Here is a 101,129-nt window from a genome sequence, read left to right on the forward strand (position 1 = left end):
GAGGTGTTCGTCCGCTGGAAACCGAGACACTCGCTTGGCTGACCCGTACCAGTCATCTCAAGATGTGGACTCAAAGTGTGGCGGAAAAAAAAACCCCATCAGATTCTCAGTTGTGACTTTAGTGTGGCCTCATATTTGTATTTTTTTTGAGCGGACCAAATAATGCTCTCAGGTAATCATAACCATGAAGTCACGCCTTGATTGATGACGGCATACATGAAGGTCATTGTCCAACGACCTCAAGAATCCAAAACAACATGACATTTCCTGAGTGGCATACAGTCGTAGGACATTAGGACTCATGGGACTTAAATTTTACCAGCTAAGATGTAACGAAAAAGAAACACAAGGTAAAAAATACCATTCCACAAAACTTCCTCATTCCAGTTTGGTAAAGTCATCAGAAACGATGATGCAATTTGCATCCTATTCCTAACATCTCAATTGGAGATCCAATGAAGGTGTGACAAAAATGCAAACCCAAACCACACTGCACTAAAGTGACCATCATCAATCGTTATTACAGTTTTGGTCCTGACCAGTGCTCTGCGATTGGCTGGCGACCGGTCCAGAGTGTACCCCGGAACTCCGCTGGGATGGGCTCCAGCATACACCAGTGACCCTAATGAGGCTAAGCAGCATAGAAATTGATGGATGGACCAGAAAAAGTCAAGAGTGAGCGCACCCTTAGTGTCTCCAATTAACCTAATTAACCCACGCGAGCAAGCGGCACACAAAGAAGTTCTGGAACCCTGGATCTCCTGAATGTGAGGCCACTGTCTTATATAACTCAACCAATCAACTGTGACAACACATTTTAAGGTTCTTCTTCCCGACCATTCCTGTTGTTTACATTCCGTGGCGGTGCTCTATTGTATAATAGTCACATGGTGCATAGCTTTATGCTGGAATGGTGACAAGTTCATCAAGTTATTTGTCTATTTCATGTATTTTTTGTTGTTCTGGTACTCCATTTGAAGCTCAAACTCTCCTTTTCTGTCTCAATTCTGTCTGCGTGCCTTCCAAGCTGACAGTCGTACTCCCTTTCCAGCTCTTAAAAAGACCAAGACCCTACACCTCCACAATATTGACACAGATGTTACATATAAGTCAATTCCCCTGAAAGCAGAGGAAGCTGCTAGGTGCTGTCAGCTCAGGCCTACACAGTAGAAATGATTTCAGTCGATTAGCCTTTGAAGGGAATCCGCCCTCCAGAATGTTGTGTCCAGTTGTCCTGATCACAGCTGTGGGTATTAGATGTTTACATGATTTATCCATGTGATGATTATCTTGTTCCCAGTAAATCCAGGCATAGTGTCGTGAGGCATATCATGTGTCCAATAATATACGAGTACACTCCCAGGATGGTACTTGTACACGGAACAAGATAGTATTCAGAACATCCGAGGACACTTGATAAGACGATGAGGAACCGAGGGATGAGACAAGCCCAAGTAAGGCAATACGGAACATTGGATCTTTTGTTGCAATATTTGGCTGGAGACTCACAAGCACTTGCTCAGGGTCACATCTATTCCTCCTTTTCTTTCTTTTTTTTGGGGGGGGGGGGGGGGGGGGGGTTGCACTGTTGTTGCTGCGATTGTGGATCTGTTTCCTGTAGGGCGTGAATTAGCAGCTCAAAGCAGTGCAATCTGGCGCGGAGACGGTGATGTCACCAATCCACTTGCCAAATGTGGTTTTGGGGTTGAGAGTTTTTGAGCTTGGTGAGCGGCCATGCTTGCTGCTGCTGCTGCTGGTCAATGCAGAGAGCCACTTCCTGGTTGAACATCTCATTGATTGTATATGTGCGTGGGAGACGCTAAGAACAATCATGGAACATAAAGTCAGCTTTTTTTTTTTATTAAAGGGAACACACCAATCTAATTAAATTCATTTTAAGAACAATTCCGTGAGATTTGTAACTATGAATCGTTTCAGAAAGAATGTGGTCCTTGCTTAGCAACACACCCACACTTGGTAGTTCATGGCAGGCTTGGGCTTTCAAACTAAGGTCTGGTTTGTTGGACTCTTTGTTGTTAGCGATGGACCTGGACATTGCACACTTGCACAGGCGCCCGACGTTTGTCTCCAGTTATTAATACTAACTACCATCTTTCATAGCAGAAATAAACACAATAAGTCAAAATAAGCCACAGCATAAAAGCACACATTAGGCTTGCTTAAAGTGTATAATAAATATTGATGTTTCTCCTGCCAGTTATTATTAATATAGTTATATATTATATTATATTACATAACTACCACGTTGCATATTAGGAAAAAATAGGCCACAAAGTCAAAGCACGAGCACATGGGGGCCCAACTAGACGTGTCGTGTAACAAACTCATTCTGATGCAATCCTTCCTCCCACCCATTATTAATCGTATCCGCCACCTTGCGGAATATGAATAAACACAAACGACCTTGCAAAGGAAAGTAGCAGTGATTCAGTGTTGGATCATGAAGTGATGGCACTTGGAGGTAAAGGAGAAGGGGGGGGGGGGGTAGTAGACACAGTGTGAGTGCCCCTTAGGTTGAGATTTTCACATTAACACATGACTGTCTGTCAAAGGAAATGCAATCAACTTCCTCCAGTCTGGCTTACTTTCCTTTTTGGCTAAATGTTTTTTCATAGCAAAGGAATGTGCTAAACTTGGCTGGCCTATAATAACCACACATCTGTGGGCTGCATAAGCCAAATGTATCAGACTCCATCTGCAAACCTGCAATTAGAATTATTTTCGGAGTATCAAGTGGTCACTGCATCCTCTATCTCTGCCCTGAACCCAAACATGGATTCCAGAGTGGTTGTGTTCCATTCTTCTCGCCATCATCACCGCTACAACCTCAACTGTAATGACTGAATCAGCAGGATGAATATACGACGCCGGATCTCAAACTCAATGTGAGCTCATTGGAAAACGCCGGGAGAAGCGAGGACACGCGATATAACCCAGCATCGGTTATCTTATCCACTCAGCGTCTTCCTGAGGAAAGCGTCTATTGTTTCAAGGAGAAGGTTCAAGGGACTAATGGATGCGTGCGTTCCCACAGAAGTAAAGCGCTTTCTCAAATGAAATCTGTTTCTAAGCCGAGTTGCCACGATCAACAAAGCGAATCCTTGAACATCTGGGTATTGACGTAGCAAAGTGCCTACCATAACTCAGGGCAGATGTGGAAAGGCCTCGACGGTCTGAGGTTGAGGCCTCCCTGGTGGTACCGCACCACCCAGAGGCATCTGCTCGGGAGATCTGAGGGGTTTTTTTGTGGTTATTGTTGTAAGGTAGGAAATCAGTAGGGAAGAGGGCACGGGGGCCAGGCTCAACACATGAGGATCATGTAAAGCCCCTTCACCTCTGAACCGCCGGTGTGAACAGCTGCCTGATGTTGTGCTGAGGTTGGCTTTGATCCACTCGTATCTGCGTTGGAGACAACGCCTCGCTTTGTGCAGTGGAGTCGCTTTTGGGAAAATCGCACCTCCTTTGGACTCAATCTACCTGTTTCAAACAAATACTCCCCCCCACCAGGGCTGGATTATTTTGCTTTCAGCCGCGGGGCAAACAAGTGAGCCATGGGCCCCCGTGAAGCCTCGCGGTTCCTCGGCTCAGTTTTGTTGACAATAAAAACAGCTTCTGTGAGAACATCGAGTGTAACGTGAAGATATTTTAGGAAGAATTAAGAGGTTTCCCTCTTCATTGCATCCAAAGTGCAACAATTCACTGCTGAAATCTTTTGCTGACGCTGAAGAGACCTTCAGTTGGAGAGCACCCTTTCATTCCTGGTCGTCAAAGGCCGCAAGAATCTTGCTTCAGAGACAAGAGCTAAGCTAAGCTAAGCACCTTGGGTTTACTTGTTTGATCGTATCCGTCTCCTACATACCTGGCTCCCGGAATGTTAAACCTGACCCGGCATCCTCTCATCCTCGCCATTCCCTCTCATCCTTGGTCCCACGTCACACTAGACTGTGTCATCTTTGCTGGGGTTGATTGTTTCTCCAAAATGGTGAACTTCATTCTTCCCAAATTGCCTGCTTGCTAATCAAACACGTTTCCTGGATTCATGGCATTCCTTACGACGTGGTGTCAGAAAGGAGACCTCAGTTCGTAGCCCAGGTCTGGAGAGCATTCTGCAAGGCACCAGGAACCTTCTTCCTGGTCTTCCGACCTCCTCTGTGTCCAAAACTCTCTCGTATGTCACCATGGTTATCAACCTCCGTTGTTTTCCCTCTCAGGAAGATGACATCACAGTCCCATCAGTTCATCCCTCCGTGGTCCCATCATGCTGGGTAGTCCAGTACCGGACTAGCGGCTGCAGAATTCCCACTTCTTCTCTTCCAGGACAAAAGGCCTTGCTCTCCACACGTGACCCAAGTTGGCTTCCAGATTCATTGGTCCCTCAGAGATGGACTCTGTCATTAACTCCTCTGTCATGAAGCTCAAGTTGCTGCCGTCCCTCAAGGTCCATCCCGTTTTTCACGCCTCCTCTCTCAAACCTGTCGCACGATCCGGCTGAGCCCTCCGCTCGTGATTGATGGTCAGCGGGCCTCCACTGCGGGGGCCATTTTAGCAGCCATCATCAATAGGTTGTTTTTTAACAGTAAGTCTATACCCAGCAGCTCGAAACGGAATGATGCTCGGGAAAAAGAGGGACTCCAGTGTGCTGAGGAAGCACTTTGAATCCTTACAACCCTTCCAGTTTTATTGCTTGTGTCAGTGAATCTTAGATATTTAGCAGAGGGCTGCAAAAGAGTGAGCCATCTGGCTGCAGAACTCATCAGCTTCCCCTCGTTGCTTTCCTAAGATTCCATTAAATCGGCTTTAAGCTGCTTGTTTAAAAACAGGAGCGTAATTGGAAGGAGCGGAGCGAATGTAAAGATACAGTGTCGTTAGCATACTTAGAGTTAAATGAAATGGAGTCTGTTTACGTTATGTTTTGGCAACCTGGATTTCATTTCACGTCGGACATCTTATTTCCTCATGTCGTGTCTGGGAGCGTTCGTTTAATCGTGCTGAGATGTGCCTGTGTTGGAGGTAAAGGCCTATTTTTGCCCATAAATGTTCAAATGCATTGTTATTCCTTGAATAATACATGTTTATTATTTTCCACAAATAGGAAATTTCCCACATGGAATCCAGAATTCCAGCATCAAAGCGTTCCAGGCAGCCTCTGTGAGCGTTGTTGTTTCGCCAAAGCAGCAGATACGCTGACAACAAACCCAATCTTTGCTTTTTGAAAGTGGCGTCTTACATTCACGATGGGCGCACGTCGACGTGACCCGATTGTGGGAGTAGAAACTAAGCGTGGGAAACGGTAATTAGAGCTACGTGTAAAGTCTCATTTCTTGTGTGGATTAATTCTACGCCAATGTTTATCGGCAATGTGTGCACACTTTGAATTTCATGGTTTTATAATATATTGCTTTATATTGTTTTGTGGTTGAATATGCTATATAATTAATTATAAAAATGTGTTTGCCCAAATGAAGAAGGTCTTCAAAGATGATGATATGTAGTATCGTACAATGGACACTAGTTGTCAGTAATGTTACTGATGATGATACCACAGGAAATAGCGTACAGAACAGGAAGTAAATGGCTTACAATTCACTGCTGAAATCTATTTATGAGCCTGAATAATGTTTTGCAAGAACTGAAAATATTAACTTTAAGTGAGAAATGTTTTTGATAATCCATATAAAAGAATGTTTCTATCCAACTGGAATAAACAAGGGATTTGTGTATTCCTACGATGCAATATCCGCACATTTCAACATCATTTCCGTTCAGCTTCAAAGCGGTCCGATCACATTCGATGCTAAAGTGCGCCTCCCATGATCAGACTTGGATAGGATTCGGATGCTGCCCATGGGATCCTAAATGGTACATTAGCCATCATGCCGTCACGCAGACATGATGGCTAATTTCAATTGTCTACTCTGACGGCCGCATGACCGATGGCTGTCAGCTTCCCAGCTTTTCCAGAGCAAATGTCAGGAGGTTAATAACAAGGTCGGCGTGATCCATTTCATAGGAAGTATCTGCAGCCGCATCGGGGAATAGGCCGGCGCAGAGCGGTCGTCCTCGTAAACGTTATGTTTGACTCATTTCTCCACACACATAGCATCGGGATGACAGATCTCCTCTGACAATGTGCACTCAGATGGATCCTTTTTTTTTCCCTTCTTCGCTCGGTGAATCACTTTGCGTGTTTGCGTGTGTGTCTGATTTGCCGTCTAAGTGTCGTATTTGTGCTCCACCTTGCTACTCCAAGTATCACCGGGCTGTGATATGGCAAAACATACCATTCCACACACACACACACACACACACACTTGGCTAGAACAATATAGTCTGTCCCAGATTTCTCCTGGGACCAGAGTGGAGCAGCAGACAGCCACAGTGAGGCAAGCGCAGGGAAGGAGGATGGAAGCACGCCAGAGGGAAAACACAGCCTTTTTTCCCCCTTTTTGCGTAGACAGCTCACTGTTTGCAATGTGCAAGAAGTTTATACGTTTGCAGTAATGCCTAATTACACCCCTGCTAACCTAATTAAGCGTCTGACAGTGCAGATGAAGTGCATTATTCTTTTTAGGGCTTCAAGTGGTAAATGATGCTCGGAGAGGAAAGCAAAAAAAAAAAAAAAAAGCCATCTCACGTTGTCACTGGTTTCTCTTGTGAAAATTGTTGACATAGTGTGCTTTTGTGCACACGGTGGAATCTACAAATGTGGATTTAATGGCCTTCATTTATATTTATTATACAGTGTAAGTTACACCATACAGTAAATATGATTGCCAATGCCAAGGCCATTAAATTCACATTTGCAGAGGAATATGAAATATGTTACACTGTGTATACAGGCTATATTATTTGATGGTAATACATCATCCACACTACTCATAATTTGACAATATACAACATGTGCCACCAGTCCAGGGTGTTTGCCGCTGTCACCTGGGATAGGCTCCGGCATACCCGCGGCCCTAGTGGGGATAAGCGGCATAGAAAATGGATGGATGGATTCTGGTCACTAGAGTGAAAAAGTTCTCCTCCCATTCCGTGTGGAAGTGGTAAGTACAACAGCACAATAATTCCTGGTCACAAGAGTGAAAAAGTTATCCCATTCCGTGTGGAAGTGGTAAGTACAACATCACGATAATTCCTGGTCACTAGAGCGAAAAAGTTCTCCTCTCATTCAGTGTGGAAGTGGTAATACAACAGCACAATAATTCCTGGTCACAAGAGTGAAAAAGTTCTCCTCCCATTCAGTGTGGAAGTGGTAAGTACAACAGCACGATAATTCCTGGTCACTAGAGTGAAAAAGTTCTCCTCCCATTCAGTGTGGAAGTGGTAAGTACAACAGCACGATAATTCCTGGTCACTAGAGTGAAAAAGTTCTCCTCCCATTCCGTGTGGAAGTGGTAAGTACAACAGCACAATAATTCCTGGTCACTAGAGCCAAAAAGTTCTCCTCTCATTCAGTGTGGAAGTGGTAATACAACAGCACAATAATTCAGGTCACAAGAGTGAAAAGGTTCTCCCATTCCGTGTGGAAGTGGTAAATACAACAGCACAATAATTCCTGGTCACAAGAGTGAAAAAGTTCTCCCATTCCGTGTGGAAGTGGTAAGAACAACAGCACGATAATTCCTGGTCACTACAGTGAAAAAGTTCTCCCATTCCGTGTGGAAGTGGTAAGTACAACAGCACGATAATTCCTGGTCACTACAGTGAAAAAGTTCTACTCCCATTTTGTGTGGAAGTGGTAAGTACAACAGCACGATAATTCCCAACACAGGTTACTATTCCGGCCATAACCCAGGGCGAGGGGGGTCACGTCCTGTCCATTCCCCTCTCACCTCTCCCCAACCCTGGAACACATCCTTTACGACAACACATCCACAAACACAGCCCTCGGGGTCATTACAGTCACTTCAATGCTCAGCTTCCATGAAACATGTGTTTATTTGTCATTTAGCATGCTACTTCCTGTTTTATAGAGTACGCCATTAGAGAGTGAGTGGTTATGAAATGCCATTCCCATATTCCAACATTCTATCAAAAAGTTAACTGCATTCCTTTGCAGGATAAAAAGGCGACTATTGCCATCTTTCATAACCTTCAGGGGAGGTTGTGTGAGTAAAAATGGATCCATCACACTTTGGCTTATCTGTGTGCAAGGAGAATGACGCAAGAAGCACTTCCCAGTACCAGGCATTCGTTTTTGCACGTCCCCCCCCCAACCCCAACCCCAACCCCCCGTCAGTACAAGCTCTTCCCACTGCCTAACATAACATGATGATGACGTGTCGGGCTTCTGACATGGAATGAGATAACACACATCTGGAGCCAGGTCCGGTCTTCGGTCCCGATAAAGCCCTCACTCTGAATTGGCTTTAAAGCCTGAACGCTGTGAGAAAAGCCGTCGTGTTCGCAGGCCTCGGCTTTTTGTTTCCGAGGGAAAGCGGAGCCGCGGTTTGTGTTAAGACAACACAACAAGCAGCATTGGGAGCCAAGGGAAAACCACAGGATTGTAGAACGGCCCGTCGATATGCGACTGAACGCTGGAGCCTTTTCGTGTCGGCGGCGTCTACAGATGGCACGTATGCAAAAGTAATGAGTCGCCCCGCCATGCATGATATAGAGATGGAATCACTTCCGCACGTCAGCACGCGCCGTGGCGTCCGTCACATGTCGGCAGTGTGATGCGCTGAGCGGAAGCCATCTTGGCATGAGAGATGGATGATCCGCACGCACGTACGACAGTGTGGGTGGGGGTGCGCTGTGCGTGGGGCTCCACGGCCCACAAGGGGCCCCGGTTTGCCGCATTGATTGACAGCAGGCGTCATCGAACCAATCAGCAGTGGCGGATGCAGAGTTAATGTCAATTGGCTGGCGACTAGTCGATGGTGTACTCAAACTCTCACCCAAAGTCAGCTGGGATAGGTTCCCGCAACCATTGTGAGGGTCCCAGATCCAGGGTCGGGTCATGGGGGCAGCAGCCTAGGCAGAAAATCCCAGACTTCACTCCCAGGTGAGCTTGAGGCGCTCACAGGTAACTTGAGAGTCATAGTCCTGCCCTTCTTATGAGTGGTGATACCCACATTGGCCCCAATGGGCCCAGCCACCGGGTGCCTGCCATCGAGCGCCACCCCTAGGCCTGGCCCCTAACCCACACTCATCATGGAGGTTTTATGAGCTACTCCCACACCTATGGCCTCTTTAACCGGGACCTGTCAGGATCACATCCATTTCTCCAATTCGTGTCCTCAAGTGTGGCAAGGTCCACCCTGGACCGAGTACCAGGGGGCCATTCAGAGCAAACGGCGACAAGAGATAATGAATTCCTCTCTCCACATTTTTATTCCCATGTGCGCCATAGCGTAATGGCTTCTTGCTATGCATATGTGCCGCATATTCATAAGCTGGCATGGGAATCCGGGGTGTAGTTTTTGCATAATCCCCCCAACTACCAGGCCTGATAGTGTCAGCCTCCCATTCTCATGGCATGCTCCTCCACAAGTAAAGAACAGAGCAGAAAGCCAACATGACAGAAATCACGTTTGCTACTTTATTGTAATGGATTTTATCTGTGGGATTGGAGCCGGAGCCGACGGCGGGAAAAGCTTCTGATAAGGTTACATAACGCCGGCTGCACTCGAAAAAGTGGCCTACCTGTGTGTCCAGCTGCGAGCGCTACCACTCTGACATCCCTGGCACGCTAACGCTGAACTTTGCAGGAAATTCAAAACGAATAAGAGCGGGCGATGAATAGAACGTGACGAGAGACACGTGGAGGTGAAGCGTGGAAGGAGTGAGTGAGATGTGTGGTGGGAGTGTATCAAAACAAAACCACCCAGCGTTTTCAAGCTCAATTGAACGTTAAATCTCTTCGGGGGGAGAGAAATACGACACAGTGTTATTTTTTGCCCGCCTCTTGCGCATGCAATTTTAAGAGGGAAGAGTGCAGGAACGGAGCCAAGAGGACTAAAAGCGTGTGTTGTTTCTCGAGTGGGGTCAAACCTCTCCGTTTCGTAACGGTGGAGGTTTCGCGGCGGCTCATGGATGAAGTTAAAGGTTCGGTCGACAGCTCCCAAGGGCCGCCCGCCGCTGCCTCGTTATTTCTGCTTCCTCGCTGCACTCCACGGGCCGCAGCTTGGGAGGGAGTCATCTGTGACCGATTCATAATTCATGCATCTGGCCGACTGCTTCTCTCCGGCACATGTAAACAGCGTGACAAGCCCGACAGGTAGCTTCGGGTCCAAATGTGTCCGCTCCATTGTACACAAAACTCTACCCTGTTAAATTTGCTTCCAATGGCCAACTTAAGACCTCAACAGAAACGACGTCACACGCAAACACGCGGCACGTGACGTGTTCCACTGACTGCCGGCAAGTCGTTTATTAGCCTTATCAGCAAAAGGCGCAGTTCAGAGGGAGTCCACCGGGGACACGGTGCAGGGGGTCAAACGTGGTGCATTCGCGCCGAATCCTTCTTCCTCACTTTTCCGGAATACAGATGGAGCAGTCCCAGACTTCTGAGTAACAAACCTTAAATTGAACTCCCTACTTTTTCAACTTTTAGAGATTTAGACTACGTAATCGATGTACGAGTTAATGGGCCAAAGACAAAATACAAGGTGGAGGCCCTTAGGGGCGCCTCTACACTGTGAAGGATACCAGCTGGTATGTTTGGTAAATATCACTCCCTGACACCCTAGCGCTCTCCCTTCCCAAGGTGCACACCCTGGTTCGGATATCATAAGCATTACCCAAGAGACGACGCCCTCGATTGATCACGAGCCAATCATCGGGCACATAAATCGAACCATTCAGCCGCTAACTGGAAACCGAAATGTAGAATTTACTGGTACAACTTAAGATCACACGGTTGTTTGTTGGTTGTGGGTTTTGAGTTTGTGGGTTCTAGCATTTGATCGGGCTTCCTCTTCAGGTCTGTCCCCAAGCAAGGACCAGCTGGGGGTCCCGGAAACATAGTATGTTGGCACCCCAGCATCTAAGGAAGTAGCTTCTTGCCGTCAAATATCTGCAGACCGCTATCTCATCCATAAATTGGTTGTGATAGCACCAGAGCCATGGACTGGTCCTGACATGACCTTTGTCCTCTGCCTAAAGTGTCCACACTTGACCGGAAGAACTGCAGAGTCCTGAGCTTAACCCCATCAGAAACCTCTGGGATGAACTAAAACAGAGGTAGTGATCCAGCAGGCCCACGGTGACCTTTGAACTCAGACATGTTCCTCTCCCACAGACACACCCAGAAGAGGTTGGACAGACTCTACATTGTATTCCATTGTCTTGCAGTTTGTTACCAGATATGGTTCCTTCCATGATGACGTTAGCCCTTTATGGGGCAGGGAAGAACTAGAAGTCAGTCTGTGATTTCCAACCAACCAAAAACCCAGAAAGGTCATACGTTAAGTGCCCTGTTTTTTGTATGATTCAGTTTTCAACACAAATTATTGCTAAAAAATTTTTGGTTATTATATCGGATATTGGTCCTTTTAGAGTTGGGACACTATAGGCAGATTCCAGGCAGGGAATCATCTTTATTTTGTGTGTAAAATGCACACAAGACGATGAAGTTCTTCTATTAGGAAGACCGATGAGGCGTTCAAGAGCACTGCTCATTGTTCCAAAGGTTTGTCATTCATATGCATTTGCTTTGCTTTCTGCATTTAAACTGTATTTTCAAAAAACGAGTATTCATGAGGAAAAGCGAAGTACCAGTGTGTCGTTGACTTTCAGCAATGTCCAAAAGGTTTTCGCTCCCGGGGTTGTCAGTATGAAAGGAGTTGAAGTTAAGTGCAGGGCAGATGCCTGGCATGATCTGTTTTGCTCTGCCGTGTGATCCCGAGCCAGCAAGCAACCAAGCGACCAAGCAAGGAGCCAACCGCCTCCCTTTTTTTCCTCTGTAAACACGAGTAATCTGCAGTCCAGCTGCAGCCGAGGGACAGCGATGGACAGCGATGGGCGTCCGGGGCGCGATACGACCAAGTTAAAGCCGACGCCATCGCAAGCACGCGCCATCAGTGGCTAATATCCCCTGCTTGAAATGATTAGTTTTATTTTTCTCATAGTAGTAGTTGCCCTACTTTTCTAAACTTTTTTTTTTATGTTGCCACAAAGCAAATCATCCCACGGCTCCCGTCGCTATCCATCAACCGTGGGAGGTAATTCCTTCACTGCAGGTTCTTCCGCTACCGTCATTAGTAGCGGGTACTTCCTCAAATAACGCGATGCATTTGCTTGTCTTGGGAAGAAAGCACAAGTCATAAAATCTGGGGGGGGGGGCAGGACCACCAACATAGTAAGGTCGGTTTCATGGCTTGTTTGTTGCTGGCTGTTGGTTCCCGCCCTTTCGCTTAATGGAACGTCACTTTCCATCCGCATCAACATCACTGATATCTGCAAAGACAAGACTAAGACAATATTGATCCAAGTGTGCTCCCAAGTGAGGTGGATTTCTTCTTGCTCGCTGTATTTATTAGCTCTCGGCTATGTGGTGCACTCGTGACGACTTGGGGACAAAACTGGCTTGGGACAAAAAATAGCCCAACATCCTAATATGTTACATACAAATTATACAATAATAATAATAATAATAATAATAATAATAATAATAATAATATTAATATTATTATTATTATTAATATTATTATTACAATAAAATAAAATAAATTATATAATAATAATATTATTATTATTATTATTATTATTATTATTATTATTATTATTATTATTATTATTATTATTATTATTATTATTATTATTATTATTAATATTAATATTATTATTATTGTTATTATTGTTATTATTATTATTATTATTATTGTTTATTTACAAATTAAATAAAATTAAATAATAATAATATATAATTTTTCATAGATTATGTATTAAGTTTAATGTACCAAATAAAATAATATTTATAAGTATTAATTTAGCTGTTTAAAAAAATATATGAAATATACAGTACTTTTATGTTTTACGTCACACAATTGGATGACATTTGAATTAAAACTCAAGTCAAACTTAAATTTAGTCTCAAACATCAGAAAGCAATAATGCAACGCAGGAAGTTGATGAGCTCAAAGGGAAGAAATTCACCAACCAAGTCAAGAAAATGACAAGACAATGAAAAACCAGTAGCAGCGTGAAACACGGACATGCTAAATAAAGGCTTTAAGATGGTTGTCTGTTTGTGATGTTTTCAACATGTATTGTACCTATTAAGGCCGGGTTGGGGGGGGGGGGTGTATCGGCCCCCTCTTTGCCTCGCACATTCATTGCACGCAGTCCTGACATGCGGTCGTCAAGCGTCACCTCGTAATTTAGCATGCTAGCTGTGATTCCTGAGCCGATCTGGACAGCGTTCCTGGTGGGAGACACACCCATGTGTGGAAGTGGAAAGCAGGCCGGTGTAGAATGAGCACATTCCAGGAGATAGCAGCGTGGGGAAACAGATAGCACGGTCTTGTGATTGCATTCCAATAAAGACTTCAAAACAACTCGCTTTTCTCACTCAGGAGCTGGACGCCGTTTTGGACGGGAAGCGATCTATCGGGAAGCCGCCATGCTGGTTAAAACGCTGGACGACACGGATGCGCTTCTTCAGCATAGACTTGCCAGCAGCAGACCACTGGGCTTTTGGAGCTTTATTTATTTACTTAATTCCCAAACGCTACCACTGAAAATAAAATAAACATTATTTTTTAACATTATTAGAGCCCTCTGGACATGAATTAACACCCCTACACTCACTTTCACACTCCTATTACTCAAAATAGTATAATAATAGCCTTTCAGATTAAAAGAGGGTGTCTTTCATTATGTTTCTCAAGCTGCTGCACTCTCCCTGATGGCTTCTGACACTTCCCAGGGGACACTTTGACAACCCATGCACACTTTGATAAGAACGTTTTAACAAATTAGGATTAAGATTTCCTTATAAATGCAATATTTTTATAGTTACAGCATAGAAAAACTTTTCTGACCTTCAAAATATGGGTTTTTAAACTATTAGAGGCCCTCTAGACATAAACTAACACCCCTATAGTCACCTTTACACTCCTATTACTCAACATAGTAAACATCATAAAAGAAAATATGCTCTTCCAAGTCTGGTGCTTGTGTGTCTCACTGACATTACACATGTAGTGACCAATGCAGATTACTACATATGACCACAACATCGTCTGAATGCCTTTTTTGGGCTATAGGGGGCGCCCTGGAGCGCAAATAAACATAAACCCGATTGCTACTTTGACAAGGCAAGAGCATTTTTTAAAAATATTATTCATGCGCAGATGATGAATCATTTCTGTAAACATGCTAAACAGCCTGTTCTTATTTTGGCGGGGAGGTGCGGATATCAATCATGGACGGGATTCGACAGCTGCTCCGCTCGGTTAGCAGGATTGCTGTCACAAACGAGGAAAGGGAAATCTGCCCGAGTGCGAGGATGCAAAGGAAGCTTTCGTGCGCCCAGTGAGAGCCTGCCGGTCTCCCCGGGAGTCGTTGGACTGAATGAGGCTCAGTTGTGTCACGATGGGGGCAGCCTCGGAGGTCAAATAGGAAAGGTATGGGGTCGGGGGTTAATGTAAGAGCGCTCGGGCAGACGCTTTCACGGGTCGGCACTCGAGACGATCCGCAGGCCTCGGGGTTGAAAGCATCGGGGCGGACTTGAGGGAATGAGGGTCACTGGCTTATGGGATTACCAGCCGTGTCCTTTGGTAAAACAAACAAACGGGTCGTCTGGAGATAATTCCAACATTTATGGTTAAACGTGGAAGTCAACTATTACACAAGACGCTTGTGGCTCGTGTCTGTAAGTAATGTGCAACTGGATTGACCAATCAGTGTTTAGTTAGCTTGGAGATGGTGGCTGACTAAATACACTCACAGGATTTCCTGTCTATTTATTAAAGCGACATAAAGTTTTAGAGTTAAAATGTGAAGATCTGGTGGTACCAAAAGACTTCTCTCTAAGTGAACTCGAGTTTTTCTTCCGGGCACTCACAAACAGAAGTAACCTAGTGAGATGCTGCCATGACATTAATTTGAGAAACGTGTTACATGAAGGAATAACCGGTATTTTTTTGGCTTCCTGCGTTGAAGTAGTATTTCCTACGAGCGAGGATGTGTGACGACAGACGGATGATCTGCATCAGCGAATGATAAAACGCGCGTCCAGCCGCTGCGAGACTGAGTCAGCACAGTCGACTAAGCTCGACTTTGCCGGAGCAGAGGTGACAACAAGACAAAATACTTCACATTCATGTTCTTTTCAGACGTGCCAAAAAATGATGCACACAGACAGCCTCGCCCCCTCCTGGCCCCCCCTCTCCAGCCAAGCGTCACAAAATCCTCAAAAGTGTCTGGGAATGGAGTGCTGTCGCAGAGGCGCACCAAAGCCTCTGACCCCGGAACCGGCAACCTTTACTGAGTTGACCTTGTACCACTGTATACTGCATGAATATTACAATGCAGTAATCCCTCCTTCATCGGGGTTAATTAGTTCCAGACCCACCCTGACAAGTAGGATTCCTTATTTAGAAATGGAATCCTATGGAATATTTTTGTAGTTAGAGCATAGAAAACCTGTTCACGACCTTGTAAATAATGACTGCTAGACAGGAAATAACACCCCTACAGACACCGTTACACTCCTTTTACCCAATATTGTAGACATAATAGATAATACGACATTTAAGATACACAAAACCTCTTTACAATCTTCTAAATACAGATATTAACATTATTAGAGCCCTCCGGACATGAAATAACAACCCTATATCCACATTTACAGTCATTTTACCCAATAAAGTAAAGATAATAAGACATAATAATAAATGTAGGATACATAAAACCTCTCTACAATCTTCTAAATACAGATTTTAATATTATTAGAGCCCTCTAGACATGGAATAACAACCCTATATCCACATTTACAGTCATTCTACGCAATATAGTAGACATCAGAAGAGATGATAAGACATTTAGGCTACAGAAAACCTCTTTACAATCTTCTAAATACAGATCTTAACATTATTAGAGCCCTCTAGACATGAAATAACAACCCTATATCCACATTTACAGTCATTTTACCCAATATAGTCGACATAATAAGAGATGATAAGACATTTAGGATACAGAAAACCTCTATACAATCTTCTAAATGCAGATTTTAACACTATTAGAGCCCTCTAGACATGAAATAACAACCCTATATCTACATTTATAATAATTTTATGCAATATAGTAGACATAATAAGAGATAATAAGACATTTAGGATACAGAAAACCTCTCTACAATCTTCTAAATCCAGATTTTAACATTATTAGAGCCCTCTAGACATGAAATAACAACCCTATATCCACATTTACAGTCATTTTACCCAATATAGCTGACATAATATGAGATGATAAGACATTTAGGACACAGAAAACCTCTTTACAATCTTCTAAATACAGATTTTAACATTATTAGAGCCCTCTAGACATTAAATAACAACCCTATATCCACATTTACAGTCATTTTACCCAATATAGTCTACATAATAAGAGATAAAAAGACATTTAGGATACAGAAAACTTCTTTCCAATCTTCTAAATACAGATTTTAACATTATCAGATCCTTCTAGACATGAAACAACATTTAATAATTGATATATTTATGAAAATGTATGCTCCTAGCCTCATAATTAGCAATCATAATAAATAGGATAATAAAGTGATTGAAGATAAATGAATTAAGACCATCAATACTTTTGTACTTTGCGTATGAACGATAGCCGACCCCTTTTTAACTCGACATACGAACAGAAAAAGTGTCATCCATCCAACAGAAAAAGCCTTCCTTCAGTGACCTCCAGTGTGGTTATTGATATTGACTGCTAAGAGGCAGATGGCGGTGTCACCTCCTTGAGTCCACCGAGTTCAGGGAGAGGACACACACACACCCACACCCACACACACACACACACACACACACACACACACACACACACACACACACACACACACACACACACACACACACACACACACCAAGCCGCCTGGTGGCTCACAACCCCAATGCTTCCCCTCCAAAAATACTCCCTTTAGTCTTGGCTCAATTATTAGACTGTGTCTGCCTTTCCTTCTAATCCTGCTAGCTTTTCTTCCCGTCGCTTCCTTTGTCACCGTTATCTCTCCGTGCATCTCACACTCGCTCACTTTACCATGCACTGAATGTTTTTTTTTGAGAGGGGGGGGTATATTTTCCTCTTGACACACCCATGTTTTGGTTTGCAACACAGGGCGGAGAACACGATCGGGCCAGACGGAAAGGAGACGGCTTCATGTAACTGGAACTGGTGCAGAGGGGGGGGGCTCGGAGTGGCGCTCCTTTAGCGAGTCGACTGCAGCAAAGTCCTACGCTGCACAAACCATAAAAAAAGAACAGACTGCCAAGCGGTTATTGAACCCAGAGGAAAGCCTTCCTAGAAGTATTAGGAGAAGCACGTCTCCAGATGCTGTGGATTGCCGGTATTGGACTTGGACTTGGATTGGGGCACAGGCGGGGAACCAGGGATTCAACCCTTGTAGTCATTTCTTACATTTTTCTCATCGGAAATAATGTAAACTCAATTCACACGTTCGAGTCTCAAATCAACAACACTCACGCAGGGGCGACGTTTTAAGTGACGTGCATCAATAAAACGTGTAAAATAAAACTAAAATAAAGCAAAATTACTTCCCCTATGTATAGATTGGACGGACAGAGAGCGATACTACGAGCCAGCTGAACATAAGACGTTACACATCTTTCATTTTGACTTGAAAAATATTTGTTTAGATTTTTTCGAAAAGTTGATTGACTTTGGAGGCTGTTTGACTTTGGTTAATGTATGCCCCGGTTAGCGTCATTTTCAGTTAACATCCAAATTCTACACTGTGTGCTTAATTGCAAAAGCGGATGCTCGGTTTGGCCGTGCAGACGTCTCTGTGTCATTAGCCGAGAAAGGAAAAGGCTTTCATTAGATCCGATATTAATTAGCGCTGGAAAAGGAAGTTTGAGCTCTGATTTTAAGAGCAAGAACGGGAGGGAAATGCTGAGTTTGCTTTGTAATGAAGATCCTTTGCGAACGTGACTGCGGTTATTATTCAAGGGAGAATAGGAAGCCTCATCACATGATCCCGGTATCCAACATATCAAAGCGGCGGCATAATTACTATTTCAAGTTGAAGGGACCCCACTGTTTCTCCGCTCCTCTCCGCCATTTCTTGCGGAAACTTCAAAGGATTACTACATCAGTTCTTTTTATAACCCAGATCTTTCTTCAGCACTTTGACAAAAGCAGCAGACACCAAACCAAGGACATGAGAACAAGAAAAAAAAAAAAAAAAAAAAAAAAACACAGGCCGAGGCGGTTTAAACACAAAGCCGCCGATTTGACATCATCTGTCAGAAGATCTGTGCTCTCTCCGAGGGAGCGTGATTGGGATGAACGAGAAGTTCTTGTACAAAAATGAAGCCCATTACAGCAGAAGGTCCAAATTTGGAACCCTAAAAATATGCCTCAAAAGTTAAAAGAAGTCAAAGAACCGCCATCATCATGTAACATCAACAAACATCAAGAAGCTTCAGCTCATTCAGTATGGAAGGAAATACAAGTGGGGTTGGCTTTTTATTTGGCTTTTTCTGTTTTGTTGTGATGCCACTACAGAAGGCGACCAATGATGGCTAAGAAAAATTCATTCATACATCCAGAAATGACAGATGCTCGATATTGGCTATAAGGATATTGGGAGCAGCTCTTCCTTCAAACTACATCAAACTACATCAAATTACATCAAACTACATCAAACTATGTCATCCCTCCCCAGTTTGTCCTTTGAGTGTTGCAGAAAACATAAATGTTGAAGCAAGACTTACATATTTATTAAGCATAGAAATAAAAATATAAGGCATTCAGAAGACATGGTGATGATATGCAGTATTCTACCATGGCCACTAGATGCCAGTAATTTCACATTGATGAGACATCGCAGGAAGTACTCCCAATGCTAACATCTTAGACAGTTAAAAACATTGCTTGTAAAGTTAATAAAGATTTTATGATGGCAACAATTCGTACAAAAGTAAGATTATCGTCATCTCTTCACTGTTATAATTTTTATTTTTTTCTTCGTTTACGCCACGCTGCGCAGCTCTGATGCTGCGGAGACTTGAGATGGTGAGCTAACCACAAATTAATTTCTGCTGTACTTAATCCAAAAACGTACCACTTCCACATGGAATGGGAGTACAACTTGCCGTGTCAAGGTAATATCATGTAAGCTCGTGTCTCAATGTTTTGTCCTTACTGCCACCTAGTGGCCAGAATACTACATAAAGTACCTCTTGTATTTCAGTATGTCTCGACTATGACTGTGATGTTTAGTGAAACAACCGCCATATTGCGAGGGGCGGGGTTACAGTAGCGCACGTGATATTATTTCCTATATATTTCCACAACTTGGTAGCCCGGCCTTGGCGTTAAATCAATTAGGTCGGCGCCTCCACTCTCTTTGGAAAAGCGTGACAGTGCTTATGGACGTCTACCTCCATCACATTTAGCAAGGCTGAAAGAACAGAGGTTGCTTCCATGAAGGCAGCAACGGCATGTTTTTTCAATCCCATAACACCCCGAGCTTCTCTTTGCCCTCCGGGGATCCCACCAGCGGAAAATTCCAGGGAGGTAAGATACATTTACTTCTTCTTCAAATTGAAGGCATGTGTGGAATTTCATGCAGAGGAGACGATGGAAGCGGAATAAAGGAGAAGAAGGCTGCTTCCTGGGCTCCCGTCTCGCCGCCTCCTCCTCCTCCTCCTCCGCTTCCTCTCACACCTCGTCTTCCTCCACCTTCTGTGGTCCTCTGGAGGACGAGGTAAATAAAGGCATTGTGGGGGCTCAAATGCCCCGAATGCCGACTTAATCAAAAGAAAACAAACGCGGCCGTGTTGGCGCACGGGCGTCTGCTGGAGTTGCCTCGCCGGTGGAGAATTGAAACCTGCTGTTGGAGGGTGCAGGCGCATTCTCTTACCCCCGCTGCAGAGGAAGCCACGCCCGACCGCTCCGTCCAACAGTGTGGGTGAAAACAAGAACGCAGACTTTAAGTTTGGATTTGGCGCTACTGAATGCACGTATGATTGACACTGCGGAGGGACGAGTTAAATGAGGTCATTACGGTAATCGTAGCGACATGTCACGTTTGTTTTCACGTTCCACTGTGTTGTGTCATAAGCATGAAAAAAGGCGAGAAGAAGTCAGATGCATGGCGTGTACAAACCTGGCATGTAGTACTCTACACCGGTCACTAGATGTCAGTAATGTTGACTTCAAAAATCCCAACACCGCCTCCTGTTGTGGCCTAAAACATGCAGCCCGTGTGCCCCCAGGGGGGTCGAATGCTGCGGAACTAGAAGGTTTCAAGTGCTTTTTGGGCTCGATGAGAGTTTTTCCACTCGTGACGGAGCATTTGGTTGAAATAGCATGAAAAACGCCTTTCTCGGAAAGGGAATGTTTGTTTACAAGTGAGCTCAGGGGGAGTCATGACAGGAGTGCTTGATTTGCTCACCCGCACTTTTTTTTAACGTATCTGTATGAGATCATATGGACTCCTAATTCCATTTCTATGTTAGCTATTCCACTTCAAGGAAGTCCACGTCCTGGACCAACTAACCGTAGTAAACGAGGTACTAGTGCAGGGGTCAGCAACCTGCGGCTCCAGAGCCGCATGTGGCTCTTCAGCCTCTTTGTTGTGGCTCCCTATTTTTTAACACCCGAGTGGGGAAAATGCACGTCTTTTGTAATGAGTTTAAAAAAATCCAACTTTGTGTGAGACCATGAATGCATCCCGACTGAGTTCTGACCGGTGATTGGATGAGGATGAGCAGACAGGATGCTATTTATGGTAAACATGAAGGAAAATAAGTAATACTTTCTCAGAGCTATTTGACAATTCTAAAAAATAAATTAGAGATCATTTAAAAACAGCGGCATGGGAACTTGTTTGCGCCAGAGTAAACAAATCCGGTAGTTTTACAGTAGTTTACACATAAATTTATGTAAGTTTATCTCCAATACTAGCAAGAGTACTCCAACTCGTCTTTTCTTATCTGAACTACTTTGATACCCCCAAATTCCCTCCAATGTTGTTTTAAACATTGTTTTGCGGCTCCAGGCTATTTTTCTTCAGTGGGCAAGGGGGTAAAATGGCTCTTTTCATAGTAAAGGTTGCCGACCCCTGTACTAGTGCATATGCAGTACATACATTTGACTGGACCGAGGCCGCCTATCTGCCTCCCCATCAGCTGAATCCATAAAACATCGGAGTATTTAGGTCTGGATATTTTGCGGACAATGGCTTCTGTCCAGGAAGGAGGCAGCAACATCACGCTGCTTTCAGCCTCTTCCTCTCCTTCTCCGCTCCATCATCCCAGACAGAACTATCGTGTTACCATAATGAATCCCTTTAGAGTAAAGACCCGTCTCATTCAGCCCCCCCCCCCAATCCCCTTAGCACTTCAGTCTCATCTCTCTACTTCCTCTCGCTGCTTTATCCATCTTCTCTTTCCATCCATTGATGCTTGCAAAATAACTAAACACTGGCATCAGAAAATAGGCCGCATTTCCAAACGAGAGCCATCAGTTTAGTTTGGGCGGCAAGAAGACCAAGCGGCATGAAAGTAGCCAAATGAGCAATAATACGCTGGTTAATAGGCGCTTTGGACATGGAAGCCCCCGGGGCAGCTTGACCGTCATAACCTTTCTTGGTGTGACCTATTGGCTTTGCTTCGGGGGCGTATATGTGAGGGGGGGGGGCTAAAAAAAAGGACGGCTATAGTATCAGGGAGCGGCAGCGGTGGAACCAGTTCTCCCAATTTATGTCCGTTTAAAAGGCTTTCGTGTACGTAAAGCTTCCATTGAGGGCTCATCATGGAGACATTTTATGGGCTTGAGATACATAAGTCATATGTCACTTTTCTAGCTATGAATTTATATTTTAAAGCTTTTCCTTGTCATAGTATGACTTTATTTTCATGAACTGCCAATGTTTTTATCATAAAATTACAGATTTATCAACAGTTTTCAGTTGGAACGTCCACATTTGTTTCTGTGTTTTCACCCCCCCACCCCGTCTTTTTATCAGTGCCCGTTTGCCGCTGCGGGGGCGGAGCCTCAGCTCACCTGTTGGCAATCCGGCCTTGATAAGCCAGGCAGCCGCGACTGATTTCCTGTCATTTTTTTCCCCTGTTATTTAGATTTTCATTGCATTGATATAATTATGGCGACACGGCGGTCGAATGGTTAGCGCGCAGAACTCACAGCTAGGACACCAGGGTTCGATTCCACCCTCGGCCATCTCTGTGTGGAGTTTGCACGTTCTCCCCGTGCATGCGTGGGTTTTCTCCGGATACTCCGGTTTCCTCCCAAAAACATGCTAGGTTAATTGGCGACTCCAAATTGTCCATATGTATGAATGTGAGTGTGAATGGTTGTTTGTCTATATGTGTGATTGGCTGGGCACCAGTCCCAACACAGCTGGGATAGGCTCCAGCACCCCCGCAACCCTCGAGAGGAAAAAGCGGTAGAAAATGAATGAATGAATGAATGAATGATATTATTCCATTTATATTTATAATTATATCATTCATTCATTCATTTGAAAATGAATGAATGAATGATATAATTTTGAAAATGAATGAATGAATGATATAATTATAAATATAAATGGAATAATATCATTCATTCATTCATTCATTCATTTTCTACCGCTTTTTCCTCTCGAGGGTTGCGGGGGTGCTGGAGCCTATCCCAGCTGTGTTGGGACTGGTGCCCAGCCAATCACACATATAGACAAACAACCATTCACACTCACATTCATACCTATGGACAATTTGGAGTCGCCAATTAACCTAGCATGTTTTTGGAATGTGGGAGGAAACCGGAGTACCCGGAGAAAACCCACGCATGCACGGGGAGAACATGCAAACTCCACACAGAGATGGCCGAGGGTGGGAATAATATCATAAAGTATGAAAATAATATGAAGAAAGAATAAATGTAAATATAATGTAATAACCGATCTATGAACATACGCAGCATATATCGATTATTCTCTTTTAGCAATTAAAACCAGCATAAAGCTGAAGACTCGCTACAATAGAAGCCAAGCGACGCTAGCGCCGCTGCAAACGTTGTAGCGCCGCTTTGTCAGACAAAGGAAGCAATTTGTGTATCCTCGACGGTCCGATATTTCCCCCCCAGGCTGACGCAGCAGTGATGTCATCTGATGGCGAAATGATGGACTGCAGGCCGTTAGACTTTGCACTTTTACTTTTCCTACTCCCGACTGCAGCCAAGGAACGCTCTTCCACTCCAAAGCCGGCCGCTCTAATGCGTTTTCCACCGACAAGAGCTGAATGTAAATGCAGTTGAGTATTTAGGTGACTCATGTTTATTCCAGCTAGAGTGGAATAGTGGAATGCCGAATAGGGAAGTGTGCTATTTGGGCCATTTGCGCCCACCAGACAGAAACACGACTAACGTTGTGGTGGCTTATTGAGAAGCTAATAACGCAGACAATGACTTCTGTTGCTACTTATTCGTTTACATCGGCTTATTAAAACGACCTTTTCCATCAGCCATCAAGCAGCAATGGGCCTCGGCACATCTGATACCGAAGCGCAAAGCGCCGTGCAGTTAGACGTAATGGGCCGTGGAACAATGTGATAATAGACACACACGACCGCTTGCTCGTTTTTTTTCTCATCATCAAACACGGTTAGCGTCTGACAAGGCCGTGCACGATTGACCTTTTGAGGAATTTGAGCTTAACACATTCCCGGCGTGCGATACCTAAGAGAAATATGTTGTTTTTAGCCGACGAGCACGGAAGCTGAGAGTGAGAGATATTGTTTTGATTGCAGTTCCCGGGATTACACAGAAACTACGCGGCTGACTTCCATGGAGCTTTGTGGCGTGGTGGCACAGTTTCCGCCCGCAAAGACCCAGTGAAGTTTGGGCCAAATCCGGATCAAAACACAGAAAGGGGGACTTATCTTCTCTTTTTGCCGTTTGAGTCGAGATAGACGCTTTTCACTTTGCTGCAGAATACATCAGCTTCCATCTCGTTGGGATGTTTTATGGCAGAAAGTACGGCGTGAATACAAGAGGAAAATGCCATTTGTACAGTAAAACTCGGATATATCGGACTCGGATATATCGGAAATTCACTCACAACGGACAGATAAAAAAGAACCGATTTTTCTGTCATGCATTTCCAATAAAAATTCATTGCATATATCGGATTTTTTATAACGGATTTCGCCCATTTCGGACAAAATCTCCAGTCCCGTTCCAATGAATTTCCATTAAATTTCCCTCGCATATATCGGATGGCTGCATCGTGGCGCTCCGATTCGCCGAATCGTGACAGGCCGCTATACGACGTCATTTGCAGCGTTTGCAGCGTTGCCTGCGCGTCCAGGTACATTGGAAACATAGTCAAGGAAGTGCCTTTTTATAACGGATAAAATCCGATTTACGCATATACCGGATATAAATCCGATATATGCGTAAAACGGACATTTTCCGGTATACGCATATAACGGATTTCGCTTATATCGGACAAAACCAGTGGGAACAATTGAATCCGATATATCCGAGGTTTACTGTAGCACGTTGCGTACAGTCCATAAAACCGTTGAGGGTCCAACTCCAGAAAAAGGAAACTAACCGAGGCGAGATCAACAGTTTTTAAGTCAAACATAAACTGAAACCTTCCCCTGGGTTTAGTTCCAAAGGGTCGATCCGAGGTGCGTTCCATTTTTATTGCCAATACCCAAAATGCATGGATGAAAAATGCATAGGTAAGACGTAAAAGGCCGGGATCAAACATATTTCCTCCTCCGCTGAAGATGAGCTAACACCAAACCACCGCTAATGCTCTGTGGGATTTTTAAAAAATGAAAAGCATATGCCATTAGACCGATTTAAAAATGCACCGGAGACCCATAAAAACGCCGCATGAAAGCGCCTTAATAATAGAAATAATCCTGGCTGTCTTCGCAGGCTTTGGACTGTCAGTCCAAGTCCATTATTATCCGCGGCCGGTCCTCACTAGCGATCCCCGGGAGGAAGCAAACTCCACAAAAAGAACAGCAAAAGAAAAGAAGTCTGGTCTGGATGCAGTACATGTGTCGCCGAATCTGCCGCGGTCGTGGGCGGCAACAGATGCTCGCTAACGAGCTGGAAGTCTCTGATCCATCGGGTCTCGCCACATTCCAGCGCCTCTAATAAGGCCGAGTCCCGCTCCGCCGGCTGATAGCGGCTTCATTAACCACGCTATGAACCGACTGGGGTGTTTTTACGACTGGGGCTTGATTACGCAAGAACGACCCAGGCCGTTTTAATTGGAAGACGGTGCTCGCGTTAAATACGTTAAATAATAACCGATCAGTTTTGGACCGAATTTTCCATTTCAAGACTTATGAAGGCTAAACTTTCCGACACTTTTTCACTGGTGTGTGAGTGACGGGAAGAAAAGCTCTCCTTGCGTAGTCGTAGAACCCTGAACTTTATTCAGTCAGAAAAGTTCCAGGATGCATTTTGGGATGTTGGTTCTTGCCACGAGGCCCAATTATGGAAACTCGAAGTCGGAGGAGAGGAAGCCGGCAGACTTAGGCATCTGATCAGGATGCCTCTTGGACGCCTCCCTGGGGAGATGTTCAGGGCACCACCGACCGGTAGGAGGCCTCATGGAAGATGTTCCTCAACCGGCATGCGAGAAGATGGATGGGAACCTAGCTTTTGTACACCCCGGTTTTCTTATGATTTGGTTTTGGTCAAAAGGTTGGCCTCGGTTTGACGCCCAAGGAAGTGTCGTCCATTTGATGAAGAAGGTGAAAAACACGACTGAATTCCATCCCACCAGGATATGCGGAAGTCTGCATCAACAGTAAGATCCATCCATTCCTCGTTTATCATTTTCAGAATGTCAAACTATCGTTATTCTCCATCAAATGTACTTTGGTTCATATTATGGGATGTCTGAAACAGATGAATTGGATTTACGTTATTTCTTACGGGGGAACATTGCTTCGGGTTTAGAAGGTTTCAGTTTTTCGGACAAAAACCGAGGTCTTTTGTGACTCCCATCCTGGAACTTTGCTAGCACACCTCGTACAACCGGACGGTCGCGGTACGCTGGAGCCTTTACCCGTGCGGTCGTCTGGATTTCAGCTCTCCGGGGTCGGCCTCCATCTCTGCCTTTTTCTGCTCGTCTGCATGAACTCCAGGATATCAGAGGTGGAGGCGAAGGAGGAGTTGAATAGAAATGTGCCACAAAAATAGGACAACACTCCGGAGGATGAGCTTAGGTTGCTTCCTTTTCTCCGCTTCTCACACGGCTAACCTCAATCTTCCGGGTGTGCGGATGTGGCCGGCATTGGGCGGCTCGGAGGTGAGAAGTTGAACCAAGTCAGGCTACCAAGAAATTGGGTTGATTCTAAATGTGGCACCTCCATTCTTAGACCGGCGTCTATATTTATATATCCCGCATCTTGGTATAGACTTTCTGCGTCAGAGAGCGAGAGGTGCGATGAGATCGGCGCTCCCAATTTGAGCTGCGGAGATAAACGGGAGTAGTAGGCCCGTTTCCCGCTGATGCCGTAATGCCAGTCAAACAGTACGGTGCTGTTGGCCTATTTTTCCCTTTTCTTTGAACAAAAGTCTGACTCCCCTCCGGCGATGCTCCCGCATTTGGGCGAATCCACGTGACACTGTGGGGGTGCGAGCGAACATCCCCGTCATCAAATTGACGGCATTTGCCAGCGGTCGCTCCGAGCTGCATGCTTCCTCGACACAGAGCTGCCTTTGTGGATCCCACCCTCGCATCCAAATTGTCCTCCAGCCAGCCCACCAACGTCTGTACTTTTTTTTTTCGAAACGTCCACATTTTCTGGAAACTCATGTAAGGGTGCGGGGGGGAGTGTTTGATACGACCACATCAATCCCAATCTTAGGAATTCCGTTTCTGCTCCACAAAAACAAACACGCCTGAAGACAGCATCCCGGTCAAAGGGGAGAACATTCGGTTGGAGCTTTTCCTGGGTGGGGAGAGGGGGTCTCGTTCCATTTTGGCTGAGCCCGCCCATGCACGCATTTCCCTTTTCTTCCGCATGGAAAAAGGAAAGGATGCAATGGCCGCTGTGAGATTTGCCTCTCGGCTTTGTGACGTCGGTGGAAAAGCCTGTTGTCACTTTCAGTGTGAACTTTACTCTTTTTTCCCCCATTTTGCTGCTAAATATTTCAGAATTTTTAAATTGTTTTCTTACATTTTCATCTCAAAAGTTTGAATATGATGGCGTTATTCCCATTTTTACATTTTCCAACTATTTACTTTTTTCTTGTACATTTTTTTCTTTTTCTTTAACTTAATTTTCCAAACATTATATCTTCATTTGATTTAGTTTGTTTCTCATAAAATCAATTATTTTATTAGTTATCTTTCCTCATAATATTACAATATAATTCTCCTAAAACTGCAACTTTTTCTCTTATTAATTTGACTAAATGACTTTTCCATTTTTCTTTTAGTTTCCTTGTTAAATGATATTTTTAGAATGTGACGTGGGGGCCAAAAACCATAACAAAAACCTTGGACACCCTGACTGAGCATAAACGTACGGAGAACAAAAAACAAGCGGCAGTATTTTTGGAATTCACTGGCCTCCTCCGAGGGACATCTGAAATGAATTGTGTGCGGAGGAGTGGAAGGGTGGGGCGTTTTCCAGAAATGGGACGGGTGCGGAGGTTGCCGTGTATATTGCGTGAGCAATCTCTCTGAAGAAAAAAACAATATTTTCGAAGACTGAGAGGAGAATGAATGACTTTGGGCTTTGATTGGAAAAATAATGGGAAAAAGGCGGAGCCCCTCGGTCGTGATTATGAAAACAGAAGCGTCTGAATTGGTATCGCAATGACTTCCCGGAATGAATGTCGTTATGCGGGAATGGATGGGGGCCGACGGAAGAGCTGGAAAGTTGAAAAATATATTATCTTAATATTAGAGATGCGCAATATCGGATATTGATAACCTTTTTAATATCGACCTTTTGTATTTTGATGTAAGGGGAGTTGGTGCACACCTGGAGGTAAGACGGGCTGGAAGAAATTAGGATGTGATCAAGTGTAGCTGTTGATTAGTCCTAATGAAACATCATGACATGACTACTACCACATCATATACTACTACCACATCACATACTACTACCACATCACATACTACTACCACATAATATACTACTACCACATCACATACTACTACCACATAATATACTACTACCACATCACCATGACCAAGCGAAGCAGAGAACAGAGAGCAGGATGAGCCACCTGCTGTGGCCCAACAAGGTGCACTGTATTCGGGCACACGCCCCGAGTAGCCAATGTGATGCCACAGGGGTCTCTGGCAAACCTTGAGATAACCCAGATTTATCGATATAACGTCATAATTCCCTCACATCAGCCCCGAGACCCCCTAATTAATATTATACAGAGGAACCTCAGTTAGCTCCAGAAGGTCCGACCCAAGCAGAAACGTACTCCAACCCAATCCATTTTTCCCATAAGAAATGATGTAAATCCAATGAATCCGATCCTGATATCAAGTTCTCATGATGAAGTTCTCCAACAAACAGAAACCAAAGCTCCTTCCTCAACCGGCGCCCTTTTTTTATTGAACGACCTTAAAAGCCTGACTCCCCTTCCACAGAAAGGCGCGTGAACACCGAGGAGCTGAGCGTATGCACGCCGACGTGACGCGGTGCGCATCCCATCAGCTGAGGTCTGCCCGCTGAAGCGAGCCAACGCTGGAGATGACACGCGGGCTCTCGCACACGGCTGATAACCAACAGTCCCGGCTGGCGACCGGAGATTAGGCTCTTATAGCGAAGGGACGGGAAATCTGCCTCAGATGGATGAGGGAGGAAGGGGGTGGGGTGGGGGGGTGGATGTATAGTGATCCCCCCCCCCCCCCAGCATCCCCTCTTCCTAAGCATTATTTACCTCCTCCACTCGTACTTTATGCACGACCGATGTCTTTGAAAGCTTTGCTTCTCTACTGTATTGGGCTACCGTTTTATGGGCCTGCAAGCATCCTATTAATCCTCATAGTATTCCTCATATCATATACCATATATCATATTATGCTGCAAATTAGTCGGCTTCAAATTTGTGGTTTCACTCCATCATAATTTTTCTAAACATTTCCCATTTCAGGTTGCATGTTAAAGCAAATTGTATGTTTTTTTTTTTGCCTAAATTAAGAATTTTCAAGCAAACAAACCAAAATAAAATACAAAGTGGGTGGTTTTTTATATTTTTCATGTATTATAATTTTTTGTTTTGTAAATTTTGTCTTATTTTTGGTTATGGTGTCTACTATATTGGGTAATACGAGTGTCAAGGTGACTATGGGGCTGCTATTTAACACCTAGAGGCTCTAATTGTGTAAAAACGCATATTTAGGGGGTGCGGAAGAGGTTTTGCTCAAACTACAAAATGATCCGGAATCCCACTTGGTGGAAAATGGCGGAGCATGGTCGGGTCTGGGAGCACTTCCTGGGTCCTAGATGTCTGGGACCACTTCCTGGTAGATGTCTGGGAGCACTTCCTGGGTCCTAGATGTGTGGGACCACTTCCTGGGTCCTAGATGTCTGGGACCACTTCCTGGGTCCTAGATGTCTGGGACCACTTCCTGGGTCCTAGATGTGTGGGACCACTTCCTGGGTCCTAGATGTCTGGGACCATTTCCTGGGTCCTAGATGTGTGCGACCACTTCCTGGGTCCGAAAATTCTGGGACCATTTCCTGGGTCCGAGATGGCTGGGACCACTTCCTGGGTCCGAGATGTCTGGGACCACTTCCTAGGTCCTAAATGTCCGGGACCACTTCCTGGGTCTTAGGTGTCCGGGAACACTTCCTGGGTCTTAGGTGTCTGGGAACACTTCCTGGGTCCTAGATGTCTGGGACCACTTCCTGGGTCCTAGATGTCTGGGACCACTTCCTGGGTCCTAGATGTCTGGGACCATTTCCTGGGTCCTAGATGTCTGGGACCACTTCCTGGGTCCTAGATGTCTGGGACCACTTCCTGGGTCCTAGATGTGTGGGACCATTTCCTGGGTCCTAGATGTCTGGAACTATTTCCTGGGTCCTAGATGTGTGGGACCACTTCCTGGGTCCTAGATGTTTGGGACCATTTCCTGGGTCCTAGATGTCTGGGACCACTTCCTGAGTCCTAGATGTCCGGGACCACTTCCTGGGTCCTAGATGTCTGGGACCACTTCCTGGGTCCTAGATGTCTGGGACCACTTCCTGGGTCCTAGATGTCTGGAACCATTTCCTGAGTCCTAGATGTCCGGGACCATTTCCTGGGTCCTAAAAAGTCTGTGACCACTTCCTGGGTCCGAGATGTCCGGGACCACTTCCTGGGTCCTTGATGTCCGGGACCACCTCCTGGGTCCTAGATGTCTGGGACCACTTCCCGGGTCCTCGATGTCTGGGACCCAGCCAGGCTCACATTGCTGCTGGGACAATTAGTGGAACTGCAAGAGGAAATTCCTTCTCTGCAGGCTTTGTGGAGGTAAGGGAGGCGTGGCTGGGTGTTGATCCAAAGTCCTGATAAAACAAGTTCTCGAAGTGCCGCCGCATCAAACAAACCAACATCAATCATCTTCGCTCTCTGCCTCAGAAACAAGACTCTGACGCTGGTCAGCATTTCTAGGTTTTGTTTTTGCAGCCCCCCCTTTCCCCTTATAGGCATGTTGCTCCCAAATCCCGCTTGCAAGCCGCAAAGCACCTTCTTACATTCTTGCTGAGTATTTGGAGCGCATTGGGAGCCAAGGAAAAGCCAAGGAAAAGCCAAGGAAAAGCCAAGGAAAAGCCAAGGACGTTAACTCCGGCCAAAGATTAGCAGGAACCTCTGAACTTCCTGAGAGATCCAATCTCGTTTGGACTTTTCGCAAGTTGACATAATAAATTAGCGTGTTAGAGTGTGCCTTGTGGAGGAAAACTAAATATGGAAGGTCACGACATCACAGACGCAGGCTGAGCCCAAAGCAGGGCTTACTTCTGTACTTCCCAAATGCAGGGATCATTCTACTGCAAATCAAATACATACGCATAATATCATAGTGTAGTGTAGTATCAATAACATTTCAACTTCATCGTTTTCCAAAAACTGAAACTTTGTTCTTTGTTTTATTTCTTATATTATGACTTACGTAGATTTTGTTAATATTTCAATTTTATGATACTAAAATGACTTGATATTATGAATTTATTCTCCTATAACAATAACTTTTTTCTTGTAAGATGTAATTTTTTTTTTAATTATTCTCCAATTTCAACTTTATTATTTTAAAATTACTTTTTTTTCTATTTTTTAGTGTTCCTGTCGAACTGTACAGTAAAAATTGTATGAAACTGGCAATATTTGCTAAATAAATATTTAGCAAATCTATATAAATATGTTGATATTTGGCAAACATTTAGCAAATATTGCCAGTTTTATACAATTTTTACTGTGAACTTTACAATAAATTTTTACACGTGAACTTTCGATGGTCCCCAAACGATCCAAGCGAATGTCGGAGTCAACCACAAATTTCTTTTTTCCCATTTTGAAAGCAGCAAATATCAATCATAAGATTCCCGGTGTTGACACGGCGCCCCCTTGGAAGGAACCGTCACCACCCAGCAGTACAATTTCATCAAATTCCCCCGAGGTGTTGATTTTCCACATGTGATGCTTGGCTAACCGCAGTATTTCATAATTGCTCGCCTGCTCCGCTTCAGCCGGGCCCATCAGTCAGAAAGTCACTCATGGAAATAAACAAACTCTGCAAACATCAAAGAATATTCAGAGAGGAAGAGCGATGGCGGAGACAGATAGCGAGGCGGCCCGTCTCCAATTGAAAAAAAAAAATCCAGGGACAGTGAGTCAAGTTCAAAGCTGGGGGTAGGGGACTGGGGGGGTGGCACTGATGGGCTCTTCCTACCACCCGAGGGTCCCTTTGTGCCATCTGTGGGGCGGCCTTGTTGTGCTGTCTGGCAAAAGGGTGCACGGGTGGTAAAGGAGGTTGTTAAAAGTCGATCCCTTCACCCCTTGACCTTGCCGAGCAATGAGTGGAAAAACAGCTGTTGGCTGCAGGCACGCTCCCCGCCTCGGCAACGCCGCGCCACGGGCCTCAAACGCTCACAGGATGCACACTTTTACTACATCCAGGCGCCCGAGGGTCTTTGCTTTTTTCCACTGTGTCACATTATTACACGTTACGTAACAAAAATGTACAGCGATACCCTTCGCATTGTTCATGTTTCACCAAGTATTTTTCATTGTATTTGTAGTAGTGGTATCTACCGGTATGCATGCCGTGTACACACGTCACCACCGCACTGGCAACACATATGCTGGCATCGTTATGTCACTGCATTAGGTCATTTGCTGTTACATAATTCAAATCAAAAACATCATCAGTGCAAACGCTGTCATGTGCTTTGCTGCTTTTAGAAGCGCAGTCGTGTCGGAGAGGTCGGCGATTCATAGGCTAACATCGTCCAAACTAAAAGCGTCCCATCATGTCTTCGTGTGTGTCCTTCATGGTGAACGGCAGAGCTTCTCAATTATTTTCTCTCGTGACCCCCTTAGGGGGCACAAAAGATTTCCCACCCCGCCCCGTAGTATCTATGTATTTACATATCTGTACTGTACAGACACAACTCTAAAGGAAACCAGGAAAATGCAGCAAAATGGAAGCAGGAAGTCAAATTGCATGTAGACTATCATACACGTGTACGTCACCCATTTGGGAAATATTCGAAATGAAATATATGCCATTTCTAAATTAGTTTTATGCATTTATTTTTGAAAAAAATTCTATGTGTGTGTATATGTATTTTATGTACCCATTAAAACAATATGTCTATATATAATATGATTTTCAAAATAAAAAATACATGACGTTATGTAAACTATTATAATATTTCAGTTAATTGATACTCGCATCAACAGCTTCGGTTTTTTTCCTACAATGTTCTTCCGCTGCCCCCCCCCCACAGACTGACAGGATAATCAAAAGTATTCTACTATTACCACGGACGGATCAATTACTGCATTTTGCTACTTTACTTACTACAAAACGCTAGCAACAGCCAGCGTATAAAATACAACATTTCTACTTTCGAATGGCAAAACGTATTCTGCGATGGCCGGGAATCGAACCCGGGTCAACTGCTTGGAAGGCAGCTATGCTCACCACTATACCACCATCGCGGTGATGGTGTGAGGTTTTCCAGGATCCTTGAAGCAAAGCTTCCGGGTCTTCGCGAGTAAATAACTTGAAAATATTGAACATTTATGTCCTATTTGCCATTGTTGATTGATTTATTGCTAGCAGCGGAGTTTCGCCTTTTAGGTCACGTTCGCAGTCAACAACTAATTATCACTAATCACTAATTATATATTTATTACCTTGATGCTATTGTAGAGTCCGTGAACATTGATTTAGAAATGCATATGAAGTTATGAGAGTCGGAGGTGCATACTTCCAGTAGTGTACACTTTATAGTAGTAGTACACACTTCACATTGCCTGACGACAGATTCATACAAGCCTCTGTATCACCCTCTAGTGGTCATACAAAGAATTACATGGGAAAGATGGAGCTGTGCAAAAATGGAAGGTGTTCTTTTCCAAGGAGGTCTTAGGTCTTCAGCTGGTTTTTAGCCTTTAGGGATTCTAGCAAACTCTTGATTCTCTCACTAGCAGGCTCCCTTTTCCTCTTCTTCCGGCTTTTGACCCCTGCGACCTGCGAGGGCAAGAGGAGGGTTGCCAGTCCCCAAGGTGTGGGGGTGGCGCCCCCTTTGGGCGTGTGGGTGTCCCTCTGCTGGAGCAGCCAGGAGCTCTCCTGACACAGAGCCACGAAGCGTTCCAGTTGTGTGCCGTTGACGTTCTTGCTGACGTTCAGTGCGGTTTCAAACGGGTTCTGGATGTGCAGCGGGGCCGCCTCTGGCTTGTTCTGCTCTTTGCCCTGAAAACAGGGGGAGGGGGGGGTCCTGGCAGGTTAAAATATGTTGCTACAGTCTGTTATGGTCCATTGCTGGTCATGCTTTTTGGCTCTTTAGGCTCGTCCACAGGCTGGAAGAGATGATGGGATTCAAATGTGGGCACGGCCCTGGGGGGGCAATTTCATTTCCACTATTAGTGATTCCACTCGGCGCTATTACAAATCCAGGAAGGAACCCCTACTGCAGAAACGGACACAAACGCGGCTCGAGGCTGTGGCGTGAAAGTCCCGCCCACTGAATGAATCATCAATATGCGGGTTGGGGGCCAAGTCAGACATAGCGAGCCATTTGTCAAAGGAGTGGAGCCCAGCAGAAAATGGCGGCACGCTAAAGCTGATTTACGGCTGTTTCTCCAGCGGTGAAAGCCCGCAGGCTCAGGTCACGGCCACCTTCCACCTGCAGGGCCTCTTCAGCCGTGTCAAACTCCATATTAGACTCGTATATCGGACCGGGGGGGGTCAACCTTTACGCAAGTCATCAATTCATTGAAGTGTAAAATCCCAGCATACGCCGTTACGTGACATTAACGTGATGGAGGGGACGTAATGGGCGACCAGGATGGGTATTCAGTGAAAAATAATGATCATTTGTCATACTCGGAAGAGACGGCTTTACGGCTTTATGGAGTTCCACAGGGAGCAGTGCTCAGTGCTACTCTGAAATGGGAATTTTCCTACTAGCAAAAGCTTGCTTGCATTATTTGAGTGGGTTCGGGTAGTAAAGTGCAGAAAAAAATCAGCAGTAATTTTATTAAAATAAAGTAAAAATATTAAGAAAACAAATAATATTTGGAAAATAATTTAATAAAATATTTAATAGAATTAATTTAATTAAAAAATATTTTTTTAAACAGCAAAAATAGGGAAAAAAGGAGCAAGACCAAAGCTGATATTAATATTAATTTTTCCACCTGTACACAAAGATGAGAACTTCTTTCCATGGTACCATTTCTACGTCATATTTCCATTGTTTTTGTTCTGGATGAGAATTAGCATTGGTGGCGACTCCGGCTTGTTTACCATTTGCATTTGAAGACGCTCCAAAAGACACCGCACGGTGGTCTCGGCGTCACCCCGCCTGACAAGACGGGGGCAATACATCATTGCCAGTGCAAACACGAGCTCCTCGGTGGAGGTAAATAATGCTTTGTAGCTTTGATGGAGTTCCTAAATTTGATCTCAGCTCAAGGGCGTCGGACCTCACAGGGCCGGCATCCATCACGGCAGACAAGGGCAGCTGTCATCTGCGTCGGCCGCCTTTACTATCGGCAGATAAAGCCTTGATGGAGCCCAGACGCGGGGACGAGGACGGAAAGATGGCGAGCACAGATTTCTGGGCTGAGACGAGACGGTAATCCCTCGCCTCTTCGCGCTTTGAATTTCACCGCTTCACTTTCACCGTTTTTCCAAACATTGTAATATTAATATTAATAAAAGTGACTATAGGGGTGTTATTTTAAAGGTTAAAAGAGGTTTTCTATGTCTTGTCTCTTATGGTGGCTATTATATTGGGAAGTAGGAGTGTAAATGTGACTATAGGGGTGTTATTTCAAGTCTAGAGGGCTCTAATAATGTTCAAAAGAAGGCTATAACTCCAACCATATAGAATATTTAAATAAGGAATCCTACTTTACGGAATTTTACTGATCACGGTCAGGTCTGGAACCAATTATTGGCGATGAACGAGGGATTAGAGTATAATTCATGTAAAATAATATCCATCTTGATAACTGGGAAGGTAAACCCTGGCCTGGTTCACCGATATAACACAACACTTTCTCTTTACTCCACTGTAAACCCCAGCTTGACAGATGCCGTGCACACAATTCCAGGAAACACATTGTGAAGATTTCGGCTGCCATTGGACACGTTTGACGAAGTGTATCTATATGTTTTGTGTCCGTGTTGTGTAAAGTACAGCGTAGTGTGAGCACTCTTACATACCTTTCTGATATTTATGGACTTCTTACTGAACGCAAAGGTGGCGTAGAAGTCAAAGAATTCACCAAGCAGTCGCTCTGGGACAAAGACAAGAAGCGTGACGTTAGCATGGGGCATGTTAGCATCGCTCCTGTCTGTGCTCATCCTCTCACCGAGCGTCTCCGTGTTGCTCTGGAGTCGGATCTTGTCGAAGTCGCTGACAAATGTGCAGTCGTTCCCCTCGATCACGCTCCTGTCCGCGGCACCTTGCGGGACAGAAAGTGGGGACACGGGGTAAACGGCGTGGTCTTTAGACGTCTCTGACGGTGATAAATAAGACGCTGATGTGAAAGAGGAAAAAAAGAAAAGAGGGCATGGATCATGTCTTTTCTGGACTGCCGGGCAGTGCCCTTGTTAGCGGTCACCTTCGCCATGATGAGGCGGATGCTGTGTGTGCGTTCATGCACGTGTGTCCTAAAGAGGCTGTGGGTCGCCGACCTTCCAGGAGTGATGGCTCTTTTATTGTCCTGTAAGCACTCTGTGTGATAGAGACTGTGCTAAACGCAGAAGAAGCAGAGAAGGAGGTGGTGGTGGTGGTGGTGACAGGGTGGGGGGTGGCGGTGGGGGCGGTTCTGGTATGATTGCTTTTGGAGGGCAATTATCAAGCAACCAAGGTGACGGGGAAGGAGGGGAGCGAGAAAGATGGTCCAGACCGCTCCGCTGCAGTGGTACACTAGCAAAATAGATTCCAAAAATAACAACAATTATTGCTGTGCGTACCTGCCAGGTCCCGTAAGTGGTCCAAGGTGGGGATGATGGGCGGGCTTCTCCCCTGCAGGAAGAAGAGCACCATGACAGTGACGGAGAAGTTGGTGATCCAGGCCCCGGGGATGTTGCTGGTGACGCCGTGAGCTCGGGCCCAGCAGCGTATGGTGAACACCAGCTGGCGCACCCGAGGGTCCAGTTGGCCGTAAAGGTACAGCAGCTCTGAGCTCTTCATCGCCACCCTGTGGAGGACAGGTCGGAATTACAGCCGGTACCACAGGGAGGTGATTGGGCACGAACATTGACCACAAACAACAACAATCCACGGTGTGTGGGAGGGGTGGGGCCAGTCAATCACATGTTTGATTTGCCTTTTGTTTTTTTTTTTTCTTTACACCAGGTCCCCCCATACTCTTCCCGACAACTCTCTCCGTTTAATCCGAGCTTTGGACCCACACTGGACATTTCCAAAGGGCGGAGATAGACATATATGCAACATTAAATGTGAAATTAAGTTATTAACCATCATTATTATATCATAATCATTATTATGCATTACATTATATTTCACGTTTGTTCCCTAAATTATATATTTCAAATAAAATAAAAAAAATCTGATATATAAAATATTAAATGTATGCGTCATTATGATGTAATGTATTACATTGTACACAGCTCAGGTCATGTGACATCCTAACTCGGCAGTAGAGGGCAGCGTTTACTTTGTGACTAAAAGGACTTTTTTTTTTCCTGTTGTGACGCCTGCACAAGCACACACGCCACAGGCAGGAAACGGCGATGGCCAACAGATCTCGGGCCACGGTTAGAGAAAAGTCCCGCCTCGCACCCCCACCACGACTCCACCCACAGGCAGTGTGCATCAATTTCCTTTTCTGTGTGTGTGTGTTTGGAGTTTGCGTGGGCATCACGTGTGTGTCACCATCAGAGTGAGAGTTGGAGTCAACAATCTTGAATCTACTTTCAGTTACGCAAGTCGAAGTTACGCTGCCCCCGCCTTGGTTTCGCTTAGGGGTTTTTGCGACGCCGGCGCGGTCAAAACAACTCAAGCAGGGTTTTTTTTTTTTTTTGTGTCAAAGTGGAGGCTCTCTCTTGGAACAAATACCTGTTGTTGGCGGTCAGGTCACACTGGAAGCCGGACGGCTGATGTGCAAAGCGGACCAGAGGGCATCGGGCGTTCAGGATTTTCTGCACGCCCACGCAGCCGGGTCCAAACTGGTCCACACATTCACCGATGACGGATAGGATGCTCTGCGTGGCGGCCCGCTCCGAGTTGGCCCGCTTCATCTGGTACTCCAAGGCCAAGGCGGATTTTGCCTGCACAATCAAAACCATGTTTACTATAACTAAAGCAACAGACACAAGCATGAGTCTTATTATACCTTATGTCAACTATATAGGAGTGTAGAGGTGACTATAGGGGTGTTATTTGTGTCCAGAAGGCACTAATAATGTTAAAAATTCATATTTAGAAGGCGGCAAACAGGTGCTTCAACTATGAAAATATTCAATACATAAATAAAGAATCTTTCTTATCATGGTCGGGTCGGGAACCAATTAACTGCAATAAACAAGGGATTGGTGTACAAGCCTTTATCTTGGGGGGGAAAATTCCCCATTTGGGTCAATGGGATGAAGATCCAGGTTGTGCAAACAACACCTAATCAATGTAAAGACATTAAGTGTGATTTAACGTGCTCAGTTATCTTTTAAAAGGATTAATTTAAATCCATATTGTTACGCAGCATGCTAATCGGCAAACAGATTGAAGCCATAAAATGAATGGGGAGCGGTGCAGTTGTTTGCCGAGTATGCAAACAAACAAGTTAGCGTCACGGGAGAGTTGATATTGTCTTGGTGGGAATGTGTGTCGGAGTGCGATTAACGGCCAACCTGCCCAAAGTCAGCTGATCTGCATCGGTTTCAGGTTAAAGCCCGCATCCGTCACGCTAATCAGCTAGCATTGTGTGCCATCATTACCGTCTTTAAATTCCTTCCACTGATGCCGTCTAGGTCCAGGAACATATCCAGGTCGCATCCCAGCTTCCCAAAGCCATTCACCGATGAGCCAAACGGTTTAATGGAGCATTCTGGGAAATAAGCGGCGGCGATGTCCTTGAGCAGAGAGCACACCAGGAACCGCAGCCGGCTGTTCTCCTCGGTCAACTGATAGGCGTCCGTCAAGCAGGTGATCTGTCGGTCTATCTGAGGGGACATTGAAGATAGGCCGTGAGGTTTTGGGATTATTCCGAAACGTACGACAAGGACAACAACTTACACTCTCCTCTTGGGAAAGTCTGTGGATAAGCTCGTTAATAGGAATGGTGGTTTGCGGGTGATTCTGTTGACTCCACTGCTGGCCGCTGCCTTCTGCCGGACCAAGACTTCTTAGCGTCAATAGTCTCGATTTATACGGAACCATGCACTCGTGGCCGTTATTGGGGATGCTGGCTCCTTCGAGTAACGAGGCAACACCTTCTCGTGTAGCAAACTCCACCACTGCGTACACGCCCTGGAAAAATATGACACTGCATTTAATCTCGGAAATGAACAATTTCCATTTGCATTAAGGATTTTACTTACGTAGCTTTCATATGTAAAGTACTTTTTAATATCGCCATGTCTCGATAAAACCTTGATAATCTTTTTCTCACTGGTTTTGGGAGGGCAGTTGATGAGAACAGATCTTTCCGCCTGCTCTTGTCCTTGCGCCTGGACAGCATAAAAAGACAGACGTCCATCCTTTTCTTCTGTCAAGGAAAAGAAAGAATGTTTGGTGTTAAAATGCGAAACAGGCTGAAAACTAATGCTGATGACAACCTTGTTATTTTAGTTGCATGCAGTCACATGTTCACACATGCCTTTGCATCTCATATATTTCTGACTATTACATTGAGGAATTAACATTGTAGGCTAATTCATGTATCACACAGTTAACCACATATATTTCAGTGTCAAATTCTGACCACGTCAATGGACGGACACGCTGTAAAGTACTATCATATTATTCGGTCTATCGCGGTTAGCATAATGCTAACTTAGTTATTCAACCTGTTTCCATACCAGCTTCATCTTTCCTTGGTGCTTCTTCCCGAGCAGGAACAGCACTTGTTCCAACTCTTCTGCGAAGAAAGGCATCTACATTTTTCAGACGCTTCAATAGGTTGCCCCTTCCACTCATATGTAACCTGTGCGCAGCAAAGGAGGACGCCATTGTTGCTGTCCCTTCTAAAGAAGAGCGCATGCGCATTGCCCTTACTACGGCAAAGGAGAGGCACCAAAAGTTTTTACTTTTGCGATTTCATTTCTGTGACAGTTACAGTAGCTACTCAAACTGCAGCTATTGCGCTTTAGAGTTTTTAAATTGTTATACTTCTACTTTAGGTGAAGTGTCGATATTTTTTGTTTGTTATTTAAGTGCACAAACAGCAATACAAATACTGCGTCAGGTAAGTTTTTGCTACTTTTGTTTACACAAAGCGGAAGTACGCTGTAAAGTTTTTAAAATGTGATATATTTTCAACGTTAGGTGAAGTGTCGATATGTTTTCGTTGGTTACTTAAGTGCACAAACAGCAATACAGCTACTGTGTCAAGTAAGTTTTGGTGACTTTTGTTTACACAAAGCGGAAGTAGTGTTTCCTGTCAGAAACCAAAGAGGGGGAAAACGAAACCAAACTAGTCCACCCAGATGGCCGTAAAGCATGAACCACACGCGCAATGACACATTTCCTTTGCTTGGTTCCTCCTAGAAAGCAGCTTTGCTTTGCCTGGCCGACAACCGACGCGCTAATTTGCACTCATGGGAAGACGACGTTTTTAAAAGCAAAGGTATGAATCACACTGTCTTATTATTTAAAGTTAAAATTAGTTGAAAATGTTAGGCTCGGTGATCGGGAGTTCTGTTGTATTTTGGGGGAATCTATGCATGCTTTTTATAATCATGGTGACAATGTGAGGGTTCATTAAATGTACAGTAATATGGTTTTCCGAGCACAAATGTATATAATTGGCATAAAACGGAAAAAACGGCGTTCCAGGAGCTTCCTGGGTTTATTATAAAGTCCCAAGACCCGCCCAGATCTAAACACTTATGGCGTCAAAACATTTCCCCCAAGATGTTAAGAAAGTGAGATCATGTACGGAAACTGAAAGTGATTACTGCGGTAGTGGAATACCTTAGTACTTATCATCCAATCAGATCGCTCTAATGGGAGGTCCCGTTTGTCAGCATGATTAGATTCGCTTCTAAGCTGACAGTTTTCTGTTTCAGAGGGGGGGACACACGTCCAGGGACACACAATGGAGTACGACAACCACATCCAACTGTTGTTGGCTCACATGAACATCGAGGACATCATCAACGCTGCAGAGAGCCTCTATCAGCTGGAGCAAGAAGAGGAAGGGGGCTTGTCATCGGAAGAGGACGCTCTGTCCCCTGTTGAAATGGACGGGAGCGAAGAGGTCGGAGAATTTGGGTGTCTGGGGGAAGACCACGCTCACGGGGACGGAGGTGTTCGGTACGGGACCGTGACGGACCTCCTGTCTTTTGTCAACCTGCTCTCCAACATGCAAGCCACAGCCCTGCCGCACCCTCACGAGGAGGTGGGGGTCCTGCTAAATAAAGTGAGTGTAATTTATGGCTCGATATCTCAGACAAGGCATCGCATAACTTGTCATTCATCGGAACGGACTTTGTTTGCAGAAGGACATGGCTGTGAAAAACGGGCGCTACAAGATCAACAAGGATGTGCTCCTGTTTCCCTGGAAGTTGACCTACAAGAACCGCGGCTCCGACCTGGTCCCGAAGGGCTCCTTTGGGAAGGTGCACCTCGCCCAGGATGTCAACACCCGGAAGAGAATGGCTTGCAAACTGGTGAGTCCTCCCAGAAAGTCACCGGAGTCCAAAATAACCACATAACTATTAGCTGCAACTATTAATCAATGATTAATCAATTATCCAATTAATTGATATTAATTATTTTGGTCCTGGGTTATTTTTTTCATTGAAAAATGTAAATAAACTTTTGATTTCAGCCTCTCAAATGTTATTTTTAAAATTCCCTTTAAAGCTGCAATAATTAATCTGTGACTAATTGATTGTGAAATTAACTGAATGTTTTTTTTAATTTAAAAATGTAAATATCGTCTGGTTTCAGCCTTTATTCTCACAATATTTTGACTATATCATTTTAACATTGTCATTTTTTAGATCTAATTTTCCAGAAGTTGCAACTTTTGTTTTGTTTGTTTTTCATATTGCAACTTTTTTTCTTTGTTTTTATGTATATATTTTTTCTTAGGACTTTTTTTTTCATTTTTATTTACATTTTTAAAAAATGTTCTTGTTGAATAATATCTTTAGAATGTAATAAGGGACAATAAAAAAACATCCCTGTTGTAGAGCTCAATTAATTAATTAATGGAAACAAGCTTCAGATTAATCGGCTCAGAAAATAATAGTTAGTTGCAGCCTTAATAAGAGTGAACTTTATGTCTAAAATATACCAATAAAGAAACAGGAACATGGCCCCCTGTCCGTGTTATTTGAAGTTTTCTAGTTTTCTTTAAAGCAGAAGAGGAACTGGGCTCTTATAAAAATATGGACATTATTACAACACAAGCCACACTAAATGCAAGAATGGAAATTTGCAGTCACAGATGAGTGCTGTGCACGGAGGGGGGGTCAAACTTTTTCCATCGAGGGCTGCATACTGAAAAATCAAGACTTTGGTATGACTTATTTTTGTAACTATGCAGTTTCCCATATTTTTATAATGTGCCATGGGCCGCAAGTGGCCCCCGGGCTGCAATGTGGACACCCCCAGTGTAGCAGTACACACACGGTCGCAGATAACACAAGTGGTGATTATCACAGGTATATTTTTGTGTGCTAAAGTTGTGGTCCAGTACGTCACGTGTGTAATCTTTACACCAGGGAAATATTGACAGTGAAGGATGAAGGGGTTTCCTGGTGAGATATCATCATTAAAAGCTGGTGACTCACTCGTCAAACACACACGTGTGCACGCACACACACACACACACACACACACGTGCACACACACGGAGTAAGCTTACTGGCAGCAGGTTACGTATACTTAGTGTTTGCATTGATTTCAGCCATGACCAAACAATAACAGCCCATGTGATTGCATTGTGATTTATCTTAGCCTCTATGAACCATAATTCTGCTAAAAGTCCCTTTTTGAATATGCGTGTCACAGATCCCCATGGAGAATTTCAGAGGAGCCGACGTGGAGTTCCAGGCTCGCTTCCGCCACGAGAACATCGCCGAGCTCTACGGGGCGTTGCTCTGGGAGCGCGACGTGCATCTGTTCATGGAGGCCGGCGAGGGCGGCTCGGCCCTGGAGAAGATCGACAGCTGCGGGCCGATGAGGGAATTTGAAGTGATCTGGGTGACCAAGCATGTCCTTCGGGGCCTGGAGTACCTCCATTCACACAACGTCATCCATCATGACATCAAACGTAAGACGCCACGAGCGGGTCACGTCATCACAGACGCGTCTATGTTAGCGTAGCGTTCTTTTAGGGCCTACAGGACTGCTCGATTCTTTCCCAATCCAGAATCCTCATGTCATACATGTAGTGGTCCCTAGTTCTTGAACATTATCCCAGCCTTCCTGCTCCCGTGTCCTTCATCAGCATCCGTGTTTTTTTTCTTCTTCAGCCAGCAACATTGTCCTGATGTCCGACAAGGCCGTCCTGGTGGACTTCGGCCTCGCTGTGCGGATGACGGAAGACGTCTACATTCCCAGAGACTTGAGAGGAACCGAGGTAAAAGTCCTTGTCCCGGGTATTGAACCCCGGTGTAATAACACACACAAGACACCTGTGCAGCTCGCATGGCGGAAAGCCCCAAGAGAGGCGCCGCTCTTACGCTAACATTGTTAGCTAGCCAACATTACACATCAGGCTGGAATTTCCAACACGCTGGTGGTGTGTTTACTTTCCACACGCGGGCAGTTCAGTCAAAACACTCGCACTGCACGCTGGATCCGCCTTAACCCCAAAGTAGGACCCCCTTTGGGTCCGGTGCCACTGTTTGAGAATCAGCGGTTTAAAAGATTCTTCTGTGGTTTAGATGTACATGAGTCCAGAGCTGGTGTTATGTCGGGGGCACGACACCAAAACCGACATCTACAGCCTCGGGACCACCGTCATTCACATGCAGACCGGCAGCCCCCCCTGGGTGAGGAGGTATCCACGCACCGCCTACCCGTCCTATCTCTACATTGTAAGTACTTTCCAGTACACAACGTTGAAGCTCTTCCACGTTATCAGCTCCTTTCAATGTGACTCACTTCCTGTTTGACACTGCTGACTGAATGACAAGTCATGTGACTCAGGCCAGTGACTTTATGACTCGCCGTTCCTCCCAGATCCACAAGCAGGCGCCCCCCCTGGAGGACATCGCGGACAACTGCAGCCCGGCCATGCGGTCCTTTCTGGAGCGAGCTCTGGAGAAGAACCCGGAGCTGAGAAGCTCGGCGTCGGAGCTCCTCAAGGACGACGCCATCAACCCGCCCAAAGAGGACCAGCCCAGGTGCTGGAGTCTGGACTCGGCTCTGGAGGAGGCTAACCAGGCCCTGCTATACCAATGTGGCAAGCACGATGACGCCACAGAAGGTACTATGCTGTTCCTAGTATTTCTTTATGCATGCTTTCAACTTTCTCCAAATCAGCCAGAGCTTTTCTTCCTGTCACTCACACAAACACCAGCGACTTAGAGATGCAGCCTAGAAAACTGTAAAAAGACGAGTTGTCTTCTATTTGGGGTCTAGAGATTTTCACATGCAAACCTGCAACTTTCACCAAAGGAGCCAGAGCTTTTCTTCCTATCACTCACACAAACAAACACCAATAACTTGGAGAGATGCAGCCTAGAAAACAGTATAAAAAAGACGAGTCGTCTGATATTTGGGGTCTAGAGATTTTCACATGCAAACCTGCAACTTTCACCAAAGGAGCCAGAGCTTTTCTTCCTGTCACTCACACACACTAGTGCCTTGGCGCAAAGCAGATACGGAAGTTGGTTAAGAAAAGTCGCAAAGGTTGCTCACTGAAAAAGGCGTGTCATCTTGTTTTCAGGGTCTTCAGGTCTTCCAGGGTCAGTCAGAGCTTTTCTTCTTGCCACTCACACACACACACACCATATTGAGTCTTGAAATCCAGCTTGTCTTATATTTGGGTCAAGATGGTCCCTATGAAACGATGTCCCACCCTAATACTTTTTTTTCTGCAGAATCGTCACTGTACGCTGAAGTCTCAGGCCCCATGAAGAGGAACGGATCCTTGTACCTGGACCTGGGGGCTTTGTCCGGGTACTGCCCGCTGGTGACGGGCCCCCCTACTTCACCATACGTCTAGCATCTACGCGGGCGACCTTTGATGGAGGCCAGATATGACGCACAAGAAATCTTCTTGAATTGTCGGGCTTCACTGTTGCGGACCAGCGCGGATCGCAGAGGACCGGATGGAGTGCTGCAGGGGACCAGTGATGACCCGTTTCCAAGACCACAATGACCAATTAGCTAATCCATCACGCCGGAATCGGCTGATGTGACTCAACAGCACTGCAGGACAGTCGTTGGATGAGGCATTTTGTTTTAACTCGACTTTTCTAATGAAACTATGCGTGTTTTCTTCAAGTATGCGTGCACACTGCAATTCTGGTTTGGTCCTTCGTGGACTTCCTTATTTTAATTCCTGTGGAATATGAATAGCATCATGTGGTACCTGATCAGTGTGTTGTACATCCTGTGAGATGAGGCATTTGTGCCATTTTTAATGATTAAATTTCACTATTCAAACAAATATTCATCTTTCATTTTACTACTTGAATGGTGGGTTTTTTATACATGCACTACACATTTTCTGCAATTGGGGATGTACATTGGGGTTTTGTTTTAAAAACAAACTCAGTCAGTTCTCACATAATTACACTGCAAAAAACAGGACCGATGAATGTAAAAATGGCAGAAATATTCCGTATATATAATATATCATGACTCATTCATTTCCAACTGCAAATGAGCGGGAGGTGCACCGCAATGGGTGCTTTATTTACCTCTGAGTCAGTCAGATTGGAAGTGACGTTCAACGAGTCCCGTAAAGTAGCAAGGACAAACACCGCCATCTGCTGGTAAATCAGGTGTATTTCAAAATACCTGCATTGCACCACATTCACCAGCAGGTGTCAGTCAAGTCAAAGGTATGACTTACTAATCAGTGTAGGCACTATGTTTTTAAAAAAATCGTTGTAGATCATTTATGACGGTAAAACTACACCAATAGAAATTCAATAAAGATGCAATGACGATTTTCCTTCTTTTTCAAACGCATTACACGACTTTTCTCTTTGAAACATGCACATGAAACAAAAAAAAGTCTAAAAAGTACCCAAATGTTGGTAAATTCGATACTATATTGATACCACAATGTGCAGTATCGGCTCTCCTGGCAAATACAGTCAAGTCCACAGAATACAAAAGCGGAAGTATAAGACGTGATTGCTAAAAATTAACCTACACAATGATATGCAGTCGTTTAAAAACATGTTACTGGCGGCAGGTCATGGTGAGAATTCCACGCCAAAAAAACGCCGATTCATTTGTGTCGCGACAACAATGAATGTTTGATGGTTACAATATCGTCAACACAAAGTTTTACTTTGAAAAGGATAACCGGACGTGAGTGTTCTACCACCAAAGCACTTGACAATTAAAAAGCTAGCACCTGTTGTTAAAGGAGAAGCTCACATAAAAGCGAATGTCACAAAGCAAAGGGAGTGCACACGATCAGACAGTGACGGAGTTTGGAGTTTGGATACAACAAACGAATCTTTATGCGGACTATTTTGGCTTTTTTGTCAACTCACCCGGCTGGTCTTTTCACGCTTTCCTCGCAGGCTGCAATGTTTCCGGATACTGCACCGGGTTCGTATGTTTATTTGCTCACAAGTTTTTCCAACTTTGTCGAACTTAGTCTCCTGAACGCAACATTGTTTGACCTTTTTGGATCAGCTTGATATTTACTTCTTGTGCATTTAGGTGTGGCTGAGTTGAAATAATGACACTTTTCTGAGGTCATTGCTTGTGACAACAATACCGTTTTATCCAGAAATGTGGCATTTTAACCTTTTCCTAGTATAACTTAGAATATTAAATTTACTGCGGTAGGTTGTTGTGGTTGCTGTTTTATAGAGAGGAGGTACTTAATATTATACGCACTAGCTGTTAGATTGTAACAATGCATTAATAGCCGCTTGCACCGCATTTACTTCAGTGTTATTACATCAGCATTAAAACAGCATCATTGCTTTTATGCCTCAAAGCGGTATTGTTGACATTTGAATGGCTGAGAAGTTGCAGGACGACAAAAAATGATGGCCAAAAAAAGCCTAACATAATTTGCGAGAGTTCGCAAAACTTTTGCGAGGCGAGATCTCGAAATGCTTTGGCGAGATCTCGCAGATCTCTGACATGAAGAGCATCGTACTTCCGTGTTCAGAGCGGTTCTTTGCAATGAAACTTCAAATTAAAAGCATCACATTGGTTGCGTTTCTGATATTGGGGTTTTACTAATCCAACAAGCGTCCTGTCTTGGCAGCACCCCTCATCCTTGCTGCGTTGCCGTGTTGGGTTTGAGCCCCAAGTTGAACCCCTGGACCAAGAAAGCATGCTGGCTGCAATGCTGCGCCACAGCACCGGTGGAGGTTCCAGTACTGGTAGCGGTGGTGGTGCTGGTGCGGCCGGCGGAGGCGGCGGAGGAACCAAACCCCCTCTAGGGATGACTCGAATGTCCGGCTCCAGTTCCAGCTTGAGCTCAGCCAACACCGCCACCGTGGGCTCGTCCCTGTTGGGCAGGGTGTCCAAGGGCCCCCCCATGCACTCAACCAGCCTGGAGAGCCTGGCCTCGGACCCCAACTACATCATGCAGACGGTCGGCGACATACGCAAGTTTGCTGAAGTGCTGCTCCGCTTCAAGGAAGTCTTCACCCTCACAGGTATGAGTTCGACTTCCGTTTTCTGCCAAATTGTTTGCATCTGAAGGTTTTGTACTACAATAAAAATGTCAGTGAAGTGTCCACAATCCACAATCCCTTTTTGCTTATTTTGTCCCAATGTGGCCTTGACTGCACGGCCACACAAACAGTCTTATCTGGCCCTCTCGGTTTTGGAGGTTATTGCACTGTAACTGGTCGAGAATGCAATGAAACGAGGTGCTGACAAGTCTGACTGACGGACAGACGGAAGGGCGTCATGTTTATCGCATTTCATGCAGGAAAAACTGCAGCACGTTTCAGTAGACTTCCTCCTTCCTTCGGGACAGCAGGGGCGTCCAAGCAATTGGCGGATGGCGTCTTGGTAGGTTTTGTGCATTGAAGGTGCTAAGTGGAGGTCACAGATCAGCAGGCTGCTGTACTTTCTGGTTCCTTGAGGTATTTGACACGAGGAACGATGCCGTTTCCTTGTCTTACCTACCACGTCAATGGTTGCTTCAGATCGTGTGTTACATTGAACTTGTTATATTGATAGTAGTTGGCGTTTCCCGTGTTGACATAGTTGTAGTTGTTCTTCTGTCTGGTCACCCTCCAGTTTGAGTGTGAGACCGAGGCCTCCCGATTATTCATTTAAACGATAGAAATGTTGAACTGCAAGGGACCGACTGTACTAGCACTCCCAGCATGCTTTGCAGTACTCGTGTTGTAAAAAGTTCGGTCCATCTATCCCTTTTCGATGCTGCTTATCCTCCTAGGGTCGCAGGGGTATGCTGGAGCCTATCACAGGCTAAAGTTGCATGTTTCGGGTTAAGGTATTTGATTATACTCGTAGTAGTAGTAGTATTTACTGTGTTGACACTGTGAATATGTGGCGACCTACTGTACTAGAACCTGGTCGTAAAAAGTTCTTTACTGTGTTAACATTCATTGGAAGTGTTGTCACATGACCCTCCTGTTTGAGTGTGAGACCCCCTCCGCTCTAAACCTGATAACAGGCCTCCCACAGTCCGTCATGTAAACGGTCGCATCGAGAATCAAAGCGGAGAAAAGAGATCATGGATTCTGTGCGTACCGACTGTACTTGAAACACGTGCGAAGCATTTCCAGCTTCAGACACGTTCGCCGTAATCTCGCCACCGTGTGACAATACCGGCATGAGCTGTCAAACTCGTCAAAGAAACCGGTTCATAATCGGTCCTCGCTGTAAAATGTAATTACTTTGAAGTGGATTCAAACTTCAAACCAAAAAAAAAAAAAAAAAGCCCTGGTTGAATAAACACGGGCTGAGTTATGCGGATGCGGTGGCTCACAATAGATGCTAACATGTGAGCCAGTATTCCCATTAGAGCTTGTTTTGGCTAAATACAGGAAAAGGCAGATTTGGGGGGCTGAGCCTGATTAGGATGTTGGGAACAAACCATCTACTATTGAGGAAAGTAGTCAAGAGTCCATTGTGCTTTAGAAAACCCTGGAAAGAGAATGTTTGAGGATGCAGAAATAACATACAAGGGGGGGGGGGTGTAGTGGAAGAACGTGGTTGTCATGTGTGGAAGTGGTATTGTTGAGGCCGAGACGGCTAACAGATTGTTTCGAGTCAATGAGTGGCACTGAGATTGGACGTGATTTAAACCCCCCCCACTTGAATTTATGGCTGTATTGTCCTCGTGCTGCATCACTAAAGTTCAAACCTTTCATTGCTCGGGTCAGCCACTGAAAGTGACCAAAAGGACACCCCCCCCCTTTTCCTCCTCTACTCTTTATCACACAGTGCAGAGCAATATTCAGCTACTTGCCCCAAGTCCCTTCACAGCTGCATTCACGGTCAATGATGTGAGCGTGACTCCCATTGTGTCCCCCCCCACCCCACCCCCCACCCGGAGACGTCTCCTCCACACTCGCATGCTGTAATCAACGGGCGGCTTTGGCAGAAGTGGACAGTGTTCCCAAGTCCAGAATAGCTTTGGCCTGTGAGAATGCTCCCCCGTGGGGTCTCCTCAGCCGGCTCCTCCAAATAAGACATTTGATGTTTGTTTTGACTGGCGGCGCGTCCTTACATGGTTATTACTGCATGGCTGCCCGCAGCCGATGACGCGCGCATGGCTGACTTCTGCCGTGAGAAGTTGTTGACGCGCTTCCACGGGTGTCATCCTCTGCTGTATGGCGCGGTTAGGTTGTGGCGTATTCCACTGCACGCTTGTGAGGGACATGTGGGTAAATGGGGGGGGGATTATTATTTGGAGTTCGGTCCTCACTGGGGTCACAGAGGCCATCATGAGACCATATGAGACGCGGGGGTGGTCTCTCTGGCCCTCCAAGCCACTCCATCATATTACATAGCAGACGTTTTCTATCAACAGCCTCGACAATCAACCATTTTGGACATTAAGTACAAATAATAATTGACATAAAGGCCGCATGCGAAAAATATAATTTGGTAATGTAATGGTTTTATTTCATTTGAACATGCATCAGATTCCAATTGAGTGCATCCCATAATCAGTTCCCAGTTCCACATGTCCAAAAGGAGTAGGAAGAAGCAAAGCTTATTAAATCCTACCCCTCCATCTGGTACTTTTACAATCAGTAACTGTTACATTTGTTCACTTCCTGCTTTCCATAATACAGTTTAAGGTGTTTTTTTTTTAAATAATGCACCTTGTACCAAATTTAACAAGAAAACAAAAGATTTGCCTTTTTTTTTTACAAGAATAAAGTAAAAATATTGAGGGGAAAAAGTTGAACATTGTAAGAATATGAGGGAAATTTAATTTTATTCGCATAATATTAAAGAAGACATAAACAGGAAAGCAAAAGTTGTAATTTTTGGAAAATTAATTTGCAGAAAAAGTGCAAATATTAACACAAGAAGAAAGTTGCGAGATTAAAACCTGACAGAAGCATAGCTTTGGGGAGACAAAGTGCTAAAGTGCCCCATCAGCAGAACCTGCTGATGATGTTCTTCCACGTTTTCCACAAGTGTAAATTGAGCATGTAGAAGATGTATTTTGGGCGGTGAAGGTGCGTCGTCTGTGTTTGCACCTTGGGGCTCTGCCAAGCAGAATGATTTTGTGTGTCAACCACAGAAGCATGAAAACTGCACCGACAACAAGTCAAGCCGGAGCGGGGCAGGGTGTTGCCAGGCGTTGTTTCTTAAATTAGTCTTCAGAACAACAACACAATCTTAAGGTTGTCTGGAATAGATTAATTCATTCATTCATTTTCTACCGCTTATTCTCATGAGGGTCACGGGGAGGTGCTGGAGCCTATCCCAGCTGTCTTTAAGCGAGAGGCAGGGTATACCCTGAACTGGTTGCCAGCCAATCACAGGGCACAAACAACCATTCACACTCACATTCATACCTATGGAGTCGCCACTTTAGCTAGCATTTTTGGATTGGAGGAGGAAACCGGAGTCCCTGGAGAAAACCCACACATGCACGGGGAGAACATGCAAACTCCACGAGGAGTGGGATTGAACTCGGGTGTCCTAGCTGTGAGGTCTGCGCACTAACCACTCGACCACCGTGCAGTCCTAGATTATTTCACTCAAGATTAAAAAAATATCCACATGCTTTTGGTTCTTTGGCAACCCATGTTTCATTAGATATCTATTTATCCAGCGGATATCTGCAGCTGTGTGTTGGTCAGAGGGCACCTAAAGTCATCTGGTGGCGGCGTAGTAAGCGAATGGCACCGACAAGAACAACCAAGCGCCCAGCTGGAAACGCCTCTCTCGTCGCACGGCAGCAGTCGAGAAGAACAGCGTGGTTGCGTTAGGTTTCACTTTCATAACTCCAGATTAGAATAACTCCAGATTAGAATAACTCCAGATTAGAATAACTCCAGATTAGAATAACTCCAGATTAGAATAACTCCAGATTAGAATAACTCCAGATTAGAATAACTCCAGATTAGAATAACTCCAGATTAGAATAACTCCAGATTAGAATGCAGTGCATTCATTAATCATCAATCTCAGACCGAGTGAGGTGACTCAAGGCCCACTGAGGAATCCTGTCAATGCCAACCGTGGCATCCGCGGCCTGATATTCCATCTAAGCCGGAATAAAATGAATATTTCATCATTTACCGGCGCCTATATGCCTCATGTCAGCTGAATCACTCGCTGTTGAGTCAGAGGAGTCTTTGGGTTAATCAGTCTCTGCTGAGCGAATAGCACACGAGGTGTTGCGTAATGAACATACAGAGAGAATGACACACAGCCGTACACGTAAGCACCATCGGCATTTAGTGGACTTGGATTATTATTCTATGCACGCTGGCAGAAGTAATTTGGGGGAAAAGAATATGTAGTTATATATTCCGAAAAGAAAATTTAGGTTAAAATATTTGGAAAATGAAAAAGAGCAAAAATGAAATATCATCATCACTACGTTTGGACACCCCAGAACCAGGTTGAGACCGATCATCGCCAAAGACAGTTCAGCTTTCTGGGAAACTAATTCCGGCGCTGGTCCTCGGAGAAAGCCCAAAGTCTATTTCAGTGATTTGCATGTGAGATACTGGCCTGAAATTAGCCCTACTTGGACTTCTCACCGAGCCATTCCAGACTTTCTGTGGAGGCTTTAACTCTGCCGTGTTTAGACAGCGGATCCCACTGGGTCCGGGATTGGCTGTAAAGCATCGCAAGCCTCTTCTTGCCTCCCAAAAAGTTCCTTTTATGGTTCTTTCACTCAGCCTGCATTTAAAGCCGGCGTAAATCATCCCAAATGTTTTTTTCTAACTCGGGGGGGAAAATGCTGAAGATCAAGATACTCCACTTTTGTCAGGCACTCGAGGAATATCTTCTCGATTTAATCGTAGCGGGTGCTTATCTTGCTAATTAAGCTGCCTAAAAGGATTTATGACATTAGCTTAATTGAGTCGCACGGCTATTGCCATGTTAGAATTTGATCTTTTTGGGACGGGATTAAAGTTTGTGTGACATATGGCATCTTCCTCTTTAATCACTTGGTCTTTTCAAAAGGACGCATGGCACGATGCGCCAAGCGCTAAACGCCGCCATGCAACCACGACGCCACCTTGCGTACAGGTGGCAAAGACGCGCCAACGTGTCACGTTTAATAGCTTTAACGGCACGCAGAGATTTGAAGCTGTTTTCCGTTTGGAACTTGAGGGAACGTCCTCTCCCCGTCTTTCCTTCCTTCCCACCACCCCAGGGGAAGATTTATGGTTATGGGCACTCTTTTTTTTTTTTTTTGTCTGCCACACATTTGGATAGAGCTCTAGGACTCCAACACTTGAGAATGAGGAGACATGCGTATTTTTAAACGTCGTATTGGGAGTTGAACCCTTCACATCTGAATACAGTGAAGGCTTATATTGTACTTCATAAATTATTTATGAGGCAATAAAAATTTGAGGGCATGAAAACGTGCCAGGTCCGGCAAAAATAAATCGATATTTCAGGAGTCTCAAACACAAACTCAGAAAATTGACTCAGTAGCGTCCCCTTTAAATTTTGGGGAAAAAAATTAGCCCCTGCCACCAGTTTTATGGAGCGTCTGGAAATTTGGTGGAGACGCAAAAAAAGTCTCAAGAACCTATGTTCCAAAACAAAGAGGAAGTCGGCCATTTTGGTTTTGAGCATCAAGTCAGGTGAAAAACGGGTTATATTTCAACAAGCTAATCCTGGGCACCAAAATCACAGAAGGTGGTGTTAAATTATGAAGGATTTTAGGCTCTTCCATAAGATTCAAGTGTGGCATCGTAACAACCTTTGATAGACAACTGGCCACTAAACTATAAACATCTTTTCTTTGGAGTTCCCTGCCCGTAGTTTAGCATCTCACATATACGATATGTATCTGTGCACCAGGATGGCCGCCTTAATCCCGGTGGTCGTGTGAAGAAATGACCCCTTGTGCCTCTGGAATTAAAGTTTTTAAACAAAGGCAGCAGTTTTATCCCTCTGAATAATCTTAAGAAGCCCCCGAATCTGCGGCTCCTGTCCCTGCTTTGGATTAAAGTCCCATGGAATTAGGCGCAATGGCATTAATTCACCAATGTGCATTTTTAAACAGACAACAATGCAGCAGTTTTGATACAAAAGGACTCCATAAATCTATAACTAAAATGTCAAGACCACCTTTATGGGCATGCTTGCATGTGGTCAGGTCACATGACGCTAAAGGCCAGTGACTCTGCCGTGCTGTTCTACATTGGGTATGTTGTTGCCGAGCGGGAAGACAGGAGCCGGTGTTTGACGTGCGAGTAAACAGACTTGAGCCTGAAGCCGATCCGGGCCAGGACGGAGTCTGTCATGTCTTGTGAGAATCAAACCCGATCATAGAAATGATGCAGGAAATTGGGGCCTATGGGGGCGTGAGCCAACATTAGTGTGGAAGGGAAGCAGATGAACATGAAGTACCCCGAGAGCCCCAACCCTAATACCTGAACAAAAGCATCTACGAGGGTATGAACTAGCCACATATCGGGAAAAGAATTTGAAAATCTTGCCTTAAAGCCGCCATGTTGATGTTTGGTGCCGTGGAAGAGTTTTATGGGGTACATTTTAGTCCATAAAATCCCCTAATAGTCCTGACAGTCACTTTCATTGAAGGCAGGCTTTCAAGTTCACAAAGCCCTTTCACTCATGATTAGGATGATAGTAAAGCCAAATAGCCGCCCCTCTTGTTCTCAGACTCGGCCCCTCACCTCCTCGTTCTGCCCCTTGACAGGTGCACTAAAAAGGGGGCCATCTCCGCTTCCTGGCCCCACCGCTGTCCCTTTCCCGGGAATACACATTGTGCGCAACAAGCGTGGGGTTTCTAACGCCAAAGCCTGACCAGTTTGGCTGCCAGATGGAGGTTCCACGGTGGGAGGATCTGCGGTTTCTCTTAAAGAAAGCCGAGAGCATAGTTGGAATGCCAGCCTTCAGAGCTTTGCATCAACACTCCGTGGTGGAGGTGGTGATTTGGGGGGGGGGGGTGGTATCTAAAAGAGAAGGGTTGCCTGTCTTTCCTCACTGGGACGGCTCCTCGGAAGAATGGGGAGGAAAACAAATTCCTCACTTCACACTGGGTCTCTCATTTCTATGCTAAGAAGCCAAGAGCTGGAGAAGATGGGTGAACATGAATAAAATCATCTGGTCTCCTTCGACTTATGTCATACATGACCATGTCTGGGTTGACGTTTACAGCTGAGGTAAGATGATTTTAGGTCTTTGTCAAAACACGACTTCAAGCTCTTATGCTTTGTTTATTCAACGGTCAAGTTAACAACCTTGAAAATGGGAGTAGCCCACCAAGTCGGCCCCCGACGTGGGTGGAAGGTGCTGCATCTCCTGGGTCTGTTTTTAAAACATCTCTTTGTACTTGACGGGGGATGCCTCAGTAGAGATGGATCATGTGTGGTTACACTGAAGGTTGCAGTTGCAATGGCCACCCGCCCCCCTCCCACTGCAAGGACCCTGCCCATGTGTGAAAGGTTAAGTGGAGCCACTTCACAAAATGTCCTTGCGCAGATCATTGAAATGTGGCGTGGGCGTTCTTAGCTATTTGGTTGGATGCGGCTACGACGCAAGCGGTCAGGAAGTCACACGGTTCTACATGTTGCCTTTCCCGTCGACAAACCGCTTCGGAATACGAATCCAAGTCATGAACAAGCCGGGTTGTCTTAGGAAGAGCTGCTATTATAAAATCCTGTTTAGCGACTTAAGGTGCGACTGAAACTTCTAATTGTGGTCGGACTTAATTTGACCGAATCTATGTTTTACATCAGTCATTAGATGTGATTACCCCCCCCTACGGCCCCCGCCTTTTCCATGAGCCGCCTCCGTGTGATCGGACCTGTGTGGACCCAGTTGTGACGTGTTAAGTGATTTCACACTCGCTTTGTGACCACAAGCGCCCCGACCCCTCAGATGTTGTGAAGCATAAATAATACACTGCTCCCACCATTTGCAATGCGTGATTGAGCATGGCCGAGGGTTGCCGTGAAAGGAATGCTGCCAAGTCATCGCGTCTACTCCGCCACTTTTGGAACTTTTGTGTCATGTCATTGATACAAATTGCCGATGGTAATTAATTAGTCTTTTACCCGCGAGGGAGAGCAGCTACATTCTATTTGCATGACGAAATCCTTAGATCAGGGGTCTCAAACATGCGGCCCGTGGGCCAAATGTGGCCCGCAGGACACTAGTTTGAGGCCCCCGCCTTGATATGAAAGTTTAATGTTAGTGCGGCTCGCGCAAGTTTGATATGGATGCTGTATGGTATCATGTACCCAGAAAAAATTATTACGTTTGATTCATGTTCAAGGTTAAATAACTGTTAATAGTTATCCTCCCTATCCGTGTGGAAGTGGTAAGTTTTTGGCTATTTAAGTTGAAAGGAAATAACTTGAAGGCTACCGTTTAGGTGGCTAGCTCTCTAGTTTGCGAGTTAGCATGTGTCACAAGACCCTGCAGTTGCGCAATATGTTGTAAATAAAAAGAGTATAAATGTGACTATAGTCGTGTTTTGTCATGTCTACAGGGCTCTAATAATGCTTTGTTCATTTTAATCTGAAAAAAATAATTTGTCTACCCACCAACTATATGTGCTTTCTTAAGTTTTTATTATTTGCCGTTTTATTATTATTGTTATATTTATTTATTACTGATTGATTGATTTTCTTTATTCTTGATTTGTTTATTTTTCATCTTATTTTGTTCAGAAAAATAAAAATTAAGATATTTGAGAACAGTGGAATGTTTTATCAGAGCTTTTATTGTAGAAAAAGTTAGTATATTTTTCTGTTTTTAATAAATGCGTTTTTTTTTTTTGGAAAACCTGATCCGACCCAGCCTTGCCCAGACCCTAGCCCCAGTGGCCTCCAGGTAAATTGAGTTTGAGACCCCTGCCTTAGATGAACCGCACACATCCATTTTTGGTTATACTTGTTCCCATAAAGATGGCGCAAATCTCGGGATTAGGGCTTGTAGGGGAACATCACCGATTAAGGAATGCTTGTCAACGGCATAAAGAAAGTCTAGAGAACTGCAGCGACGTGTCCGAATGTTTTATTGAGGTGTCATTTTGACGGTGAGTAATCTGACAATGTTTTCATTATGGATCCCCCTCCGCCCCTCGCGGCAACTCCCGTCCCCACGACCAAACAAGAGGCAGGAATGTTGGGTTTCCATGACGCTAATGAAGTAAAAGCCCGGCAATGTGTTTCTGGCAGCCCGCGAGGAGCTCCTGATCCGCGGCCTCCTTCTCATCAGGATCAAGGTCTGATCCCTCCGTAGCTTTCATTCAGCAGACCTTATTATGCCGTGGAATGTCGCTCACGCTCTCATAACCCCTGCTGAAGCCGGGATGTGCGGTGCCGGGGTAAAGTTGGGACAAATCCCATCGGAAGTGTACCACACCAAAATAACACACAACCCCCTTCTCCTTTCTTGTTTTTCCTGCCATGGTCACTCCAACTCCTCCCCGATTACGCCTTACCATCCTCCCACCGCCGACTATCACAGATGGACAAAGACGCGCACACACACACGTTTGAATCCTCTTTCCCGGGAAAGGTGAAAGGCTGTTGCGTTTTATTGTTCCATAAATGTTTCATGTGGTCAAGCCCATGAGGTGACCCGTCCCACTGTTTGCCGGTGGCCCCAGGGACAATGGGGGGGGGGGGGGTTTCTGCCCTCAAACAAGTCTGTACTTCAAACTCCGCTTTTCCCTGTGGACAGAAGGATCTTCCCACAACGTAACGTTCTCCTAAAGAACAGGAATACAGCTGCTGAAACGAGATGTCCCGGATAGCCTTCCTGGTGGGAACTGGTCTTCTTCTCTTTGTGTTCCTCGCAGAAAAGCAGTTCTTTACTTGATCCCGCGCCTTGCTGTGCTGGTGCATGCAGCCATAATGTCGTGCTAATTAGCCTCAATTAAAGATGGTCCAATAGGCCACACATTGGCCATTGAAGGCTTTTTTTTTTTAAAGGAAAGCCCCTCCATCTTGTGGGCATTCAAGGTTTAGGGTAGTCCATAATAAACCACGAGGTTGATGCCTCCTGTACGCGGGATTTGGTTTCTCAGACGATGAATGGGTTGTAAAACCTGTGCTGGAACGATTTGGGGGGGCGGGGGGAGAGGGGGTTTTAACCATTAATCATGGCATCTTAACTGACTAAGACCAATTAAGGGCCGTGTTTGAAGCCATGTGTTGTAAACATTGAAGGTTGCAACTAAATCATTTTCAGGGTTGATTAATCTGAAGCTCGTTTTGATTAATCAAATCCAAATCAAAGCAAAGTTTTTTTATAACGCACAACATCACCTGACGGAAAGTTTAAAGCTGAGCCAGGTATGCTGGAGCCAGGTCTTTGATGCCTGCACATCATGGTAGCATGTCCAGTGAAAATTAGGTAGGTCCAAGGATGGAACCTTGTGGCACACCACAGGAGAGGGGAGTGGTTTTTCAAAGAAAAGTCATTGATCACGACTGAAAAAGTCCTGTTAGTGACATATGACATGAACCACTTTAGTACGGACCCACGTAGACCAACACAGTTTTCGAGACGGGAGATGAGGACTGAGTGGTCCACAGTACCAAAAGCTTGTGGCGGGTCCTAAAGCCTGATTGAAATGTGTTAGCAAAGATAATAGATGCTTTCATGAACGACCAAGGAAATGGAGAGGCTGAAGTAAATAGTTGCTGATTAATAGGATAAATGATTAATTATTGCGGTTCTAGACCAATATACACATATTTACAGTACATATATAACCGTTGTACTGTGTATATCTTAATGTATCTAAACTTTATTTAAAAGTGAAAATTCCCATTCCGACCCAGGAATGCTTTTTTCCAAATGTGTTTTCCGGTGACTGAAACAAAAAGGAAGGAAGCTTTTGTGATGAAACGCTACCAGGTTCTCAGCAGCTGAAGGAGCTGTGTGTGACATCTGATGAAGATGAATGAAGATGGTTGCCATGGAGACGAGCGCGGCGTCTCCAGGTCCTGGGGAGAAGCTTTTGGCCGGCTGAGATCATTGGCTGCACGGGATATTTGTCATTCAACGGATATATTTACAATTTATATGCAGTTTTATCGACGTTTGGATTTTTATACAAAATTAATGAAATCTGTGCTAATTTGGGAAAAACATTTTGTTTGCATATCTTGGGACGCGTGTCGACGTCTTTGTTTTTCTTTTTTCAGCTGATGTTTTTTTCCCTGTCAACATGTTTCCCCTCCCACTGGGAACTTGTCACATACTGTTTAGCTGGCTGGATTTCCCGGAACGCCACGGCTAGCATTGTCAATATAGCCACGCAGACCCGGCGAGTATTAGCTTCGGCGGTTGCCCTATTTGTCCAACTCCAAAGAGAGCTAATGAATAAAAGGAAAAATGGGTGACAGCTAAAGTCTTTCTGATCCCCTTCTCCATGAGGAGGTAATCCAGGGGTGATCATCAGCGCAAATGTGGCTTTGACCGTCCGTGTGTGATGCGGTTTTGTTGGAGGGCGGAGAGGGGGTGCAGAACAGGACTGTGAGCCAGCCGCCCTGGTTGTGTAACGCCACGTCTTTATAATTTGTAGCGTTCTGTGGCCGCATGTTTGAAATGGACATGGCCGCTGCAGCTTTAAAAAGCTTGTTCGCAGTAAAGCAAGCATCCTCCCGCTCCACGTTTAATTGCAGACGGCATGTGGGCAGTGGGGAATTAGAGGTCTGTAGACTAGTCCAAGACATAGTAGTCAGCTGCTTTGGGGCTGGTTAGCTCGCAGACTCCGTGGCAGAACATCAATTCCCACCCTTCTCATTGGTTGTCTTTTCAGGGTTTCTTACCTCATCATTTCTCTTTAAAGGGGGCTTCTGATTAACAGACTTGCAAACTTCTAATTGTAGAAAGGTCTCAATAGGTCATGATTGTTTATGCACTTGGCTTTCAGCTTGGAGTTCTCCATGTAGGTTTCTGAGGCGAGTGCAATCCCTCTGCCACCCCTGCTTTATGGTCTTGTTGCCTAGACAGACCATTGACTGCTTTAGTGTTGACCACAACTGCTGTGAATGGATGGTAGTCGTTTGACATGGCTGCCATGGCCACCCTTTAAACCAGCAGAGCCGGAATGTCATGTAGGGATGCTCTTTGCCAGTATGGGTGCGCCGTTCATTTTGGACGTTTGACGATAGACAATGTTCATCAAACCACGTCCTTGATTTTTTTTTTTTTCTGGTGGTGATGTGGGAATGTTTGTTAAACCTGATCTTCCACCAAAAAGGGTAGACATCGGAACTGATGGGGTAGCAGCGTGGCACAAGAAAACCTCAATCTGCATTGCTTCTACATAGTCAAGACTCTTTCACACAGCTAAATGATTATTTTTGAGCCTGTTGTACAGATGATGTCATGCATGACAATGGCATCACCTGCGAATAATTGATAGTTAAACCAGTTCCCCAATTAAACAACTATGTTAGTATTTATTGGATTGTTTTTTTGATGAAAAAATATCCAGATTTCAGCCTCTCTTGTGAATAATTAAATTTAATTTCCTCAGTCATCCATGAAAGCAGACTTATGATCTTTGTTTTCGGAAAACCAAGATGTTCACACATCAGTTTGACTCTGGAAAACAGCGATGGACCAAACCACTTTGGTTCATATTCATTTGGTCCGTCTAGAACCCAAGGTATTGTCGGACAGTTGCTAACAATTGAAATCCATTCACAAAAACAGTGCATGTTGCCTAGGTTACGGTTCAGGTACAACATCCCACACCGGGACACGTACAGGTCAACCAGAACCCTAATGGTCCCAGACCCGCAGTCCGATAAGACATACGTTTTTGGGGGCATTGCTGACATCTGCTACTTTTGACTTTCCAGAGCACCACGACAACTTCCATCAGGTCGTCCACGAACGTCTCGGGGAGATGCTCGCCGTCCTGAACGCCGTCATCAACAAACAGCCGAGCCTCAACTCCGCCGAACTGCTGAGCACAGCTGGAACTGTGGCCAGTTTAGTCAAGGGTGAGTTTGTGATGTCCAGCCCCCCCCCACCCCCCCTTGACTCATCAAATCTTCTCTGGTCGGCCAATCAACGAGCTTCAACACTAACCTGTTTTTCGTCTTGCTTTATCTTATCTACTCATTCCTCCTTGACGGTTTACTAGTGTAATGTCCTCCTCTCTGTCTTTGGGATAGGAATTCCACAAGATGACGGAGTAGAGGTTTACAGCTTCCAAACCATATCGCTCATAATGTGGTGACGGGGATTATTATTATTATGATGCTGTTATAACGCATACCACATTTGTGGAAAAGCTGAGTTTTTTCCAAATTGTACAAATGTATATTGCAATTTTTCATACTCATTTGACAAGAACTTCTAATTCAGCCCTTAAAGTGATTATTTCTTATGATTGCCTCCATTTTTTTACGTCTTGGAACCGTTTATTTTCACTTGTGTTTATGTCAGATCTTCCTGGCATACTTTTATCTATTCCCCCTTTGCTAGAAGTGTTGTTCTTTTCCAGTGAAACAATACTAATTTTTCCTCCATGATGTAACTTCCATGTTGGGACCACTGGTTGGGGGCCTGTGCGAGCGCTGGCATTGTATTCCAGCAAGGCTCAGGATGTCCTGTTGGGGGGGTTAGGGGTTGGACAGCAGCAGAGGTGTAGGCGCATAAGTGAGTTGCGTGCGTTCAATGGTGATGACTCGATGGTTTGGGCCCACTGACAGAGGATCCCAGGACCACGTCCTTGCGCCGGAATCCTCACTCGTTTTTTTTCCCTGGATATATTTAAGTCTTGTTTTCTTTACTTCGAAAATTTTGCTCGATTGAGGAAAATATGACGCGAGCAGCATTGGACGAATGGTTCAACCGTCTGGTTCAAGGATTGTGATGATTCCAAATGGAGCTTTCTCTTGAATAAGTTGAAGATTCCAGGATTCAGGTGGGCAACCATGGCTTGGCATTTGGTAGAATGGCGGTGTTCCCGTTATGTGCTTTAAGACAAGTTTCAGAAACCATCCAGGAAGTGATGTCCGAGCCTTTTTTTTTTTTCAAATGCAGTGGTGGCTTTGTAGACGTGAACTCTAGAAATCTCCATTGTTCCAATGGAAGGAAGGACGGAGTTTCCTCAGGCAGGCGTCAGAACGCTGGGTGACATCACTGATTTATTGGACTGGTTTGGAGGATCTGGTTTATTTTCTCTTTGCGCGGTCAGGAGAGGAAGTTTATTGTGAAGACTGATTACAGCCATATTTACCCTGCTGTTTTTCCCCCCATTCTGTCCTCAGTCGTCGCCGTGTTTTGACTTGCTGCAGGAAACTACTGCATTTGCAGATTACAGCCCGTTTCTACACACTCAAAGCTTTAGCTTCTACGTTAGCGTCAAGGTTTTGAATGCCCGGGATGGAATTGCCAATGAGGCTTTTATTTTTCATACTTTTTAAAATCGTGACGAGTCACGCTAGAAGACAGTTGAGCGGCGCCTGAGCAGGAAGTCTCCAGTGACCTGAATGTAGGTTTGCTTCAGGGAAACTTCATCTCACCCCATCTCAAATTTGACAGGAGTGAATTTTAAGGAGGTGAACCAAGAGGACAAGCAGAGGCTTTCCGGCGAGATCCACTCGGCAATCGAAAAGTTGGCATTCACCTTTGGCAATGTGTAAGCATCGCCGCTGACACGCACGCTTCTTCTTCTTCTTCTTCTGCCTCGGAATGCCTTCTAAGATAATGATGTTTATTTTCCAGAGTGTCTGACTTCCTTATGGGAGATGCGGAGAATGGATTGGGGCTCCCCCTCAGCAAGAGGAGCAGAGTAAGTTATATTATATCCAAGTTTCCACAAAGTGAATGAATGAATCCAAAGAGGAAGGATAAAATGATTCAGAGTCCTGCTAAAGCCAGGATGTGACGTAGCGACCTTGACTTGTCAGACAAAAAAAGGTGTGATTCATTCCCCAGCGGAGCATCGGCTTCACTGGGGGTCACATGAGAACTTCCAGGTTCCAGTGATAGGAAAATTCCACAAAGTAGATCAGGAAACCGGTTTACGACTTTGCAAACATTTTTAGACCCCTCGAATATGAAACCCCTCGCCACCTTGACACTCCTCTTCCCAACATGGTAAACATAAGACAAAATAAGACATACATTTTCAAAGTGACGCGTGCGTGTGTTGCTAGAAACGCGTTCAGATTATTTTAAAACCTGCAATAAAGCCTGTTGTTCCGGTGATCAAGGTCTGGTGCTTGTGTGTCTCACCGACACCACCCACCTTGTGGCCGATATTACAATATTACACATCGCAATACCTTTGAATGAATCTTACATTATCAATTTTTAAGCTTGGAAATGCTTTGGACAGAAAGTACACAAAATTAACTGAAATATGGATATTTCTGACTAATAGGACATGATTAATATATTATTGCAAAAACAATGAGTGACGCCTTCAAGAGATGACTGTATTGTTATTCTGTGTTGTTTAAACATGTGTTTGGTCTGAAACATTGTGTGTGTGTGTGTGTGTTTTAATCTGGTTTCAGTCTTTTGACAACCTCCCCCTGGAATCTGGAGGATCCGGCCCTGAGAAAGATGATCCGCCAGGTAAGGCAGATCACTATAACATTATGTATTTTAGCAGCACGCTGTAAAAAGTGGCTTGAGTGAAGAGAAATTAAAAAAAGTGTCTGCCCGGCGACTGCTTCTCCACCACTTATTATTAATCCATGGGCCACTCGGTTAGCCGTAATTACCTTCAAACGGTATTAGCCTGTATGGCTCTCACTCAAGGTCAGCGTGGACGCGGCCGCTCGGCTGGCAGTAACAGATATTACCAAACGTGTCCTACTCACAAGTGTCGACAGGAGCGTTGCCAGTCATGCATAAGTCCGCGGTTCCTGCCATTGTCACAGGATCGCCACTGCGGGTGGAAGACGTGGACAGGACGCTGCTGCAGCAGGACAACGGGGTGGAGCTGGTGCTAGGCTACGCCAAGGCCTGGTCCAAGTACACCAAAGACGTGCTGGCGTGGGTGGAGAAACGTCTGAATATGGGTGAGTCAAGGAAGACAGGAAGAGTCAGTGTTGACATTTTGGATTTTACTTATTTTTTGTACATTGTACCAAACATTTCACACACTATCTTTACGATGGAACTTTATCTTTGTTTTCATGCGCGTTATGTAAAATGTAGGTCTTAAAATGCAGCATTGAGTCAGAGTTCAAAGTTCAAGTTTTAAATATACTGTATATATTTTACAGTTTGTCAGGGAAGTTACACACCAATTATGCTTTTCATCATCTCTTTATTTCCTAGAAAGCGGAATTGAGCCCACAGACATTTTAAAGGAACAGTGCACTTATATAGAATTCTAGCCATCATCCACAATCCTCCTGAGACATGAACATGTCACACGTGTTCATGCTAGCTGTGAGCTAGTAGAAACAAGGACAGTCATGATAACATCCCAGTATAACGCTTTCCGTATTTTGGGAACGTCCCTCCTGGGTGCATTGATTTCACATGGCAACTTGGAAATGAACCTTACACCTAGCGTTAACTTTATGAAAACGCAAAGAAACTCAAAATGCGGAACGCATCTCCAAATGTAGTTTGGTTCAAATCCCTGTTAGGATTTGAGCTCCGTTGGCGTCGGCCATGACTGGCATGCTCAAGGTTGGGAACGCGGCATGTGAATGTATGCTCTTCCACAGGTTAATGAATGCTTTCACTGTTATACTTAGTCATCCTGCCAGCCACGGCGGTGACACAAGGGCCTCTTTCAACTTGTACAATACGTGCGTTATCTGGCAGACGGACAAACGTTCCGAGTAACGGATCAAGGACATTCCCTGACACAAACGTGTACACAATTGAAATGTGTGATAGATAACACATTGGTTGCGTTTGCAGATACCGAGTTGGCAAAGAGCTACTGCAAAATGGCCGAATCAGCAAAAACCCTCGCAAGTCAACAGGTGATTCCATTTTGCGGCTCCGCCGCCGGCTTTGCCGTCTGTTCTCTAAACCACACGAACATTTTCTCCCCCTAAATCCAGGAGTTCATGCCTTTCCGTGACATCTACATGGATGCGTTCAAAAACGACATCGAGTACAGCCAGCTGGTCATCTGCACCACGGCTGTACTCCAAACCAACAAATACATGCGGGTAAAGCATTCGCACTCTTTGGGTGAAGAATAGAAATAGAAATAAGCTAACAGAGCTAACAGTGTGTTGTCTTTTTAATCCGCCAGCCGCTAGTGACTCGGAAAAACGAGCTGGACAAACTACGGAAGGAGATGAAGGAGCAGTGGCAGAGAAAGCAGAAGAAAATGGTGATCCTTAAAAATACACTTTTAAACATTAGAGATCTCTAGACATGAACTAACACCCCCATAGTCACCTTTACATCTTTTTTTTTAATTTTCTGTTTGGTGCAGTACTCCTGCGGTGGCTATGCAACATCAATGTAACATTACTGACACCTAGTGACCAGTGTAGAATACTACATATGGTATCGCCTTTGAATGCCTGCTATTTGTATTTTATTTCACTTAGCCTTAAAGCTTGAAAATGCGTTTTTTTTTTTTTAATGTTTAATTCCCCTCCTCTAGAACCCCCCCAGCCCCCCCCCGGGGGAAACCATGTTGCTTTTGTGTTCAACCAAACCTTGGCTATTTCCAGCACGAGGCAGACAGCGCTCTGAAGAAGGCCCGGATGCTGCAGGACCAGCGTCAGACGGAGTACGAAAAGGCCAAAGTGTCCACCCTCCGTCTGGAGGGGGAGCAAATGGGCGGAGTCGCCGGTGCAGCAGCGGCTAAACTAGAGAAGCGGCACCGGCTGGAAGAGGAGGCGCTGCAGAAGGTACCGGAACACCGATTTCGCATCCATGAATGAGAACTTGAACGAGTTGTTCTTTTGTCAGGCCGGGGAAGCGAGGGAGCACTGCAGAGCTTGCCAGATTGACGTCGAGGAGAAAAGGTTGGATCTGGCCAACACCAAGAGCGAAATCATCACTCAGCTCCGAAAGATGGTCTTTCAATGCGACCTCACCCTCAAAGCCGTACGTCGACATTTCCCAAATTCCCTGCACATGAATGTGACCTGAACGCGGCACGCCATCGTCTGTTCCAGGTGACGGTGAACTGGTTCCAGCTCCAGCAGGCCCAGGCCGTGTCACGCCCCGTGGACCACCAGGGGCTGTGTGAAAATGCTAAGCGCTACGAGCCCGGCCAACGCTACATCCAGTTTGTGCAGAGCTTGTCCGACTCCCATTCCTTGGATTTGTCGTCGAGTGGAGGGTGAGATAGTCGGACCGCTAAACCCAAAACCATCCTCGCATCCTGGTTGGAATGAATTTCCATTCAAGTACGGCCGTCCCACTTCCTGCACGATATTAATAAGTACAGTATATAGTTGAAATATCCACTGAGAGGGAAATCGATCCTATGCGATATCAGCCGGAATCATCCACATCTGTATGGCGTCTGAAATGGACCACTTGCATCGAACTCCATTATTGGAGCTTTTTGACGCAGGCTGATATCAAAAGATTTTGCTGACATATTTAAGTATGATGATGTCATACTTCCCTTTCCTAAAATCATGGACTAATTTCCTCTTTGGACGCCTTCATGGTCCTTTGTTGTTGTCATATCGGCCCCGACAGTTAACAATTGGTCAGATAAGATATTGATCAGGTTAAAGTCCTCTGATGCCAAAACATGCAGGCCGGATTCAGGCTTTGAGTTGGACGCCTTTTAATCTCGGTAACGGTGACATCAAGACATTAAAAGGTGGCCTTCAATTGGATTTACATGATTTCGTATGGGTCAGACCTTCTGGATGCTCAACTAGAGAGACGGCTTTGTTTTATTTCACCCCCCCCCCATTTCCACCAACTCTGATTTCCTTGATTAAAAGGAATTTGTCTCGCTGAGTGCATGAGGAAATGGAACGTAGAAGCACAAAAGGTGAAATATAGACGGCTGACCTACATTCTGTATAATGGAAGGCACCGTGGTGTATAGGGTCTTTAGCTTGAATGGTTAGCATAGCAGCAATTAGCATGAGTAGAGTCAATCATTATTAAATGGCATGAATATTCAATAGTTGCTTGATGCATATCAGAATGTAAATCCTTTCGCTGAGGGGGGGGGGCATGCATGGGGGAAATGTAAAAGTTTGACTTTTGTCTCCCTGCCAGAATGCCTCCTGCCAAGCGCACGCTCAGCGGAAGCCACTTGTCCTACAGTAACCTGTCGCAAGGTTCCGTCACGTCCGACCCCCTCGGTATTGATGAGGTGGACGGGTCCAACACCCAGCAAGCCAAGACCAGCACGGACAGTCAAGGTATTTCTAATCCTATCATTGATTTAAAACAAAACAAAGCAATCACTGATTTTTTTTTCCATGCAGCACTTCGGCTTCGGTCCATGAATTTGACGATCCAGGGTGGCGGAATGTGCAGCGACTCGGAAAGCGCAGGAGGGAGCAGCGAGTCCCGATCCATGGACTCACCCACTGCGAGTCCAGGTGGAGACGTTTATCGATGTCATCGTCACCTGTACTCCAGCTAAACTACCACATCAAATCATTAAAGACTTTATGCTACTAATATTTCATCTTAATTTTTATTAATAATAATATTGCCACCACAATATTGACTTGATATTTTATCTTTATTCTGATTTTGTCTTTTCTATTATTTTGGTAATTTTCTTGTTTAATTGTATTTGGCCGTGCAGTAAATGGCCCCGGGGCCACACGTTGGCCACCCCTGTAATAGGGTATAACATGATGGGAAAGTAGTGTTTCCCCACTGGGAGGATCATAGGATTGTATTGCTTATGCTTATGTAGCCTATTGGAAGTCGTTCATCATTCAATGGAGGTGTGAATCACCTGTGACCCCCCCCCCTGCCGGGACATCAGTCAAGAAGGAAACCCCGCCTCTGGACAAGAGGGACATTAAATTCAGAGACTTGGGTGTAGACTGTAGGAATTGAACGGACTGGAGATGTGGACTTACTGGTGTGTTTTGCCGTACTGTTCAGGAGACTTCAGGCGGAAAATACCCAGAACCCCCTCCATCGGCACCATGTCGTCTGCAGACGACCTGGACGAGCGAGAGCCCCCGTCGCCTTCTGACAACGGTAAGTCCTAGAAAATGTGTGTCTGCATGACCCGCATGATCCGGTTCTAACTGGCATACTCCTCAGGCTTGAGTGATCTGGTCATGGAGGCCGCCAGCTCCCCGGGTCCGTTTCGGAACACCCAGATGTCCAAAGCCGCTCAGACTCACAAGCTGAGAAAACTCCGAGCGCCCTCCAAGTGTCGAGAGTGTGATGGCCTGGTGGTGTTTCAAGGAGCCGAGTGCGAGGAGGTAAATTTGATTGTGCTAAAGGAGTCAGGATATTCCAGATGACCAAGCGTCATGAAGGCCTCTTCATAGAAAAAGCCCCCCCCCCCATCTCAATATCCCAATAAAGAGAAAAGTTGACTCTTCAGTGGAAACCAAAGACCTTTTGACCAACTCCTGAAGAATCCATTCCTTTGTTAGGATCAAGTTTCTTTCCATATTTATGAGGCACTGTACATAGATGGGTGGTGGGGGGGGGGCAAAGAAGGGTTAATGGAATGTTTCTTCCCTAAAAGGTGTGTTATATACGTGGCTTGGGTGCTTTGACAAGTAAGTGACACAAGAATGCAGTTCTTCACTTCTTGGAAAGGCTCCATGGAGTCGGTTCAAGAGGTTTGCTTTTTTTCCTGTGAATTCAGAGTACTTAAGCGCTGGAGTGACTTTTTTGTGGTCAAAGCCTGGAAGCTGCTGGATTTGATGGGGGGTTGGTTGGGGAGTGGGGGGGGGGGGGTCACCCATGTCTTGAAAGAATCTGAAAGCCATGAATTGATGAGGTTTCAAGTGAATAGTTGATGAAATTGTGTTGTGGGTCCACTTCCTCTTTGAGGAATTTTTATGATCATTTTATTGTTTGGTTTGCTTGGTTCTGGATGGCCCAGTTAAGCACTGGGTGCAGGAATAGCAGGGATTTGTCTTAGAGTCTGATTGGAGAACCCGGGGAAGAACATGAAGGGGGTCAACCATAGCGTGCCGTGCTTCTTCACTGGTCATTTCTTCTGCTCAAACGATGGAATCAAACTGTGTTTCCAGTGTTCGTTAGCCTGCCACAAGAAGTGCCTGGAGAGCCTGGCCATCCAGTGCGGCCACAAGAAGCTCCAGAGGAAGCTTCATCTTTTTGGCGTGGACTTCACGCAGACCGCAAAGAACAGCCAGGACGGCATTCCGTTCATCATCCGCAAGTGCACTTCGGAGATCGAGACCAGAGCGCTCAACGTGAAGGTATTTACCTAGAGGTTTTTACCAAACAAATACCACGTAAAAGCCGTATAAGTTTACAGTTTATTGTTTTTTCGGCGTGAAGGGGATCTACCGCGTCAACGGCGCCAAGTCCCGCGTGGAGAAGCTGTGTCAAGCGTTTGAGAATGGCAAAGACCTGGTGGAGATGTCGGACCTTTACCCCCACGACATTAGCAATGTGCTCAAACTCTACCTGAGACAGGTAAGACCCGTGATTCGTGGCGGTCTTCAACCAAACCCTGCACCTCCTTTTCATTTGTAAATAGACCTATGAAGTACCCATGTGGATTTGGTTTCTGTCCGTCATAAGTCTTAGAGTTCTTAGGGTGTAAAGTGTGCTTATTTGTGCCTATGTTCTTGAGGTTTTTTTACAGTCCCACACTTTACTCCAATAACTCCGAAGTTATTTTTTCAAACCAGCATCCATTGGGTTTAGAAGACGACCAACCAACCAAAAGGTGCCAATAGATGGCTGGCGTGCCACAAACGATCCTTTTCTTCTCCTGCTTTGTCAGCTTCCGGAGCCGCTCATCCTTTTCCGCTACTATGACGACCTCATCGGCCTGGCCAAAGAAAGCCAAAGTGGAATTGTGGCAGATTTGGAAGCATTTCGCCTCAGTTCCTCCCCGGTGATGCCGGCCCAGGTCAGCGTGGAGCTCAACCGCATCCTCTTCAAGATCAAGGACCTCCTGAGGCAGCTGCCGCACACTCACTACAAGACGCTGCAGTTCCTTATTGAGCATCTGCACCGGTACGTCTTAAAAATCGTCCCAGGCTAGTTCTCTCTCCTTGTCCCAGACAGGGGATTAGTCCGATAATATTTTCCTTGGCTCCAGGGTAACGGAGCGATCAGAGGAGAACAAGATGACGGCGAGGAACCTGGGGATCATCTTTGGCCCGACACTCATCAAGCCGAGGCAGGCGGACGCAGACGTCGCCCTGTCCTCGCTGGTGGATTACCCCTACCAGGCGCTCATCGTGGAGCTCATCATCAGGCACTACCAGATGATCTTCGACGTCCCACTAAGTCCCGTGACGGGCAACTCCCCCACCGAGGTGTACGCTCAGCCGTTACCCGACGTCCGCCTTCCTCAGCAGGAAAAGGAGCAGAACCTGAGCAGGTACTCCAAGTCGGTGGGCGACATCCAGGAGGTAAAGATCTGATGTGGTGTTGCTTCATTTCCGACGTGCGTCATGTCCAGTACGTTGATGACTTGTCCATCTGCCGTTCCAGCTCAGCTCCAAGGACTTTAAGAGACATTCCTCCACTCCTTCCCATCATTCCTTTGCCCACTTTCAGGACTTGGAAGGAAATGGATTTCAACCTGGTGAGTATTTTTAAATGGATTAAAATATTTATGGTTGGGAGTATATAATATTTACATAATGTAAACTTAAATTATAGATTACTTTATAAATTAATAAAAAAAATTATAAATTTTGCAGGTATTTTATATAAATTAATAAAAAAAATTATAAATTTTGCAGGTATTTTAAAGCAAGATTTAATTGTAATATGATTAATATAATGTTTAAATTCGATTGTATTATGGATTTTATAGCTACTACTTATTATAAATACAATTATGATTTATAAAATTGTAGAAATATCATAAATGGATATTAAAGATAATATGAAATGTAATGTAAAATGGGTGCATGTATAAAATATTTCCGTCAAAAGTCTACAGTATCATCATGTCTGATTTAGAGAGCCGCCATCTTGTGTTTTCTAACCGTTGATTTCTCCCGGTAAAGCAGATGAACCGGATTCCAAGGCCTGCAACGGGGTTTTATCCACAAGTAGCACCGAGCTCTCCAAGCCGAGCGAGCGAGGCCTCTACCGCTCTCCGCACGTGACAGCCACCACCAGGGTGCATCTGCGGCACCATCGCCACAGGTTGACCTCCCGACCGGTGAGCATGCCGGCGGAACAAAGCCACACCCGAGGCAGAGCGGACGAGCATCCCATGTGGACCAGCGCCGATGACGACGAGCGGAAAGGCGACCACGGCATCCAGGCCATCCAAGAGGTGGATGAAAGCGACACCAAGCTGCGGGCGGCCACGCATCATCGGAGCACGTTGATCGACACCCAGACGTTGCGGAGAACTTGGGATAAACAGTACAAGCACGAAGTTGCGTCTCGACCTGTTAAAATCGTTTACAGCACGGACGTTAAAGCGGAAGATGGAAGACCCCACGCGCCGTTAAGCTTGTCCCTTGAGGACTCCGGGGGGGCCGTGAGCACGGCCCAGGCCAACGGACCTTCCGACTTTTCAGCACGACCCGGCAGAACATTCAGGGAAGGCAACATTGCCATGTTCAACATCACGTCAAAGGGGTACCGGGCTTCCAGGACCCTCCAACCCCCGCCCGGAACTTTCTACAAGCCTCCATCTGGGAGTAAAACCAAATCCCTCCACAGTCCTGAAGACAAAGCGGCGGAGGGCGAGGACGACGAGGACGAAGTGGAGCTCGAGATCGAGGTGTCTGTAGATGAGCCTCACGAGGAGGGCGCTGAGGCGGAGCAGGCGGCCGCCTCGCCATCCCAAAGCCCCGGTCCCGAGGAAGCGGGGCCAAACCAGGGCAGACCTGTTTTCCAAAGACTAAGGTCCAGGTGCCTTCAAGAGGTGGAACACCGAGAAGCTCATTTTGTGTGATCCAGTCTCACACTAACGTGCATTAGAGACAATTAAAATACGTCTAGTAAGACTGGTGGTCTTGTGTGGAGAAGCGAAGCCCACTTTTTCATACCAGGATGCACTTAAAATGTACATTACCCCCCCGCGCCCCCCCAAGTATATCCTTGGACGATCACTCGCTTATCACACTGGCACCAGGTTGGACTATTTATAGACTTTAAAGCTGTGCAATTGCATTTTATGTGAATAGTTTGTATATGTTGTGTATGTTTATATACCAAAAAGTAAATATATTTGAATAGTACAATAGTGCATGTAGCCACGATACCCAAATACAGGAATCATCAGCTTTGTTACCATCCTCTAAACTCTTATTCAGTTTTCTATAAAGCAATAAAACGACGTTGGTATGGACATACTGCCATGGACCCTGCGCCGATGCAGCCCACCGTACGGGCCGAGACGCCGGGGGCTCCAACACGCCATGACGGTTGGGTTTAGTACATTTTGATAGCCAAAGCTGTTTTTGTATTTGTACAGTTGTTCTCTGAATAAGCTAAACCTGTCATGTGTTTATACCCTGGGGGGCCCCATAAGGTGTTTGAATCAATATTTACACATTACCCTCCGGAACCATTTGGGACTCCCGCTTATAAACCAAAGTTAGGAAAATGCACGTCCCAAAAAAAAAAAAGCATCAGAATCGATTATTTACCGAGTATTTAAAAATATATATTGTAGATGTTTCTTCCCCATTTAAAACATTATTTTTAAATACAAACTACGGCCTAATTCTAATTCTAATATTGTTGTTTTAGAATTTGACAGTATGAGGGGGACCATTTTGGGACCAAAAGGGTAAAAAGTGTAACTTTTGTATTTTGTATGATTCAATGTAAAGCAACAATTTTAAAAAGACAGGTACATCTGAAGAAGCATACTTTTGTAACTTATTAAATATATCTGGCAACTTCCACTTCATTGTTCTGACATCTATGCTGCTGAGGGGGGGCATATTTGTATGGTACTTCAGGTTGCTATGATATGCAGTGATATATTAACACCACTTTGGCTTAGTTCAAGTGTTTTTTTAAAGTAATTATGATGGAAAATGTTATTTTTTGGCTACGGTGACCCCCGCTAGAAAAAGCCAGTTTATTGGCTGGCTTTGGCGACTCCGAGTGGGAAACATGGCAACGTGTACTTCCCGGGCCGGGCCCAGGATTAGCAGAGCTGGTGCTTGGGTCACGGCGGCCTGGGAGGTGTCGGCCGTCTCCCTCCACTGAGAAAGGAGATTAAATCAATCTGCTTAACTATTCACAAAGTCTAGAAATTAGCTGTGTTAGCAAACCCGCAGCACGCTCGGTGGACTATGTGCTGCTATGTGCGCTTCATTGGGGATCCATCACCGGGCCGGGTGTTCCTCTGAGGTAGGCCATGTGCTGCGTTCACGTTCACGGTGCAGATTGTGGTTTGCCAAATGGAGGCTGGTGTGAGATTGACTGTTTTGGTACGTTTGGGGTGGGGGGGGTGCAGGCTCGTCGGCTGCAGCCAGCCCCTAGCGGGGGCGAAACGGAGGAGTCATGGGAGCAGGAATACAAGTCAGACTCCTGCTGTGGAAGAACTGGACCGTCCGCAGGAGGCAGAGGGTAAAATGGAATAATGACGTTGTGGGTTTGAATCCCTTCCCTGCTTTATCCTGCAGATGTGAACGTAAACAATTCCTCAGTCCCTTCAATGCTAAGTCATGCAAAGAAAAATGATCATTTTCATATTTAAATTTAGCTCGGCAGCTGAAATGTTCACTTTTAAAGGTCAGTAGTATTAGCATATGTAGTATTAAGCCTTTCACATGAATTATTAGCATTTATGGGTTTCTTAAGCAGACATTGCTCTGGGTTCTGAATATTTATAATCGAATAAACATGAATAGATAATCGTTTTTTCATATTCAAGTTCAAACTTTGGCAATTATGTCCATTTCTACTCTTACAGTAAACCAAATATAGTATTTTTGCACTTGTATTAATATTTATTATATATTTATTATGGTGCTGTTTTCTAATGCTTATAGTACAAACTTTAACCCCCCCCCCGATACAGATTTAAATGTTTGATATGATTGACTTGATTATGATTTTATTATTATTTTGCATTATTGCATTATTATGTAAAAGCTATTCCAATAATTATTTAAATATATTGCATCATCACCTGTACAAGTGATACCATATAAGTAAGATATTTTGTATAATTTTTAAGTGATTATTTAAGTGGACTCAGCAATTATTTGGGGTAGGGCATCCATTAAAGGGGCATCTGGAGACCATAAAGATGCAAACTGGAAAAAATCTTTAAAAAAAAAAAAAAAAAAGACCAAAGAGAGAAAATGATGTCTCCTTTCAATCCAGGTACGTTTCTTCATGGAGATCATGTGGCCCATTATTTTGTTCATGGGACTGGTGTGGCTCCGAAGGGTGAACCCACTCTACCGCCAGCACGAATGTAAGTGCAGCGCTCGGTCTCCCGTTCGGATGGACGTCCTCACACTCGGCGTCTTCCCCAGGCCACTTCCCCAACAAGGCCATGCCTTCTGCAGGCGTGCTGCCGTGGATCCAGGGGATCTTCTGCAACGCCAACAACCCTTGTTTCCAGTACCCCACTCGTGGTGAATCGCCTGGCTTGGTGTCCAACTACAACGACTCAATGTCAGCACGACGTGGATACGTGCTCCCGTATGCGTGCGTACGTACGTGTGCATGAGTGCTATTGTGTTTTTCGCCTTAGATTGGCCCGGTTCTACTCGGACGCCCAGGAGCTTCTTTTTAGTGATCCACAGCTTCTCCCCATGGGACGCCTCTGGAGGGAAGTGAGAGCCATGGGTGACCTCATGGACACACTGCGTACCCGCCCTGAACTGGTCTCAGGTCAGTTCTTTGATCCCTCGTTTTCCATTAAAAAGCACGGGTGACCAAAGTGTGGCACATTCGAAAAATAACATTTTTTGTACAAGAATAAAGTCAAAATTAAGCGTAAAAAAAGTCATATTTGAAGAAGTTGCATAAACGTCATAGTTTGATGGGGTTAAGCTCATCATCACACTCTCCCTCACACTTTTCCACCGTAACAGGATTACATCACATGGGCTCCAGAAAGATGCGTAATGTAAGCAGCTTACTTTCTCTGGCCGGGTGGCGTTTATTTGGTGGGAAAGCAAGACTCCCGCCCCCGTCCGCCACCCATCCACCCCCCCCCCCACGAGGCACAATGAAGCCACAGTGTGCGTCCTGTGGGACACTGTGCCAACAGTGCTGTTGTGTTTTCGTATAAACATGTACACGCTGTACATCTGCGCTTGTATTTTTAGTCCAAATCTTAACCTCGGGGGTGGGAAGGGACAAAGTGTCATTCCAGTTTGGAATGATGACATCAGGAATCACGGGGGAAATGGACAACGTACGGGACATAGATGGAAACATGTACACGGTGTATGGATGCGCATTCCAGTGGGGCTTGAGTTCCCATGAGCCTGGGAGAGAATATTACATCATACCAGGAAACACGGAGTTTCCTTGTTGAAAGTACCGTATAGCGCCAACACTGGGAATAACTCCTACATTGTTTGAATTATAGAATTTAGCCAAATTAGACTTTCAACTCTGACTCTTGCTTAAAGTACGCTGGGATAGGCTCCAGCATTCCCGCGTCCCAACTGAGGACAGGTTGGAAAAAATGGATGGATAAATTATTTTATTTTATTATTATTATTATAATATATAATTTAATAATAATAATAATAATAATAATATATAATGTATTTTTTTTTTATTTTTTTTACTGATTGACCTATTTTATTTTAATAGTCTGATTATTTTATGTTAAATATTTATATATTTTCTACATTTAAATTGTATATTATTTTCCATATACTGTACATTGGGCCATCAGGTTTGTCTCCGGGTTCAGGACTTGATGTCCTGAAGGAGCAGGTATTGTAGGGCCAAGTGAGATTAAATGGACAACCTGCTCTTACCTTCTGAGCCGCAGTCGTCCCCACGGAGGCAGCTTCTTCCCCAAACAGGTTAATCTCGGTTTGAACTTGAATTGGGAGCGCGGCATCGCTTGTACTACGGGAAGGAGCACACGTGGGAAACATCACATTGTCCTCCGTCCATGCAGGCCGGGGAGTCCAGGTGGAGTCCATCCTCAAGGACGATGAGACTCTGACGTCGTTCCTCCTGAGAGATGTTCCTCTCAGCCAGTCTGTTGTCAATCATCTTGTCAGTGCTGAAATCAGGCCAGAAAAGGTTAACATCCATTTCTCGTATCGACCGCTCTGATAAACGATTTCTAATAAATACACCAACGATCCCGAATTTGACATCCTGTGCTCCTTTCTTCCCAGTTTGCCTTTGGCGTTCCGGACACGCATCTAAAGGACATCGCCTGCAGTAGGGACCTTTTAGAACGATTCCTGTTTTTCCCCAACCGCCAAGGGCTCCACGCCGTACGCAACGCCATGTGCGCCCTCACCCCGCAGCGGCTGCAGATCATCGAGGACAAGTTTTACGGCAACGTGGACTTTTTCAAGCTCTTCCGAATGGTCAGTCCCGTTTAAAGTAGGCCTATTAATAGCCCCGATTCTCATTCATTCGCTTGGGTATCGTTCAGTTGATTCACCATTTGTTGAATTTTTTGAGTTTTGCGGATTCTTGGAACGTAAATCCTGTGAATGACAAAAAAATTCCTCTTCTTGCCACAAAATGTTGACTGGATTGACTTGTGAGACAGCGCCCTCCGCTGGACTCCTAGATGATAACACCACACCACCTTCTATTGATGTTATCCTTTTAAACTCTAACGTACAATTGAAAGCATAGAAGTACAGTAATCCCTCATTTCCGTCTGTTAATCGCCAAAAGCAAATTGCGGCCAGTAGGATTCCTTATGTTATGTATGATGTTTAGTGAGGATAGGAACCCAAGATGTAGGGTAGCACTGTGGCTAGGACTAAGTACAACCAAAAATTGAAAAGGAAAAAGGTGCTGTAAAAAGCTAAGAAGGCTTGAGTCTGACTAAGCAGGATGCTAGCACAACAAAACGCCAGAGCAAAACAGAAACAAAAGGTACTTGCCAGAGAAGATGTAGGAACGCTACCACTGATGGGAGTACATGAGCAGGTAATCCAACAAACAGGAAGCAGCATCAAAACATGAGCATGTGCTGAAAACAACACTGGGCCCTCCATCTGTCGCAGCTGGCTTAGGTTGGCCTGATTGCTAATTGCTAATTGGTAATCTGCCACAGCTGGGAAACATAATGAACGCCCACACAGCAACACACAGAGCATCACACCTTCTTGTTCAATGGAGTATTTTCATAGTTAGGGCATAGAAAACCTTCTAAGTAGTTTTAGAAACATTATTAGAGCCCTCTAGACATTAAATAACACCCCTATAGTCACTGTCACAATCACATTACCCAATATTGTAAGACATATTTGGGGTTAGGGTTGATGGGGCTATGAAGGGTTAGGATTAGGGGTCAGCACCTCATGATGGGGTGATGGGGCTATGAAGGGTTAGGGGTCAGCACCTGATGATGGGGCTGCTGGGGCGATGGAGCGTCCACAGCTGTGTGACATGATAAAACAGCCATCTTTGCAAAAGCACTTCCTCCAATTGTTAGTGTCTTGTCCAAGTCCGAAGTCTGGCTTCTGGCTTAGCATCTACTGTCCCAACTATTGTCCTCACACCTTACATAAGCATTATTAATAACTCATAAGCAGACACTCATGTTTGCCAGCGTTTATGAATAGAGAAAGGCCTCATTAAGCTCATTGCTTTTCGCATTCAAGCGTTCCGTCAGCGAGGAAAACGATTTTTTTTTTAAAAAGGCATTATCCCAATAACTAATGTCATTATTACACCTGACATGTTGCTGAGGAGTGAATCATGATTATTAATGTGATTCAAAAATCTTGCTTGTAAACACAAGAAAGAAGACGGCGTGCTGTTGCCATGCCAAAATACTTGAGATAGCTCGCCGGGCGCTACAGAACTTGTGAAACAGCATTAGCCGAGCTGTCGGGCTCGCCCTTAGCCGAGGGACGAGACACTCCTTGTTGTCTCATAATACACCAACTTCAGCAAAATAGTGCCTTTTTCTTTAAGATTGCAACTTTGGTCTAATATATATATTATATTCTATGTTATATACTCTTAAAATTACTGCTGATTTTTCTATTTTTGCAGCTTAAAACATTTTTTTTGTTTTGTTTATATTTTAAGAATGTGCAGCGGGCCACAAATGGCCCCCAGGGCACACTTTGGACACCCCTGCCTCAGTCATATAACAGACTCTTGTGACACCTTTATGAAAGCGCACACACACAGACACACACACACTCTCACACACACACAGACACACACACACTCTCACACACACACAGACACACACACACTCTCACACACACACAGACAAGCGCTGAGATAGAAAGCGATGTCAGAAAGGAAGGATGTATCCTCTGGTCTTTGTCTTGGCCTGATCCTGCTTCCTGTTCTTCAAGCCTATTGTGTGCAAGAGGCAAGATCCTCAAGCATCCATTTCCCAAACTTAAAGGGGCCCTACCCAACATTTGCAACTCTCCATACTCGTGTACAATATGTATGGAACACTCATGTACAGTATGTATGGAACCAAGTATGTATGGTTCAAATGTGGTACATGATATGCAAGTGCCAACGGTCTGGTACCATTTGCGGCAACTAAGCCTTGTCCGGCGGTACTCAGCCTCCTCCGCAAGTTGCAGGTGGATCACGTCGGGGTCAGCAGTGGTTGGGCTCAAGCAGGACTTGGTTCTTCAACAAGAAGGAACTTGTGAGGCCAAAACATGATGTCAAAATTCTAAAAATAAAAATACAAAAATACAATGAATAAATAGATACAATATAAATATAAAATATTCTAATACCGGACTTGTTGGATTGTGCACATGTAACCACGGGATGTTCCTTCATGTAGCCTGTTGAGCATGTCTGAAGCAAACAAACCACAGCGGACCAGAAGAGCTCCAAAGGGCGGAGGAAGGATCCGTGGAAATAATAATAAAACAATAATATTATCAATATTATTATTCCATGCAATAATAGACTTTTGTTTGTTGCTTTTTCAAGCTTCCCCGTGTGCTGGACAAATACTCCGAAGGCATCAACATTCACTTTTGGGTGCAGGTGGTGTCCGCCGCTTCAGACAAACTGCAAGAGGTAAAAAAAGAAAAAAGACAAAAAAAAAAGGGGGGGGGTGCATTCCCTGCCGTGAGCCATTCAAAAGTTCACCGCCTGCTATTTTTAGTAGAACAGGAAACACTTGCTTCCTCTTGCCTGGGATTGTACGCACATGCGGACAGTGGGGGGTGGGGGTGGGGGTGTATCCTTCAGTGCACACGAGGAAGGCTCCTTTGGCCTCCATAACACAAACATCATCAAAATCCAAATAGCATCCTAAGAGACGAGGTGACGCATGTATCACGGAGGTCAATGGGCGGATAAAGCAGCCTTAAAATGTTGCTTTAGTCTCAGCTGTCTTACCTGTTGGTAAGGTAACCCATGTCCCATGTCATGCCACCACACTAATGAGGAGCAGCCATATGACTTGGTCAGCTGACGGTTGTTCCCCCTCCTGATTCGCTGTCTGTGCTGCAAGGACGCACTAAAGGGCCAGCAGGTGCTCCACAGGTACTTTACAGAGTCAAGCGGCTTCTGCTGTGGCTGGTTAACAAGCGGCATGCTCACAACCCTTTTCCCCCCAAATCACACCTAAAGAAAACTACTTTGCGGTAAGACTTTTCCATTTCACCGGCCGTGAAATCGTGGAATGAATGCCACGAGTGAACTGTTAGAGATTATGAAGTATGGCCATCTACGTAATTAAAATGTTTACCGGTAAATTTTGTAAAGTTGACTGACATGTTTGTTTCTGACCGGTGCAGGTCAGGTTTTTTTAGACGGTTTTGGTTCTACACCAAGCAAAGGAAGCCTTCCGAACTGGCAGCGAATGGGTAGGACTTTTCTTTTGACTCTGTGGCTAATGGACTCAAGGATCAAGGACCATTCCTCTAGAGTGGAGTTCCTAAAGCCACCATTACCGCGACCGAGACTCATCAAACCATTATACCAGCTACTTGACCAGGATTGCTGTGATCCTCCTTTTGTGAAAATTTGCTTTTGTTTCCAATATATGATTTCACTGCAAAGCACCTGTTTCCGTGTCTCATTTACATCAGTTTAGACTCCCAAGAACTATTCTTCGTCATTTAGTCATATAGCCCTAAAATCACCCTGCGCTACAATTGGCGAGCCAGCCAGGAGCAGAAGCCGCTGATTGCCTGCACCTGATGGCCCTTTAGTGCATCCTTGCGAATCAGGAGGGGACCTACCGTTTCTATTCTTCTGTCATTTAGTGAGTCATAAGCTTATGATGACTTATTGCAACATCCATTTTCCCACACTTTTATGAAGTAATGTTATGTGAAGACTTAGACCAGTGGGGCCAGGAGGCCTTTTTTCAGGATGCCGCCCCCAATGGACAAAGACTGGACACCCCTGGTGCACTTTTGTTTTAGGAAATAATGGCAGTTTTTCCTGTTATTTCAAACTTTGCTAAAAAGTAAATTATTTTTTCCTTTTTATTAGGATGTTCTCGTCAAATGTTTCCCGTTTTGATTTTTTTTTATTTCCAATCATTTCAACTGTCTGTTTTTTTCTCTAACTTTTCCCCAACTGAATTTTACAAATATAATTTTATTTTAATTGAATTTTATAATTATGCTGATAAAATGCCATATTTGTATGACCCTCTCCCAGGTTTTGTTGCTTTTTTTGTCCTAGTTTCTCTGGGTAATCATTGCACTTTCTGCTCAGATGTTGTCTTTAGGGGTCATATTGCTGTACTGTATATATGGTAAATATTATTTACATCTGCCATATCGACCTCATTAACCTGCACTAAAAGGAATCTTTTCCTTTCCCACTGTTCGGACGCTGCCAGTTGTTGAGGAGAAGCAGCACCAGGGAGCTCCTCCAGGTCATGACGCCTCTCTTCCAGAGCGAGCCGTCCTTCAGGCAGGTGATGGCGGCTGCATCCAGCCTTGTGTGCGGCTACACAGAGGGGGCCTTCTCCCGAGTGGCCTCCTTTAACTGGTACGAGGACAACAACTACAAAGCTTTCCTGGGCATCAACAGGGGCGGAAGGCCGGGGCGGCACACCTACGACAACAACACCAGTGAGTGTTTCACTTCTTATACACACTCACTGTATTAATCCAGGGATGAGATTACGATATTCGGCTGTCAGTCAACCTTCCAAGAATGCTTTGCACAACTGACTGATGCCTGATATCGTCATTGCGTTGGAATGTATGGTTCATATAACCCACGCCTTTGCCCCCCCAAGCTCCTTTCTGCAATGATCTGATGAGCGAACTGGAATCCAACCCCGCTTCCAGGATCGTGTGGAACTCACTCAAGCCCATGCTGATGGGCAAGATCCTCTACGCCCCCGACTCACCTGCTGTCAGAATGATCATAAGAAATGTGAGTTGCCTTGTACCGACACAAACATCAACTTCTTTCTACATTCTTGGGTTTTTGGGAGTAGAACAGCCACTCTGCAGGGAACAACGGCCCCCTCAAAAGGGGATCAGCTTTCCTCATGTCATGTCCGAGCCTTTGTATCCAGATGTAGATACGTGTTGGTCAAAGCCCCTCAGGGGGTGTGAGCGGTCATGGATGGCTTGGTTCCAAAGGAAGAGCCCAAGCTGATGGGCTGTGGGTGACGATCACACAGTCGGCTGGCGCCATGGCTTCTCTGCTCTTGGGCAAGCGTCGCGGTTTGCGCCTAAAAACATCCAGTCACACTCGCTGACCTTTCATGCCCCCCTTTGTTTTCCTCTTCCACCTCACATGGGGGTCTTAATTGTCACAAAAAGCGGGGTTCATCCGTGACTTGAGTGCACGACAATTATTTGTCCGATATTAGGGATTTATGACATACTATCGATAAATGCTCAATTGTAAACAAACATTCACTTTAAGAGGAAGGACATGATGGGGGGGATAACAAACCCAAAAACCTAACCCAAAAAGCCACCTGAAAGGCCAGCACCAGGGCATTTGAAAAGTATAAAATGTTTGCCAGAGCCCTCTGTGGCTTCAAGCAGACTGCTCGGAGCGTGTGCCTGAATACAGTGCACCTTGCTAGGCCTCGCCTGGTGGCTCCTCCTGCTCTATTCTCTGGTTCTCCTGATACTATTGATGGAGTAGTCGTGTCATATTTGAGTAGGACAAATCGGGTACAGCGCCCTCATCGCATTCTGAGATGACCAAGTTTGTCATACCTGCATATGTGCTGAACACAGAGTGCCTACGCCTACGGACGCTTTGTGTGAGCACGCCCTAAGATAAAAGCAAACACGCATTCCGTGTTCCACAGAAGGCAGCCGCTACAAGGATGTACTTTGTAGCATCAACAAGTGACCTTAAGGAACCCCTCCAGCCCGTCCCCCTGCTACCTCGGGAATGAGGAAGCACTCACTTGTGGGAATCCAAGATTCACTCGTCAGGGTGAATGCGTGGCACCAACGGCCTCCATTGTCCCCCCCAGCTCCATTGTCCTCATTGTCATCCAAAATCAGACACACAGAAAAGGAAGGCGTTTAATTGGGTGTACTCTGGAGCACGTTCACCCCCCACCGTACGGCTGAATGCTGCAATAGCATGCGGCCTTTACTGTTCACACACACACACACACACACACACAGTACTGTATTTACGCACGCATTCTGGCTTTTAGCGATAAGCTGGCTGCAAATATTTGACATTTGTGGCACATTCGCTAGCTATCTGAAGTGCGCGGCCTGCAGAAATTCCTTGTGTGAGAACATGCGTGTTGTCTTTGCAAAGCCTGTTTTGGGACTTTCATGTGGGAATGCTATGTCGCCGGAGATTAGGAGGATACCGGGCGGGTTTGGCAGTTTTGTACACAAGCGCGTGGAATAAATTCTGCCATTTTCGGTGCCGTTTGTCAGCTTTGACACGCATTCACACCAGCATCTCTCCTGTAGGCCAATTCCACTTTTGAAGAGCTGCAACGCCTGAAGACCATGGGGAGAGCCTGGGAAGAAGTGGCTCCGCAGGTCTGGGCGTTCTTCCAACATGGAGTCCAAGTCAAAATGATACGGGTATGAAATACTCCTGATGAAATCTGTGCTAATCAGTCTTTATGTCAGGGGTAATCAAAGTGTGGCCCCGGGGCCGTTTTCAGCATGCAGCTATTTTTTATTGGCCCGAATGTAACAAATTAATTAATTAGATTGTCAATGTCAGGACACTTTCAAAAACCCGTCGGTGATGGATTTCATCGACCGGAGTCTAGAGGAGGCGCCGTTTGCCACCAAACACATCCTCAACTTCTTGCACAACGGCGCACCCGAGGACCGGCAAGCCAACATGCCAGATTTTGATTGGCGTGACATCTTCACCCTCACGGACCGGGTCATTGGGATGCTGAATCAATATGCAGAGGTGAGTGAATTGGACAGAAATGTGATGGTAAAATTGAATAAAAACTAGTGTGAGGCAGTTTTTGGTCCCCACCCACCCACGCGGACGACGGGTCTAACTAAGCTAGCCACTTGGACTCTTGACATTAGTCTTTACCTGAGCTGTCACATTGTTGAAGTGGTCCATTCATCCCATAATCCAAGTGAACACAGGCGCTGTCACTTGTTGATTTCATTAGCCTGCTTAAAAGCCGTCTGTTGTGCTCCATCTTTGACGCGATACGAGCGTTTGGATAAGCTGTCCTTTTAGCTTGGCAACTTTGCCAATTTGTCCCCCATCCGCAAACTTGGCAAAGCCCAGCGTGGACGACAGCCAGGCGAGCAAGACTCGCTGTCGACTCTCTTCTGTTTACTGTTGATGGAGTGGAGGCCTTTTTTCATTTTTATTTCAAATGTAAAACAAAGCATGAAGAGGGACCTCCGCGGCTAAGTGGGCCAATACCAAAGCCCATAGGGGCTTATCAGGATGAGGGGGTCTATCCCACTGGGGGGTGACACGGGGGGCACGGTTGGGTGGATGGCTGGTGCTCTTTGTTTTTGTCCAAGTTAAAGCTTACAGCACTTGAGTGTGACAGGGAGAGTGGGAACGCCTGAGGTTGATTAGACACAGCTGTCACTTGGCCCGCCATCTTTTATGGAGCGACTACAATGAGCGCCGGTTTGAGGGCCGCTTGCTTGGCCGGCTGCACGTTGGCGGTATGCATGCCAATCACGCCACACACTGGACCGCTAGTGTTGACGGGGTGGATCCTTTGGCAAGTTCAATGTTGGGGTTTGAAATGGAATCACTTGTGTGCGCGTGTTTAATGCATGGGAAACGTTCTAGGTGTGAATTGACAGCGTGGCCGGGGTTGCCAGCAAATTGCATGGGTGTGTGAGATGGGTTTTGGATGCTCTCTTTGCATGCTATCTCGGAAGAATCGGTTGTTATGGAGATCGAGATGTTTGGATTCTTTGCTGGAAGCGGCCCGTAAAATGTCACTGGGATATAAAATGATGCTAACAATTTCTTTATATGTTCATTTTTCTATTATTTATTAGCATTCTATGTATTATATATATTAATTACATGTATACATTATTGTATTTACTTACCCTCTGGTCCAGTGCCTGATCTTGGATAAATTTGAGGCTCTGCCCAACGAGGACGCAGTCACTTATCGGGCCTTGGACCTGCTGGAGGACGGCAAGTTCTGGGCCGGCCTCGTCTTTGTGAACATGCACCCTTGGAGTGCCAAAGTCCCGCCTCATGTGAAGTTCAAGATCCGTATGGATATCGATGCTGTGGAGCGGACCAATAAAGTCAAAGACAGGTTAGAATGTGTGTGTATTGCAATTATAATACTCAATATTACATGCAGTATACTTACACTGGTATGTGTGTATTTCTATCAGGTATTGGGACCCAGGCCCAAGGGCGGATCCGATGGATGACCTGCGCTATGTTTGGGGGGGGTTTGCTTACCTCCAGGATATCGTAGAACATGGTATCATTCGGACTCAGACGGGGAAAGAATGGCCGCTGGGTGTTTACCTGCAACAGATGCCATACCCTTGTTATGTGGATGATCTGTACGTAAAACGCACACACATATGCACACCTCCAAAATAAACTTTAACGTCCTCCCTGCTCTTGTTTGTCCAGCTTCATGCTCACGCTGAACCGCTGTTTCCCCATCTTCATGGTTCTGGCCTGGGTGTACTCTGTCTCCATGATAGTCAAAAGCATCGTTCTGGAAAAGGAGCTCCGTCTCAAGGAGACCCTCAAGGTGATGGGGGTCTCGAATGGTGTCATCTGGTCCACCTGGTTCATTGACAGCTTTGTTGTGATGGGCACCAGCACTGCTCTCCTGACAGGAATCATCATGGTGAGGATCTTCATGTTCAGGTTGCCCTTATATGGATGACAGGTGCCAAACGATAACTTCATCCACGTCCTTCATGAATGACTAACGGTGGCTCACTGGTTGCTACATAGAAATCATTAACAAAACCGTGAATGACATCATGGGAATCACGGCAACAACTATGCAGCAATGATTAACATCTGTACTCTGTAAAAACAAACTTTTCTACGTACACTAATCCCTCGTTTATCCAGGTTAACCGGTTCCAGGCATAGCATACAAAACCTCTTTACGTAAGCATATTTTTAACGACTAGGCTGTTTTCAACTACTACACAGCATCATTTAATCAATGTATTTTTGTAGCACGTTTTATTTCTATGAACCTCGGAGGTGCAGGCAATTACGGCTGTTGTTTACAAGAACTTCCTGTATATACGGCGAGTTATCGCGTGAACATCTGCTCTCGCGAGCGTGGTTTCAGCAGAGCTGGACAATGCCGTTGAAACATGAATAGGAGTGTAAAGGGGTGTTATTTCATGTAGCTCTAATGTTTAAAAATGTATTTAGAAAGTCCTGATCCGGTTTTCTATCCCCTAACTATAAAAATATAAAAATTGTAAACATTGAATTTTATATCGAGCAATTAACTATGATGGACGACTAGACTAAACTCAATGGGCTTTGGGGACCTCTAGCGGCAGATACTTGTAAAAACATGGTGGTATGATGATGTGACATGGTGATTTTGCGTTAGGTTTTATTCTATCAAATTGTGTGTTTTTTTTAGTTACACTTTGGACACAACATTTTATCATTTTCCCCCTATTTTTATTTCATTTTTCGAATGTCATTCAAAAGAGTTTTTTTGGAATTTAATTGTAATGACAAACTATAGTGATATAAATAAGTAAGAAATTATATAATTTGTATTGATTTCTGTGGCATGTCTCGGTTCTTTTGCGTGTCTTGCAGGGAGGAAGGGTTCTGAACTACAGCAACCCCCTCATTCTCTTCCTCTTCCTCCTCACCTTCACCACGGCCACCATCATGCAATGCTTCCTCCTCAGCGTCTTCTTCAACCACGCCAACCTGGCAGCAGCCTGCTGCGGGATCATCTACTTCGCCCTCTACCTGCCGCACCTCTTCTGCTTCGCTTGGCAGGACCGCATCACCAAAGACATGAAGATCCTGGTGGTGGGTGAAGGGTCAAAGGTCAAACGCCTCCAAGTCATGAGTTACATTTTTCAAGTGTCTCGTCCCTCAGAGTCTGCTGTCTCAAGTCGCGTTCGGTTTTGGGACGGAATACCTGTCACGGTATGAAGAGCAAGGTCAGGGTCTGCAGTGGGACAACATCCAGACCAGTCCTCTGGAAGGGGATGAGTTCTCCTTCCTCACGTCCATCTGCATGATGGGTGTGGACACCGTGTTCTACGCTCTCCTCGCCTGGTACCTGGACAACATTTTCCCCGGTCAGATTCTTAGACCTAAAATGTAATGCTTTATGATATTGCATGTATTAAATATCGCATGCATTGTTGATACCCCTTACAGGTCAGTATGGAATCAGACGACCATTTTACTTCCCTCTCATGCCCTGCTATTGGCTCAATACTGTGGCTCCAGATACAGGTAGGCTGATATTTCTTCAGAATTATTATTATAAGAAACAAGACAGTAAAAAAGATGACATACAGTAATACAATGGCTAAAGGAAGAAACATACAAATACAGGACATTCACAGACATTGTGATATGTAGTATTCTACGCTGGCCACTAGATGTCACTAATGTTGGGTGAGACACAAAAGCGCCCCCTAAAATCAGCTACTGTAACCTGCACCAAGCTAAAACTCAAGTCTGAACCCCCGATGTCACTTCCTGTCCAACATTGTGTCTGATTTTCTTGTATTATGTCTACTTTATTGGGTAATAGGAGTGTAAAGGTGACTATAGGGGTGTTATTTTATGTCGAGAGGGCTCTAATACCTAAGTTTAAACTAACTGCTTTGTTTTTTTCCCCAATTCAATTTTTCAGACAAGAAACAGGAGCGGTCCAAAAAAGGCTTTGCTGACCCAGCAAGTGTAGAGCAAGGAGAACCGCGGAAAGAAGAGCAGCAGGAAACGGAGACGGTGACTACATGTGAACACCAAGCTCGGGGAGATGCTGCAGGGTCAGGCGGCCGAGAGACAGACGGTAAAAAAACTATAAGAAATCAATACAATAATTAGAAATAATAATAAAAATAAACAAAAAATGTAAAATTTCTATGAAAAATGTTATCTGTGTTCATATCAGGCCAGCCGTTCTTCGAGGCAGAACCGGCCGACCTGGTGAAAGGCGTCTGCATCCAGAACCTGGTCAAAGTGTTCAACGGCAGCCCCAGACCTGCCGTGAACGGGCTCACGCTCAGCTTCTTCGAGAACCAGATCACTGCCTTTCTGGGCCACAATGGCGCCGGCAAGACCACCACCATGTACGTGCCTGTCATCGCAGATACTGTGCATCCACACCGGACCTGCTGGAGGTGCTAATACTTCTCTTTGGATCTCCCAGGTCCATCCTGACCGGTATGTTCCCCCCCACCTCGGGCACCGCGACCATTTACGGGAAAGACATACGCACGGACATGGACGCCATCCGCTTGTCTCTTGGAATGTGCCCACAGCATAACACCCTCTTTCAGTAGTACGTCACCTAGTGCCCCCCTAACAGACCAGATCATGTTAGACATTGAAATAGAGTGGTGGGATGGCGCTATCCGCAGGGGGAAAAAATTCCAGCAGGAAGACCACCACCCACTCTGCTTTGCATGAAAGGGATGTAGTCCCTATGGTGACTGTAATGACCCAGCATGCTTTGCAGCGAGTAGATAGGGGTTTAATCTTGCTATGGGGTAGGTTACTTAGACTTGATAGTCCGACCTAGACTTGATAAGACAACCTAGTCCTGGACCAAACATGAATGTTCTGTTTCCACAGTATGACAGTAGCGGAGCATATCCTCTTCCACTCGCTACTGAAAGGCCGTGCAAAAGCAGAAGCCGAGGAAGAGGTCGAGAACATGCTACAGGACTTGGGTCTACCCCACAAGAGAGATGAGCTGATCCAGAATCTGTCAGGTTGGACGGAACACTTTGTCTTAAAAAAAAAAATGCAGTATTAGATTAGCATTAATGTATCCAGGAGGCATGCAGAGGAAGCTATCGGTGGCTCTGGCCTTCGTTGGCGGAGCAAAGGTGGTCATCCTGGATGAGCCCACGTCAGGGGTGGATCCCTACTCCCGACGCTCCATTTGGGATCTGCTGCTCAAATACCGTGCAGGTAACATTTGGGGGAGGGGTCACTATGCAGAATGCTACCTAATAAACACAAACATGACGGCTACTACTACGTGGAATGGTGTAAGAATAATTGTAGTTATTATACTCCATAAGTACTAGAGCGGGAGTACCTCAAGTGAGAGCTACAGGTTGATTACCAAGTTTGGTAGATGTCCGATGACATTAAGCTCCCCTCCTGATTCGCTATGGCTCCCTCATGGCAAAGAGGAAGTGGTAAAGAGATGTTTGAAGCCACTCACGGAGATGCAAACAAAGTTATCTTGTAGAGGCTAATTATGGAGGAAATACACAAATACTAAGGAATTCTACTCCATCCCGTCTTTGTTTGAGGTTGCACGGTCATCATGTCCACCCACCACATGGACGAGGCCGACCTGCTGAGCGACCGAGTGGCTATCATCTCCCAGGGGCGCCTCTACTGCTGCGGATCCCCCATCTTTCTCAAGAACTGCTTTGGCGCCGGCTTCTACCTCACTCTCGTTCGGAGAATGAAATCCAGCAATGGGGTACGTTTGATTAGAAATGGAGGACAAATGAAAAGCGTCAGGGTTGACATAAAACGCCACTCTGTCCTGGCAGGATGCTGACGTGTGTGCGGAAAACTGCTCCTGTAAGTGCTCCAAGTGTTTGAAGTTTAAAGCCGACCAGGAGGAGACGGCGACTCCGGACAGACAAATGGACGGTAAAGTCTGTGTGAGCTGGATTAATGCATTAACTCGGAGTTTTAGACCTGTTTAGTCTATTCATTCATTCATTTTCTACTGCTGGAGCCTATCCCAGCTGTCTTTGGGCGAGAGGCGGGGTACACCCTGAACTGGTGGCCAGCCAATCACAGGGCACATATAGACAAACAACCATTCACACTCACATTCATACCTATGGACAAAAAGTCGGCAATTAACATAGCATTTTTTTGGAATGTGGGCGGAGTCCGGAGTACCCGTAGAAAACCTGGGTAGAACATGCAAACTCCACACAGAGATGGCCATGGGTGGAATTGAACCCTGGTCTCCTAGCTGTGAGGTCTGCACGCTAACCACTAGACCGCCGTGCCGCCCCTGTTTAGTCTATTTTGCTTTCAAATGGAATCTAACCTCAGCCTGAAAGGGTTTAGCAAAAACCAAGAACACTTCTAACAATATTTTCTTAAAAAAAAAAAAAAACGCAATAGAATATAATATCAGTTGTGCACCTCCCAGGTAACATTGAACGCATCACGGCCCTGGTACATCACCACGTGCCGCAAGCGCGTCTGATCGAGGCCATCGGCCAGGAGATGACCTACCTGCTTCCCAGTCGCGACTTCCAGCCCAGGGCCTACGCCAGCCTGTTCAGGGAGCTGGAGGAAACCTTGGAGGACATCGGCCTCAGCAGCTTCGGTGTGTCCGACACGTCGCTGGAAGAGGTGACATGCATTCACGTTAATCAGTCAGTTCCAATTCCGTGATGTTCCATCTGTGTTCCTCCCTAAGTTCTTCTTGGTTTTCTTGTAGATTTTCTTAAAAGTCACGGCTGATGGCTACGCAAGCAGCAAGAAAAGCTTTGAAGGTACTAAACTAAGGAATTCAAGCTTCTTGTCTGCGTTTGTGTCCCTTTTAACGTGTGGTCCACGTCTCTCAGACAATAAATCCTTACAGCAGACGTCTCGCGCTAGTCTCTGTGGATTCAACAGAGTGGCAATCGCTGTGGAGCCTGAAGGTAGCGTTGGTCTTCCCGCTCTGCAGAGATGCTGCTGCTGCTGCTTTAGGGGGAATAAAAATATGCATGTTCTTCGCTGGTGCTGCTTGCTGGCTTTCCTGCCTTTCCTGCTTCCAAACGTGCACACGCCTTCACCTGACCCGTGTGTCCGCAGAGTCAGACGGGGGTCCGCACAATAACGGCCCGTGTGATGGTCCAGAAGATAATGCCGGGCGGGGATCCTACCAGGTCAGAGGTCTTCGTCTGGCCGTCAAGCAGTTCTTTGCGCTGTTGATCAAGAGGCTGCACCACGCCACCCGCTCCTGCAAGGACTTCCTGGCTCAGGTATCCTTGGGGGGGGGTCATTGTGTTGGTTTGCCTCAAGTGAAGCTGGATGTCATATTTCCAGACGGTGACTTCTCTTTCTGTTAGATTGTTTTACCCGCCAGTTTTGTTTTCCTGGCGTTGACCTTCACGCTGATCGTTCCGCCGTTTGGGGAGTATCCAAGTGTGACTCTCAGTCCGTGGATGTATGGGAGACAGTACACCTTCTTCAGGTGAGGCCGAGGCCGGCTGTGAAGAGTTAGACCAGGGGTGTCCAGACTCTTTCAAGCGGTCCGCAAACAGCCCATAGTACCATATACCATACACTAGTACACACCAGTACCATACACTAGTACACACCAGTACCATACACTAGTACACACCAGTACCGTATACCGTACACGCCAGTACCGTATACCGTACACGCCAGTACCGTATACCGTACACGCCAGTACCGTATACCGTACACACGAGTACACGGCAGTACCGTACACACGAGTACACGCCAGTACCGTACACGCCAGTACCGCACGCGCGCGTACACGCCAGTACCGCACGCGCGCGTACACGCCAGTACCGCACGCGCGCGTACACGCCAGTACCGCACGCGCGCGTACACGCCAGTACCGCACGCGCGCGTACACGCCAGTACCGCACGCGCGCGTACACGCCAGTACCGCACGCGCGCGTACACGCCAGTACCGCACGCGCGCGTACACGCCAGTACCGCACACACGAGTACACCAATGTTGCCTCACTTGGCATGTTCATCTTCTGCACGAGTCCAACCAACATGAGACACTTCTATCACAAGACATGACTTCCGTGTCGTTGCAGTAATGAGCGTCCACTGGATGCTCAGACGAGACATTTAGGGGAGGTGCTGTTGGACAAGCCGGGCTTTGGGACACGCTGCATGGCGGAGGAACCACTGGAGTAAGTCGATGTCGACTTTTACAGCAACCACATGATATTTTGACCTTTCCTCGGTGGTAAAACACAAGAACATGTGAAGATAAATCCTATTTGAGGTGTTTACCCACACGGGTGGATCTCCTCTCCCTGCCAGAGATTTCCCGTGTAATAACATCACCACCGAGTGGGAGACGCCCCTGGTTAACCTCTCGGTGATGGAGATGCTCGCCGGTCCCGAATGGACCTCCCTCAAACCGTCCCCCGACTGTCAGTGCAGCACAGACAGGAAACTCACCATGCTGCCCACGTGTGGCGAGGGCGCCGGAGGACTTCCACCTCCGCAGGTACACGCCACAGAGACGTCAGGACCGGCGTACCAGCGGAGGGTTTCACATTGCGTATTTGTTGTTGTTGTTGCGCATCAGAGAATTCAGTCAACGGGAGACGTTGTCATGGATCTAACGGGCAGGAACATCTCAGACTACCTGGTGAAAACCTACCCGGGTCTCATCAGAACCAGGTTTTTGTACCAATTTGCACCAATCACATGACTGGAAATCCACATCTCATGTAAGAATCTGCAATGTCGTTTCAGCTTGAAGAGCAAATATTGGGTCAACGAGCAAAGGTACTGCAATCCAAGTCCAAGTGTGAAGTGCAGACTCATAGGACGTGTGGCTGTGGTTTTTCCAGGTATGGGGGAATATCAGTAGGAGGTCAACTTCCTGTGTTAGATCTTCAGCCAAAGCTGATCCAGGATGCGGCATTTCAACTGGGACAACTGCTGAATGTTACGGGGGTATAATCCTTAATGCTAGTACTGTAGTACTGGTCTTATTATTCTTGTTACGAGTCGTATTTGTGCCACGGCAGGGTGACTACTGCAAAGAGACACTGAGGGAAGTCGGCACGTTCCTCAGGTACATGGAGACGGAGAAGAACGTAAAGGCAAGTGCTGATCGTGTTCCATTGTGGTGAATGCTGACGTTAAAGCATCAGTCCTGCGGTGGTCCAGGTGTGGTACAACAACAAGGGCTGGCACGCCATGGTGTCTTTCCTGAACGTAGCGAACAACGCCATACTCCGTGCAAACTTGCCCAAAGGCACTAATCTGGATGAGTACGGAATAACCGCCATCAACCATCCTCTCAATCTCACAAAAGAGCAGCTGTCTGAAATCACCGTGTAAGTAGAAGATCCGTCATTCCCGTGATGAAGCTACCGTGATGGTTAGATGGATGAGATGTTTTTTTTTTTTTACTGCAGCTTGAACACGTCGGTGGATGCGGTGGTGGCCATCTGCGTCATCTTCGCCATGTCTTTCGTCCCGGCTAGCTTCGTCCTCTATCTCATCCAGGAGAGGGTCACCCAGGCTAAACATTTGCAGTTTGTGAGTGGAGTCAACCCCTGCGTCTACTGGATGGCCAACTTCGTCTGGGACATGGTACCCATAAGCTTTGGGAAGTTACTCATGATGTCACCTGGACTGTAAATAACAGGTTCTTTTTTGGCATTGCAGGTAAATTACTCCATCAGTGCGCTGATGGTGGTGCAAATCTTCATCTTTTTCGATAAGAAGTGCTACACATCGCCAAGCAACCTTCAGCCACTGGTTGCATTGCTTATGCTTTATGGGTAAAGTATGGAATGATTGACATCATAATAAATACACGACATAGCCAGTAGAACCCAAGCTACCCAACCCAAAATCCAGTAACAGGACTCGGTCTTGCCGTCTCTGCCAGGTGGTCCGTCACGCCCATGATGTACCCCGTGTCCTACGTATTCAACGTGCCCAGCACGGCCTACGTGTCTCTGTCGTGCATCAACCTCTTCATCGGCATCAACAGCAGCGCCGTCACCTTCATCCTGGACCTTTTTGAAGGCACCACAGTGAGAACGAAGCCGCCCGGTTCTATTAGTTCCATTTTGCATGCCTTCTAGCACTTTGACTCTATTTTGGTTGAATTTAATCAAGGCTCTGTACAAGATCAACCAGCTGCTGAAGACGGTGCTGCTCATCTTCCCCCACTACTGCCTGGGCAGGGGCCTCATCGACATGGCCATCAACCAGGCTGTGACCGATGTCTTCACTCGCTTTGGTAATAGCCTTCTGGAAATATACGTGCTTTTTATTGAGATTATTTTTACATTTATTTTTGGTACGTGTCCCTGACTCCCAGGTGAGGATCACAGTCCAGACCCTTACGACTGGGACTTCATAGGAAAGAACCTGTTCTGCATGGCGGTCGAAGGATTCGTATATTTCATCCTCAATATTTTGTGCCAGTATCGCTTCTTCCTGGATCACTGGTAGCGCACTCATTTTTTTTTTTCCCCCCACAAAGCATAAAGAGTGATGATGTTCTGCCGTCTACATTTACGTCATCAGGATACCAGACCGCCCAAAGCCGTCTATCCTGGATGAGGATTTGGACGTAGCGGAGGAAAGACAGCGGGTTTACAAAAGTATAAAAACAAACGACATTTTACACGTACGAGATCTATGTAAGGTGAGATGCTTTCACCGGCAATCCAGGATGGCTTTAATTGTGTACTTTTATTTTGAAATCCATGATTGTCGTGTTTGTCAGATATACACAGGAACCATCACTCCTGCCGTGGATCAGATCTGCATCGGAGTTTCGCCGGGAGAGGTTTGCAAAGTCGGACATGAAGTACAAATGTTATTGATGGCGTATATGGTTTCTATTTTTGCAGTGTTTTGGTCTGCTGGGGGTCAACGGGGCCGGGAAGACCACCACGTTTAAGATGTTAACTGGAGACATTGAGGTCACCTCGGGGGACGCCTCCGTGACCGGGCACAGGTCTGTCGTATCCTTTGGCCTTTACTCGCAACAAATGTATGCTAACGTGTTTTGTAATTCAGCATTTTGACCAACATCCTGGACGTCCACCAAAACATGGGCTACTGCCCCCAGTTTGACGCCATCGACGAACTTCTGACAGGAAGAGAACACCTCCACCTCTACGCTCGCCTGCGGGGGGTCCCTGAGGCTGAGATCAGCAGGGTGAGAAGGAGCGAGACGACGGCGTCTTCCAGACTATAATAGTTTGTTTCCTGCTGCTAGCTACTTAGCCTGCTGAGATTAAACCACAGTCTTTGGTTGGTGTCATTAATTACGTCCACAAGTTAACTAAATTAACAAAACAGCAATCATTAATTAATTAGTTTTTTGGAAAGACTGATCAAGTGAAGCTGCAAAATTTGAGGCCCGAAGTGGTGCGGGGGACGACGGTGTAGGCCACTCCTGCCGTTCGGTGATATGGAATGAGATCGGGAACTCGTGTATGAGTCCACGTCAAGCTACGGATAACGTGACGCACGTGCGCCACGCTTGAAACATGTGTGCACACTGCCAGGCTGACGAACGAGTGTCGGCATGTCGTTTCCGCTCCGGGATGCCGTGGGCACAGAGGAGGGAGTTTGTTGTATCAGCGGATGCAGCTGAGGGGGCCTAGCGGAGGCGGGCAAACCTGCGTTTCATTCAGGTTTTCAGTTAATGTGATCGGTATCGGCAGAATAAAACCTGATGGGAACCATCCATCCGTCCATTTTCCTCCGCTTATCCGGGTCCGGGTCGCGGGGGCAACAGTCTTAGTAGGGAAGCCCACACTTCCCGGTCCCCAGCCACCTCCTCCAGCTCCACGGGGAGGACACCAAGGCGTTCCCAGGCCAGCTGTGAGACATAATCCCTCCAGCGTGTCCTGGGTCTGCCCCGGGGCCTTTTCGCGGCTGGGCATGCCTGGAACACCTCACCAGGGAGGCGTCCTGGAGGCATCCGGACTAGATGCCCGAGTCACCTCAACTGACTCCTCTCGATGTGAAGGAGAAGCGGCTCTACTCTGAGCCCCTCCCGGATGGGAACATCTCCCCAAAATACTCCAAGGTGCACCCAGACGTGTGACCTTGATGGACCTTGTGTTTCTGTACAGATTGCAGAGTGGGCCATCCAAAAGCTGGGTCTCTCAGAGTACGCGGGTCAAAGTGCGGGCACCTACAGCGGAGGGAACCGCAGGAAGCTCTCAACAGCGATCTCCATGATCGGCTGTCCTGCTTTGGTGCTGCTGGTGAGACACAAAGACGCGATGAAGATCACGCCAAAGTCCGCAATGTAAAGATGTTTTTTTTTTCTGTGAAACGATTAGGATGAGCCCACCACAGGCATGGACCCGCTGTCCAGGCGCTTCCTGTGGAGCTCCATCGTGAGCGTGATTCAGGGGAGAAGAGCTGTGGTTCTCACCTCGCACAGGTAGATAAGGTCCGAGGGCTCGTCTCTAAATATCCGTGGTGCCCACCGAATGATTGTTGTCGCTTCGCAGCATGGAGGAATGCGAGGCGCTGTGCACACGCTTGGCCATCATGGTGAACGGGTCCTTCAAGTGTCTTGGGACCATTCAGCAACTCAAATACAAGTTGGTGGCTTCAAAATACACAAATGGGAAACAGCTGTGGCCCCTGCACGGCTCCAGTGTTGCATAATTCCAATTGCACATGACTTACAGACACGGTATTGGAAGATATTCCGCTACGCATTTATTCTTCCAATATGAACCCAGGTTTGGTGATGGCTACGTGGTCACCATGAAGATCAGGGCCTCCAAGGCGGGCTGCGCCCCCGATCTGAACCCGGCCGAGGCCTTCATGGAGAGCACGTTCCCCGGCTGCATCCAGAGAGAAAAACACCACAACACCCTGCAGTACAAAATCGCCTCCTCGTCCCTGGCCAGGATCTTCCAGATGGTCCTGGCCAACAAAGACAAGCTCAACATCGAGGACTACTCGGTGTCTCAGAGCACTCTGGATCAGGTAAAGAAGTTCTGACGAGGAAAATAAATCGGCTTTTCTCACAGTTTGCTTGTGTGTGCCGTCTTGAAGGTGTTTGTGAATTTTGCCAAACAACAATCAAGAGAAGACGACGCCATTGTTTTGCATCCGAAAGCGGCGGGGGCGCGGCAAGGCGGTCACGGAACCCCCGCCGAGGGAGCAAGGAAGTAAACATTTCTTTCTGCACGCTGAGAGCTAGATGAGAAGATGCAGTTGAACCCTTGAAGCGCACCTTAAACCTTGCCATGCGGCGATAGCGTGCACGTGGAGCCTGAAGGACTGCGCCGGCCTGCAGTGATTGTTTTTCGACGTGCCTGCACTTAGCTGCCACTTGGGCTCACTAGGGGGGGGCAGGACAAGGACCACGACTGATGTCAGTGGGTGGGAGCTTTTACTTCACATGCCAAGCAGTTTTATGCCTTTTTTTTTAGTTCCAGAAACTTTATTTATGCAGCATTCATTACAGCTTTTTTTACTCTGAGGTTGGCAGCCTGCAACAGCTAATTGTTTGTCCTGATTGGGACTTGTGATGTTGTGGAAATACAAATAAAAGATATTTCCTACTGGACTATACGGTACATTCAGCCTTATGATTTGAAATACACGACGAGTGGGGCTCCACGTAATGGAAAGAAAGCCATGAAATGACCTCCTAATGACCTCCTTTCAATCAGAATAAAAAAGATTCAAAGTGGCTTCCTATTGTGCAGTCGGGTATATTAAGCCTTTGGTGCCCTCCTGTGGTCAGTAATGGTAAATCAGCCCGGCAATGACACGAGCAATGTTTGCAAGGCTAAAATGCATCTAGCTAACGAATACAACTTCCAACTATCAGAAAATGAACAGCAAGTATAAATACGCACATCAGAAAAGCGTATATATATGAAGAATCGCAACTTGAATGACTTTTCAAAGCGTACCTCAAAGAAGGTGCTCCGGCTGCCATCTGGTGGAAAAAGTCGGTACTGCATCTACTGTGAGCTGGAGGAGTTTCCTGTCAATGGTCAAAATATGAATGCATTCAGGTGAAAATGAAATGTGTTAAACAGTCAATTCAATTGGTCATGACATAAATACATACACAATGTATTTTAAAAAACAAAATATTTAAAAAAAATAAATAAATACAATTTTAATAGTAGTAATAATAATAATAATAAAATATTTAAATACAAATAAATCATAAAATATATATATGTATAAAATATTATGGCAAATACAGGTGTATTACAGTGTCATTTAATCATGTAATTTTTATAAATTACATTTACTTGATTCACTATAATTTAAATAATTGTATAATTGTTCACCAATTATACAATATTACTTATTGTATAATTGTTCACCAATTATACAATATTACTTCTAATAAAAACAATTAAATAATTAAAAAGATCAGTTGAATATTGGTTATAATAGAAATGAATCCACACTAATAAAAATGAAAATTATTTTCATAACTCAGTGAATAATGAGTATCACTAATACATACCATAGCGGTATTGTAATATATTTATATTTTTAAATAAATCTGAAATAAAATGAAAATTAAATTCAATCCCATTTCTCCGGTGCAGGAAGATAGAAACTCCAGAATTATTGTTATTATTTCTGTATTTAGCGTTTTTTCCTGAAGAGTAACGGTAGCGCCTCCTGCAGCAGACGAGCCTCGGCGGCTTCTTGTTTGTTTATTGCTTGAAATTGGATTTTTAATGACAAGTAGATTTGGCTTTTCACCGTGAGCTGTAAAAACGGCCGGCCATGCTTTCACCGCCACTTCACACGCGGCCTTAAAAAGCTCCCCGGCTGCACACGCTAATAATTAGAAGACTTGAGTTTAATAGCTGTGTGACTGAGTGGCTGGTAAATCCAATTAAGCACCTGCGCCATGCCTTGCATAACCACAACCTCAATTATGGACCTTTTTCTCTTTTTTGGGACTGATAACAGAATCTGGAAGAACCGGCGGTGGGGCTTGAGGGTTCAAAGCTCGACCCCGGTTTGGATGAGGTGGTGGTCCTCCTGTGATGGGTTTGTTAACTGAAGGGATGCTGAGAAGAAGACTGAAGAGGCAGCGAGTCAGGAGAAGGAAATAGAAATGACCTTCAGTTTGTAAATGGCAGAGCAAAAAGAAAAAAAGCGGCTTTGGAAGGAAAAGGCTGCTGTTGAATGATGTTTGGAGCCGTGTAAAAGGTATTAAATAGTGCAGGAGGCGGCGTGAACGATAAGAAGCTCAAAGACATTCATGGACAATTCATGAGAATTGAAAGACTTTCACAAAAAAGGCGAGCAAATTCGTCTTTAGTCGAGAAAAAAAAAGTAATTGTACAAAGAGGCGCTTTAAAGTGGCAAAAAAAAGCAGGGCTGCATTTCTTAGTAGATACTTGGTCCGTACCTTTAAAGTCTCTACAGCCTCCGTGTGAAGGCATCATAAGGAAATGACAGCTTTACCTTTGTTTCCTATCGTTTTTCTTTTGGGGTGCAGCGTTTATTTATACCATATTTTTACCGTATACATTTTTTTACAGAAATTATTTTGGTACAGCATAGAAAACATTTTTACAACCCTCTAAACACGCTTTTATAACATTATTAGAGCCTTCAAGACGTGAAATAACACCCCTATAGTCACCTTTACACTCCTATTTAACAATATAGTAGATATAATCTACTTGAGGTATTAATAAGACAATAATAAGACATAATATTGACACACACGTTGGCGTTGGGTGAGTTCCTTCTTCCTGTTCTTTTTTTCTAAACTTCCTGCGGTGGCTATAATCTCATCAATGTAACATTACTGCCCCCTGTGGCCATACTAGAATACTGGAATCCTTTTTCTTTAGGGGTGCAGCGTTTATTTATACCATATTTTTACCGTATACATTTTTTTACAGAAATTATTTGAATGCTATATTTTGGTACAGCGTAAAAAACATTTTTACAACCCTCTAAACACGCTTTTATAACATTATTAGAGCCTTCGAGACGTTAAATAACACCCCTATAGTCACCTTTATACTCCTATTTAACAATATAGTAGATATAATCTCTTTGAGGCATTAATAAGACATTAATAAGACATAATATTGACACACACGTTGCCGTTGGGTGAGTTCCTTCTTCCTGTTCTTTTTTTCTAAACTTCCTGAGGTGGCTATAATCTCATCAATGTAACATTACTGCCCCCTGTGGCCATACTAGAATACTGGAATCCTTTTTCTTTAGGGGTGCAGCGTTTATTTATACCATATTTTTACCGTATACATTTTTTTACAGAAATTATTTGAATGCTATATTTTGGTACAGTGTAAAAAACATCTTTACAACCCTCTAAACACGCTTTTATAACATTATTAGAGCCTTCGAGACGTGAAATAACACCCCTATAGTCACCTTCACACTCATATTTACCAATATAGTAGATATAATCTCTTTGAGGCATTAATAAGACATTAATAAGACATAATATTGACACACACGTTGGCGTTGGGTGAGTTCCTTCTTCCTGTTCTTTTTTTCTAAACTTCCTGCGGTGGCTATAATCTCATCAATGTAACATTACTGCCCCCTGTGGCCAGTGTAGAATACTGGAATCCTTTTTCTTTAGGGGTGCAGCGTTTATTTATACCATATTTTTACCGTATACATTTTTTTACAGAAATTATTTGAATGCTATATTTTGGTACAGCGTAAAAAACATTTTTACAACCCTCTAAACACGCTTTTATAACATTATTAGAGCCTTCGAGACGTTAAATAACACCCCTATAGTCACTTTTACACTCCTATTTAACAATATAGTAGATATAATCTCTTTGAGGCATTAATACGACATTAATAAGACATAATATTGACACCCACGTTGGCGTTGGATGAGTTCCTTCTTCCTGTTCATTTTTCTAAACTTCCTGCGGTGGCTATAATCTCATCAATGTAACATTACTGCCCCCTGTGGCCATACTAGAATACTGGAATCCTTTTTCTTTAGGGGTGCAGCGTTTATTTATACCATATTTTTACCGTGTATATTTTTTACAGAAATTATTTGAATGCTATATTTTGGTACAGCGTAAAAAACATTTTTACAACCCTCTAAACACGCTTTTATAACATTATTAGAGCCTTTGAGATGTGAAATAACACCCCTATAGTCACCTTTACACTCCTATTTAACAATATAGTAGATATAATCTCTTTGAGGCATTAATAAGACATTAATAAGACATAATATTGACACACACGTTGGCGTTGGGTGAGTTCCTTCTTCCTGTTCTTTTTTTCTAAACTTCCTGCGGTGGCTATAATCTCATCAATGTAACATTACTGCCCCCTGTGGCCATACTAGAATACTGGAATCCTTTTTCTTTAGGGGTGCAGCGTTTATTTATACCATATTTTTACCGTATACATTTTTTTACAGAAATTATTTGAATGCTATATTTTGGTACAGTGTAAAAAACATCTTTACAACCCTCTAAACACGCTTTTATAACATTATTAGAGCCTTCGAGACGTTAAATAACACCCCTATAGTCACCTTTACACTCCTATTTAACAATATAGTAGATATAATCTACTTGAGGTATTAATAAGACATAATATTGACACACACGTTGGCGTTGGGTGAGTTCCTTCTTCCTGTTCTTTTTTTCT

At 45.3% G+C, this 101,129-nt stretch overlaps 4 protein-coding genes, 1 long non-coding RNA gene and 1 other non-coding gene across 12 annotated transcripts; 3 read left to right on the forward strand and 3 right to left on the reverse strand.

Moving 5' to 3' along the window:
- Positions 1-33,239: 33,239 nt before the first annotated feature.
- mtpap (mitochondrial poly(A) polymerase) lies at positions 33,240-40,128 on the reverse strand. 3 transcript variants are annotated; one of them, XM_058060472.1, is made up of 9 exons: positions 39,947-40,128; positions 39,467-39,630; positions 39,162-39,395; positions 38,864-39,088; positions 37,989-38,200; positions 36,881-37,107; positions 36,274-36,366; positions 36,125-36,198; positions 33,240-34,144 (listed from the first exon to the last, which is right to left on the reverse strand). In XM_058060472.1, the coding sequence occupies exons 1-9, from the start codon at positions 40,125-40,127 to the stop codon at positions 33,818-33,820; spliced, it is 1,737 nt and encodes a 578-aa protein (XP_057916455.1). In that variant the 5' UTR covers position 40,128; the 3' UTR covers positions 33,240-33,817. The 3 variants fall into 3 exon arrangements, with proteins under 3 accessions (XP_057916455.1, XP_057916454.1, XP_057916456.1); XM_058060471.1 differs by having other exon boundaries at positions 33,246-34,144; positions 39,467-39,633; positions 39,947-40,127; XM_058060473.1 differs by having other exon boundaries at positions 34,134-34,258; positions 39,467-39,633; positions 39,947-40,127.
- On the reverse strand, positions 33,316-33,387 carry trnag-ucc (transfer RNA glycine (anticodon UCC)). The gene has a single exon. It is a non-coding gene; the product is annotated as a tRNA-Gly (tRNA).
- A 13-nt stretch (positions 40,129-40,141) lies between the features above and the next one.
- Positions 40,142-45,710, forward strand: map3k8 (mitogen-activated protein kinase kinase kinase 8). 2 transcript variants are annotated; one of them, XM_058060474.1, is made up of 9 exons: positions 40,142-40,332; positions 40,635-40,713; positions 41,156-41,508; positions 41,588-41,758; positions 43,110-43,371; positions 43,574-43,680; positions 43,988-44,140; positions 44,286-44,532; positions 45,149-45,710. In XM_058060474.1, exons 3-9 carry the CDS (start codon positions 41,185-41,187, stop codon positions 45,271-45,273), a joined length of 1,389 nt encoding a protein of 462 aa, XP_057916457.1. In that variant the 5' UTR covers positions 40,142-40,332; positions 40,635-40,713; positions 41,156-41,184; the 3' UTR covers positions 45,274-45,710. The 2 variants fall into 2 exon arrangements, with proteins under 2 accessions (XP_057916457.1, XP_057916458.1); XM_058060475.1 differs by lacking the exon at positions 40,142-40,332 and having other exon boundaries at positions 40,501-40,713.
- Positions 45,711-46,658: 948 nt separating this feature from the next.
- arhgap29a (Rho GTPase activating protein 29a) lies at positions 46,659-72,872 on the forward strand. 4 transcript variants are annotated; one of them, XM_058060469.1, is made up of 23 exons: positions 46,660-46,841; positions 47,515-47,911; positions 60,746-60,889; positions 62,439-62,535; positions 62,622-62,688; positions 63,419-63,479; positions 63,788-63,928; positions 64,788-64,852; positions 64,934-65,044; positions 65,131-65,211; positions 65,561-65,740; positions 65,802-65,939; positions 66,011-66,177; positions 67,083-67,228; positions 67,295-67,411; positions 67,932-68,030; positions 68,097-68,260; positions 69,047-69,235; positions 69,318-69,455; positions 69,769-70,004; positions 70,090-70,405; positions 70,488-70,581; positions 71,012-72,872. In XM_058060469.1, exons 2-23 carry the CDS (start codon positions 47,584-47,586, stop codon positions 71,914-71,916), a joined length of 3,984 nt encoding a protein of 1,327 aa, XP_057916452.1. In that variant the 5' UTR covers positions 46,660-46,841; positions 47,515-47,583; the 3' UTR covers positions 71,917-72,872. The 4 variants fall into 4 exon arrangements, with proteins under 4 accessions (XP_057916451.1, XP_057916452.1, XP_057916449.1 ...); XM_058060468.1 differs by having other exon boundaries at positions 46,659-46,841; positions 67,083-67,411; positions 71,015-72,872; XM_058060466.1 differs by having other exon boundaries at positions 67,083-67,411.
- A 288-nt stretch (positions 72,873-73,160) lies between these two features.
- Positions 73,161-97,076, forward strand: abca4a (ATP-binding cassette, sub-family A (ABC1), member 4a). The gene is made up of 51 exons (XM_058060464.1): positions 73,161-73,328; positions 73,435-73,547; positions 74,310-74,403; positions 74,465-74,606; positions 74,686-74,825; positions 76,078-76,205; positions 76,304-76,501; positions 79,074-79,163; positions 80,947-81,181; positions 81,352-81,491; positions 83,021-83,137; positions 83,283-83,480; positions 84,626-84,831; positions 84,914-85,090; positions 85,164-85,386; positions 86,340-86,561; positions 86,632-86,836; positions 86,919-86,996; positions 87,403-87,561; positions 87,664-87,841; positions 87,922-88,053; positions 88,347-88,486; positions 88,551-88,688; positions 89,039-89,214; positions 89,288-89,390; positions 89,908-90,113; positions 90,202-90,256; positions 90,329-90,406; positions 90,561-90,730; positions 90,818-90,942; positions 91,547-91,645; positions 91,779-91,968; positions 92,050-92,144; positions 92,220-92,252; positions 92,318-92,423; positions 92,498-92,572; positions 92,640-92,809; positions 92,891-93,068; positions 93,144-93,259; positions 93,370-93,517; positions 93,603-93,726; positions 93,808-93,937; positions 94,017-94,137; positions 94,219-94,281; positions 94,346-94,452; positions 94,515-94,656; positions 95,582-95,716; positions 95,795-95,898; positions 95,969-96,061; positions 96,206-96,455; positions 96,525-97,076. The coding sequence occupies exons 2-51, from the start codon at positions 73,482-73,484 to the stop codon at positions 96,642-96,644; spliced, it is 6,918 nt and encodes a 2,305-aa protein (XP_057916447.1). The 5' UTR covers positions 73,161-73,328; positions 73,435-73,481; the 3' UTR covers positions 96,645-97,076.
- LOC131108985 (uncharacterized) lies at positions 82,490-86,041 on the reverse strand. Its single transcript, XR_009120610.1, has 3 exons — positions 85,120-86,041; positions 84,614-85,052; positions 82,490-82,685 (listed from the first exon to the last, which is right to left on the reverse strand). It is a non-coding gene; the product is annotated as an uncharacterized LOC131108985 (long non-coding RNA).
- Positions 97,077-101,129: the final 4,053 nt, after the last annotated feature.

This window comes from Doryrhamphus excisus, chromosome 21 (assembly GCF_030265055.1).
Source record: "Doryrhamphus excisus isolate RoL2022-K1 chromosome 21, RoL_Dexc_1.0, whole genome shotgun sequence".
NCBI classification, from domain to species: Eukaryota; Metazoa; Chordata; class Actinopteri; order Syngnathiformes; family Syngnathidae; genus Doryrhamphus; species Doryrhamphus excisus.

Excerpts from the sequence above, each read along its gene's own strand:
- mtpap (XM_058060471.1), bottom strand. The coding sequence starts at position 40,127 with ATGCGCTCTTCTTTAGAAGGGACAGCAACAATGGCGTCCTCCTTTGCT. Across the intron at positions 36,199-36,273 it reads GAGCAACACGGAGACGCTCG|AGCGACTGCTTGGTGAATTC; the intron begins GTGAGAGGATGA and ends TCTTTGTCCCAG. Across the intron at positions 34,145-36,124 it reads AGTCCATAAATATCAGAAAG|GGCAAAGAGCAGAACAAGCC; the intron begins GTATGTAAGAGT and ends CCCTGTTTTCAG.
- map3k8 (XM_058060474.1), top strand. The coding sequence starts at position 41,185 with ATGGAGTACGACAACCACATCCAACTGTTGTTGGCTCACATGAACATC. Across the intron at positions 43,372-43,573 it reads CATCCATCATGACATCAAAC|CCAGCAACATTGTCCTGATG; the intron begins GTAAGACGCCAC and ends TTTCTTCTTCAG. Across the intron at positions 44,141-44,285 it reads ACCCGTCCTATCTCTACATT|ATCCACAAGCAGGCGCCCCC; the intron begins GTAAGTACTTTC and ends CGTTCCTCCCAG.
- arhgap29a (XM_058060466.1), top strand. The coding sequence starts at position 47,584 with ATGCTGGCTGCAATGCTGCGCCACAGCACCGGTGGAGGTTCCAGTACT. Across the intron at positions 47,912-60,745 it reads GGAAGTCTTCACCCTCACAG|AGCACCACGACAACTTCCAT; the intron begins GTATGAGTTCGA and ends TTGACTTTCCAG. Across the intron at positions 69,456-69,768 it reads TCAAACTCTACCTGAGACAG|CTTCCGGAGCCGCTCATCCT; the intron begins GTAAGACCCGTG and ends CTGCTTTGTCAG.
- abca4a (XM_058060464.1), top strand. The coding sequence starts at position 73,482 with ATGGGAGCAGGAATACAAGTCAGACTCCTGCTGTGGAAGAACTGGACC. Across the intron at positions 74,404-74,464 it reads ACTCTACCGCCAGCACGAAT|GCCACTTCCCCAACAAGGCC; the intron begins GTAAGTGCAGCG and ends CGTCTTCCCCAG. Across the intron at positions 93,260-93,369 it reads GCATTGCTTATGCTTTATGG|GTGGTCCGTCACGCCCATGA; the intron begins GTAAAGTATGGA and ends CGTCTCTGCCAG.